At 36.9% G+C, this 130,000-nt stretch overlaps 2 protein-coding genes across 3 annotated transcripts; both read right to left on the bottom strand.

The window, feature by feature from the left end:
* Positions 1-28,780: 28,780 nt before the first annotated feature.
* LOC115232490 lies at positions 28,781-87,912 on the bottom strand. 2 transcript variants are annotated; one of them, XM_029802391.2, is made up of 15 exons: positions 87,714-87,912; positions 77,254-77,385; positions 74,689-74,918; positions 73,145-73,337; positions 66,530-66,655; positions 65,251-65,328; positions 56,806-56,937; positions 55,260-55,489; positions 53,736-53,928; positions 46,845-46,970; positions 45,005-45,082; positions 38,610-38,681; positions 35,458-35,529; positions 31,135-31,206; positions 28,781-30,290 (listed from the first exon to the last, which is right to left on the bottom strand). In XM_029802391.2, the coding sequence occupies exons 1-15, from the start codon at positions 87,763-87,765 to the stop codon at positions 30,016-30,018; spliced, it is 2,061 nt and encodes a 686-aa protein (XP_029658251.1). In that variant the 5' UTR covers positions 87,766-87,912; the 3' UTR covers positions 28,781-30,015. The 2 variants fall into 2 exon arrangements, with proteins under 2 accessions (XP_029658251.1, XP_029658252.1); XM_029802392.2 differs by lacking the exon at positions 35,458-35,529.
* Positions 87,913-110,800: 22,888 nt separating this feature from the next.
* LOC115226017 lies at positions 110,801-123,242 on the bottom strand. Its single transcript, XM_029796994.2, has 5 exons — positions 123,119-123,242; positions 121,217-121,404; positions 117,672-117,773; positions 114,338-114,556; positions 110,801-111,540 (listed from the first exon to the last, which is right to left on the bottom strand). The coding sequence occupies exons 1-5, from the start codon at positions 123,120-123,122 to the stop codon at positions 111,388-111,390; spliced, it is 666 nt and encodes a 221-aa protein (XP_029652854.1). The 5' UTR covers positions 123,123-123,242; the 3' UTR covers positions 110,801-111,387.
* Between the last annotated feature and the right edge of the window lie 6,758 nt (positions 123,243-130,000).

Here is a 130,000-nt window from a genome sequence, read left to right as displayed (position 1 = left end):
TCTGTTGATGGACCATTACTATTTATTATTGATCCCTCAGGGTCAGAGTGTTTGCTGTCTTCATCGGGTTTTGGTAGTAATTCTTCATCGTCGCTGGTAGAGGTTGTGCCTAAAGGACATAATTTTTATAGGCTTATTATATTTCTTCATTTTATTTTAAAATACGGTGAGGCACTCTTCGGTAGGTATGCCATATCTGTAATATAACGACAGAAATAATAGCATGTGTATGTGTGTATGTGCGTGTATGTGTGTGCGTGTGTGTGGTGTATAATTGTAATAAGCTCCACTACTTCATATTGTTATAAGTATTACTTAATAAGTATTATTTTGCATTCATTCTATATTTATATCGGTAGAAGGTCAGTTTTCATTTTTTACCGATGCCTACCTTCAGAATAGAAACCGTAACTTAGATTTCACTCCATTTTTTTTCTCGGACGAGTCATCATTTACCTTATTTCCGACCACCGGCCGAGTATACGTATGGAGACAGCCAAAAGAAGCATTTGACCCAGACTACCTTCTTCCAACAGTTAAACATGGATGAGGATCTGTGATGATCTAGGGGGCTATATCTTGGAAATCATCCCAATGGTTCCCCTTCATGGCAGAATTAATAGTCTAGACTATTTAAGCATTTTATCTTATCAAATTCATCCTATGGTTGTGGAACTGTCTCCGGGGGGAAACACAATCTCTCAGGATGACATTGCACCAATTCACACAGCTAAATTTGCTACTGAACGGCACCAGGAACTTGTGAAGTTGAACATCTTATCTGGCCACCACAGTGCCCAGATCACAATATTACTGAAAATTTATGGTGCATTTTAGAAAAACAAATAAGAGTCGATATTCTCCACCATCATCACTACAAAAACTGAAGACTGTTTTAGCTGAAGAATGGACAAAATTTCCTTTGGAAAAAATTCCAAATTTGTACGATACCATGCCTGGTGGAATTCAAGCTGTAATTACTGCCAAATATTACTCAATATTAAAATAAATTTGTTTGAAATTTTAAGATGTTTCCATTATTTTGTTCAACCTCTGTATATATGTGTGTGTGTGTGTGTGTGTGTGTGTGTGTGTGTGCGTGTTTGTGTGTATGGGTGTTTGTTTGTGCGTGTGTGTACGTGCGCGCGCGCATGTGCGTGTGTGTGTGTTTGTATGCGTGTGTATATATGTGTGTGTGTGTGTGTGTGTGTGTGCGTGTGTGTGTGTTTTTGTGCAGTTATTCGCAGATACGTGTGCTGTGTTCATGTCCTCGGATGGGTCTATGCATGATTTTCTAGATGTACGAGTAACACAGATCTTATCCACCTCTTACATATGCTTAGTTGTCTTTGATGGGGTCATGTATGCCGACTGTATGTTGAGGTATAAACATGGATATGTGAATGAGGCTAAATTTCAACTTACCTTGCTTGGTGGAATCCAGATTGGTAGTTGAACGTATCGAGTGTTCATTGACGGTAGGTGGCGATGAGTGCCGATCTTCTTTTGAGTGTCTGCTTGTTATTGAATAAGATAGTAATTTTTCATTAATATCTGTTGAGGGATCATTAGTATTTATTGTTGATCTCTCAGGGTCAGAGGGTTTGCTGTCTTTCTCTGATTTTGGTGGTAATTCTTCATCGCCGCTGGTAAGGGATGTGGTGATTACGGAGTTGCCAAGTGTAGCTAGATAGAGATAAACATACATATACATATGTGTATGTGTATTTGAGTGTGTGTGCTTGTATTATATTGATAGCCAGAGATACAGACACACAAATAGATAGATAGATAGATAGATATAGAAATAGATAGATGATAAACGTTTGTGTATATATATATATATATATATATAATATATATATATATATATATATTTATAAAGAGAGAGAGAGAGAGAGAGAGGAGAGAGAGAGAGAGAGAGAGAGAGAGAGAGAGAGAGAGAGAGAGGAGAGAGAGAGAGACGGGAACCTATCGTCATTATCATCATTATTACGATCATATTACTCTGAAATAATTGTAAATCAATATCAGAAGAACAATATAGAAAAAATGCTAGCTTATTTTAGCAGTTTAATTGCCAGCCCCTAACATTCGGAATATATTGTTCAGCTGTGAAGTTACTGATGTAGAAAAATATAACCAACACAACATATATTACATTCATTAGATTACTCCCGTTTTAATTGAAGAATTTATGTGCGTAGTTCTTAGCACCGTGTCTCTTGTAAAATACATATCTTATAACCTCACTATGTGTGTATCAGTCAATAGTAATTGCGAGAAAGTACAGCTCAATGATATGTGCCCCGCCGAAATTGTTTCTTCTTATGCTTAGGAGAAATGGGTATTTTCAAATGAAAAGTTGTACAAATATACCGAAGTAAGATAGGAAAATGACAGCTGACCTCATAAATTGTAATGCGGAATACGTAAAAGAAAGGGAAAATGGAGTGAAATCTAAGTTACGGTTTCTATTCTGAAGGTAGGCATCGAAAAAACTGAAAACTGACCTTCTACAGATATAAATATAGAATGAAAGCAAAATAATACTTATTAAGTAATACTTATAACAATATGAAGTAGTGGAGCTTATTACAGTTATATCCCACACACATGCACACACATACACGCACATACATACATACACATTATTATTTGTGTCGTTATATTACAGATATAGCATGCCTACAGAAAAGTGCCTCACCGTATTTTAAAATAAAATGAAGAAATATAAAAATCCTATAAAAATTATGTCCTTTAGGCAGATTATTTTAATTTAATTTTGTTTGATTTGGTTTCCCAGCAATCCTCCTCAAATCGTGCAAACTTGCTCTGGCAAAACCACTACAGATTCTCTTCCAGAGTTTTCTTGCAATGGCAAGCTGCCAATCAACCTGAAGGGGGAATAAAATGTCCAATCCCTAAAAAAGGAAGCAGAGCAGATGCCATCTCTCTGACCTCACACTTCAGCAAAGTCACGAAACGAATAGTCAAAGATAAACTAAACGCATTCCTTGAAGAAAACGACTCGTTAAGTGATACCCAGCATGGTTTTCGACCAGGTAGGAGCTGCCTGACACAGCTCCTACAGTATTATGACTGGGTGTTGAAGCAGTTACTCGACAACTCAAATGTGGACGTAATATACTTTGACTTTGAAAAAGTTTAAGATAGAGTCGACATGCCACAAACTGCACGATTTTGGCATAGCTGGAAAACATGGAGAGCGGTTACATGATTTTCTGAAAGATAGAAGTTAGGCAGTGGTGGCCATTAGAGCCACCTCAAAGGAAACACAAATAGTGAGTGGTGTTCCACAAGACACTGTCTTGGGACGGCTGCTTTTCATAGTGGCCCTATCAGATATGCTCTCAGCTGCCCGGATAGCCATCCTTGCTAGCTATGCAGACGACCCGAAAGTCTCGCAGAAAATATAAAACCCTAGCGATGTTGCACACCTGCAGCAGGAGTTGGATGCAATTTACAGACGGGCTGAGGACAATAATATGCAATTTAATGCTGGCAAATTCCAAACTCTGCATTACCAAAACTGAACGAAAAACTTACAGGGTACACTGGCCCAGGGGGTATTACAATCCCAGAAAGTATATCAGTGCGTGACCTAGGTATCGACATGAGTGATAATACCTCTTTCCAAGTGCACATTACCAAGATGGCGACAAAGTGAATGGAGCTGGCTGGCTGGATCCCGAGAACCTTCAAAACCAGAGAGAAGGAAACCATAATAGTTCTTTGGAGAACATTCGTCCTCGGTTGCCTGAACTACTGCTACCGACTTTGGTCACCGTACAGTGTAAAATTAATAGCAGACCATGAAGCAATCCAGCGAAGCTTCACAAAGAAGATCGTCTCATTGCAACAGCTCAGCTACTGGGAAAGGCTGAAACAGCTACGACTCTACTCCCTGGAGCGAAGGCGGGAGAGATATGCAGTAATATACATCTGGAAGAACTTGAAAGGGTTTATGCCGAATTTTGACATTGAAAGTTACACAAATGCCATAACGGGTTGCTACTGCACAGTGCCAAAGATCCCAACAATGCTGTCGCGCTTCAGGACCAGTTACTGCAACAGCCTGGGTTTCAAGAGCCCACAGCTTTTTAATATTCTCCAAAAGAGCATGTGGGACCTACACAAAGTGGATGTAGGTGTTTTCAAAACAAAATTGGATCTCTTCCTGTCGAGAGTCCTAGATGAACCTACCTCGCGGCAGGAGACACAAATGAGGGCAGCGACATCAAACTGCCTTGTTCACCACATGTCATATATCAGAAGAGGCTCTCAATAATGAGTGTAGCAAAACGGCGGTGCCCCAGTATTCCCGTAGCTATGAAGTGAAAACGATAAAAAAGTGGTGTTAATCCGATAAAGTTTACACCCTTAAACCCTTCATTTACTTATTGTTAATTTGAAAGTGGCATATAAAAATTATTACGCTTAGACCCTTCATTTATTTTTAAAAGAGGCAGTAGCTTCCTTCAGAGGGCCGCTAGGGACTCGGGACCACTTCAATTGTCTCCGTCGTCAAATTTTACAGAAGAATAAGATTTTAGTTTTTATATCCACGCAGTAGTTTTTATTTCTATAGGCAGACAGACATGCACACACACACACACACACACACACACACACACACACACACACACACGTTTTAAATATATAGATAATAGTTTGGGTATGAAATACAAAATATGTATATAAGCATATATGGAAAATGAGAGAAAGCAAAAGATGGAGACTTTCAGACGATGAAAATTTAAGTATAAATATATAGATTTTTATATTAACAGATCTAACTTACACAGAGTACAAACGACGGAGAAAATTAAAGGGGTGGAGGAAAGGTATTATAAGTCCAACAGATGTTTCTGGGGTTTCGGAGATCCATGATAGTTTTTCGTAAGCCTAATACTTATTCTATCTGTCTCTTTTGCTGAACCGGTAAGTTACGCGAGCGTAAACACACCAACATCGGTTGTCAAGCGATGATGGTGGCGGGACAAATAGACATACAAACATTATATATAAATATATTCTTTTATTCTTTTACTTGTTTCAGTCATTTTACTGTGGCCATGCTAGAGCACCACCTTTTAGTCGAGCAAATCGACCCCAGGACTTATTCTTTATTAGCCTGGTACTTATTCTATCGGTCTTTTGCCGAACTGCTAAGTTACGGGGACACAAACACACCAGCATCGGTTGTCAAGCGATGTTGGGGGACAAACACACACACACACACACACACATATATATATATATATAATATATATATATATATATACATATATATATATATATATTATATATATATATACATACATATATACGTCTGCGTTTTTTAGTTTCCGTCTACCGAATCCACTCACAAGGCTTTGGCTGGCCGAGGCTATAGTAGAATAGACTGAACCCAGAACCATGTGGCTGGTAAGCAAGCTACTTACCACACAGCCACTCCTGCGCCTATTACATATATATATAATTGTTGTATTTAGGAATGGTCATTTTGCCTGTTTAAAAACACACGCACTATATATTTGGTGTTACTTTGCTTCAGCGTTATTTATTTTTTACATTAACCTTAATCTTATTTCGGTCAGAGTTCTTTTGTCACACTCCTGTGACCGCATCAGTGGTCCTTTGCTTTCTTTTTACTTGTTTGTGTGTCTCTCCTTACTAACGGTCAGCCATTTTGTATTTTGCATTTCTATTGTAGATGTCTTCATTTGCGTATGCGTGTACCTCTATGTCCGTCTATGTTTAGTTAGTTAGGGGGGGGGAAGCGCCTGTAATATTCGTATCTCCTGTTTATATACGTTCGTGTAATTTGGTTTTGTTTTTGTTTTTGTTTATTTTTATTTTGTTCATGTGTTTACACCTACTTATTATTATTATTATTATTATTATTATTATTATTATTATTATTATCATCATCATCATCATCATCATCATCATCATGTATGTATGTATGTATGTATGTATGTATGTATGTATAATAATAGTAATAATAATAATAATAATAATTTTTAAAATATTTTTAAAAAGTAACCACAAACTGGTTACAATATAAACAAAACTGAAAACATAATAAATTAAAATACACAGATAAATAAACAAATGGAAGTAAATAACAAAATACATTTTTTATTTAAAAAAATTTTTTTTAATATTTAAAAAAATATTATTATTATTATTATTATTATCATTATTATTATTATTATTATTATTATTATTATTATTATTATTATTATTATCATTATTATTATTATTATTATTATACATACATACATACATAATAATAATGAATTTTTCCCTGTAAGTTAGGATTAATATTGTAAGTTAGGATTAATATTCCCTCAAATAATTATTATATATATAGATCAAAGGGATGTGTTATAATGCTATTCCATTCATACTGAATGCATATGTCATGTCTACCAGACAGTGGCTTTCATGGCTTCTCATCTTAACTGATTGGAAGTGTTATAATGTACATTGTTTTGTCTTGGTATTAAAGATGGGCACTGGCTCTCATGGCTTCTGATCTTAAATGATTGGAAGTGTTATCGTGTACACGTTTTCTTTTGGTATAAAAGATGAACTACAGCAAATATTCTGCTCAATACCACAGATTTGCTTGTCAGTTGTTTAACCATAACCAGTTGAGCATGTCCCTTAGTGGCTGACGATATGTGCATCTCTGATCATGAGCAGAAGTAGTGGGGGAGCATCATAGCCGTGTGTTGAAAGAAATTCTTGGGGGTTTGGATAATTCACATTTGGAAACAGGTGTGGTTCGTTCAACATCCTTAAACAATCTTTATTCAAGGAACTTTTGAGCGGGATGGGCTACCCGGCCAGAAGAAAATTCTAACTGGGCCCCACCTGCAAGGTCATGCGCTGTTTATCTTGATATGAGATCACCATGTCGTGCACATATGGTTGTGATGCAGACGGGTAGTCATGATGGGTATACTGGGCTTCGTATATTTTACTCCAGTGTCATTTTGTTGGCATGCACAGCTCTCTCACTCAATAATAATAATAATAATAATAATAATAATAATAATAATAATAATAATAATAATAATAATAATAATAATAATAATAATGATAAAACAGTGGACCACCTAATCTCTGGATGTAAAGTCTTAGCACCAGTGGAGTATAAATTAAGACATGACAGAGTTGGCCAATATCTACACTGGCTAATAAGTCGGCATTACAATATCAAAACTGCCGACAAGTGGTATAATCACCACCCAGAGGCTGTAACTGAAGGAGAAAATGTAACCATTCTGTGGGACTTTCCAGTACATACAGACCGAACCATCAAGGCCAATAAACCAGATATTGTTGTGAAAGACCAAAACAATAAAGTTTGCTTATTGATCGACATGAGCATCCCCTGTGATCATAATATCTCATCGAAAGAGTTTGACAAGCTCAGAAAATATAAAGACCTACTCATTGAAATTGAGAAAATGTGGCATCTCAAGGCGGTTACAATACCAGTGATCGTAGGAGCACTAGGAATGATCAAGAAGGGAACCGAAAATTATATGAGAATGATCCCTGGCTTACCATCCCTGCAAGAAGTGCAAAAGATTGTCTTAACTGGTACATCACACGTATTGAGAAGAGCATTGTCGATGTGAGAACTGTTGCTGCTCATGTATTTTAATTTAACTTAAAAAAAAAAAATGAACGAACTATTGAGTTTGGTTTAATGGCCTATCAATGTATACTATGAGTTTCTTTGCCCTAGGAGTCGGGAAGACACTCGGCAAGAAATGGAAGCAAATTTGAAAGAAGAAAAAAAATGATAATAATAATAATAATAATGGTGATGATGATGATGATGATAATAATAATGAAAATACTTGACAACATAAGGTTGCAAATAATGTCGATATTGTTCTCCTGCAGCCTTGCCTTTATTCTGTCGTAGATTGCCTTTTGCCCATCTGTCATGTCACCATTAGTTTTATTGTATTTTTCCAAACCATCTATATGTCTCTCGTCGAGTAAGCTATCACTGTTCGTTTCCTGTGGTTTATTAGAGATTTCACCTCTGTTTTCTGCTATGAGATTACTTTTATCAGTAAGGACTGTATTTTCATCGTTTCATCTGCTACTGTTTTCCAATAATTGTCTTTTGATAGCTTCGAGCTCTACTTCTGTGAACCAACGATGTTTTCTTATTGCTCTAGCTTGATCACATAATCTCTGTTCCATGAGTTGTAACAATCGTCCTTTCTCTCCATTGATCGGTATCCCTTAAGATGAACACCATTTTCATCAACGGGGTTGCTCAGGTAGTAACACGCCATGACCACAGTATTGACTTGTTTGTTTCATCTACGCCGTGTGTGCTGGTCCCTCGCTGGATAACGATAGACTGGGGTCAGACCAGTATCTCTGAGCCTGTCGTGTGCAACATTGTCACCATCAAGGGCTTCAGTTTCATTACCACCGTTATTCACAATATTTTGCTTTTTCATTGTCATTCATATGAGGTAGCGATTATCAGGTTACGCAATTACCAGTGTTTTATTACTAGATGTATCAACAATCAGAGCAAAGGGAAATTCTAACCACTTCCTTTCATTATTATTATTATTATTATTATTATTATTATTATTATTATTATTATTATTATTATTATTATTATTATTATTATATTATCATCACTGATATTATTATTTTCATTTTTTTACTATTTGTCATTGTTAAAACTTCCTCTGATCCGACATGAGTTTTGGCTAAATTATTGTCATTTATCAATATTATTATTATCATTGTTATTACCGTTATTATTATTATTTCCAATTATTATTAAAAGGTAATATTAAATGTTTAATTTTAACTTCTGTCTTGTATTTGAGATAATTATAATTAGGAGCAAAAGAAACAGCTTGGTGAACAGATTAAATTGCACAGGTCTGTAAATAGATTCAGCAGATGGTGAAGAGATCAGCAATGGGCATTACTGTGCGATAAGGAGACAAAAGAGGCCTCACATAGCATAGATTGTTCACAATTTAAATTGGTCGGTTACACAAATCACAAATTTGTGATATGCTCAATCGATTTAGACAGCAGCCGTAGACAGGACCCGCTTACTGGAAGTTGAATGCGTCCTTACCGGCTCGCAAACACTATAAGGACCGGGATAGAGAGCTAGTTAAGAGGCAGTTGACGAGAGCTATCGTCAACAACCGGAAGCAGATCGCTCTGAAGAGAGCAATTAGAGTAGAATCGATAGCGTTTAGCAAAGAGTTAGCAATAGAAAATATAGATTAGAGGAAGAACTAGTTAGCAAACTAGAAGAGGCTATTAGTAAAGGCATCGCAACCAACGTGTTAGCGGCGAGAATGGCCCTTGACCATTTCTTTCAGGCGAAACACGAAGGGTGCATTGTCAAAGCTAAGGCCCGTGCGCTAAAACACGAAAGGTAGAGACGTGACGTGGAAGCAAAACCACAATCAAGTCTTTGATGGATCAAGATGGACGCGTGCTACTCGTTTCTGAGCAGATATGTGCGACTTTCCAGCAGCATTTTGTGCAGATATTTGGGGAGGGTGATGAGACGACGACGGTAGCAGACTACTTCGTACCCAGACGGCCTACCACTGCTTTCAGTAACGGACACAAGATTCTGCGAAAAGCCGATTACAGCCCACTAAAATACGGGAGATGACGAGCAATTGCACAATTCGCAAATCGCCCTGTTTGGACGATCTGCCCTACGAATTCTATGTTTTCATTCCAAATTTGTTTGGCAGCCTCTTGGCAGATGTCAACAGTAACTGGCAACAGAACGGGAGAATTCCTAATGCCGTTAGCCGAAGGGTGGTAACACTGCTGAGAAAGGATGCCGACAATGGAGACGTGCTGGGGGAACTTTTGGCCTTTGACTCTGCTAAACACAGAATTTAAATTTTTGGCCAAGGTGTTAGCGTAAAGGTTGGCGCCTTTCGGTAGTCTGGTCAGAGAGGCACAAAACATTCGCAATCCCAAGCAAATCTATCCACGATAACCTCCATCTTATGCGATATATCGTAGAGGAGGCTGGAACTAAAGCTGGCTTTGGTGAGGCCCTAATCAATTTAGATCAGCCGAAAGCTTTCGATAGGGTAGACTATCACTACTTGGAAGCCGTCCTTAAAGCAGCCTGTTTCGGACCCATTTTCAGAGGCTAGATTGCTGCAATGTACAGCGGCACCTGTTCGGTGGTCAAAGTAAGCGACCACCTATCGGGACCATTTAGTATCGCGCGTTCGGTCCGTCAGAGCTGCCCGCTGTCACTTCTTCTGTATATGCTGATTCTCGAGCCACTTCTGCGGAAGTTGGGACAGTTAAGAGGCATCCCTTTCGAAATTAGACTCGAGAGGGCAGTGTCTGCTTACACGGATGACGTCACCGTAATGGTGCCAGACGCCTCCTAAGTGGAAACGGTCGGCTCCATTGCAAAGGAATATGAGTCAGTTGCAGGGGCTAAAATCAACGCCGACAAGTCGGTGGGATTGCAACTGGGCACCTGGAGAGGCAGATGATGCCGTCAGACGGCATCGTCGGACGCTGGACTGATTGACCAGTTAAACTGCTCGGAGCTTGGTTTGGTCCCGACCTGCAGGTGGATAAGAATTGGGAAGAGGTGACGAACAAGGTGGCCTGTCTTACCCAGAAATAGAGGAGAGGAAGTTGTCTCTGAAAGGTCGGGCAGAGGTGGCGAATGCCTACATCGCCTCTCTCATTATTTATCGTCTGACCGTCGTGCCTTGACCAAGTTACTGCTTGATTAGATTGGAACGTATCCTACTTATTTTTTGTGGAAGGGACGTGTTCCAATGCTCAGGTGGTCGGTCTGTTACCAGCCCCCTCTGCTTGGCGGGTTAGACATGCCATGGCGTTTGATGCGCAGACACGCATTCAGATTGCGCCACCTGCAACGATTTCTAGAAGATGAATGTGTGTGGGCTCCGTTTGTGGGACACTCATTTCCGCAGCTCGTCTCCTTGACGGAGCTGCAGTCCTGGGAAAAGAACAGGCAGAGACTTAGAATATTGTCAGGCGCTCACTGTCCTCTACAAGTTGGGCAATAAAATCGGTGGATATTCCAATTTAGCTATATACAGAGGATTAGTAACGGGGAAGTGCGACGACGAACTCGGTGAGACCCTAGGCGACAACGTGCTCGGGGAGACCCTAGGCGTCGACGAAGACGAACTGGCAAGTCTATCCCGAAGGACCGTCCGGTCGAGGACTACTATGGATAATTTCCAGATGTCTTTGGCCTGGCAGTGCTACTGAGGGTTGCTACTGGTTCGAGATAAACTCTACAGGCACGGATGTGCTGTCAAACGTTCTGTATGCATTCGGTCAGTGTCTGGACATTGCTGACTTGTGGAGTTATGTCGAACAGCTGCTGTCTGGTGTGGGACAGATCATTCTCTCAGTTGAGTCCATATTGATGATTGCCCCGCCGCCCTCCTTCAGTCGGGCAGGCAACGCAATTTTCTTTTGTCTGGTGGCTGTAGCAAAAGAGGTTGTCTGGTGGACGAGGCTGAAAGTAATGAGGACAGAAACATTTCTCTTTGATAAAGCCCTCATCGACTTTTTCAAGTTTCACTTGGAAAGGAAAGTGAGGGTAGAGAATGGGGTACTGTCCTCGAGTATATTTATGAAAAGGTGGGTGAAAGCTGCGAAAATTTCAAGAGTGAATTGTACCACTCTCAGTGTAGACCTGTGAGTCAGAAGAGAGGAGTTGGATATGGCTCTTGTCCTTGGAATTCAGAGTGATCTTGAATGGTGGAGTTCCTTAGTTATCTCTAGAGGACCTCCTGAATCAGAGGGACCCCATCACTATCACTTTTTTCATTCTAGTATCGTATACTATGCATACTTCCCTTCTGTTGTATACCGCGTATACTTTTTATTATTATTATTATTATTATTATTATTATTATGAAGGTAGCGAGCTGACAGAATCGTTAACCCACAAGACGAAATGCTTAGTAATATTTCACTCGTCACTATGTTCTGAATTCATATTCTGCCAAGGTCGACTTTACATATCATCCTTTCGGGGTCAATAAAATAAATACCACTTGAACAGTGGGGTCGATGCAATCGACTCATGTCTTCCCCAAATTTGCTGACCTTATGGCAAAATCTGAAACCGTTATTATTAATATTATTAAGGCAGCGAGCTGGCAGAATCGTTTGCTCCCCGAATGAAATGTTTAGCGGCATTTTGCCTATCTTCACGTTCTAGGTTCAAATTCAGCCGAGGTCGACTTTGCATTTTATCCTCTCGGGGTCGATAAATTAAGTACTTGTGGAGTACTTGGTTCGATGTAATCGACTACACCCTCCCCCAAATTTCAGGCCTTGTGCCTATAGTAGAAAGGATTATTATATTATTATTATGAAGGCGGCGAGCTGGCAGAATCGTTAGCACGCTGGATCAAATGCTTAGCAGTATGTCGCCCGTTTCTGCGTTCTGAGTTCAAATTCCGTTGAGGTTGATTTTACCTCTCCTCCTTTCGGGATTATTATTGTCATTATCATTATCATTCATTTGTAACAAAAAAAAATACTGATTTCTAATATTAGCACGAAGTCACGAATCAATGACAAATACTTAATTTTCCGACTTTGAAATAATGAGAAGCAAACTTATCCATTGTAGATTTGAACTCAACTCTTTTACGTTTCCGCGATCATAATGCCATATGATCCTTGCCTGTACCAGGCAAAGGGTTGTGTCTGAACAATGTACTTCATTTAAAGCTGTTCCAGTTTACTCAGCTGAAAATGAGTAACAGCTTAGTACTGGTGCAGCTCTCTTTCTCGCCCCAGCTGGGTAAAAAAAAAGGGTGGAAATGTTGAGAGGATGTTTATGCGTGCTCTTGGTTCCATGAGCACAGAAAACAAACTAATGAAAGGGTGAGGGTAATGGTTAACTATTTTTATGTCATCTGTTTCTACAGACATCATGGAACAAATCAAAACTAAACAAAGAAAAACTGTGATAAAAAATATTTAACTAAAATAATTACTAAATATTAATAACATTGTGTTAATTAATGGTGCAAGAGTTTATCAATAAATAAATTTGAAACCGAGTCGAAACGAATTAAATATAATCATTAACAACAGTTTTTCTTACCTTCAATTCCTATACATAAGATTACCAGTCCAAATACTGTATATTGTTTCATCTCTGTTTCTGCATTTGCTCATAAGAGTGAATATGTGAAAAGTGTATATCTGTGGGGTTTTTTTCTACGTTTTGGAGACTTGGCAAGATAAATTTATTTTAGTGTAAAGTATACTCTGTTCTGCTTTCGACGAAACGGAATACAAGACTCAGACTGAAATAGCTGGATACCGGTTTTATTTGTTGCTTTATACCTTTAATAATAATACATCCTCTTCTCACCCAATCTTAATACACATACAAACATACATACATATATGAATATATATATGTATGTATGTATGTATGTATGTATGTATGTATGTATGTATGTATGTATGTATGTATGTACGCATGTATTGTACACACACATAAGCACGCACATATAATAATAATAATAATAATAATAATAATGAAATTATTGTATACAGTGCTCATATATATACATATATATATATACTTTCATACAATCGTCATTGTACTGTTTAATAATAAATCAATTCTTTTACTATAACAACGTCAGAGCTGTGTTCTTTTAAATATATATATATGTGTGTATGTATGTATGTATGTATGTATGTATGTATTACTTTTTTTCACGCATTTGTATATATTTTTGCAGTTGCGGTAACTTCAAGGTCCTGTTTGTTGTTTCCGCTATCATTCAGGGAACAAATGAGTTTAATATAAGCAAGTTCTAACAGGTTATTAAAATGATCTTGCATGCCGCCTCTCTGTGATAATATGGATTATAAATTGTATTGTCAGATATCAGAACAGCTAAAATTTAAATGGTTATTGGCACCTTGAACTGAAATGCTAATACAGACAAAGAGAAATTACCTAGAGTTTATTTCAATGTTTGATAGGCTCCTTAAAAATGTTTCCTATTAATTACTTTTATTTCGGAGTTGTACCTATCTATTTGTCAAGCAAATAACTTAATCTGCAAATGTGTTGAAACTGAAGCAGTTACATCAAGGAAGAATAATTTAATAAGATACAAAGTTCTTGGATTCCCTTTGAATTTATTTCATGAAGTGTCAAAATCTTCGTCACCCAAATGCGACCAAGTCTCAAGCACAGCTCCAGTGCTACTCTAATTTTTGTTGGTTGCTTTCATTCATTACATGTTATTTACGAAAAAGTATCTATTGTTTGCATCAATACATTTTGTTTTTTACATAGACTTCATATTCTTACTGTGTTCTATTCAATATTTTGCTTGATAATATAATATAAACTAAGGTGTCGAAGAAAAATCATCCTGAGGGTGGAGACTACAGTCAAGCTGGCTGCTGACAGAATTTTGAAGAACAAGTAAATTGAGGTCGAACTCGTGTCGCAAACTCAACTCAGCAGAATTTTGCCACCATGTTACCTCAAGGCATTTCTTGGTAGATGTGACATTGCCTGTGAACTTAGTAGGTCATTCTCAGATTCGTAGATGGACGCGATTATTGTTCAGTCTAAACTTCAGTAGATTCGAAGGAAAAATGCGAACGGTGAGAGAATTTGTAGAAGTTACCATTCTGGTCAGGAATGATTGAACAAAGTGTTTAGTGTATGGTCCAGAGAATGGGTGTGGGTGAGGCGTAGTAAGAATGGTAAAGGGGAAAAAGTCATAAATTAGGTGGGTCTAGAGAGAGGTGTAGATTATTCACTAATTCAGAAGGTCAAAGCCTTTTTTAATGGAAGTAGATATGACATAGAGAATATATTGAATGAGAATCATTCGTGTCGAATGTTTTTGAGTGTCGGCCAATCAGTATTTGTCAATCGAATGTATTTCCTTCCGACGCAGTCAAAGTGCTAGTGTAGTAGTGGCGGTACCATCCCATGTTTAGGAGACATTCCTTAACGTAGATATATGCAGGAAGTTGGCAAATGACCATAGCTGACATGTCTATTGGCATTGAAGAGTGATGGAATTATTTTTGCAACATTGGATATATATGAAAAATCATCAGAGATTTCGAATCTATTGTCTGTAGCAACTTGGGATTTTTATTGTATGATCCGAAATATATAGTACTATCTGACGTGCCCGATAATTCCCAGAAAAGCGGGGCTTATACTTTGGTTCCGTTCTCATAATTGTTTCGCTAATCCAATAACAACAGTACAAAGTATGTAGCCCTTAAAACGAGTTTTTTTTATAAGGATCTTGTTTTTAGCAATTCCCAATAAGTTATGAATGCCCAAATCGTGAAGTCAGTTACGTAATAACATGAAATTAGTTACTCGATAGTAAGAATTCAAATAAAGTAGCCTCGAAAAAGGCTTTAATGTTTTCCCAAAGTATATAGAACTTAGGAGGAAATACCAATAAGGTATATATACCAAAATCGTGAAGCATTGTACGTAATAACAGGCTAATCGGATATGAGATAATAACAATTCAAAGTAAATGACTCTGAAAAGGGCTTTTGTGCGTTCCCAGGGAATATAACCCTTAGGGGAAGTAGTATTGAAATAGATTCACAATGAATGTAGAAACACACTGGCATTTAGTTTTACAGTAGACATACAAATAAATTTGCATATAGATTTGAAATTAAAATAGCATGTAGATTATCAATTCATTTACAACACTTACAGTTAAATAATAAATACCTGATGATTTGATGAATTTTACTAAGTTTGCAGAGCTTCTTGATAAACAACATTTTTTTATCTAACCTTGTGGGGCATAAATAAACAAATGGTTAGGATTGCTGACTCTGGAGCATCCCACATAAAGTTGGCTATGGGAGAAAACTGGTTCCGCAAGGTTCAGATCTACCACATCCAATGCTGTCCCTGGGCCTTGTTAATGCTCATTGCAAATCTCAGTTTCAACGGGAATTGCAGGCGCTTGTACTGGAAAGGCATATCCGAGGGAATAAGTGGGATTCTAAGAATGAATACAGGCTCACCGTTTGCTTTACCAGAAGTTTGATGTTTAAATCATCAACTGTCACATTCTTTGGAGCTGAAATGGCACGGGTGGTTTTCAGCCAGTTGTCGTCTGTAACCTGATTCCTCAGGTTAGGAAGCATTTTATTCATTAGACCCTTTAAATCAGATACCATGCCCAAAAGGCAAGCTTAGCCGGCCATCCTTCTCGCCAACCGAAGTGCCATTACCGACGTCCAACAGTTGCACTGAAAAGAGTCTGCTTGCATCATCACCACTGAGCTGCAGTCTCATGCTGGTTGTGAGTCTCAGTTTTTGCACACTACTCCATAGGTACCTCATCAGCTCTTGTCTCATTTGGAGCCATGGGAAGGGTTTGTCTAAAGTCTCCTGAAAGCAAGACTCTGACATCTCCCATGAGCCTGGTGTTGTGTCTCAGATCCTGAAGGGCCATGTCAAGAGCTTCAAAGGAAACTTTATGGCTCATTATTACCTCATCCCAGATGATCAACTTGTATTCACCCAGAAGTTTGTCTTTTATAGAACCACGACTGATGTTGCCGTTTACCTTCTCTTTTTTGGACAGGTTCAAAGGGAGTTTGAAACAGGAATGAGTTGTGTGGCCACTACTTAGCAGAGTTGCAGCAATTTCACGTGACGCCACTGTTATGGTAATGTGTTTCATTTGGCGCAGTTTAGCCAGAATAAGGTTGATGACAAATGTCTTGCCAATTTCACCTGGAGCATCCAGAAAGAAAATACCTCTTCTTTCACTTTCAATGCTTGAAATGGTGGTCTTATAAACACCCAGTCTGTCCTCTATCAGTTTGTGTTCATTATTAGCTATATACGCCGTCATTTCCTCGATATCATAGTAGATTTCTCGCAGGTACTCAAATACGAGATTGTATTGTTTGCTGCCTGCTCTGGTTGTGGCAGACCAAATGTGGCAATGCCTTGACCTCCCATAGCTTGCACTCGGTTGTCCAGATCAAGTAATTCCTCGTTGTAAATGGCGTAACTGAACGTGGAAATTTCCGCTGAGGCTTGCCTTTGAATCCTTTGTAGGATGTCCTCAGCCATGCTGGTTTTGTGAGTCGTCCAAAGCGTGAGTGGTTCACCCAAGCCACATGTCATCAACATGATAGAAAATAGCTGGCGAAGTTGAAGTTGAATTGGTGCTCTACCTCATCCAGTGTCTGGTTCCATTGAGCATCGTTCTCCAGTAGTCCATGTCTGGCGCAGGCTTCTCTGTAGGTCGTGCATACTTCCCCATTGTGTCTTCGAAGGTCTGACAGTGTGCAGCAGTAGTCGCAGAAAGAAGCACTCCTGCTGATTAGGGTACACAGTGTACACCCACCCGATGGCCCCACTTCTGAAGATAGCACGTTCTTCCTAGCCCTCAACGCACGCTCCTTACTTGCGTCTGTTCCATCTATTGTGTGTTCAGTATAGTACACGGGAACTCAATATAGAACAGCGTTTGGGCATGCAGATCATATTGGCATAATTTGAAGAAAGCTGTCAAAGTGGTTTCTGATGGATACAGAACAATGTTTCGAGCATTGTCTTCTTTGAAATATACACGCTGGACATTTTCAAGATGTACATACAGATTCATCACTGTAGGATGCCTCTCGTGAATTTCGAAGCCTTCGTTAGCGGAAGGTCGTGGTTGTGTATGACTATTTATATTATGCTAGAAGTGAGTGTAATATATTTAAAGTTGTCAGGGTCTGAAATACTGATCTTCATAAGAAAGACGGGTTACTTTTCTTTGGATAGATTCCTATCGAGAGAAAAGGAAGGCTTTGGTGATATCAGCAGCCAATTCTGAAGTGCAATGTTTAAGTTACTAGAAAAATTTCTAGTAGACATCTTAAAGCATTGAACTCTATCACTGTAAATAGAGTCATTGATGACAAAGTGTTTTGATCATGGATAAAACAAAACCGCTACAAAAAAAATGCGAAGCCTTCAACTTTGTGTTTCAGTACACTTACAATTTGATCTCTTAACGATGGTTTTGATTCCATCAAATAATAAGCTAACATTCGTTAAATAAACATAAATTCTTGGTGGTCAAACTGGTGTGTAGTAAGTACATTGTAGAAGCCAATGTTTACTGAAGCACAAAATAGATAAATCGAGGTGTGTTTTAGAACGTGAATAAAAAGTCAACGTGTATTTGATGCATAAACAAATTGATGTTAAGAAGTCAAGCCAAGCATCAACAGTCAACTTCCTGTTGTGTACTATTATCATCAGTATACACCAAGTGACTTTTGAGATTGCTAATAAAATGATAGATCAATAGCAGATATATCAGTTTCTCGATGACAACATACAACTTATCCAATAATGTAATTATATTCCTAGCAAAAAAACGTCCTAGAAAAAAAATGTTGCATGATTTTTGTATGTGGGAAGGGTAGATTTCTTTTTTGAGCAGTAGTATTTTGTCCATAGATTTTGCAAAGGATGTACAGGTCGTGAAACAAGTTGAATAGCATTAAGCTATTCATTCAAATTAACATTGATAAAAGTTAACGGACGGTAATGTATATTATTCAATTTATAATCTACGACGAAACATGCAAGGAAACTAACGCAATACACGCACATCATGGTTGGTTAAGGATTCTGGTTCATTACTAGCTTATGCTGTACGGCAAACAAGTAGTTCAATTTGTTTATAAATCTTTTATCGTTTACTAATTTCAATCATTGGACTGCAGCCATATTGGGACACTGCTATGAAGGATTTTTGTTGAATAAATTGACCCTAATACTTACGTTTTATTTTTTAAAAGTCTGGTACTTATTCTATCGGACGCTTTCTCGATTGATAATTGCTGGTGTCAATGTCCAGACAACAAATAAAGGACTTTAGTTGATATTGCTTACTACCAGTTTCCTATGTCTATATACACTTTTAGGGTAAAGACTTGTATGGTCATGCCGCAGCTATACTCCGTCTCCGTATGCAGGAGTCAATGTTTCATCAGACGGTGAAGAAGTTTTGTTCATGTTTCGGCCCTTTTCACTGTGATATCAGTGCTGCCCGGGACCACCTACCGATGAAGGTGACAGAACTCTTACACACCGCACAAGCTTTGTTGCGTCAGTTGCTGTGCATATGGGCCAAGTGTTTCTATCATCCTAAATGCTTGTCCTTGCCACACCACTCCTACTCTCTTTTGAACCAGATATAATGGTTTACTTTTTCAGCGATTTACAATTTTCTGGCAACATCTTTTCTCACCTTCGCAGTTAGTTCAAGACACCTGAGCATGTAAGTCTCGAGGAGATATTTAATGAGTGTTTTGTTAGTTTACTCGGGTCGACAAGCAGCTGTCGAAAGGTTTGTGGTTTGAATTTATTCTCACCACTGTTAATGTGAATTTATGGTTATGAAAGTTAATTTTAAATGCCCCAGTCTCCTCTGCCAAAGGATATCATAGGATAAAAGGTATCACAACTGCGAACAACTTAATCGTTGTATAATTTTACAAGTATTTTGTTAGCAAGTTATTCTTAGCTGAGCACTAGTTATGTATATGAGAGGTGGATGGCCTTCGTTTGATTTGAGTGCTGAAGATAAACTACAAGATAAGTAGTTTAGACATACCTTTATGAACCAATTGGTTATGAACTCATCATTCGTCATTGGTATTTTAAGGCTTGCTAAAAGAATTTAAGTATAAAGTTAACTTTAAGTTACATCCAATTTTTAGAGGTTTAACGCGCCTTGCAAAATAAAAAGACTACAGATAATTTGCACTCATCTACACTGGTAAATACAAAAACGCGCGAACTCATACACAAGTATTGTAATACTATGTGTCTCTACAGCGGCGAGCTGGCAGAACCGTTAGCGCGCCGGACGAAATGATTAGCAGTATTTCATCCGTTTTTACGTTCTGAGTTCAAATTCGTCCGAGATCAACTTTGCTTTTCATCCTTTCGAAATCGATAAATTAAGTACCAGTTGCGTACTGCGGTTAATTTGTTTTGCGAGAATTTGGTTAGTAATTGTTATTATTATTTATTGATATTGTTGCCATTTATTGTTAAATTTTGAACTTTTCTTATTGTTCTACGTTCTGTTTTAACAGACGTAGTGGACTGTTGTTCCCCTCCTTACGGAGGGGAAAATGATTTTTGAAATAATTTTTAAAATAAATTTTGGAAAAAATATTTTGGAAAATATTTATTTTTGTGAAAAGGATTTCGGAGGATAAGTCTTCTAACCTGACCAAGCTAACCAAAGAGCAACTGTAAAACAAGACAAATGAACGAAAATGTGAACGAAAGTCACATAAATGCAGTAAACGGAAAAAGGAACCAAAAAGAAAAATAAATGCTGAAAACTATAAAATGAATAACGGAAAGTAAACCCAACTGAAGACAACCAAAAGAAAATTTATTTTGCCACCGCAGTCGGTGTGAGCAAAGATAAATTGAACATAGAGCTAGATTCACTGCGGCAACACGGATATATATATATATATATATATATAATATATATATTACGAGCAGTATAGCCCGGCGTTGCCCGGGTTTAAGTTAGGATTATTAAGCTAATCAACCGCTTTGTTTCAAACTAAACAAAGTAACATCGACGTCAAATTTGAGCGAAATCCGTTGAAATTGGTAAACTTTTGGCTGATAACGGGTTGCAGAGAATTTGATTGGGAAATCCCATAAGGAGTCGGTTTATCGATTTTTCCACTCATCGATTGTTTTGTTTTTTTTTTTTAGAACTTAAAGCATTCAAAGATCCCACGAGTCCTAAGTAACGCCGGCATCTAGTTTGAACAAAATACATCAAAATTGGTAAAATTTATGGTTGGGTGTAGTCAATTCTAGTGGGAAATCCTATAAGGAATCGGTTTATCGATTTTTCATCCTGATTGAATGGAAAACCTCATAAGGAATCAGTTTATTGCAGATATGCATTGGAGAAGGTTGCCTCGGAGATCTGCATTGTAGAAGGTTGCATCGAAGGTTTGCACGCTATTATATATATATATTATATAGAGGGCATTATTACACATAAATGCCGCACGCTAGGAGGGACTCTTAAAGTCAAAACTACCAAAATAAACATATCGTACCGAATGCAAGTCTCGAAGCAAATAATTTAGAAACAGAATTTAGCTGCAGATCACCAGTGATTTCGTAATCAACGCAGCAACTGCGTCCCTTACTCATCAGTACAGCGAATTCAAGATATATAATGAATGAACAAAATCAACATACCAGACGAACAATCATCGTATCCACCGTAGAATATAGAACTGTTCACCCCTCATACATCTATGTAAATGGCGGGATTTTTTTTCTCTTATGAGGTCTTTGACGCTAACTACTTGATAATTTCTTATGAAGATTTTATCCTATTTTTAAATTATATATACATATATATATATACACACACAATATGTCACATTCTCTACTATATATATGTGTGTATATATATATATATATATATATATATATATATATATATATATATATACACACAATATGTCACATTCTCTACTATATATATATATGCTGTCGCCTACTCTCTCTCCTTCTCTCCCTCACACACACACTTTCACTCCGCTACGGCAAGGAGGGGACTTAACTCATTTTAGCAAACTTCAAAATTGGTAAAAGTTATAGTTGAAAATCGATTTTTACCGCTCTCCGCGGATGCCTCGGGAAAAATAAGTCGACAAAACCCAACTAGGATCGTGACGAATGTCCTCCTAAAATAGGAGCGACATGCGTGCTAATTTGTAGACGTGCATAAATTACATTCACGTACACACACACACACACACAAAAAAAAAAAAACACACACGCATCCTGCTATTTATAGATATACAGATTAAGGTGGCCTATTCGCAACTTACAACCAAAAGGCACAAGTATAAACATCACTAAGGTGACTAAGCATTGCTAGAAATAAGAGTCAAAACAACTCGTAGCCATGGGGAAGTATTTATCCGACAAGGGAGACAAGCTCCCTGTTTTGCCATTTATGGAATCAGCCTCTGATTCCTACGGTATTTTCTACAAACTGACAAGGCGAGTTAGCTATAACTCTCGGCAACCGGGTGGGAGTCACTGATGAAGATTAATCAAATCCGAAATCATCGATGATCTAGTTCTGTCCTGCTTGCTGTAGGGAACTTGCCTCCCTTGTCAGTCATAATATATATATATATATATATATATATATATATATATATATATATTATATATATATATATATATATATATATATATACACATATATATAGTTATCAAGTAAGAGGAGTTTAATACCTCTGAGGGGTAATTAAATCCAGAGTCGCTCCTAGCTATTAGCTGGGTAGGTACAGTCTTTTGTAATGTTGTACGGTAACAAGTGGTTCGTTTGGTAAACCGGAGTTTAGGTTATATAAGAAAAGAAATTGGATGTAATCACAATGAGAAACTCGTGGTTTACACCGATATGTCTTTAATTAAATAGATAATAAAGAAGGAAGAAGCAGATATGAGGGTATCCTTCTTTGTTACCTATTTAATTAAAGACATACCAGCGTAAACCACGACTTTCCCATTGTGATTATATCCATTTACTTCTCTCTCTCTCTCTCTCTCTCTCTATCTATCTATCTATCTATCTATTTATATATATATATATATATATATATATATATATATATATATATATAGATAGAGAGAGAGAGAGAGAGAGAGAGACAGAGAGAGACAGAGAGAGAGACAGACAGACAGACAGACAGATAGATAGATAGATAGATAGATAGATAGATAGATAGATAGATAGATAGATATATGCGTGTGTGTCTTTGTGTCTGTGTTTGTCCGCCCATCACCGCTTGCCGACCGGCATTGGTGTCTTTAGTCCCCTTAAGTTAGCGGTTCGTCAAAAAAGACCAGGCTTAAAAATTAAATACTAGGGTCGACTTATTTGACTAAAACAAAATCAAGGCGGTGCTGCAGCATGGCCGCAGTTAAATGACTTAAAGCAAGTAAAATAATAAAAAAGATATACCTGCTTTCTTTGTTCGCCTGTTCGCTGCGATATTTACTTATAATAATAATAATAATAATAATAATAATAATAATAATAATAATAATAATAATAATAATAATTCTTAATGAAATCAGCAAACAATCAACGCTACTGAGCAACAAAAAGAGAACAAAAATACTCCGCAAATATAACATCACAGAGAAAGATTTGCCTGAAATAAAAGAAAAGCTGAAGCAAGATATCCTTGCCAAAGCACAAAGGATCCGCCGGTACGAGAAACGCCAACGCTTCTTTGAACAAAACAAAAAGTTCAACTCCAACCCCCAAAAGTTCTACCAAGAACTGGGCAAAAATAAAATAGAAGTCACTGCAGCACCAACGGCAGAAGAATTGGAAGAATTCTGGAGAGAAATATGGTCGGCGAACGAACCACCAAAAAAAAGAAGTATCAAAATAACAAACTCGGCATCTGAACAACTTTGGACCCCCATAACAACTGAAGAGGTCACCCAGGCACTGCAAAGACTAAGCAACTGGAAGGCACCTGGGCATGACAAGATCCCCAACTTCTGGTTGAAATATCCAACAGGAATGCACAAAAAGCTGGCTGTAAACTTTAACAACGTACTAGCAGAGCCAGAGACAATGCCTGAATGGCTCACGAAGGGGAAAACCATCTTAATTCCCAAATCAAATGAAACAGAAAAACCAGAAAACTACAGACCAATAACCTGCCTCCCTACTATGTTCAAGGCATTTACTGCAGTGATATCACAAAGGCTGAACAAGCACCTGGACGAAAACAAACTGTTCCCAGAAGAGCAGAAAGGATGCCGCAAAGGCTCATATGGCTGTAAAGATCAACTAATGATTAATAAAGCCATAACTGAAGACAGCCACAGAAAGAAGAAAGGCCTCAGTATGGCCTGGATTGACTACAAAAAGACGTTTGATAGCATCCCCCACACATGGATCCTCGAAACACTAGCCATTAACAAAGTAGCACCAACAATCATAAAATTCATAGAGCACTCTATGAATAAATGGCAAACAGTCCTACACCTCCAAACAAAAGAGGGACTCATGAAGACCAAAGACATCCCCATTAGAAGAGGAATATTCCAGGGAGACACGCTCTCTCCACTCCTTTTCTGCTTGGCACTGTCACCTCTATCTGATATGCTAAATAGAACTGGATGCGGATATAAATGTTACGGCAAAACGATCAGCCACCTTTTATATATGGATGACCTAAAACTATACGCTGCAAATGACAAACAGCTGGAAACACTATTAAAGACAGTTCATGGATTTACCAAAGAAATAGATATGAAATTTGGATTAGAAAAATGCGCCAAAGTAACCATGAAAAGAGGAAAACTAGTTAAGAGTAACAACATCACACTAGATAAAACCAATGAAATAAAAGAATTAGACCAAAGCCAAACTTACAAATACTTAGGAATCCATGAACTAGATAAGACACAACACACACAAATGAAAGAGAAAATAAAAAAAGAATATTATAGACGAGTTAGATCAATACTAAACACAGAGCTCAATGCTAAAAACAAGATAATAGGCATCAACACTTTAGCTGTCCCAGTTGTAAGTTACAGCTACAATATCCTTAACTGGACACGAAATGAACTGACCAAAATAGATAGGAAAACAAGAAAAATAATGACAGGATCTAGAATGCATCACCCAAAATCTGACATAGAAAGACTATATATACAACGTATAGAAGGTGGTAGAGGCCTTATACAGCTGGAAAATTACTATAAAATAACCACCATAGGACTGCAAAAATATCTACTTCAGAAGGAAGGAAAACTGATCCAGATATCGGCAAAACACGAGCAAAACAAAAAACTATTCTCAGTATTTAAGGAAGCTGACAAATACAAACAAGAAATCATACCACCTAATAAACATGAAGAAGAAGAAGAAGATGAAGAAACAACAAAAGCTATAAAACAAATGAAATCCAAACTAAAAATAGAACAGCAACGAACCATGATAAAACGATGGCAAGAAAAGCCCCTTCATGGTAAATACTGGACTAAACTAAACGCAAAAGAAATAGACAAAGAAAAATCCCAGCAATGGTTGAGAAGCTCAGGACTCAAAGCAGAGACAGAGGGATTTTTAATTGCAGCACAAGACTAATGCCTCCCCACCAGAAATTACCAAAAACATGTAATGAAAAGAAATATTACAAGTAACTGCAGAATATGTGGAGATGGACAAGAAACAATAAATCATATTATCTCTAGCTGCCCAGTCCTGGCTAAGAAGGAATATATTCACAGACATGACAGAGTTGGAACCTACATACATTGGAAGCTATGCCAACATTATGGAATAACAACAGAAAAAAGATGGTATAGGCACACACCAGAAAAGGTCACAGAAAACGAGAAAGCAACCATACTCTGGAATATGCCGATACACACAGATAGAGAAATTAAGGCCAACAGACCAGATATAGTTGTCAGAGATCATGAAGAAAAAAAATGCTTTCTAATTGATGTATCAATACCGGCTGATGACAACGTGTCTCTAAAAGAAATGGAGAAGCTCTCAAAATACAAAGACCTGGAAATAGAGGTAACTAGAATGTGGAATCTGAAAACAGAAACAATTCCTATCATAGTAGGTGCATTAGGCATGATAAAAAAATATTCAGACAAATACATAACAAAAACACCAGGACTTACAAACACATATAACATACAGAAAATTGCACTACTAGGCACTGCACACATCCTACGCAGAACACTTTCCATACAATAACCATCAGAGCATCACAACAAATCACAGCACATACCCAAGGCACACAGAGCTGCGCTTGGTAGTGAAGTGAAAGCACGCTATAAAAATAAAACTACTGAATAATAATAATAAAAATAATGAAATTATTGTATACAGTGCTCGGGTGCACCACAACTTGTCAAAAGTGCGTGACTTTCTCCACTCTATCCATTCGGCAATGTCACTCGGAAATTATTGCTCTGTCCGAAACTGTGATAGACGGTGATTACTGAATGTGCTGCCTGGTGGGATTGAACGAGGAACCACTTGGTTGGAAAATGATCCGAACCATATATATAAAATTATCCGGAAAGTTCTGTGCAAAAAGAGATATTAATTAAATGACCTTTTAATAAATTTTATTCAATGAAATAATTTCCATTATTATTAATGACCTTTGCCCATCTACCACGCAATTTAGATATTCCATCACCATAAAATTTGACTGGTTTTAAAGAAAAAAATTATCTAGATGCACTTTTGATTCCATCTAAATTGTTAAATGTTTTCCCTTGTAATGAGTTCTGTAGAGATAAAAACAAGTGGTAGTCGGATGGTGCAATATCAGGAGAATATGGTGGATGAGGTAAGAGATCCCAGTCAAGTTCATGTAACTTTGTTCGGGTAGCCAAAAACACCTGTGGTCAGGCATTGTCTTATTGGAACACTACCCCTTTCCTGTTGACACTCTCAGACCTCAATTCTTTGATTTTTTTAGTTCATATTAGCCCGCTGACGACAGTACACGTCAGAATTAATGATCTGGTTTTGTGGGAGAAGCTCAAAATAAATAATGCTTTTATGATCCCACCAAACACAAAGCATAGCTTTCTTGGCATGGATATTCGTCTTTGGTTGCTGTTTTGGAGAATCCTTACACAAACTCCGGGATCTTTTCCGCACTACGTTTTCGTACATAATCCATTTTTCATTTCCAGTCACAAGTTGTTTTTAAAAAAGGCATGTTTTCATTCCGTTTCAAAAGCATATCACGAATGGAATATTAGTCCAAGTAATTCTTTTCTGAGAGTTTGTGAGGGACCCATACATTATAGAGAAAAACGTATCCTAGCTTCAAGTGTTCATTTCACACTTGTCTTTTTCAGAATGACTTGTCGACTACCACTAAAATTAATGAACTTTGTACATTCAAACTGATATACAGTTTTAATTTTATTGACTGCTATGAACATTCAAACTTACACCTTCTGTTTTGAACATGTTAATTTATCAACATTGAAACATTTTAATTTGTCAACATTGAAACTTTTAAAGATGTGTTTTCTAATTTTAAACTTTTACCATTGATAAACAAAAATTATTGTTGAAACTAGTTTGGTATATATGTAAATACATGTATTTTAAACATTTTCAACAACACATTTTTCTATATATATATGAAAATGTGTTGTTGAAAATGCACCTAAATTTCAAAAAGTCGTAAATGTTTAAAATACATTTATTTACATATATACCAAATACATTTATTTACATATGTATGTATGTATGTATGTATGTATGTATGTATGTATGTATGTATGTATGTATGTATAAGAACAGTTTGACTCAGTTCCATGCAACTTAAATTTTCGCAGGCTCGTAGAACAAACCTATTACTTTAGACATCTAGATACCTGACCAGATAAGTACATGTGCATGTATGTATGTAGTCGCACACATGGCTGTGGCGTGGCTGTGTGGTAAGAAGCTTGCTTTCCAATCACATATTTCCAGGTTCAGTCCTACTGAGTGAGTGGATTTGGCATATATATATATATATATATATATATACATACGACGAGCTTCTTTCAGTTTCCGTCTTCCAAATCCACTCACTCAGTAGGACTGAACCTGGAAATATGTGGTTGGAAAGCAAGCTTCTTACCACACAGCCACGCCACAGCCATGTGTGCGCCTACATACATACATGCACATGTACTTATCTGGTCAGGTATCTAGATGTCTAAAGTAATAGGTTTGTTCTACGAGCCTGCGAAAATTTAAGTTGCATGGAACTGAGTCAAACTGTTCTTATATATATATGTGTGTGTGTGTGTGTGTGTGTGTGTGTGTGTGTGTGTGCGTGTGTGTATGTATGTATGTATGTATACCTATGTGTGTGTGTGTGTCTTTGTTTCGGTGTTTGTCTCCCATCGTTGCTTGACAACCGGTGTTGCTGTGTTTACGTCCCCGTAACTTAGCAGTTCAACAAAAGACAACCATGAAATAAGTATCAGACGTTTAAAATATATTAGAAATGGAATCATTGTGATCAGTTAACCCATTTAAAGCAGTGTCCCACCATGGCCACAGTTCAGTGACTGAGACAAGTGAAAGAAAAACGAATAAAAGAATAAAATTAGGTTAGTCAACTTATTTTTATTCGAGAAAAAATAATTGATGTTTTATTAGAATTCTTCAATAAATTCCAGAGCAAATTAACTACAGTAAAATTTGTGAATGTATAAAATTGTGATGTATCAAAAGAGTCAAACAAGAATTCCTCTGTAACACTTTATTTGATCCCTGATCTCGTTCTGCTTCCTTTCCTCTTTAACCGTTTGTTTTCGCTATCATTACTACGGAACCGCATTTGCCAATGTTCTCTTGGTGAGTGAAGCCGGATTTATTGTAATATTATGTGACTGTTTACCGGTTATATACCCATGACATTTTGCATATTTCATCTGCTATTTATGATTATGATTATTAGATAACTCCAGGTTTCCTGAAACAGCTGTCAAATTATGAAAATCGTATTTTCTTATTTTACCCTGTACATTTATTCTGTATTTTTTTTTCCTGTGCTCCATGTAAATATATTTCTGTCAAGCTTAACTAGAGCGATTTCGATTTATTTACATCGCTAACAACATTGGAAAAGGTGTTAAGACTATGTTTTCCTACTCAAAAATTCTCTCTTCATGTCAAGTTCTATAGGCCCGTGGAAATTCCACAGAGCGAAAATATTAAGAGAAACTATTTAAGAAAGAAAGGTTGATTTGCCTTCTTATTTTTATTTCGCTAAAGTTATTTCACTTCCAGTCACAATTATTTATTATATGATTTTAAAATTTCTCTCTGCTTAGCACTTTGTATTTCTCTCTATCTCTCTACCTTTTCAACGAACTTTTTAACCTGATTCCCCTCTTCATATCTTTAACATTTCTCTCCTTCTCTTCACCTCTCACTTCCACTAACCACATGAGTGACAGCATAATGAATCGGCTGGCTGTCTCCTCTCTCACATTCCTTCTTCCTCTCTATTGCTCCATCTCCACTCTTCCAAGCTAACGCGTAAAGTGTGAACGAATACGTAGAATAATAGTATAAAGATAGTTCAATAAAAAATCTTCCTTTCACTATCAACACCCCCTCACCACCACCAACAGCCCCCACATCATCATCACTATAGTTTTCAGTAACAAAGCACATTTCATTTCCTTCTTGACAATACAAATGCGAACTGCCTCTCCCTCCCTCTCTCTCTCTCTCTCTCTCTCTCTCTCTCTCTCTCTTAATGTAACTGCCTGTCCTGTCCATCTCTCTTTATCGGTCTTTTTTAACCTCACCACCAGAACATCACCCTCTGCTAAATATTGTATGCTAAACATATCTCTCTTTACCCTTTCCTCCACACCCTACAGCACGTCATTAATACTTCTCTCTCCGTCTTTTCTCTCGTTATCTTTTTTCTCTCGCTCTTTGCCTCTCCTTTCAACTAATAACGTGGTGCATTTGGCCTTGTTACACATCTTTCTCTACTCCTTCCTCACCTACACACACTCCTCCTCCTCATTCACTTTTACTCCACCTCTCACTCCAACTCTCTTACTAATTAAAGTATAACAGCTGAACGAACAAACAATATTACATCGATTTATAATGCATTACTATTTCGTTGTCTTTGTCTTTTGCAACACTAAAACATAAAAACATAATTAAATTTAATGGCAGTTTATATATAAAACATGTGAAAAAATAAACTGTAGGTGACTTTTGGGTATTTTCTTCATAAAACCGAAAGAAGAGTTTACAAAGTATCAAACATTTTCTTCAATAAATATAAGATATCTGGAATGATAATTAATCCAGCAATTACTGAAAGCATGATAATTGCTAATGCGCCCATAGTCTGAGAAGACACTCGCTCATCCGGGGCACTGATTTTCGTAGCTATGTATCGTGAAGTTGCGTTCTTTTTCACTGTAAGTTCTTTTCGAGTGTTTTCCATTCGTTCCTTAATTTCGGCTTCAGTCTCTGGTATTTGTTCTGTACAGCTACAGATGCATTTGGATCCATTCGATCCTGACGGGAATATAAAATGTGAAATAAATAAATTGAAATATCCTTTTTTAAAGAAAGAATTATATAAATGTTCTATTTAACTTGGGCTTTGGAGAACACGCCATAGAACAGAGAAATACTGGTTTGCCGTGCTGAAAAGCTTAACACGATTTTGATCGATATGTCTGTTTCGTGACATCATTTATGATAAGCTGCACCTACTTGTTGCACCTGTAGTGTGACATCATATGTTACCAAGTATTGAAGCATATGTAAGAAACGAATTGAGCATTATCATGTTATGACCATATTATTTTCTCTTATACACACTCACACGCGCTCACACACGCACACACTCACACACACACACACACACACACAACACACACACACACACACACACACACACACACACATATATATATATATATATATATATATATATATATAGGGAGAGAGAGAAAGATACACATTTTGGAGACTATATATATATATATATATATATATATATATATACGCGAACATACATACATATATACACATAAATACAGAGTTGGGGAGAGAGCGAGCAAGAGAGAGGAGAGAGAAGAGAAAGATAATCAAAGCGACCCAAATTGAAAAATTGAAAAGTTTGCTTGTTCGGATCCCGTTTCTGTCTCCAAACAAAATATACGTTAGCAGTAATCTTCAATCAAGCCAGATCCGTAACCTTGACGTTTGTCTTTTCGTTCTAGTTAATTTTATATTGATTATTAATACCTTAGAGACGGTACAATTTAAATTACAGTATCAACAGAAGAAGGTAATATTTATACCAATCCGTGTTTCAGTCAAAGAAACGCATAATGAAATCTTGGACATTTACCAGTGTTTGGTGGCTCGGAAGAAGTTGACATTTGACTTTCTACTGTTGTGCTGGATATGCTTGTTTCACTATCTGTTTGAGGAAAATAAAATAAGACAACGGTTATCAATATTGAAATGAAAATCGAGTTTCATTAAACCTTTGAATCGCAAGCACACTTTAGCTAATGTGATTTTGTTTGATTTTATCATTGGTGGAGGTGTGTGGCTTTGTGGTTTGGGTGATGGACTCATGATCGTAAGATTGTGGTTTCGATTCCTGGACCGAGCGACGCGTTTTGCTCTTGAGCGAAACACCTCATTTCATGTTGCTGCAGTCCACTGAACTGGCAAAAATGAGTAATCCTACGATGACCGACGTCCCGTCCAGGTGGGGAACGTATACGCCATGAAACCGGGAAACCAGCCCTTATGAATCGGTATGACTCGAGAAGGTAACTTTACCTACCTTTACCTATACCACTGGATGACGCAAAAGCAGAAGAGCTCATAGGTTTGCATTTACGACTCACCAATATTCATCGTTATGTTTAGCCTTAAACACAACACTACGTGGCCGCCCTTCTTTTCGTCTTCTATGAGTAGAATCAAGCGAAATTGTTCCCGCTAAATCGTACTCAAGTGTTCACAGTGTTAAAGTTCAATTCTAAATGTACTAAGTTTGCATTAGTTGAGGATTGAAGTTGGGTTACCATTTCGATTTACAGACTACTTACCTCCCACACTTTAGTTACATCTACCATTGGTACATTAATTATATCAGCTATTTTATGATTATATCAACTGTTTAATTTATCTAATAATTAATATTGATTTATTAGGCGCAGGAGTGGCTGTGTGGTAAGTAGCTTGTTTACCAACCGCATGGTTCTGGGTTCAGTCTCACTGCGTGGCACCTTGGGCAAGTGTCTTCTACTATAGCCTCGGGCCGACCAAAGCCTTGTGAGTGGATCTGGTAGACGGAAACTGAAAAAAAGCCCGTCGTATATATGTATATATATATGTATTTGTGTGTGTGTTTGTGTGCCTGTGTTTGTCACCCAACATCGCTTGACAACCGATGCTGGTGTGTTTACGTCCCTGTAACTTTGCGGTTCGGCAAAAGAGACCGATAGAATAAGTACTGGGCTTACAAAGAATAAGTCCTGGGGTCAACTTGCTTGACTAAATGCGGTGCTCCAGCATGGCCGCAGTCAGATGACTGAAACAAGTAAAAGATTAAAAGAGTAATTAAAGTTTGACTGTATTCATAATTTCACTAAGATACGAGTCACCTGGCATTCGTTTAATTAATCGATCACATTCGGTCTTCTTTATAACTTGTCTATAATTAATTAACTGATCAATTTCCGTAAATTATTAGTAGATGCAAATACAGAAGCGGACAGTGCATATTTCATGGGTTATCACTAAAATTTTTCAGATTTTGTTTACCGTTTTCAAATTTTCATCATTTCTGGACGGGGAGATTATTTTGTTTTGCTTTTTAAGAAAATACTTGTTTAATTTTATTTTCCCGTTTATATTGAAGACAGCGTTTTAGTTTTCCTAATGCTACTGAGTTTTTTTATCATGAAGCAATACTTAACTGAACTTTCATGAGGGTGATGCGATCGATTTTCAGATTAAACGTTAACAAATTGACTGCCATTATGGAAAAATGTATGCAAACACTGGTTGAATATATTAAATTTATAACTTCCCTGAGAATATTTATTTATGCATGGTAACGTTGGGGTCATTTTCAGCACTGTATTGTATTAAATTAATGGAATTTGATATTACATGATGTGACTGATGGATACAACTGCGATGCTAAATAATGAAAGAGCATCCGATTTTACAACCTGAAATACAGAACCTTTTATCTAAACAAAACATAGTCTGGTAGTAATCTTCTGTGAAACCAAATCCGTAATCCAATTTTTAAAAATTCACTTTACATAGATTATTAATACTCTAGGGACGATGCAATCCAGTTTATTTATATAAGAAAATACAATAGAACATCGCAGTACGAGTGCACCATAGTAGGAGTAATTTGCTGTACGAGCCGAGGCCCGTGCGGATTTTTGTCTTGAAACACGAGCGGAAATCCGCAGTAAGAGTAAGTTTCATACAAGCGATTGCTAGTTGGCGCTGAGCTCGCACACGCCCTCCCAACAAGCGCAGACTCCACTCGCCCAGTTTATGTGTTTATCTCGTGTTTTTCCCAGTTTTTTCTTTTTTAGTCTTGTGTGCTTTTGCTATTATTTTATGATGATTAGTTGTGTTAGCCATGGGTCCTAAGAAGGTTAGTGCAAAGGACAGTACCGAGAAGGAAGAGCTGATAACGACAGAATTGAAGAAGGAACTCATTGATAAATATGAGAGAAGAGTATGTTTAGTGGACATAGTACGTCAATACGGCCGAAGCATCGACGACCTGCAACATCCTGAAGAAAAACGACGAGATCAAGGCCGTTACAACAGCCAAAGTTTGTCACCAGGCTCTCTAAGCAACGCACATCTGTCAATGAAGACATGACGGAGACCATCACCTGCGAGAAAGCACGAGCACTGCAGCAGAACCCTGGAACATCGACGGAGGAGACGTCAGCAGACGCACTTAGGGCCAGTCACAACTGGTTTGATAATTTCAAGAAGAGGACTGGTGTTCATAGTGTCGTCAGATATGGAGAAGCAGCGAGTTCTGACACGAAGGCAGCTGAAGATTTCGCTCGTAAATTCCGTCAGCTCATCGCAGCCGAGGAGTACATCGCAAAACAGGTATTTAACTGCGATGGAACTGGACTTTTTCTGGAAAAAAATGCCTAGAAGAACCTATATAAGTGCAGAAGAGAAGAAAATGCCAGGCCACAAGCCTATGAAAGATAGGCTAACTCTCTCTCTCCCTTTGTACCAATACGAATGGAGACTTGAAGATTAAGCCACTCCTTGTCTACAATTCCGAAAATCCATGAGCGTTCAAGCCGCACAAAATCCTGAAAGAGAAGCTGCAGATCATGTGGAGAGCAAACGGACCAGCAGGGAAAAAGTACCTTCTGAAGAACGATCTTCCTCTCAGGAACCTTCCCATCCTCGACAATGCTCCTGCTCACCCTCCTAACCTCGAAGATGATATCCGGAATGAATTTAAATCCATAAAAGTTCTGTACCTTTCACGCAATACCATCCCTATCTTGCAGCCCATGGACCAACAGGTGATTTCTAATTTTAAGAATTTGTACACCAAACACCTGTTTCGTTGGTGCTTTGAAGTCACCGAAAATACAAATCTAACCCTTCGTGAGTTTTTGAAGGAGCACTACAACATTGTTTACTACCTGTAAATCATCGATATGGCTTAGCAGAGCGTAACGAGGAGAACCCTTAATTCTGAATGGAGGAAACTGTGGCCTGACTGCGTATCCAAAAGAGATTTCGAGGGGTTTGAGTCTGAGACACGTGTAATCGAGGAGATAGTGTTTCTTGGCAAGTCCATGGGCCTCGAGGTTGACGATGGGAACATTATCGATCTCGTCGAGGAACACTCAGGGGAGCTGACGACAGATGAACTCTTGAAGTTTCAGGAGCAGCTGCATTCGGATGCGGTGGATGAGATTGGTTCCCCAGGGGAGGACAGTGTAACGGAGAAGGCTATCTCTACAAGTGACATAAAGGCAGTGTTGGCAAAGTGGCAGTATGTTTCTGAATTTGTAGAAAAATATCATCCTGAAAAAGTATCTACAGGTCGTGCAGCTGCTTTATTTAATGATACTGCTCTGGCGCATTTTCGTAACATTTTGAGAGGCAGGAAAAAGTAAACTTTCCTTGGTATGTTTGTAATGAAACTACCAGCGTGAAAAGAGAAGAAAGTGTTCAAAAAGCTAAATTAAGCGAAGTGAGAGAGAAAACGCCAGAAATCGTTCTTCCTAAAGTCTTAAGGAAAGGACATTCTCTTTCCAAACTGTAATCCTCCTCCTCAACGCTCCATTGTCTTCCTCGCGCACAAATCGTCCCATCTTTAAGGTAATTCAGTTAATAAAACCAGTTTACTTATTTCTTTTGCATTCTCTTTTATTATGTTTTATAATTATTTTCCTTGTAACTGTACCTTTTCCGTTTTAAAATCCATAAAAAATTGTTCTCGGGTGATTTTGGTGGGATGGAACGGATTAATTGTATTTTAATTAATTGCAAAGAGGAAAATTGATTTGTAAAACGAGTAAATCATAAAACGAGCTCGGTCATGGAACGAATGAGAGTCGTACTGCGAAGTATCACTGTATTATTTATATTATCAAAATTTCATTAAAAGAAATATTTAAATTTAGACGTTTACCAGTTTTTAGTGATCCGGAATAAGTAGTCATTGAGTTTCCTATTATTGTGCTGAATATACTGTTTTTATTACCTGACAGAGGAAAATAAAACAAAACAAAGCAATAACTGTGCATAATGAAATGAAAATTAAATTAAAACTGTTTCATTGAACCTTTTAATCCGCGAGTACACTTTAGCGGGTTCGATTTTGTTTGACTGTACCCTTGGAAAACGTAAAAGTTGTTGGCTAAATATATTTTGGCAGTAATCTGTCAACCCGAATCCGTCACCTGATTTTGATATTCGACATTCTTTTAAACCTCACTTTACATAGATTATTAATACATTAGGAATGGTATAGTCTAATTTACAGTACCCGAGTACGAATATGTGAAGGTGCGTAGCATAGTAGTAAGAGGGTTTCACTCACGATTTTAAGACTATGATTTTGGTTCCCAGAACGGGCAGATCATTGTGTTCGGGGAACATTATAATCTTGATCACTTTTATGCCAGGGAAACCAGGGAACCAGCCCTATGAATCTTAGGACTTTAAACAATATTTTGCGTTCTTTTTCAGTAAATATATATATAAGAAAATATTATTTATGTCTATCAATATTTCAATTAAAGAAATATATATTTAAATCTTAGATACTAGTGTTTAGTGATTCGGTAGAAGTCAGCATTTGGTTTTCCTTTGTTGTGCTGGATACACTTTTATTGCTATCTGTTAGAGGAACATAAATAAAATAAGACTGTAGTTATCAATAATGAGATGAAAATGAAATAAAAACAGTTCCCTAGCAGTTCAGTTATAAATTTTCTGATTTATTTCGATGAAGTGCGTTCTGAGATGCGACGTGCATAGAAATATATTTCACGTCTCTACAGTTATTCTTTAGTTTTTTAAAGTTTAAATTTTACTGCATTATCATACTAAAAAAAAAGAAACCGTTTGTATATATTTAGTTTTATGTACCTAAAGTTTTACATGATATGGTTGATGGGAATGTGTGACGTTACGGACTCACTTGTCTCAAAATGAAGAGTATTTCTTCTCATTACTTGACTACGTCGCTGTCTAGTTTACGAGGAGTTTACCGCTTGCACTACAGTGTCTGCCACCATTGCAATATTAACTTCTTTTTGACAAAATTCAAAGGTTTTATTTTTAAGGAGTGGGTAAAATGGATTTAGAATATCGTAACGCTCATGTCTTCTCCGAGGATGAAGAGGGTAAAGAACTCCTCGGTCATGAATGACTATGAGATTGCACCTAGAAAGTTCCTCTCCAAGGCACAAGTCCGGGCAAAGTTGTTTATGGAAGACCATCAGTCGCTTCTTCATACCAATCTCCCTTCTCCACGTCACTAATATTATTCAAGGGAAAGGCGAAGCCCGATACAGCTTACCACCAGTGACGTCACGACTAATACACTAATACCCTCTCCAAGGGCATTAGTGACCTTAAGAGAAGTTGAGTTTACACCAAATGAAGGTTGAAGTTGGATTATAGTCTCGTTTTACGGAGTGCCTACCTCCTACTCTTCATATACATTCACCGTTCCTTCGTTTATCAGATCAATTGTGCATTGATATAATTTACTCATTGAAGATGTTGATTGTAGGCATCCTGTGACTTGGATACGAGTCACCCAACTTTCGATTTGTTAATCAATCAAATTCAATATCCTTAAAAACATCTATAATTGATGAGTTTCTATCTATTATTGCTAGATACAAATAAATATAAAAGGTCACAATGCATACTTGTCGGGTTATCTCTGAAAGTTTTCGAATTCGTGTTCAAATAGAGTGAATATTAAGCTGCGGAGACGAAACGCGAAATCACCTTCAGCTGTATTTATCTCCGTATAGATAAACGAAATCAATGTTTTTTCAGTATAGATTAAAGAAAAAAAGTAAGTCCCTTGACATTACAATGTTCGAGTCATAGGTCTCATAGGGCGTATAAGCAACGAGATCACAATATTTTAGCTGAATGGGACGCCAGTCCGTCGCAAGGTTACTCATTTACACCTGAGTGAACTGGAGCAACGTGAAATGGAGTGTTTTGCCTAAGAATACAACGCACTGCGCCGCCCGAGAATCGAAAGTACGATCTTGTGATTATGGGTGCAACGCCTTAACCATTAGGTCATGCGCCTTCACATAGAGAAACGAAATCAAATTTCATTCACTCTTTACCGTCTAGGTCACTAAGTGTACCTAATCACAGTATTTTGAATTTTGAAGGCGAGCATAGTCTATTGATTTAACGCCATGTTTATATCTGGGGACTTGATTTTATCCATCCTGGGCAGATGAATGGAAAAGTGAATTTCGGTGGGAGTCAAGAGCATCAATATCAATCTATTAAATGAGTCACTCTATCAATTTCCATCGATTTCTAACAACAGTACAGAGGCAGTTCTACCAATAATCATGATTTCTTGATCGGCACAGGGTCTCAAGTTTGAGAAAAGGGAACAGTCAGTTATATCGATCACCAGTACTTGATAGGTACTTTATTTTCTCGACCTCGGGAAAATGAAATTGAAGTTCGCAACAGAAGGAAATACAGTCTGAACGTAAAATGCCGTAACTAAAGGCTTTTTTTTAAATTTTTCGAATCGCTGCTAAATGACCGCTACTAAACTCTACCCTTAATATTAAGTGAATATCAAATATATTCAAGTACGTGAGTTCCATTCCTGGCAGTGCGTTATGTCCTTGGACAAGACACTTTATTTCACGTTGCTTCAGTTTACTCAGCTGGCAAATATGAGTAGTACCTGTATTTCAAAGGGTCAGCCTTGTCACATTTTGATCACGTTGAATCACCCTGAGAAAAATGTTAGAGTACACGTGTCTGTGGAATGCTCAGCCACTATCACGTTAATTTCATGAACACGCTGTTGATCGGATCAACTGAAACCCTTGTTATCGTTACCGGCGGAGTGCCAGTTTGAATATATTAAAGAGGACATATGGTTATTTAGTTTCGTCTCATTACGTTTTGAGTACGAATCCTCCTGAAATCTTGTTAGCCTTTATCTTTTCGGGATCGATGCAGTAAAGTAGCAGTCAAGTACAGGAGTTGTTATAGCTGACTATAACCCTCTACCTATTTTAGAAAAATATTAAGCAAAATACAAGTAATACTTACTGGGAGTTGTAAAAGTACTGGAATTTGAAGTGTTGCTCAATTGGCCATTTTCTCTTCCTGTCGGTTCACTGCCTGGAATTCAAAAAATGGAAATAACAATACAGGATTTTCTGATACTTATCTAGTAGTTGCTATAAGCAGAAACCACTACACAGATTACAATAGTGCATTATAATTAACATAAACCTTACTGGTTTGCTATGTAAGCACAAATATTTGCTGTCATGACAACTAAAAGTCAGGTATCATATACTTCTTTCAGAGGGCGGCGAGCTGGCAGAAACGTTAGCACGCCGGGCGAAACGCTGGGTGGTATTTCGTCTGCCGTTACGTTCTGAGTTCAAATTCCGCCGAGATCGACTTTGCCTTTCATCCTTTCGGGGTCGATAAATTAAGTACCAGTCACGCACTGGGGTCGATGTAATCGACTTAATCCGTTTGTATGTTTTTGTTTGTCCCCTCTGTGTTTAGCCCCTTGTGGGTAGTAAAGAAATAGGTATTTCGCCTGCCGTTACATTCTGAGTTCAAATTCCGCCGAGGCTGACTTTGCCTTTCATCCTTTCGGGGTCGATAAATTAAGTACCAGTAACGCACTAGGGTCCATATAATCGACTTAATCCATCTGTCTGTCATTGTTTGTCTCCTCTGTGTTTAGCCCCTTGTCGGTAGTAAAGAAATATATACTTCTTTCACTAATTATCTAAAATGCCAGTCAAATTTCTAGTAAAAATATTTATTTGCAAGTGCCAATCTTAAACAATCTGTGTTTTATTTTGGGCAAAGGACCAATAGGAATTCGAGTCAAGTATCTTTCACTTTTCTTAGTCATTGTGACCATACTGGAGCACTGCCTTGAAGGGTTTTAGTCACACGTACCGGCCCCAGTACTTACGTTTTTAATGCCTGGTAGTTTTTATATTGGTCTCCTTTGCTGGACCGGTACATTACCGGGACATAAACAAGCCATTGTCGAGCACTGGTGGAGGATAAGCACAAACACGCGCGCGCACCTACACACACGCGTACACATACATACATACATACATACATACTACATACATACATACATACATACATACATACATACATACATACATACGTACATCCATACATACATATACGCCTATTCAACAGACACAGCCTAAGAGTCTTTTTGGTATTAAGAATATTTTAGTTAACATCCATAGGCCACGATTGGAGGCGGAATATTCAAGTAGGAACTACAGCAGATGCCCAGTGGGAGGCCAATGCGAAACCAAGTGTTTTAATTTATCATTTTGTATCTTTTCCTTTGAACGGCAGATCGAGGAATTAATTTTTTGTAACTAAGCACTTTCAAACTTCAGATACTGGTAGAATGTGTCATATAAAACATCTTTTACTCTTAGTGTTGTTGAGAAAAATTTACATCTTCAAAGTTATTTCGTGTTAAAGTAGTCGTATTTCGGTAATTTCAACCAATCAATGACGTGTATTCAGCTGAATAAAATTACTGCATTCCCAGAATACAGAATGATACCACCTTAAACAACTGGAACGTTTCCATCAGATGTGTCTCAGACGGATCTATGGCATTAAGTGGGAGGACCGCATCAGTGATCTTGAAATATTGGAAGGCTCTCGGTGCGAAAGTATAGAAGATCTTATGTTAAAGCAAAGGTTCAGATGGAGTGGTCATCTGGTCAGGATGAAGGATTCAAGGATGCCAAAACAACTCTTTTATGGAGAGTTAGCTAAAGAAGAACGACCCCCCCACATAAACCAAAAAAGAGGTATAAGGACTTGCTGAAGGCTTCCTTAAGAGATGCTTGCATCTCTCCTGACACATGGGAGGGCATAGCTATTGATCGTAGCAGGTGGAGAAGGCTTGAGCACGAGGAGACAGAATACAGAATGATACCCTTTAGTGAGCATATTGAGAAATGCGCAAAGCCACTACTACCACACTTTTTAATCTTTCCTTTCAATGTGCTATTGGAACACCAACACAAATTAGATTAAACAAGGAAACATTCTTCATTAAAACATATAAGCCTGAACTTAACCATCCTAACATTCTTATACAGAGAAACTCATCTCATTGAAAAAAGAAAAAAATATAAAGCGATTATCTCCCTTATACCGGAAGAAATCCCTTATTACCTCCCCAGCCTGGAACTCTTCTTTGCACTTCATAATGAAGACATGACACGATGTAGGTAAAGAAATTTGAGAAATTTGAAAAGTTTACACGAAACCGATTATTTCTCCAAAAACTATGTTACTATTTACAAAATTTTATAACATAACGACTTAAATATATTCTTCAACCTTATAAAACAAGTCTTCTGTAGTTTTTTTACTCTTTTCTCTCTCTCTCTCTCTATATATATATATATGTATATATATATATATATATATATATATAATATATATATATATATATATATATATATATATATATATATATATATATATATATATATATATATATATATATAGGAGAGAGAGTGAGTGAAAAGAGAGAAATGTACTTTGTATATATGCGTAAATATGTATGGGTATATATGTGTATATGTGTATGCATGTATACACTACGTGTGTGTGAGAGAGCGTATTTATGATATTTTTATTTTTTTACTTCTTTATTTTTTTTTACTTACCGGTTTTATGCAATGTAATTTTACTTAATATAAATTCCTCCACCCGTCAAAAGCATATTCTTCTTAGTAGATACAGATTTTCTTTTATAGCGCTAGTAAAACCAATCATTCTTCTACTATTAAGTTGCACTTAACCACATCATATCAGGTCATCCCATAAGTTCTGTCCGAATTTTGAATAAAGAAAACAAGTGATCAAATGTTATATTTAACTGAAATTTAATCATCAATGTACTTTCCCTGATTATCTAGGACTTCCATCTATTTACAAGCTTTTTAATCCCATCAATGTAAAACTCTTTCGGTTTCAAAGCGAAGAACTCTTAAATGTCAGTTTCCACCTCCTCCTGGCTTGCGAAAGTTATATCCCCCAAATGATTCTGTAAACTACGAAACAAATGGTAGTCTGAAGGAGTAAGGTCGGGAGAATAAGGTAGATGAGGAATTTTTTCCCACCCAAGCTCTTCGATCTTCTGTAATGTGATCTTTGCAGTGTGGGGTCGCGCATTGTCCTGATGAAATATCACTCCTTTTCGATTCACTAAAGCGGGTCTTTTTTTCTTCAAAGCTTCGTTTAAATGCTCCAATTGCTGACAGTAGACTTGAGCGATGATTGTTGCATTAGGTGGTAACAATTCAAAGTGAATTACTCCTTTGCAATCCCACCAGATAGAGAAAAGAACCTTTTTCCCATGAAGTTCCCTTATCGGTTGTGGTTGAGTTTTTTTTTTCCTTTTACCAAGCCACTGTTTACGACGTTTAACATTTTGATCGAAGATCCATTTTTCGTCACCACTCACAAGTCTATCCAAAAAGGGTGAAATGATTTCGCGAGAATGGAGAGAAGAGCAGATTTCAACTCAGGATTTGCGGTTGCTTTTGCACAATTCATGAGGCACTCATTTTCCAAGTTTAGGAACCTTTCCAAGTTGTTGAAGATGACAATGAACAGTTGTATGGCTTGAACTAAACTTTATTACCAATTTTCTTCAAGTAATACCTCAAGGAGCTTATCATCAAACTCAACTGGACGTCCTGTTCGATCTTCATCTTCAAGGTTGAAATCTCCACTTCTGAATTTTGCAAACCATCATCTACAAGTTCTTTCATTCAAGCATTCTTTCCCATAAACTGAGTGTGTTTCGAGTCGCTTCGGCTGCAGAGTTTCTTTTTTTGTACTCATAAAGCATTATGTGCCTCAAATGCTCTTTGGATACTTCCACGTTAGAAAGGGTTTTAATCAAAGAAATTTTAATTCTATTATCCTATAAAATAATATTTAATTAATTTAAATTTACAAAAATGCATAAAAATAATTTTTAATGCCATTAAACATTCTAAAATGCCATTAAATTCCATTCAGTTTTAATCGGACAGACCTTATGGGATGACTTGATAGATTAAATTGCAACTGTCAAGATACATACAGCTACTAGGTGTCATTAACACTAAGAAGATCTGATAAAGGTACTTCCTCTTGCCTGTGACACGGACACTGGGCAATTAAATTAAGAGAGTAGTCTGGAATTTATTACTTTTAAACCCCTTCCACATTATTTCAATATTAACAAAATTGAGCAGAAATATTCGAACTTTGAGAAAAAATAGCATGGCAATTACATGCCATTAAAGATCGAATAATTATGCATAATACAATATGCAGCGCTTGTGTTGTGCACGTGAAAGCTAATTAAATCGTTGACAATGCATCTTCATTCTTCGTGTTTTTTCCAATAAACTCTGTGAATTCAATTGGCGTTCGACCGTGAAATTTACGAATTGTTCCTGTCACAAGAAAAGAATAACAACACATACGGATTGTTGTAGCAATAAGCGGACAACTTAGCAGGGTTCAACTTCTACACAGTATTTAATGAAATATTCGCCTGGATTTAGTTAATCACTATTTTCCTTCACTATATACAGGGTGTCCCAGAATTAACTATCTATTTCAGTAAAATCGGACAATTTAAAAAAAAAAACTCTCTTTTATTTATGCTTATCATGTTTAATATGTGTTAAAAGTGTATAAATTTTTTATTTTGTTTATAATTTTATAATTTGTATATAATTTTTTTTTTATAATTTTACTTTCATTTCTGTTGGATTCCGCTAATCTATTCACGACTTTTTTTTTTCAATTTGGCTGCAATCACATTCTCTACCTCCATCCCGAGGATGGAATAATAATTTAGCTGAACTTAAAGAATGCATTCAGTTAGCAGTGCGAGAGATAATTCCTGAAATGCTTTAAAATGTGTTTTGCTAGGCTTTTTATTGGCGTCAGGTCAGCAACTTGAAGTGTTCCATTTCAGATCACTCCAAATTATCCTTGGTCTCGGTGGAAGGATAATATGCCTCATAGCGAAATCCCCTTGAGGACTGGGATCTACGACGTTGAGGCCTGCATCCTTCGTCGTCTTCTCCGCTGGGTTGGCCATGTGATTTGGATGCTGGGTAACCGGTTCCCAAAAATTGTCCTCTTAAGCGAGATCGAAACTAGAAGTAGGCCTCAAAGACATCAAAAGCTTCGTTTTCACGATCCTCTCAAGCGGACTCTCATTTTATTCCGTGTCCCTTGTAATCAGTTGGAGCTCCTAGCTGTTAATCCGAAAGAATGGAGGTCTGTGGGTGATGCTTGCGTAGAACGCTTTGAAAGTGAACGCAGGAGGAGAGCTTGTCATCAACCCCCTACGGCTGTTGTTCAGTGCCTTCAATGTGACAGGACTGCCTATCTCGTATCGGTCCTGTCAGCCACGTCTACTCCCATGAGGAACAATATGATAAAGGCGGAGGAGGATGAATGTCTTGGATCGACTCTGTCATCACATTTGATGGGCTGTCATAAGCAAGCTGATGTAAGTAAAGTATGTGTACATACATGCATATATCATTTCGGTCATTCAGACATGTTTTCTTTCCTTCAATAATAAACTGTATCCTACATGACCATCGAATATTTCGTTATTGTTTCAATTACAGAAACATATAGGATTTCTACTTTCTTTTGTTTATTTGCTTGGTTTATGACGTTGCTGCAGCTGTTGCCGTTGTTGTTCATGTTATACTCATACAGATTATATTGTCATAATTTTAAGAGAAACAAGTCCCGACTGGTCATCACCTCCGCTCCCCAATAAGACTATAAGAGACTGTATGGGAGTGTAACAAGAAAACAAAAAAACATGTTGTGATAAATATTTATGAAATCCTAATTAATGTTAATCAATTATTTATATCTTAATATTTCTGTAACTTGAATCAATTCTCTAGTTCATTATCATAAAAATCTTTAATGAAATTAAACAATTTCAGGAAGATTAATGCATCAAAATGAAAATTAAAATATTTCTCGAATGTATTTTCACAGATCATATTTGTAGATTTCTTTTATATTTTTGTTTCTCTTTTGTTTTTTTTTTACTTACTGGCTGTCGATGAAGGGGCATTGAGTTCGGCCTTTACAGATATCTCCGCAACCTCTGATACTGTTACGGCTAATATTACGTTTAAACTGCTGCAAGTTGAGGCTTGCAGGAAACACATAAGCAGTGGAGTGAATTTATCAATATTTCGGTTTTATGGAGAATATTTTTGTTCCGTAATATAAATATCTACTGATTTATAGCGCGGAACAAGAAATCGTGCACTTACCTAAAGTATTGATAAATTAATATCTGTATTTCTCATGCAACATTTAGTTTTGTGTCTATATTTCAAGTCAACGTTAAGTAAAATACAAGCAATACATACCAGATATTGTAGGAACACTGTAACTTTCGGTTGTGCTCAGATGATCAGCTGTTGTTTTCATTTCCTCCGGTTGATCACCTGGTATTCAAAGAAGTCGTAAACCAGAACAAAAGGTTTATGTATTCGTGGTTATATATTAACACCACCATATAACAAATCAGAATAGTGCATTATAATCAACATAAATATCCTACTAGTTTGGCAATATATTCATAAATGTTTAGTGCTTTGAGAATTAAAAGTCAAATATCAAAGAATTTTTTAAGCTCCTAAAATGCAAGTGGAATTCCTCGTGAAAATATTCATTAGAAAATCAGTAGTCATATACAATGCCATATATGTATGTAAATATATATATGTATGCATGTATGTATGTATGTATGTATGTATGTATGTATGCACATATATATATATATATACAGGTATTGGACAAAATAATTGAAAAAGACCTTAAAATTTCAAACAAATTTATTTTAATATGGCGTAGGACCGCCTTTGGCAGAAATTACCGCTTGAATCCTACAAGATATGGGCTCGTACAAAGTTGGAATTGTTTCCAAAGAAATTTTTGTCCATTCTTCAGCTAAGAGTTTCCAGTTCTTCTAGTGATGATGGTGGGGGATATCGACTCCTTATTTGTTTTTCTAAAATGCACCATAAATGTTCAATTATATTAAGATCTAGGGACTGTGGTGCCCACATAAGATATTCAACTTCACTAGAATGTTCCTCGTGCCATTCAGTAACAACTTTAGTTGTGTGAATTGGTGCATTATCAATCCTGGAAGATTGCGTTTCCCTCCGGAAACAGTTCTGCAACCATAGGATGAATTTGATCAGATAAAAATCCTTTGTCTTGACTATTAATTCTGCCATGAAGGGAAACCATTGGTCCGGCGGATTTCCAAGATATAGCACCCCACCCAAAATCATCACAGATACTCCTCCATGTTTAACAGTTGGAAGAAGGCACTCTGCATCAAATGCTTCTTTTGGCCGTCTCCACATGTATACTCGGTCGGTGGTCGGAAATGAGGTAAGGGATGACTCGTCCAAGAAAATAACATTCTTCAACTGCCTTAGGGACTAATTCTGTAGGTTTTTACTCCACTCTAAACGCTTTGCAACGTTTGCTTTTGAAAGTAGTGGTTTTCTGATTGCAGCCCACCCGTGAAATCCGGCTTTCTGCAGCTCCCGGCGAACAGTTTTTGTGGAAACCGAGTTCTTGAGGTGGTCATTAAGCTCTGCGGTAATTTTGGGTGCTGTACTTTTGTGATCTTTTCTTAAAATTCGCGTAAGAGTCCGACGGTCCTTATCTGAACGTTTTGGATTTCTTCCGGAGTTTTGTTTCGACGCGGAGGTTTTTCCCTCTTTCTCAAAGGCTGTCATTACTTTCGAGATAGTACTTCTTGATACCTCAAACATTTCGGCTGTTTTCGTTACGCTAGCGCCTACCATACAAGCACCAACTATTTGACCTCTTTGAAAGTCCGATGGATCTATCATTTTAATGAATTTTAATTACCTTTTTCTGATGGTATCTGAAATGAAACAACAATTTTAGCCAAACATCTTAAGCAGCACTAACAATGAATAAAAAAACATAAAAATAAACAAGCTTTTGATTGCTTTATAGATATTTCAAAATTATGATACTATGATGCTAGGTGTTTCCATTATTTAGTCCAACCCCTGTATGTGTATGTGAAAGGGTGCGTTTGTGCGTGTATCTGTATGCATATGTGTGGTGTACGCCATATTTTCTCCCGTTCTAAGCATTTTCTCTCATCTACTTTATCAATATAGAGTCAACTTTAAGATATCGATACATTTTACTTACACAAATACAATTTCACATCTCCATTCTTCAGGTTTGTTAGAGTTCCTGTTCTCCCAGTACAATTAATTAGTATGTCGTTCATAAAATTCTCAATTGTACTTTCGTTTATATGGCATATTGATGGAGCTAAAATAAATCAATATCTTTAAATATTATCAATATGTTTACTGAAACGATCGATATGCTTACATAATTTATGTACCTTTGCAGGGCCATCACTTGAATATTACTTCGAAAGAAATCAAAGAAAAGGGATCTCATAGCATTTAAAGACAGTTGGTTCATTACGGCAAGAAATATATATTTCATCCCCACAGGAGTAGCACACTTAATAACGCACACATTTCCCTCAAACACTTCATGATAACTCTTACCGGCTTTACAGCGAATTCAACCAATGGACATAACTCCTAACCTAATCCCTTGCTCATTTTCGTTTCACCATCTTTTTCATAGGAACCGCAACCAGATGTGTCCATTCACCTCCGATAATAGAGTGCAGTCACCACATTCCTTTCCATATCGGCTAACTCTGATGAGCGTAAGGTTATATAATCAGATTGCTACCTAACACTCCGTTGTATTCCTAGCGCGATTGGTAAGATCAGCCGTGATAACTATATCATACTGTACGTGTGTGTGTGTGTGTGTGTGTGTGTGTGTGTACATGCATATATATATTCCTTTTTCTTATACTCTTCTATTATTTTACTTGTTTCAGTCATTTTGACTGAAGTGGAAGACGGGAGGAAGAGGGAAGGGTGGCTAAGGTAATATGTGAACCATGACTTTTGTGTTAATTTGCGCCACTAAATCCAACTTAGGTCGAATTAATAAATGCATTATTGACCGTATTCTACCCCTAGTTAGGGTTAACGTCAAGCTTCCGCTCTGAAATTGCACAGGAGACGTCATCACTTGGTTTCACTCTCTTCATGAGAAACAACACAACCATATCCTTCACTTTGACATTTCAAATTATTATTCCTCTATATCACCAATTCTCTTAAATAAAGCCTTAATCTTCACCCGAAAATATGCTCCCACCTCCCTATCGGATATCAATATCATCCTAGCTACAAAGAAAACTCTGATTCATTTTAAGGATAATAATTGAACCTGCAACTCATCTACGGATTTCTTCGATATAACCATGGGCGCATAACTTAATTGACCGATTCCTTCTCCCCCAAATTAAACAATATTTCCCCAACCTCTCCAGTGGATTATACAGGGGCGATGCACTCCTTTCATCAACTGGATCATCTCGACCGTCAGTGGAATGCATCAAGGAAATCCCATACATTTTTTTTGAAAACTATAACCTGAGTATTTCATTCGAAATTGACACTAAGGGGGCTAGTTTCCAAGACGTTACTTTCAACTTAAACACAAATCTATATCACCCTTTTGATAAACCCAATCAATCTTTACAATATATAAATGTCCTCTTTAATCACTCTAAACTTACTTTTAGTAGCGTAATCACAATCATGGCTATCAGAATCTCTAACTTATCTGCTAACGAAGAAAATTTTAACCAAATAAGCGGCTACCACGAAAAAAACTATCATACCCCCAACACTAAACTTAAAACTAAAATAACACATCTCTTTCCCAATACTAACCCTGAATCTACGGACACTACTTTCACTCTACACCAATCCAACAACTCTAAAAAACCCTTACACATCACACTCGGCCGCCCTACTGGCGACCCCGAGCCTATAACAGCTACAAGCATCCCTTCCTGATCAACTCACTTCAGCCATATACTCTAAACATTCTAAGGCCAGGTAGCCGGAAATCTTATGGTTCGCACCACCTTTCTCTCTCCAACTTAAATATCTACCTAAACTCTTCTTTAAAATCTTGAAATCTAACTTTCTATCACAGCATAAATACTATCCCATATTTAACAAATCATCCGTGAAAATCTCCTACTCCACCACACCTAATTTTCGATCCATAATCGCCTCTTCGAACAAACACAAATTCCAACACCAGTACTCTGAACATCTAAACTCTCACACTGCATCCCAAGTTACCCACATAGTAGCAATAACACAACCCTTAGTAATCCCACTCAATTAAACGATAGAATACTCAAGCATCATCCCACAATCCTACCCACGCAACGACAAATACTAGCTGCAATACCATTTCCCAATCTAATACAAATACAGATTACCTTTCAGGTTCTCCCCCACTAGCAATGAACAAACGAAGCTCAACCTCACTAGCAGTAAACCCCAACCGTGGAACTTGTAGGAAAACTTGCAATTGTCGTGTCTCTCAATTTTGCCCTCTTGCAGTCTTCTGTCTACGCAAACATGTAATCTACAAGTACCGTGTTATAACACCATGCTCCCACCAAACAAGGACATATATCGGCGGCACCGTAGATTTCGAGTCCATGTGTGCTACCGTGCACACATGAACTCTTTCTCCAATCCAAATTCTAATTTATCAACCTCCTTAGCAACGTATGTACACAACTTTAAATCTCAAAATATTCCATACGCCCTATCCTGGTCCATACGCCCTATCCTGGTCCATAGTAAAAGTTCCCTTTTACAATGCAAACATCGGCAAGTGAAATTTATGTCTAAAAGAATCATTAACCATTCTTCGCCTTCATAACTCCTCATTACTTAATAGATTCTCAGATGTCATTTATTCTTGTAAACACAAGTACTACTACTCATCTTTCACGCACTTTGCTAATTCTATGTAATCCCATGATAAGTTTCCATATCCAAAAAAACTTAAATTAAGACAAAGTCATCCTAACAGCCTACTACTTAAAAAATACTACTCCTCCCCCTCTTAGTCTTTCTCCTACACACTTTTCCAATTGCTTCCAAATTCTTCAAATCAACTCCTTCCCACTTCACTCTTAACCTCTCCTCTCTCCCCAGTTTAAAAAAAATCTACTTGACAGTACTTCACTCCTTCGAAAACTAACCAATCTACATCTACCCCTTCCATATTCACACCCCTCTATTCAATTTCATACACTTCTCTTTACCATAACACCTCACCTTCAATACTGACCCAATTCCTTTGTCCCACAAATAATCACATTTTGACCACCATCTCATCCCCACTCTATCCCCCCTCCATCTCTCATTCCTCTTTACACACCTTACTAATCTCCCTCAACCACTGAACCAGTCAACTTTCAAATAATAGCCATCCCCATTTTCACTATCTCAACCTTTAACGCTATAGCTCTCATACAAATAAACACAAACGTCACCATTCACATACTACCAAAAACAACCTTCCTTCTTCCTCTCACTTTCCACCTCATCATTAATCCTAACCCTGAAATGTATTTCCTTCTCCCACTAATCTTTGTCTAAATACCCCACAACTTCCCTTTCTAATACACTTAGTTCTCCACAAAATTATGCCATCTTTAAACTCCATTCTGTCAACACCTCAAATGTAGAATTCTTCCTAGAAGACGGAGGCTGGTATTATCCGATAATGGAATCAATTTACAATCATTATTCTGGATTACCAAGCCCCCAAAACAGCTGTTGGACACATAAAACTCTTATTCAACCCCTTTAATTCCTGATATAATTTCCATTGTGTGTAATTCGGACCTTTTTATATGTAAACATATATACATTAATAGAAATATTAAAATTACTAAGTCTCTCTAAAAGAGATTACGGCAGCGTTACTGGAAATTAATAGTTATCGCCATACTAATATGGCAGTCTTATAAATATAAGACTAAAGCTGGCGCTGATTAGCTCCATGAGGCCATCGCCTTAAGCTAGCTATTTGACACACAAACTGCGTCCATTATAAACCTTCGAACAAGGGAGGTCAGCCGCTTCATCCTGCCAGTCAGGCAGCTACAGACGACGTTTCAGGGTTGTTGCCCCTTATCAATGAAGCGTAGTCAGACTTGCAGGTGTCGCTACTGAAATCTTTATTATAGGCACTAAGGCCCGAATTAAGAGGGGACATTACAAACAGGACGTGGGGTACATAAAGTAAAAAAATCGAAAATTATGAATTGAAATGGATATTTATAATGGATTAGATGGAACGGCTTACGAGCCCCCCAAAACTTGCAGTTTCATTTAAAATACAATTTTACAGTTTACAATTTTACAATTACATATATTACTCTGCTACGTCGGGCGCTCGTCTGTAATGCCTGGTTCTTCATCTGTTATATACTCTATTAAGCTCTCCTGATCCACAATAGCTGGTAAGGTGTCATAACGTACATATAACCATTCAAATATTCTATAATCATATGTCATTTTCTGCACTGTCTCTTTCTCCACGATTACCGCCTTCCACAGGTCATCATATATTTCTGGGTTCAACTTTACTCTAATTAAGCCTTTCCTACTTGCCAACATCTTTTCCGTATTTTTGTCCTTGTCGTATAACATTACCACTCTGTGTTTCTTTCCCTTGGGTCTTCCTCCTCTCTTACAAGCTTTCAACTGCTCTTTCATTCTTCTGTCCCATTCTTCCTCTGCTGTTAGTTTTACCGGTTCACTCACTTCTGCTTTTGTATCCTCTTCTCCCGTTCGGTTTTCCTTCTCGTCAGTAATCTTGTTTTTCGCTTTTTTCTTCTTCTTTTTTTGTTCTTTAGGTGGTGATTCCACCCGCGTTCTTTTTCTATTTTCTTTCTCCAACTCTTCACCACTTTCCACATTATCTGTAGTGACGATTTCCTCCTCCACACACTCATCTTGCAACTCATTCGTTAAAGTCTCCAGTGCTATCGTTTTCTCCCGCACTTCTCCCAGCGGACACACATCCTTCATGTGGCCTCTTATTTTGCATTTGTAACACCCTGGGGGTCTCCTCTCCCCCACGACTCTGAGACGTGTCTCGTCGGGGAACACCAACTCCTCCGGGATGTTATACAGGTCAGGCACTGTAATGTGGACCAACGCCTGCACTGCATAACCCCACCACTTTACATCTTTTGATTTTTCGACTTTCAATATTTCCACGTTTTCTTTGCAGTTAAACACCACTGCTGCTAAAATCCTTTCCATATTTAGTTCCGGCGAAATCTTACTTATTCTTATTCTTACTGCCCTTTTCCCGCAGTAGCTTGGTAAACACACCCATTTTTCTGTTTTTAAAATTTTCGTTGCGTTCTTCTTCGCCTCGTCTTCACTTTTAAAGTGAACGACCACCGTTGCGAACTTTCTACCTCTGTTGTAGTAGGTAGACTCTCCTTCTATTCCTTTAAGACAGCATTCAATTTCCTCCATCGGTGCCACTTCTATTTTCTTTGAAGTCACGCTCCACGTTTTGTACGTTATAATCCGTTTCTCCGCTTCTTCCGCTTCTTCTTCGGGTGGTGTGACCTTCACACAGTCACCCACCCTCTTCAAGCTGTCGAAATACTTGTTCAACGTCTCCCTCTCGACGATGACTTCTTCTAACTGCAATTCGTTCGCAACCAGGCCCTTGCCTGCTGCACCCGCATACGTCTGGGTTTCCATTTTCGAGAAAAAATCTCAAAAACTTCACCACGCCGTAACAACTTCCACCACCGGATTCGATCTCACGAACCGCGACACTACAATAACGTAGTCAAAATTTTTCCGACGCCAAAAAAGTACAGCTACACACCAATAACGTAATCCTAAATATCCTACACCAAAATTCAAAAAGCAGGTGTCGCTACTGATCGTCCCAGTTCGAAGGCTTTATTTACCTAGTTTCGGTGGAATACATCCACTTGTTTACAATAATAGAAATATTAAAATTACTAAGTCTCTCTAAAAGAGATTACGGCAGCGTTACTGGGAATTAATAGTTATCGCCATACTAATATGGCAGTCTTATATATATAAGACTAAAGCTGGCGCTGATTAGCTCCATGAGGCCTTAAGCTAGCTATTTGACACACAAACTGCGTCCATTATAAACCTTCGAACAAGGGAGGTCAGCCGCTTCATCCTGCCAGGCAGACAGCTACAGACGACGTTTCAGGGTTGTTGCCCTTATCAATGCAGCGTAGTCAGACTTGCAGGTGTCGCTACTGAAAAAAGGCAACAACCTTGAAACGTCGTCTGTAGCTGTCTGACTGGCAGGATGAAGCGGCTGACCTCCCTTGTTCGAAGGTTTATAATGGACGCAGTTTGTGTGTCAAATAGCTAGCTTAAGGCGATGGCCTCATGGAGCTAATAAGCGACAGCTTTAGTCTTATATTTATAAGACTGCCATATTAGTATGGCGATAACTATTAATTTCATATATACATTTTTCTATTTAATTTATTTAAATTTCTTGAGCACTACGAAGTGTATTCTATATAGAGAATACCGGTCTCTAAGCTATATATATATATATATATATATATATAATATATATATATATATATATAATATATATATATATATATATATGAAGGGATATAATAAATATCCTGGAAACAGCTGTAAGACATTCTATCTATAAATATTCTAAAATCTGCACAGCCTTGGTTTTTTATCTTATTACGAAATTATATTATATATATATATATATTATATATATATATATATATATATATATATATATGGTTGGGTAGATGTATGTTTACATATATAGAAAATAGATATATATATAAGAACAAAACCACTCTCGGACGGAAAAGAGATGTATGGCTCATCACAGGACTTGAAGCACGCATCTGACTTTCGATTACCCACAATTGGAAATTTAATTAATTTTTTCAACGCACTCATCTTGCTTTTGATTAAGGAACATGTATATTTCCATTTTTCATTTTTTTATTAATTTGTAATAAACGTAAGCACAAATGAGATCTGAAAGAAAATAATGAGTAATTAACACATTAATTAGATATATAAAACTACATTAACATAAACAACTGTCTATTCTTACCGAATCCAAGAAACGATATTTCTCTCAAACCAACATTTTCTTTTGCTAATCGACCTTCACATTTAGAATACACGCTGTTCACTTGTATTTCCACGTAATTACTCAATACATTAGGCGGTAATTTTAAAATGTCATTGTATACATTGGTGTCTAGGTAATCGGTCATGTTGTTTTTTGTCAATTTAAATCTGACCTGAGGAGAAAAATAAGATACATTTAAGAAACACAGGCAATTGTGACAATAGAAATGGGAGAGAAAGTATACAGCACACTAAATATTACATCTTATGTGTCAGTTAATGGACTGTTGCCAGTCCGTTGGATGGCTTTCTTTTGTATTATGTCCCATAAGTACAACACAAAGAATTTTGTATAAAGTAAGGTTTTATCGGCTGAATACATGTAGATGTTGCAGATCAGTGAAGGCGAAGGAAGGTAAATTTGTTTTCGTCACTATAACATGAATCCAATAAAGCTTATATGTTTTCTTTAAACAAGAGGTATTGATCATTTATGAAAATGGCCCTTTGAGGTGTAGAATATACAGAATTTAATCTTCAACAGCTTTATATTTCATGTATACTGGTTACATTATATTGTGTTCTTAGTTAAATGTAGAGCAATCTTCAGCTGCACAAAGACATAGAATTTAATTAAATTAGAACAGATGGACACATTAGTATAATTAGACCTAAAAATCTCCAAGAAGTAAGGAGATAGATAAAAACATGTCTCTACTTCAGCATAGAAGTTTATATATATATATATATATATGTATATATATATATATACACGAGTATACACACACACAATTTACTTTAGGGTATAGATGAATTAATTTTAGTCGTAACCTCCCCACTCTTATAAACACCAAGCTAGATATTTGCTATACGAATGTGTGTGCACCAAACCACACGTGTGCGTATGCTTACATTTTCGTGGATGCTTGCATGACCCAGTATACACGCGCCATGCAGCTTGCGCGAGGGCATTTATACATCCATATCTGTTAACGGTTATTTTTAATACTTTTCTTTCTGTATTGCGTGTTTATTTCTTTTTTGAATCTGTTATTTTATTTTTGACCCTGTAAATAACTGAAGATATATCCTTTGTTTTGCTGGCTTTTCTTTCTATGAAATGAGAAGATAAATTGCGGAACTGTTATTTTAACGAGTTATATCTATTTATCACCCGATGAGACACATCGGCACCGCCGGATGCTCCTGAATCAGTTGTTAAGCGTCCCACCTGTGAGGGACCGATGCTAGATGTGTTGAAACAATTGTCGTGATTAATAAAATTTCTTGTATATTCCATCTTCCGTCTTTCATTTACCATATGTGTGTGTGTATGTATATATGTATGTATGTATGTATGTATGTATGTATGTATGTATGTATGTATGTATGTATGTATGTATGTATGTATGTATGTATGTATGTTTGAATGTTTGTATATATGCATATCTAACTGCTGTTTTCGTGTTGCGAATTATAAAAAGAAATAGAAAAGAAAACCTACTTGTACGTTGTCAGTTTTAACGGTTATATTTTCTATCTGCTCCCAACAGCCACTCCTTTGATACAATGATATTCTAGATATTGAGTAGACAGCATCGAAATAGAATTTAATCCAAGCTCCTGGGCCCTCCTCGTCTGTTGTCCATTCTGTTGCTTTATCTGAATCATAACTGGAGTTACATTCTCTGGAAGGTTTGGGAGCAGTTGATTGTGAACAATTTTTAATTTGAACTTCGAAGAAAAAGGAAAGAATAATCCAGATTATTATTGTTAAAAAAATCAAAAGTACTAGTAATGTAAATTTTTTCATTGACTTAGACCCTCCGCTATATTGCTGGCTTTGTGCCAGAATGTTAAACCAATACATAACTTCACTATATTACATTTTCACTCCAGTAAAATTATACTCTACACAAATTTACATAATTATTTCAACTATTACATATTTGCTTCGAATTAGTTATTCTTAAATCTATGTCATTTTCCAGTGTCATTTTTAAGCATAGTTTTAATTTTGTATTCTTTCCGTCAAGGGACTAAGTCGGTTACATTGACTCCAGTACTCAACTGGTACTTATTTTATCGAATCGGTGGAATTTGAAATCAGAACGTGCAGACGGACGAAATGCTGCTAAGCGTTTCGCCCGCCGTTCAAACTATCCTGTCAGCTCGCCGCCCCTCATCTCAATTAATATTAGTTTCAAATTTTGGCACAAGGTCAGCAATTCTGAGAAGGAGATAGTCTTTTAAATCGACCCCAATGTTCAATTGGTACCTATTTTATCGACTCTAAAAGGATAAGGCAAAGTCGACCTCGGCGGAATTTGAACTCAGAACGTAAAGACAGTCAGAATGCCGCGAAGCAATTTTCCCGGCGTACTAAAGTTTCTGCCGGCAAGTTGCCTACATCTCACTTAATATTTGTAATCGTCTAGCATAAAAATTATGTAAATCGCGTAAGTCTAAGCTCCTTAGCTTCTGGGAATAAGGTTAGACAACTGTCGTGCCGACGAAGGCTACTGAGCCAGAAACATACATCATCTTTCCACTTATTTTCAGATTATAAGCCAGACCTTTTCCTTACTGATGTCAACACTGGAGAATTCTTCACTGTTTAGATTGTCTTCCCTTTCAAAGTGAAACTGTCCATAATTGCTATTTGATTATTATAAAACATCCTCTTCCGGCGGAGATAATTTTAATAAATCCAGAATTTATGAGGGATGATATTGGATATATCTGTATTTATCTTTGTAATAAAAAAGTAACATTGTTTAGATCAATTTTAAAAAGACGAATCATTATTGGTAAATTCATGGAATACCAACTGGCTTAGGGGGGTCATTATTTCGTGTCTGGAAATCGTACTAAATAACACTCTTCCAGTTCGATGGAGTGCCTTTCAGTTCTGATCTTAAATTTTCTCATTTGAAACAATGTGTTTGCCTTATTCAGAGTTATATACATCTCGAAGTTGGTCAACACTGTATAATTGAAATATAGCCAAGCGAATGACAAAAAATAAATGGTAATAAAAGCTAACTTACTTTTTAAATATTCTTTATCAAATCTATCTCCGTCACATTTGAGATTTCCCACGTTGTCAGTTTGGTAATATAGACTTTTACAAGACTCCAACTCCATCGACAGAATAGAATTTTCAAGTTGTGGGCATTTTGCTGCAAAAATAAAATATATAGGCATGTACCCATGTATACTCTCTCTCTCTCTCTCTCTCTCCATCTCTCTCACACATACACACACACACACGCACACACACACATACATACATACTTACATACATACAAACGTATATATATATGGAACAAGGCTGATTGTCAGGCAAATGCATCCACATCATTTGGAAGCAACAATCCTCAGCGGACAAGGAGAAGGAGAAAATGTGTTTATTCCAAGAATTCCAAGAGACTGAAAATTCAATAACTGAAAATTTTTGGACTTCACCTCATGCAGCGGTGCTTTCCCATGATCAGATCTATATTGGTTGTTCCAGAGTTGGAAATGGCAACAATCTCTTCATGGTCACACCAAATGGTAGAATCAAGAATATTGTTTATCCTACTGCTTTACAATGATCTCCAAATGTTACATTGATACAAAATTTTCCAAATGCGATACTCTGTGATATAAATCTGAGACGGTAGGATACCAATAAATGCTTTATTATTATTTCGCTGTTCAGTTTTGGGCCTGCGGCCCAGTTAGCTCTTAGCGGGAGTCAGCTTGAAAGTCCGCAAGGAGTGAGGCTTTTAAGCTAGTTGGTCAATAATTATGACTGATTTACGATAAAGGAAGCAAAGGTGTCTTTCCGTCTCAGAGCTGTCTCTCTTGAGATCTGGTGCTGAGCAGAACTAACGAGATCGAAATGCATCCACTAGTCCAATAGGGAGCGCTCGGAGCTTGCTAAATGGCGTTTTAACATCCTTTTGTCTTAAAGCTAGAATTTTTCTCTGCAACAAACACCAGTGAAAAGTCTTTACACTTTCAAATTTCTCTTCCACATAATTGAACTGATCTAGGTTTGTCAATTTGTTATTTCTTTACTGCCTGCCCACAAGGGGCTACACACAGAGGGGACAAGCAAGGACAGACAGATGGATTAAGTCGATGAAATCGACCCCAGTGCGTGACTGGTATTTATTTAATCGACCCCGAAAGGATGAAAGGCAAAGTCGACCTCGGCGGAATTTGAAGTCAGGACGTAGCGGCAGACGAAATACCAATCTCTTTATTGCTCACCGAGGTCTAAACATAGAAATGGACAGAACAACTGATGGGATCAGTATTGCGGTATGATATATAGACAATCGAATAAAATTAACAATACAGCGACAACACAAATGAAGCGACGACCAGGCCACGCTCCGACCCCACAAGCCCCGATCTATCGCTGGTAACTTTTTTGTTCTTTTTTTATTCCGTCTATTCACACGGTTCCTTGCACGCACAGCACTCGTGCAACATGCTTCCATCTCTTTTGGAACGTACACTCTGACAGACATCTTTTCTCCAGCCACACCGTCCTTTTCAGATGAAAAGAAAATAATGATCGTAAATTGTGACCAGAGATAAAGTTGACTGTCTTAATTCCTTTTATCCTAGTCTTCCATACTGACTCTTTCGCTGTTGCTACAACTGTGAGAAAGCAATTCTTAGCTTCGTTCGTTAAAACTACCGGTGGGTCAATTTTTATAATTGACTCAGTCGACAGCTGTACTCTTCCTTCGCCGGACAACAGGTGTTCAGCATAAGCCCACATTTCAGATATCTCCGGACACTGAACAATAGCATGAGGGACGGTTTCCCTGTCCGCCACCCCTCATCTTGGACAGGTCGGCGACCGACGTTTACCGTGTCTTGCGAGCTTATCCCAAGCGGGCAAGGCATCTCTGTAGCATTGCTAGGTGAAGGACATTTGGAAGTTGTCCAACGTTCCCAACCCGAATGTACGGTGAATCAGGTTGTCCAGTTGAATAAACTCGACCCTAGAGTCGCCCTTGGGCCATCGTCGTATTCAGACTCTACCAACCCACTATATAAAATCCGTGTGGAAGGTTGGCGTTGCCCGAGCGCTGATATAGCAAGAGAGCCTTACGGCACTCTTTATGCCATTCACTCGGCTTCCTGTTCGCAAATACTTTTGACATAAACCAAAACATGAAACGCAAATAATATATATTTTTATAAAACATATAACTAGATCTCAAAAAGTATAAAAATGAATGATCAATACTTTTTACCAAAATTGATCATTCGTTTTTATACTTTTTGAGATCTAGTTATATGTTTTATAAATATATATATTATTTGTTATTTATGCTTTGGTTTAAGTCTATCACTGTTTGAGTTGCATAATAGTGTTTATCTTTAATTTATATTTTATATACATACATAACATATATATGTGTGTGTGTGTGTGTGTGTACTAGCACTATGACCCGACAACGCCGGGTCATAATGCTAGTGCATGCAAATACAGCTGCGTGCGTGCGCACATACACGCGAGTACTGTCCAAATCTCCGACCAATCACATACAGCTGGCTGGCATTCAATTGGCGTATCAAGCTCCGGGCATTTTGATTGGGTTTGGGATAGAAAATTCACAAAAATGTCACTTCTATTGATTCGAATTTCATCAAAATTGCAGATGAAGGTTATTTCCCTCTTTGCACACCCTAAAAAATTGTAATCATGACACATGTATCCCATAATACTGATTTTTATGCGCAGATTCCAAAATTCCGGTCTTATAGAACCTGTTAAAAGGATTTTCTCCTGCAAAATGAAGGTCATGGGGCTCTAAAATGTGGGTGTTAAGGCCCCTATTGGGGGTGAGTGTCTTAATGTCAACCAGAGAAGTTGAATTGTTGAGAATCTTTTCAACTTGGGTCTTATATCTATTGTTTGAATTTCTTTGAAATAGGAAATATATGTATGTTCACTGGGTTTGTAAAAGAGAGCAAAGCTACAGGAAACCAAAAGACGAATGATCACAATAAGCAGTCAGCTACCGTACCCTAGTCGTTATCACTCCCAATGTAGGATTCCTCACTATACAGGTGACAGGCGCAACCGTAAGATGCATTATGGATCTATAGCAATTGGAAGGGCGTCACGCAACTGAAATCGACATTAACAACTGTGTGACGTGAGGGCTAAGGAGAAATGAAAGTGTCACCTCTGGAGTTTGCAAATGACCACTATACTGATATGTAACTGGACAGAATAAATTTACAATTTATAAATGTCTTTGAATAACCAGTCACTCATCCGGGAAGGCCTTGAAATCAATGTTACCATCTGGGGACTATGTGTAACGCAGTTATAATAAAATGACTGAAGGGATGTCTACAACCAAATAACATTACTCAACACTTTGCAATTGAATCAGTGGAGGCAAAGATGCCTCGCATTTACTTGACAATTTATGCAGCACATTGCAGAAATCACAATCAAAGTATATCTCAAAGCAAACTCTTACTCTGTTGTACCATTGAATTGCAAATAATGCTCATTTTTATGCTCGGGCGACCCTACAGCTTCCAAGAGTACAACTGTATTCGTCTTTGCTTAGATAAAATGACTAAATTGTGGGTGTTAAGTCCCCGTGAAAGGGTCTTTCTAACTTCTAAGATGATGAAATTATAATAATTATTACTTCATTCGTATCTAATATCTATGGTTAAAATTTCATCAACAGCAAAAATATATGAATTGTCATGGGAGTTATGGCCTTTACGCATAGAATATAATTCCCAAATTTCGTAAAGATCCATTCAGTACTTTTGACCTAGTTTTGAATCATAAAAGAAATGTCTAAAATTTGGGAGTTAAGGCCCCCATTAGGGGGTCTTAGAATCCTTATGAGAAGTGGAAACTTTGAGAATACTTCTTGATGTGTGTCAATTACCCATGGTTAAAATTTCATCAACATCGGAAAATTTGAATTTTCATTGGGGTTCTGCCCGCTTGAAGCCATCTGAAATTCAAACCAAACATATTGCATTATACTCGCCCTTATGCATTGAATCTAAGTTCCAAATATCATAAGGATCCATTCAGTCATTTTTGTCCATGAAATTGTATGAAACACACAACATTACCCTTCTGTCTAGGTTGTGATTTTGTGATCCAAATTTCAATAGGTTCAGTGCAGCAGTTTTCAAATGTATAAGTAACACACAAACACACATAAAGACATTAACTTTGATATAATATATATTAATATGCACATATACATACATGTATATATATATATATGTGTGTGTGTGTGTGTGTGTGTGTGTGTGTGTGTTGTGTGTGTGTGTGTGTGTGTGTGTGTGTGTGTGTATGTGCGTGTGTGTGTGTGTGTGTGTGTGTGTGTGTAGTATATGTGCGTGTATATATATATATATATATGTGTGTGTGTGTGTGTGTGGAGGCGCAATGGCCCAGTGGTTAGGGCAGCGGACTCGCCGTCGTAAGATCGCGGTTTCGATTCCCAGACCTGGTGTTGTGTGTGTGTGTTTATTGAGCGAAAACACCTAAAGCTCTACGAGGCTCCGGCAGTGGGTGGTGGCGATCCCTTCTGTACTCTTTCGCCACAACTTTCTCTCACTCTTTCTTCTGTTTGCCTGCCATCTTAGCCAGCGGGGTTGCGTAATTTGAAGGCTAAAACAATGCGAAGCGGCGCATTGTGACCAGCGATATGTAGCAACATCTGATAGCCTGGTCGGTCACTGTGATATATATATATATAGATATATATATATACACACACACAAAATTGATTGATAGATACAATTGAGTGGGCAAACAAAAATATGAGACACTGCCTCGTGCTTTTTTTTTATTTTGATAAGCCTGGTACTTATTCAATCAGTTTCTCCATGTGAAACCAGTAAGTTATGGGGGTGTAAATAAACGAATAGCAGTTGTGAAGCAGTGATGAGGGAGAAACACAGAAACAAAGACACACACGTAGACTTACATATATACATACATATATATACGATTAATTTCTGTCTAAAAAATCCACTGACAAGGCTTTGGTTGGTCTGAGGCTATAGCAGAAGACACATGCCAAGTCACCACACAGTGGAACTGAACCCAGGACAATGTGTTTTGGAACCAAGTTTGTTCCCACACAGCCACACCTGCACGTATGTATATGTGTGTGTGTATGTGTCTATGTGTGTGTATGGGTATATATATAAGTATGCATGTATATATGTATATATATATATGTGTACATATTACATGTACATCTATATATATATATATATATATATATATATATACATCTACACATATACATCTATACTTACACATCTATATCTATAGAGATACATCTATACATATACATCTATACATATACAGCTATACATATACATGTATACATATACTTCTATATGTATACATGTATATATATACATGTATGGAATTCAAGATAATATGACGGATTTTGTGTATGAATATTGTGTATTGTTGCAGTAGAGTAACCGAGGAAATATATATGGATTTGAAGACTCTCATCGAAAGTAGTCATTTTTAATTTTTATTTTACATTTCAAACAAACACTATTTTACAAACACCATTTTACAAACACCATTTTACAATTTTACTTCAAATTTTTAAAAAACTATCATTCGATATATTATAGAATATTCATGTTTTATATCTCTGAAGAACAGAAGGTTTGTCTATAAATGCTTATCAATATAGGATTTCATTATAGTGACAACTCTTTTGCGAAACGATCGTAAGTTGCTTAAAAAATTAATTCAAGACTTTTAAACTATCAAATTTATCTTATACATTATATTTATATTGTTATATTTATTTATTTATATATATTTTTAATACAATAAAGTCTTTCACACGGGTATATCTTTATGAAGAGTTTGATATTGATTTCCTTATATTAATAATGATAATATATTATTAAAAAATATATGTATATACATATATATATGTATGTATATATGCATGCATGTATGTATGTATGTATGTATGTATGTATGTATGTATGTATGTATGTATGTATGTATGTATGTATGTATGCATGCATGTATGTATGTATGTATGTATGTATGTATGTATGTATGTATGTATGTATGCCTGTAATAGAGAGATGTTATTGTTTCACTTTTGACGCGTAATACTGAAATAATGGAGAAGATATGATATTGCTGTTGGCTCGCACTAGGCAAGGAGTTTTAAAAAGGTTTGGCCTATGACACTACATGGACCCTAAGTAAGGCATGTATAAAATTTGAATGAAATTGGTTGTGTATTTCTCAAGTTTTAGAGAAACACACAGACAGACACACACACATTCTCCTCTTTATATATATATATATATATATATATATATATATTCTCTTTCACATAACATCTACATATATGGTTAATGAACGTTAATATTTTGAAAACAAAAGTATTTAATATCTAATTTCATGCAGATATGTTTGCGTGTGTGCGTGTGTGTGTGCATGTGTGTGTGTGTGTGTGTGTGTGTGTGTGTGTGTGTGTGTGTGTGCGCGCGTGTGTGTATTTATAACATTTCTATATTCTTACCTTCAATTCTCAAATATAGCATTAAAATTGCAACCACTATGTTACCTCTCATATCTGCGATTGTGTTTTGTATTTGGATATATTCATGAATCTCTTCAGCTTTATATGTGTCGATCTGTTTTCAGTGTGTATTTAAAGAGAATGTTATATAGAGTTGCTCTCAGTTTTCGACGAGCGCAAAAGATTCTGATTGTGAATGATGCTCTTCTTAATTTGTGACGTTTACAAACAAACATCCGTATTTATAGCATCTGTTATTTATATGCCCATCTGCGTACACGCGTATGTTATATTGTATTTCTGAGTGTAAGTGCATGTATGTGTGTGTGAGTGCATGTACATATATATGTGTATAAATATATATATGTATATATATATATATATATATATATATATATATATATATATATATATATATATACGTATATATATATATGTGTGTGTGTGTGTGTGTGTGTGTATACATACATACGTAAGTATCTCTTAGGTCATCTTAACGTCTTTCCTGTCATAACAAGTCGAATGCTTTTATACAAGATTATCGATTTGTTATTATTTCAATTTAGCGTTTTATAGTTCTTTTTTTATGAATCTGGCACTTAAATGGTAAACCACCAGGTCAGGTCAAAATTAAAATGCATGCACAGCGACTATAGACGAATACAAACGTTGATACCGAAGTACAGACAGAAATATATTCAAATTATTTATACAATTAATTGAATCCTACTGAGTACATTACTAGCCCTTATGTTAATCCAGAAATGAACGTTGTATTACACATATGGTCCATAATATAATTCGGAACACGCAAGGAGCAGGTTCCGAGAGAGGTGAATCATAAATAAATAAATAACAAACGAATTAACACCTATCCATCGTTTGTTTTATATATATATATATAATATATATATATATATATATGAACACTCCCACACACACATCGATATATGTCAATTGTCGCTCAAACATGTCATTTTTCCTTTTTCTACTAGACAATTGATCTATATTGTAATTGTTCTTTTTGGGTTGTTGTTTTTTTTAATTCTCTCTTTACAGAAACATATAGGAATTTTATTTTCTAACGTGATCCGTGAAAATACGTTTTTTATATTCATTTTATATTGTTGTTACTGTTATCGTTTTTGTTGTTGGCGTTGTGGGGAAAAGCACATTGTTATTATACTCATGTGTAGATTATGTTGACTTAGTTTTAAAAAAAAACATAACTCGACATGTCACCAATTCCGCTCTATAATACTGATTTCAAAATTTAGCTCAAGGCCAGCAGTCTCGGGAAAGGAGTAAGTCGATTACATCGACCCCACTGTTCAACTGGTACTTATTTTATCGACCCAGAGAGAAGAAATCAAAATGACAAGTTTTTTTTTGGTGTTTATTATATCGTAACTAACGCTAATTGTAATTTTTCTACAACTTCAATCAGATATCTAATTAATTATAGATTTTTTAACGAAATTAAGCAATTTCAAGAAGATTTCCGCATCAAAATGAGCAATAATATATTTCCTGAATGTATATTGATAGGTCACGTTAGTAGATACTTTTTATATTATTTATTTATTTATTTTTAATTACTGGCTGTGAATGAAGGGACAGCGACATCGGCTTTCACAGATGTCTCCTAGACCTTTGATATATATATGCCGTTATTATTCCACCTAAATTGCTGCAAGTCGAGGCTTGCAGGAAACACATAAACAGTGGAGTGAATTTATCAATACTCCGGTTTCGTGTAGACTATTTTTGTTCCGTAAAATAAATATCTACTGATTTATGGTGCAGAACAAGAAATCGTGCACTTACCTAGAGTATTGACAAATTAATATCCGTATTTCTACTCTATCTATATTTGAAATCAACGTTAAGTAAAAGACAAGCAATACATACTAGATATTGTAGGAACATTATAACTTTCGGTTGTGCTCAGATGATCAGCTGTTGTTTCCATTTCCACTGGTTGGTCACCTGGTATTCAAAAAGTAGTAAAATAGAACACAAGATTTTCTAAGCCGTGCGTGTTCGTAGTTATATAGTAACACAATCAAAGAACAAATCAGAACAGTCAAAATATTCATTAGCAAATAAGAAATATTGTACAATCTGTGTTTTATTTTAGCGAAAGAAAGAACTAGAATTGGAGACAAGTAGTGGCAGTCTGCGTTGTCAAAGGGGGGAAATGCTTAAAAGGAAACTATTAATTCTGCCATGAAGGCAAACCATTGGGCCAGCGGATTTCCAAGATATAGCACCCCACCCCAATCATCACAGATCCTCCTCCATGTTTAACAGTTGGAAGAAGGCACTCTGCATCAAATGCTTCTTTTGGCCGTCTCCACACGTATACTCGGTCGGTGGTCGGAAATGAGGTAAGGGATGATTCGTCCAAGAAAATAACATTCTTCAACTGCCTTAGGGACTAATTCTGTAGGTTTTTACTCCACTCTAAACGCTTTGCAACGTTTGCTTTTGAAAGTAGTGGTTTTCTGATTGCAGCCCACCCGTGAAATCCGGCTTTCTGCAGCTCCCGGCGAACAGTTTTTGTGGAAACCGAGTTCTTGAGGTGGTCATTAAGCTCTGCGGTAATTTTGGGTGCTGTACTTTTGTGATCTTTTCTTAAAATTCGCGTAAGAGTCCGACGGTCCTTATCTGAACGTTTTGGTTTTCTTCCGGAGTTTTGTTTCGACGCGGAGGTTTTTCCCTCTTTCTCAAAAGCTGTCATTACTTTCGAGATAGTACTTCTTGATACCTCAAACATTTCGGCTGTTTTCGTTACGCTAGCGCCTACCATGCAAGCACCATTTGACATCTTTGAAAGTCCGATGAATCTATCATTTTAATGAATTTTAATTACCTTTTTCTGATGGTATCTGAAATGAAACAACAATTTTAGCCAAACATCTTAAGCAGCACTAACAATGAATAAAAAAACATAAAAATAAACAAGCTTTTGATTGCTTTATAGATATTTCAAAATTATGATACTATGATGCTAGGTGTTTCCATTCTTTAGTCCAACCCCTGTATGTGTATGTGAAAGGGTGCGTTTGTGCGTGTATCTGTATGCATATGTGTGGTGTACGCCATATTTTCTCCCGTTCTAAGCATTTTCTCTCATCTACTTTATCAATATAGAGTCAACTTTAAGATATCGATACATTTTACTTACACAAATACAATTTCACATCTCCGTTCTTCAGGTGTGTTAGAGTTCCTGTTCTCCCAGTACAATTAATTAGTATGTCGTTCATAAAATTCTCAATTGTACTTTCGTTTATATGGCATATTGATGGAGCTAAAATAAATCAATATCTTTAAATATTATCAATATGTTTACTGAAACGACAGATATGTTTACATAATATATGTACCTTTGCAGGGCCATCACTTGAATATTACTTCGAAAGAAATCAAAGAAAAGGGATCTCATAGCATTACGGCAAGAAATATATATTTCATCCCCACAGGAGTAGCACACTTAATAATGCACACATTTCCCTCAAACACTTCAAGATAACTCTTACCGGCTTTACAGCGAATTCAACCAATTGACATAACTCCTAACCTAATCTCTTGCTCATTTTCGTTTCACCATCTTTTTCACAGGAACCGCAACCAGATGTGTCCATTCACCTCCGATAGTAGAGTGCAGTCACCACATTCCTTTCCATATCGGCTAACTCTGATGAGCGTAAGGTTATATAATCAGATTGCTACCTAACACTCCGTTGTATTCCTAGCGCGATTGGTAAGATCAGCCGTGATAACTATATCATACTGTACGTGTGTGTGTGTGTGTGTGTGTGTGTGTGTGTGTGTGTGTGTGTACATGCATATATATATATTCCTTTTTCTTATACTCTTCTATTATTTTACTTGTTTCAGTCATTTTGACTGAAGTGGAAGACGGGAGGAAGAGGGAAGGGTGGCTAAGGTAATATGTGAACCATGACTTTTGTGTTAATTTGCGCCACTAAATCCAACTTAGGTCGAATTAATAAATGCATTATTGACCGTATTCTACCCCTAGTTAGGGTTAACGTCAAGCTTCCGCTCTGAAATTGCACAGGAGACGTCATCACTTGGTTTCACTCTCTTCATGAGAAACAACACAACCATATCCTTCACTTTGACATTTCAAATTATTATTCCTCTATATCACCAATTCTCTTAAATAAAGCCTTAATCTTCACCCGAAAATATGCTCCCACCTCCCTATCGGATATCAATATCATCCTAGCTACAAAGAAAACTCTGATTCATTTTAAGGATAATAATTGAACCTGCAACTCATCTACAGATTTCTTCGATATAATCATGGGCGCATGACTTAATTGACCGATTCCTTCTCCCCCTAATTAAACAATACTTTTAGTAGCGTAATCACAATCATGGCTATCAGAATCTCTAACTTATCTGCTAACGAAGAAAATTTTAACCAAATAAGCGGCTACCACGAAAAAAACTATCATACCCCCAACACTAAACTTAAAACTAAAATAACACATCTCTTTCCCAATACTAACCCTGAATCTACGGACACTACTTTCACTCTACACCAATCCAACAACTCTAAAAAACCCTTACACATCACACTCGGCCGCCCTACTGGCGACCCCGAGCCTATAACAGCTACAAGCATCCCTTCCTGATCAACTCACTTCAGCCATATACTCTAAACATTCTAAGGACATGTAGCAGGAAATCTTATGGTTCGCACCACCTTTCTCTCTCCAACTTAAATATCTACCTAAACTCTTCTTTAAAATCCTGAAATCTAACTTTCTATCACAACATGAATACTATCCCATATTTAATAAATCATCCGTGAAAATCTCCTACTCCACCACACCTAATTTTCGATCCATAATCGTCTCTTCGAACAAACACAAATTCCAACACTAGTCCTCGGAACATCTAAACTCTCACACTGCATCCCAAGTTAGCCCACATAGTAGCAATAACACAACGCTTTGTAATCCCACTCAATTAAATGATACCATACTCAAGCCATCATCCCACAATCCTACCCACGCAACGACAAATACTAGCTGCAATACCATTTCCCAATCCAATACAAATACAGATTACCTTTCAGGTTCTCCCCCACTAACAATGAACAAACGAAGCTCAACCTCACTAGCAGTAAACCCCAACCATGGAACTTGTAGGAAAGCTTGCAATTGTCGTGTCTCTCAATTTTGCCCTCTTACAGTCTTCTGTCTACGCAAACATGTAATCTACAAGTACCGTGTTATAACACCATGCTCCCACCAAACAAGGACATATATCGGCGGCACCGTAGATTTCGAGTCCATGTGTGCTACCGTGCACACATGAACTCTTTCTCCAATCCAAATTCTAATTTATCAACCTCCTTAGCAACGTATGTACACAACTTTAAATCTCAAAATATTCCATACGCCCTATCCTGGTCCATACGCCCTATCCTGGTCCATAGTAAAAGTTCCCTTTTACAATGCAAACATCGGCAAGTGAAATTTATGTCTAAAAGAATCATTAACCATTCTTCGCCTTCATAACTCCTCATTACTTAATAGATTCTCAGATGTCATTTATTCTTGTAAACACAAGTACTACTACTCATCTTTCACGCACTTTGCTATTTCTATGTAATCCCATGATAAGTTTCCATATCCAAAAAAACTTAAATTAAGACAAAGTCATCCTAACAGCCTACTACTTAAAAAATACTACTTCTCCCCCTCTTAGTCTTTCTCCTACACACTTTTCCAATTGCTTCCAAATTCTTCAAATCAACTCCTTCCCACTTCACTCTTAACCTCTCCTCTCTCCCCAGTTTAAAAAAAATCTACTTGACAGTACTTCACTCCTTCGAAAACTAACCAATCTACATCTACCCCTTCCATATTCACACCCCTCTATTCAATTTCATACACTTCTCTTTACCATAACACCTCACCTTCAATACTGACCCAATTCCTTTGTCCCACAAATAATCACATTTTGACCACCATCTCATCCCCACTCTATCCCCCCTCCATCTCTCATTCCTCTTTACACACCTTACTAATCTCCCTCAACCACTGAACCAGTCAACTTTCAAATAATAGCCATCCCCATTTTCACTATCTCAACCTTTAACGCTATAGCTCTCATACAAATAAACACAAACGTCACCATTCACATACTACCAAAAACAACCTTCCTTCTTCCTCTCACTTTCCACCTCATCATTAATCCTAACCCTGAAATGTATTTCCTTCTCCCACTAATCTTTGTCTAAATACCCCACAACTTCCCTTTCTAATACACTTAGTTCTCCACAAAATTATGCCATCTTTAAACTCCATTCTGTCAACACCTCAAATGTAGAATTCTTCCTAGAAGACGGAGGCTGGTATTATCCGATAATGGAATCAATTTACAATCATTATTCTGGATTACCAAGCCCCCAAAACAGCTGTTGGACACATAAAACTCTTATTCAACCCCTTTAATTCCTGATATAATTTCCATTGTGTGTAATTCGGACCTTTTTATATGTAAACATATATACATTAATAGAAATATTAAAATTACTAAGTCTCTCTAAAAGAGATTACGGCAGCGTTACTGGAAATTAATAGTTATCGCCATACTAATATGGCAGTCTTATAAATATAAGACTAAAGCTGGCGCTGATTAGCTCCATGAGGCCATCGCCTTAAGCTAGCTATTTGACACACAAACTGCGTCCATTATAAACCTTCGAACAAGGGAGGTCAGCCGCTTCATCCTGCCAGTCAGGCAGCTACAGACGACGTTTCAGGGTTGTTGCCCCTTATCAATGAAGCGTAGTCAGACTTGCAGGTGTCGCTACTGAAATCTTTATTATAGGCACTAAGGCCCGAATTAAGAGGGGACATTACAAACAGGACGTGGGGTACATAAAGTAAAAAAATCGAAAATTATGAATTGAAATGGATATTTATAATGGATTAGATGGAACGGCTTACGAGCCCCCCAAAACTTGCAGTTTCATTTAAACTACAATTTTACAGTTTACAATTTTACAATTACATATATTACTCTGCTACGTCGGGCGCTCGTCTGTAATGCCTGGTTCTTCATCTGTTATATACTCTATTAAGCTCTCCTGATCCACAATAGCTGGTAAGGTGTCATAACGTACATATAACCATTCAAATATTCTATAATCATATGTCAATTTCTGCACTGTCTCTTTCTCCACGATTACCGCCTTCCACAGGTCATCATATATTTCTGGGTTCAACTTTACTCTAATTAAGCCTTTCCTACTTGCCAACATCTTTTCCGTATTTTTGTCCTTGTCGTATAACATTACCACTCTGTGTTTCTTTCCCTTGGGTCTTCCTCCTCTCTTACAAGCTTTCAACTGCTCTTTCATTCTTCTGTCCCATTCTTCCTCTGCTGTTAGTTTTACCGGTTCACTCACTTCTGCTTTTGTATCCTCTTCTCCCGTTCGGTTTTCCTTCTCGTCAGTAATCTTGTTTTTCGCTTTTTTCTTCTTCTTTTTTGTTCTTTAGGTGGTGATTCCACCCGCGTTCTTTTTCTATTTTCTTTCTCCAACTCTTCACCACTTTCCACATTATCTGTAGTGACGATTTCCTCCTCCACACACTCATCTTGCAACTCATTCGTTAAAGTCTCCAGTGCTATCGTTTTCTCCCGCACTTCTCCCAGCGGACACACATCCTTCATGTGGCCTCTTATTTTGCATTTGTAACACCCTGGGGGTCTCCTCTCCCCCACGACTCTGAGACGTGTCTCGTCGGGGAACACCAACTCCTCCGGGATGTTATACAGGTCAGGCACTGTAATGTGGACCAACGCCTGCACTGCATAACCCCACCACTTTACATCTTTTGATTTTTCGACTTTCAATATTTCCACGTTTTCTTTGCAGTTAAACACCACTGCTGCTAAAATCCTTTCCATATTTAGTTCCGGCGAAATCTTACTTATTCTTATTCTTACTGCCCTTTTCCCGCAGTAGCTTGGTAAACACACCCATTTTTCTGTTTTTAAAATTTTCGTTGCGTTCTTCTTCGCCTCGTCTTCACTTTTAAAGTGAACGACCACCGTTGCGAACTTTCTACCTCTGTTGTAGTAGGTAGACTCTCCTTCTATTCCTTTAAGACAGCATTCAATTTCCTCCATCTTCTATTTTCTTTGAAGTCACGCTCCACGTTTTGTACGTTATAATCCGTTTCTCCGCTTCTTCCGCTTCTTCTTCGGGTGGTGTGACCTTCACACAGTCACCCACCCTCTTCAAGCTGTCGAAATACTTGTTCAACGTCTCCCTCTCGACGATGACTTCTTCTAACTGCAATTCGTTCGCAACCAGGCCCTTGCCTGCTGCACCCGCATACGTCTGGGTTTCCATTTTCGAGAAAAAATCTCAAAAACTTCACCACGCCGTAACAACTTCCACGACCGGATTCGATCTCACGAACCGCGACACTACAATAACGTAGTCAAAATTTTTCCGACGCCAAAAAAGTACAGCTACACACCAATAACGTAATCCTAAATATCCTACACCAAAATTCAAAAAGCAGGTGTCGCTACTGATCGTCCCAGTTCGAAGGCTTTATTTACCTAGTTTCGGTGGAATACATCCACTTGTTTACAATAATAGAAATATTAAAATTACTAAGTCTCTCTAAAAGAGATTACGGCAGCGTTACTGGGAATTAATAGTTATCGCCATACTACTATGGCAGTCTTATATATATAAGACTAAAGCTGGCGCTGATTAGCTCCATGAGGCCTTAAGCTAGCTATTTGACACACAAACTGCGTCCATTATAAACCTTCGAACAAGGGAGGTCAGCCGCTTCATCCTGCCAGGCAGACAGCTACAGACGACGTTTCAGGGTTGTTGCCCCTTATCAATGCAGCGTAGTCAGACTTGCAGGTGTCGCTACTGAAAAAAGGCAACAACCTTGAAACGTCGTCTGTAGCTGTCTGACTGGCAGGATGAAGCGGCTGACCTCCCTTGTTCGAAGTTTATAATGGACGCAGTTTGTGTGTCAAATAGCTAGCTTAAGGCGATGGCCTCATGGAGCTAATAAGCGACAGCTTTAGTCTTATATTTATAAGACTGCCATATTAGTATGGCGATAACTATTAATTTCATATATACATTTTTCTATTTAATTTATTTAAATTTCTTGAGCACTACGAAGTGTATTCTATATAGAGAATACCGGTCTCTAAGCTATATATATATATATATATATATATATAATATATATATATATATATATAATATATATATATATATATATATGAAGGGATATAATAAATATCCTGGAAACAGCTGTAAGACATTCTATCTATAAATATTCTAAAATCTGCACAGCCTTGGTTTTTTATCTTATTACGAAATTATATTATATATATATATATATATATATATATATATATATATATATATATATATATGGTTGGGTAGATGTATGTTTACATATATAGAAAATAGATATATATATAAGAACAAAACCACTCTCGGACGGAAAAGAGATGTATGGCTCATCACAGGACTTGAAGCACGCATCTGACTTTCGATTACCCACAATTGGAAATTTAATTAATTTTTTCAACGCACTCATCTTGCTTTTGATTAAGGGAACATGTATATTTCCATTTTTCATTTTTTTATTAATTTGTAATAAACGTAAGCACAAATGAGATCTGAAAGAAAATAATGAGTAATTAACACATTAATTAGATATATAAAACTACATTAACATAAACAACTGTCTATTCTTACCGAATCCAAGAAACGATATTTCTCTCAAACCAACATTTTCTTTTGCTAATCGACCTTCACATTTAGAATACACGCTGTTCACTTGTATTTCCACGTAATTACTCAATACATTAGGCGGTAATTTTAAAATGTCATTGTATACATTGGTGTCTAGGTAATCGGTCATGTTGTTTTTTGTCAATTTAAATCTGACCTGAGGAGAAAAATAAGATACATTTAAGAAACACAGGCAATTGTGACAATAGAAATGGGAGAGAAAGTATACAGCACACTAAATATTACATCTTATGTGTCAGTTAATGGACTGTTGCCAGTCCGTTGGATGGCTTTCTTTTGTATTATGTCCCATAAGTACAACACAAAGAATTTTGTATAAAGTAAGGTTTTATCGGCTGAATACATGTAGATGTTGCAGATCAGTGAAGGCGAAGGAAGGTAAATTTGTTTTCGTCACTATAACATGAATCCAATAAAGCTTATATGTTTTCTTTAAACAAGAGGTATTGATCATTTATGAAAATGGCCCTTTGAGGTGTAGAATATACAGAATTTAATCTTCAACAGCTTTATATTTCATGTATACTGGTTACATTATATTGTGTTCTTAGTTAAATGTAGAGCAATCTTCAGCTGCACAAAGACATAGAATTTAATTAAATTAGAACAGATGGACACATTAGTATAATTAGACCTAAAAATCTCCAAGAAGTAAGGAGATAGATAAAAACATGTCTCTACTTCAGCATAGAAGTTTATATATATATATATATATATGTATATATATATATATACACGAGTATACACACACACAATTTACTTTAGGGTATAGATGAATTAATTTTAGTCGTAACCTCCCCACTCTTATAAACACCAAGCTAGATATTTGCTATACGAATGTGTGTGCACCAAACCACACGTGTACGTATGCTTCCATTTTTGTGGATGCTTGTATGAGCCAGTGTACACGCGCCATGCAGCTTGCGCGAGGGCATTTATACATCCATATCTGTTAACGGTTATTTTTAATACTTTTCTTTCTGCATTGCGTATTTATTTCTTTTTTGAATCTGTTATTTTATTTTTGACCCTGTAAATAACTGAAGATATATCCTTTGTTTTGCTGGCTTTTCTTTCTATGAAATGAGAAGATAAATTGCGGAACTGTTATTTTAACGAGTTATATCTATTTATCACCCGATGAGACACATCGGCACCGCCCGATGCTCCTGAATCAGTTGTTAATTGTCCCACCTGTGAGGGACCGATGCTAGATGTGTTGAAACAATTGTCGTGATTAATAAAATTTCTTGTATATTCCATCTTCCGGCTTTCATTTACCATATGTGTGTGTGTATGTATGTATGTATGTATGTATGTATGTATGTATGTATGTATGTATGTATGTATGTATGTATGCATGCATGTATGTATGTATGTATGTATGTATGTATGTTTGTATGTATGTTTGTATGTTTGTATATATGCATATCTAACTGCTGTTTTCGTGTTGCGAATTATAAAAAGAAATAGAAAAGAAAACCTACTTGTACGTTGTCAGTTTTAACGGTTATATTTTCTATCTGCTCCCAACAGCCACTCCTTTGATACAATGATATTCTAGATATTGAGTAGACAGCATCGAAATAGAATTTAATCCAAGCTCCTGGGCCCTCCTTGTTTGTTGTCCATTCTGTTGCTTTATCTGAATCATAACTGGAGTTACATTCTCTGGAAGGTTTGGGAGCAGTTGATTGTGAACAATTTTTAATTTGAACTTCAAGGAAATAGGAAAGAATAATCCAGATTATTATTGTTAAAAAAATCAAAAGTACTATTAATTTAAATTTTTTCATGGGGATCAATATATGACAATATATGACACGTAAACATAAGAGAGGAAATAAAACGTCAATGAAAGTCTTAATAATTAAAAAAAAAACTTGGTTAAAAGAAATTACTACAAATATTGTCTAAAGGCGGCGAGCTGATAGAATCGTTAGCACTCCGGGCAAATTACTAACAAGCACTTCCCCTGTCTGTACGTTCTGCGTTCAAATTCCACCGAGGGCGACTTTACTTTTCATCACCTTGGAGTCGACGAAACAAGTACTAGTTGAATGCTGGGGTCGTTATAATTGACTTAGAGCCTGCGCTATATTGCTGGCTTTGTGCCAGAATTTGAAACCAATATATAACTTCACTATATTACATTTTTACTTCAGTAAAAATATACTCTACACAAATTTACATAATTATTTCAACTAATTATTTTTTCATAATTTTTACATTATTTCAAATTTACATATTTACTTCGAATTAGTTATTTCTTAAATCTATGTCATTTTCCAGTGTCTTTTTTAAGCATGGTTTTAATTTTGTATTCTTTCCGTCACTGCTCTGCGCCTCTACTTACGAATTTAAATAGGTGTTTATGAACAAAGTACTTGTGCATGTTTCTTTTTCAATGATCTTTTCGGTTTGAACGGCAGTTTTTAACATAATTTCTAGGTAACTAAAAAATTTTAAACTCCGTATACTGGTAGAATGTGTTTATAAAACATCTTTTTCTCTTGGCTTTATTGAGAGAATTCTATAGTTTGTAAGATATTTGTTCTTGTTTTTCTTCAATTTCTGCAATTTCAACCAATCAGTGACATGTATTGAGTTAAAAAGCATTCTGTGTCGTATGAATATGTCCCTCGTTTAAGAAACAGATTGGGTTTATTTACATTTGTGAAGAAAAAAAGATACCCTTCCCCCACCCCTAATTCTAACCCTAACTAACCCTAACCCTAAAAGAGATTGAAATGCAATAGATCGATTCTAGGATCATAATTATGGGTGACACCGCTAGAAAAAACTGCCGTTCAAACCGAAAAGATCCTGTTTCTTTTCTGTAAAAGAAAAAAACTAGAATTTCAAGATATTTTTTCAATTAAACTTTAAAGGAAGAAGATGAAGTATCAGTTCCGATACGACCGAACATTAGATTTAATTCTCTGTTATATCAGTGTCTCAGTTAAAATTGGTCTCAAATGTTGGCGCAAGGCCACCAGTTTTGGAGAAGAGACTAAGTCGGTTACATCGACTCCAGTACTCAACTGGTACTTATTTTATCGATCCCGAAGGGATAAGAAGCTGAATCGACTTCGGTGGAATTTGAAATCAGAAAGTGCAGACGGACGAAATGCTGCTAAGCGTTTCGCCCCCCGTTCAAACTATTCTGTCAGCTCGCCGCCCCTCATCTCAATTAATATTAGTTTCAAATTTTGGCACAAGGTCAGCAATTCTGAGAAGGAGATAGTCTTTTAAATCGACCCCAATGTTCAATTAGTACCTATTTTATCGACTCTAAAAGGATAAGGCAAAGTCGACCTCGGCGGAATTTGAACTCAGAACGTAAAGACAGTCAGAATGCCACGAAGCAATTTTCCCGGCGTACTAAAGTTTCTGCTGGCAAGTTGCCTACGTCTCACTTAATATTTGTAATCGTCTAGCATAAAAATTATGTAAATCGCGTAAGTCTAAGCTCCTTAGCTTCTGGGAATAAGGTTAGACAACTGTCGTGCCGACGAAGGCTACTGAGCCAGAAACATACATCATCTTTCCACTTATTTTCAGATTATAAGCCAGACCTTTTCCTTACTGATGTCAACACTGGAGAATTCTTGATTGTTTAGATTGTCTTCCCTTTCAAAGTGAAATTGTCCATAATTGCTATTTGATTATTATAAAACATCCTCTTCCGGCGGAGATAATTTTAATAAATCCAGAATTTATGAGGGATGATATTGGATATATCTGTATTTATCTTTGTAATAAAAAAGTAACATTGTTTAGATCAATTTTGAAAAGACGAATCATTATTGGTAAATTCATGGAATACCAACTGGCTTAGGGGGGTCATTATTTCGTGTCTGGAAATCGTACTAAATAACACTCTTCCAGTTCGATGGAGTGCCTTTCAGTTCTGATCTTAAATTTTCTCATTTGAAACAATGTGTTTGCCTTATTCAGAGTTATATACATCTCGAAGTTGGTCAACACTGTATAATTGAAATATAGCCAAGCGAATGACAAAAAATAAATGGTAATAAAAGCTAACTTACTTTTTAAATATTCTTTATCAAATCTATCTCCGTCACATTTGAGATTTCCCACGTTGTCAGTTTGGTAATATAGACTTTTACAAGACTCCAACTCCATCGACAGAATAGAATTTTCAAGTTGTGGGCATTTTGCTGCAAAAATAAAATATATAGGCATGTACCCATGTATACTCTCTCTCTCTCTCTCTCTCTCTCTCCATCTCTCTCACACATACACACACACACACACACACACATACATACATACTTACATACATACAAACGTATATATATATGGAACAAGGCTGATTGTCAGGCAAATGCATCCACATCATTTGGAAGCAACAATCCTCAGCGGACAAGGAGAAGGAGAAAATGTGTTTATTCCAAGAATTCCAGATTCCAGCAAACATGCTCTTTAAATTCAAGAGACTGAAAATTCAATAACTGAAAATTTTTGGACTTCACCTCATGCAGCGGTGCTTTCCCATGATCAGATCTATATTGGTTGTTCCAGAGTTGGAAATGGCAACAATCTCTTCATGGTCACACCAAATGGTAGAATCAAGAATATTGTTTATCCTACTGCTTTACAATGATCTCCAAATGTTACATTGATACAATTTTTCCAAATGCGATACTCTGTTATATATATCTGAGACGGTAGGATACCAATAAATGCTTTATTATTATTTCGCTGTTCAGTTTTGGGCCTGCGGCCCAGTTAGCTCTTAGCGGGAGTCAGCTTGAAAGTCCGCAAGGAGTGAAACTTTTAAGCTAGTTGGTCAATAATTATGACTGATTTACGATAAAGGAAACAAAGGTGTCTTTCCGTCTCAGAGCTGTCTCTCTTGAGATCTGGTGCTGAGCAGAACTAACGAGATCGAAATGCATCCACTAGTCCAATAGGGAGCGCTCGGAGCTTGCTAAATGGCGTTTTAACATCCTTTTGTCTTAAAGCTAGAATTTTTCTCTGCAACAAACACCAGTGAAAAGTCTTTACACTTTTAAATTTCTCTTCCACATAATTGAACTGATCTAGGTTTGTCAATTTGTTAATTCTTTACTGCCTGCCCACAAGGGGCTACACACAGAAGGGACAAACAAGACAGACAGATGGATTAAGTCGATGAAATTGACCCCAGTGCGTGACTGGTATTTATTTAATCGACCCCGAAAGGATGAAAGGCAAAGTCGACCTCGGTGGAATTTGAAGTCAGGACGCAGCGGCAGACGAAATACCAATCTCTTTATTGCCCACCGAGGTCTAAACATAGAAATGGACAGAACAACTGATGGGATCAGTATTGCGGTATGATATATAGACAATCGAATAAAATTAACAATACTGGGACAACACAAATGAAGCGATGACCAGGCCACGCTCCGACCCCACAAGCCCCGATCTATCGCTGGTAACTTTTTTGTTCTTTTTTTATTCCGTCTATTCACACGGTTCCTTGCACGCACAACACTCGTGCAACATGCTTCCATATCTTTTGGAACGTACACTCTGACAGACATCTTTTCTCCAGCCACACCGTCCTTTTCAGATGAAAAGAAAATAATGATCGTAAATTGTGACCAGAGATAAAGTTGACTGTCTTAATTCCTTTTATCCTAGTCTGCCATACTGACTCTTTCGCTGTTGCTACAACCGTGAGAAAACAATTCTTACCTTCGTTCGTTAAAACTACCGGTGGGTCAATTTTTATAATTGACTCAGTCGACAGCTGTACTCTTCCTTCGCCGGGCAACAGGTGTTCAGCATAAGCCCACATTTCAGATATCTCCGGACACTGAACAATAGCGTGAGGGACGGTTTCCCTGTCCGCCACCCCTCATCTTGGACAGGTCGGCGACCGACGTTTACCGTGTCTTGCGAGCTTATCCCAATCGGGCAAGGCATCTCTGTAGCATTGCCAGGTGAAGGACATTTGGAAGTTGTCCAACGTTCCCAACCCGAATGTACGGTGAAACAGGTTGTCCAGTTGAATAAACTCGAGACCTAGAGTCGCCCCCGGGCCATCGTCGTATTCAGACTCTACCAACCCACTATATAAAATCCGTGTGGAAGGTTGGCGTTTCTCGAGCGCTAGAATAGCAAGAGAGCCTTACGGCACTCTTTATGCCATTCACTCGACTTCGGTCTACGAGAACACTAGGCTTCCTGTTCGCAAATACTTTTGACATAAACCAAAACATGAAAAGCAAATAACATATATTTTTATAAAACATATAACTAGATCTCAAAAAGTATAAAAATGAATGATCAATACTTTTTACTTATTATATATTGATCATTCATTTTTATACTTTTTGAGATCTAGTTATATATTTTATAAATATATATATTATTTGTTTTTTATGTTTTGGTTTATGTCTATTACTGTTTGAGTTGCATAATAGTGTTTATCTCTAATTTATATTTTATATACATACATACATATACATATATATATGTGTGTGTGTGTGTGTGTGCGTGTGTGTGTGTGTGTGTGTGTGTGTGTGTACTAGCACTATGACCCGACTACGCCGGGTCAAAGTGCTAGTTCATGCAAATACAGCTGCGTGCGTGCGCACATACACGCGAGTACTGTCCAAATCTCCGACCAATCACATACAGATGGCTGGCATTCAATTGGCGTATCAAGCTTCAGGCATTTCGATTAGGTTTGGATAGAAAATTCACAAGAAAGTCACTTCTATTGATTTTGTAATGGCTTTGCGCGGTGACTGGGGAAATGTAAAGATGTGCACGACTATCCTTGGGCGGTTTTAAATTACCATAGAAAATGCGAATCCTCTAACTAAAAAATTGTGGATTTGTATAAAGGACACACACACAGACAGACATTTTGCCGTTTATATATAGAGAGATATACTAGCAGAAGTACCCAGCATTGCCCGTGTTACATGCAATTGAAGAATTAGACTTTTCTGTTTTATTCTCTGTAATGAACTGGAATACCTATGATTCGAATTTCATCAAAATTGCAGATGAGGGTTATTTCCCTCTTTGCACATCCTACAAAATTGTAATCATGACACATGTATCCCATAATACTGATTTTTATGCGCAGATTCCAAAATTCCGGTCTTATAGAACCTGTTAAAAGGATTTTCTCCTGCAAAATGAAGGTCATGGGGCTCTAAAATGTGGGTGTTAAGGCCCCTATTGGGGGTGAGTGTCTTAATGTCAACCAGAGAAGTTGAATTGTTGAGAATCTTTTCAACTTGGGTCTTATATCTATTGTTTGAATTTCTTTGAAATAGGAAATATATGTATGTTCACTGGGTTTGTAAAAGAGAGCAAAGCTACAGGAAACCAAAAGACGAATGATCACAATAAGCAGTCAGCTACCATACCCTAGTCGTTACCACTCCCATGTAGGATTCCTCACTATACAGGTGACAGGCGCAACCGTATGCATTACGGGTCTATAGCAATTGGAAGGGCGTGACGCAACTGAAATCAACATTAACAACTGTGTGACGTGAGGGCTAAGGAGAAATGAAAGTGTCACCTCTGGAGTTTGCAAATGACCACTATACTGATATGTAACTGGACAGAATAAATTTACAATTTATAAATGTCTTTGAATAACCAGTCACTCATCCGGGAAGGCCTTGAAATCAATGTTACCATCTGGGGACTATGTGTGACGCAGTTATAATAAAATGACTGAAGGGATGTCTACAACCAAATAACTTTACTCAACACTTTGCAATTGAATCAGTGGAGGCAAAGATGCCTCTCATTTACTTGACAATTTATGCAGCACATTGCAGAAATCACAATCAAAGTATATCTCAAAGCAAACTCTTACTCTGTTGTACCATTGAATTGCAAATAATGCTCATTTTTATGCTCGGGCGACCCTACAGCTTCCAAGAGTACAACTGTATTCGTCTTTGCTTAGATAAAATGACTAAATTGTGGGTGTTAAGTCCCCGTGAAGGGGTCTTTCTAACTTGTAAGAAGATGAAATTATAATAATTATTACTTCATTCGTATCTAATATCTATGGTTAAAATTTCATCAACAGCAAAAATATATGAATTGTCATGGGAGTTATGGCCTTTACGCATAGAATATAATTCCCAAATTTCGTAAAGATCCATTCAGTACTTTTGACCTAGTTTTGAATCATAAAAGAAATGTCTAAAATTTGGGAGTTAAGGCCCCCATTAGGGGGTCTTAGAATCCTTATGAGAAGTGGAAACTTTGAGAATACTTCTTGATGTGTGTCAATTACCCATGGTTAAAATTTCATCAACATCGAAAAATTTGAATTTTCATTGGGGTTCTGCCCGCTTGAAGCCATCTGAAATTCAAACCAAACATATTGCATTATACTCGCCCTTATGCATTGAATCTAAGTTCCAAATATCATAAGGATCCATTCAGGCATTTTTGTCCATGAAATTGTATGAAACACACTTTACCCTTCTGGCTAAGTTGTGATTTTGTGATCCAAATTTCAATAGGATCGGTGCAGCAGTTTTCAAATGTATAAGTAACACACAAACACACATAAAAACATTAACTTTTGATATAATATATATTAATATGCACATATACATACATATATATATATGTGTGTGTGTGTGTGTATGTGTGTATGTGTGTGTTGTGTGTGTGCATGTGTGTGTGTGTGTGTACTAGCACTATGACCCGACACGCCGGGTCAAAGTGCTAGTTCATGCAAATACAGCTGCGTGCGTGCGCACATACACGCGAGTACTGTCCAAATCTCCGACCAATCACATACAGATGGCTGGCATTCAATTGGCGTATCAAGCTTCAGGCATTTCGATTAGGTTTTGGATAGAAAATTCACAAGAAGTCACTTCTATTGATTTTTAATGGCTTTGCGCGGTGACTGGGGAAATGTAAAGATGTGCACGACTATCCTTGGGCGGTTTTAAATTACCATAGAAAGTGCGAATCCTCTAACTAAAAAATTGTGGATTTGTATAAAGGACACACACACAGACAGACATTTTGCCGTTTATATATAGAGATATATACTAGCAGAAGTACCCAGCATTGCCCGTGTTACATGCAATTGAAGAATTAGACTTTTCTGTTTTATTCTCTGTAATGAACTGGAATACCTATGATTCGAATTTCATCAAAATTGCAGATGAGGGTTATTTCCCTCTTTGCACATCCTACAAAATTGTAATCATGACACATGTATCCCATAATACTGATTTTTATGCGCAGATTCCAAAATTCCGGTCTTATAGAACCTGTTAAAAGGATTTTCTCCTGCAAAATGAAGGTCATGGGGCTCTAAAATGTGGGTGTTAAGGCCCCTATTGGGGGTGAGTGTCTTAATGTCAACCAGAGAAGTTGAATTGTTGAGAATCTTTTCAACTTGGGTCTTATATCTATTGTTTGAATTTCTTTGAAATAGGAAATATATGTATGTTCACTGGGTTTGTAAAAGAGAGCAAAGCTACAGGAAACCAAAAGACGAATGATCACAATAAGCAGTCAGCTACCATACCCTAGTCGTTACCACTCCCAATGTAGGATTCCTCACTATACAGGTGACAGGCGCAACCGTATGCATTACGGGTCTATAGCAATTGGAAGGGCGTGACGCAACTGAAATCAACATTAACAACTGTGTGACGTGAGGGCTAAGGAGAAATGAAAGTGTCACCTCTGGAGTTTGCAAATGACCACTATACTGATATGTAACTGGACAGAATAAATTTACAATTTATAAATGTCTTTGAATAACCAGTCACTCATCCGGGAAGGCCTTGAAATCAATGTTACCATCTGGGGACTATGTGTGACGCAGTTATAATAAAATGACTGAAGGGATGTCTACAACCAAATAACTTTACTCACACTTTGCAATTGAATCAGTGGAGGCAAAGATGCCTCTCATTTACTTGACAATTTATGCAGCACATTGCAGAAATCACAATCAAAGTATATCTCAAAGCAAACTCTTACTCTGTTGTACCATTGAATTGCAAATAATGCTCATTTTTATGCTCGGGCGACCCTACAGCTTCCAAGAGTACAACTGTATTCGTCTTTGCTTAGATAAAATGACTAAATTGTGGGTGTTAAGTCCCCGTGAAGGGGTCTTTCTAACTTGTAAGAAGATGAAATTATAATAATTATTACTTCATTCGTATCTAATATCTATGGTTAAAATTTCATCAACAGCAAAAATATATGAATTGTCATGGGAGTTATGGCCTTTACGCATAGAATATAATTCCCAAATTTCGTAAAGATCCATTCAGTACTTTTGACCTAGTTTTGAATCATAAAAGAAATGTCTAAAATTTGGGAGTTAAGGCCCCCATTAGGGGGTCTTAGAATCCTTATGAGAAGTGGAAACTTTGAGAATACTTCTTGATGTGTGTCAATTACCCATGGTTAAAATTTCATCAACATCGAAAAATTTGAATTTTCATGGGGTTCTGCCCGCTTGAAGCCATCTGAAATTCAAACCAAACATATTGCATTATACTCGCCCTTATGCATTGAATCTAAGTTCCAAATATCATAAGGATCCATTCAGGCATTTTTGTCCATGAAATTGTATGAAACACACTTTACCCTTCTGGCTAAGTTGTGATTTTGTGATCCAAATTTCAATAGGATCGGTGCAGCAGTTTTCAAATGTATAAGTAACACACAAACACACATAAAAACATTAACTTTTGATATAATATATATTAATATGCACATATACATACATATATATATATGTGTGTGTGTGTGTGTATGTGTGTATGTGTGTGTGTGTGTGTAATATATGTGCGTGTATATATATATATGTGTGTGTGGTGTGGTGTGTGTGTGTGGAGGCGCAATGGCCCAGTGGTTAGGGCAGCGGGCTCACCGTCGTAGGATCGCGGTTTCGATTCCCAGACCGGGCGTTGTGAGTGTTTATTGAGGGAAAACACCTAAAGCTCTACGAGGCTCCGGCAGTGGGTGGTGGCGATCCCTTCTGTACTCTTTCGCCACAACTTTCTCTCACTCTTTCTTCTGTTTGCCTGCCATCTTAGCCAGCGGGGTTGCGTAATTTGAAGGCTAAAACAATGCGAAGCGGCGCATTGTGACCAGCGATGTGTAGCAACATCTGATAGCCTGGTCGGTCACGGTGATATATATATAGATATATATATATATATGCACACACACACAAAGATAGATTGATAGATACAAATGAGTGGGCAAACAAAAATATGAGACACTGCCTCGTGCTTTTTTTTATTTTGATAAGCCTGGTACTTATTCAACCAGTTTCTTCATGTGAAACCAGTAAGTTATGGGGATGTAAATAAAAGAACAGCAGTTGTGAAGCAGTGATGAGGAAGAAACATAGAAACAAAGACATACACGTAGACTTACATATATACATACATACAGTTGCGGCTAAAATTTTCAGAACGGCATTGTTTTCGTCAGAAAAATAGATATAAGTTTTTATTAAAGTTGTTTTATATTCTATAATTTTCACAGACAATAAATACGACATTAATTGGTATTTTCTGCGATTTTGGTGTAATTTGAGTGGAAATACAAAAGTTATGGATGATATAGTGATTTACTGCAAAACCCATGGTGGCCAAAATGATCAGAACGGTTGAAAAAATAACAAAATAATCAAAAAGTGACAGAGAATGCTGGAATTATTTCATATTTAGTGTGAAGCACTTTAGCTTCAATCAAAGTTTGACATTTTAGACTGCATGGGGAAATTAAATTTTCAATTTCTTGCTGGGTGATCTTATTCCATTCTTCCTGAAGGGCATTCCATAATTGCTCGGTTGTTTTAGGATTTCTGGCTTTCAAACGTTCTCCTAGAATATTCCACACATTTTCAATAGGATTGAGGTCTGGGCTTTGAGCAGGCCAATCCATAACAATAACCTTTTCAGCCTTGAGGAAGTTCATGACCACCTTAGCCTTGTGACATGGGGCATTGTCCTGCATGAATATGGGTGGTCGCTTAGTTGAATTTCTCAGCACAGGCAAGACATGATCTTTTACAAGTTGTTTATAAACTCCTGCATTTATCTTTCCATGTAATCGCAGCAAAGGGCCCACAACATCTCCAGATATCATCCCCCAAACCATGACACTTCCTCCACCGAATTTAACACAAGTCTTAAGGCATTTAGGTGACAATTTTTCCCCTGCTTTTCGACGAACGTACCTTTTCCCATCTGAGTCAAATAACATAGACTTAGATTCATCACTGAAATGCACCGTTTGCCATTTTTCTTGAGACCACAACACATGTTCGGTTGCAAAGGTAAGACGACACTTTTTATTCTTGGAGCTGATCAGTGGCTTCACTACAGGTGCTCTTGCTTGTAGGTCATGTTCAACTAAAGGACGAGACACAGTTTTTCGAGGTAAAGTTTTCTTCAGTACAATGCTCATTTCTCGAAAAACAACAGCAGCAGTTTTAAATCTGTCCTTTTTAACCAACTTTACCATAGCACAATGTTCTCTCTTGGTCGTTTTTCTTGGCCTACCTGTAGACTTTCTTGCTTCACACGAACCACAATCATCGTAGACCTTAAGAATACCGTGAACAACACTTTTTGACTTGTTAACAATCTTTGCAATAGACCTAATACTTAAATCATCCTTCTTTCGAAGCTTAATAATCTGCTAACGAATTGGTAACGGAGTAAGTGGCATTATATTAACAAAGTACACTGCAGATATTCTTACTAATGTTTAGTAAACGAACTGTCACGTAAACAAATTCAAAACATTAGAGTTCAACGGTTAAATATACTAAAAGCAACCGTTCTGATCATTTTGGCCGCCATGGGTTTTGCAGTAAATTACTAAATCATCCATAGCTTTTTTATTATCCTCTCAACTTACACCAAAACCTCAGACAATAACAAATAATATCGTATTTATCGTCTGTGAAAATTATAGAATATAAAACAACTTTGAATCGGAAAACGTCTTTACAGCGTTTATAAGAATACTCGTGGAATTACGTTATTAGCAAAAAAAGAATAAATTGTTGAAGAATTCATTAAGCGTGAGGAATCTACGCTTTGTCAATGAGATTGTGAATGGGAAAATTAATGGTTTATTACGAATTGTACAGCCATGAAACGATCGTAGTGTTTTACTCTTTATCTTTTATTAAACTTTTAATACTTTTGATATATATTTAAAATAATATAAATTAATTAATTTTATGTATTGGCTTATGTTTTTCATTGTTTGATTTGCCTAATAGTGGTTTTATCTCTAATTTAATACAATATAATATAATATATTTATACTATAAAATTGGATTTAATCCTAATATTTAATATAATATAATATATTTATACTATAAAATTGGATTTAATCCTAATATTTAATATAATATAATATATTTATACTATAAAATTGGATTTAATCCTAAATCTGATTTTTCCCTGTAAGTTTGGATTTATTCCCTAATATTTTATTATTAATATATATATAACATCCAGATAGACGAAAGAAAAAGAACCGGATCACCCTCGCAATTTCGGCTGATTAATCTTGAGATTGCTCCAATCTGGCCAGCCCCTAGGAAAAACTAAGCTAAGAGCATTAGATTCCTTGGAAAAAAGCTTCGAATATATACGAAACAAGTACGGAAAACCGGACGATATTACACGAATATAAAAACAAAAATAATACAAAAAAGCAATAATAATAATAATGATAATAACAGGACAAAACAACAAGCGTCTTTCGACTGGAGACGAATTGAATTCAGCTGGTATTATATATATATGTGTGTGTGTGTATATATATACATATATATATATATATATATATATATATATATATATATATATATATATATATATATATATATATATATATATATATATATATATATATATATATATATATATATATATATGTGTGTATGTATGTATGTATGTATGTATGTATGTATGTATGTATGTATTGTACAATACAAATAAGAATGATGTTAGTTATGGGATTCCAACCCATACCCCTCAATGCCGTTAGAACTGCAGAAATACAGGATAATTTACCCTTACGGGGCGCTTGCTGACAATTTTTTCCGCCTTGACAAGGTAATTTACCCAGTATTTTTGCTTTTCTAACTGCAACTATGCGTTCGAAAAAATATCATCTTCTTATTTGTATCGTACAATACACATTTTCGACGCTTATAATGCAAATAAAAAAAAAACAAATATTTGTTTGTTTATATTTATGCACACACACATATATATGTGTGTATCGTATAAGCGTGTGTATGTATGTGTGGGGGGGAGCATATGTTTGTGCGCGCATTTGAAGATCATTTATCAACAATTCATTCGTTTATTAGTAATTAGATAACCACGAATATAAATTAACAAGACCTGCCAAAATAACAAAGATATTCAAGGGGTTTTTTATTATTTTTTTTTACAAATATATATTTATAACATTTCTATATTCTTACCTTCAATTCTCAAATATAGCATTAAAATTGCAACCACTATGTTACCTCTCATATCTGCGATTGTGTTTTGTATTTGGATATATTCATGAATCTCTTCAGCTTTATATGTGTCGATATGTTTTCAGTGTGTATTTAAAGAGAATATTATATAGAGTTGCTCTCAGTTTTCGACGAGCGCAAAAGATTCTGATTGTGAATGATGCTCTTCTTAATTTGTGACGTTTATAAACAGTCATCCGTATTTATAGCATCTGTTATCGATATGCCCATCTGCGTACACGCGTATGTTATACGTATTTGTGAGTGTAAGTACATGTATGTGTGTGTGAGTGCATGTACATATATATGTGTATAAATATATATATATATACGTGTATATATATATATATGTGTGTGTGTGTGTGTGTGTGTATACATACATACGTAAGTATCTCTTAGGTTTATCTTAACTTCTTTCCTGTCATAACAAATCGAATGTTTTTGTACAAGATTATCGATTTGTTATTATTTCAATTTAGCGTTTTATATTTCTTTATTTATGTAGCTGTGGTGGTTGATTTTACTATTTATGTCGTAGATTCTAAAAAGATACATTACCTAGATTCTAAGAGAAACAAGTTTCAACAGGACCATCTCCATACAATAGTGACAATTACGTGTGATTCTTCCTGGGTGTCCGAGAGAGTTAACGTTTGACCACTTCATACAAATTTGAATAATAGATACATGAGTATGGAAGAGAAAGGAGAGATTTTGTGTTGCTACACATGATTCAATAAATATAGTTTAGTTCATCGGTTTCTTTGCTATTTATTGCTATTTATCGGTTTATTAAAAGGTTAGAAATACAAAGGTGATAAGAAAAAATCAAAAATAATGATGATGATGATGATGATGATGATGATGATGATGATGATGATGATGATGAGGATGAGGATGATGATGATGACGATGACGATGACGATGACAATGACGATGACGATGACGATGACGATGACGATGACGATGACGACGATGATGATGATGACATCGAAAAATACCTCAGGAATGATAACCCAGGTTCGAAATTTTCCCAAGACACCTGATGAAAGCTGGAGGGTATATCAGCCGAAACGTGTTAACAACAAACAAGATGAGGACAAATATCCGTCAAATGTAAATAATGTAAATAATATATATATACTCTCTTTTACTTGTTTCAGTCATTTGACTGTGGCCATGCTGGAGCACCGCCTTTAGTCGAGCAAATCGACCCCAGAACTTATTCTTTGTAAGCCTAGTACTTATCCTATCGGTCCTTTTTGCCGAACTGCTAAGTTACGGGACGTAAACACACCACCATCGGTTGTCAAGCGATTTGGGGGGGACAAACACAGACACACAAACACACACATATATATATACATATATATGACGGGCTTCTTTCAGTTTCCGTCTACCAAATCCACTCACAAGGCTTTGGTCGTCCCGAGGCTATAGCAGAAAACACTTGCCCAAGATGTCACGCAGTGGGACTGAACCCGGAACCATGTGGTTCGTAAGCAAGCTACTTTATTTCATTTTATTTGCCATAAAGGCAGTATACAGAGTAGCTGCGTGCTGAACAAATACATTAATGAATGAAAATGAAATAAAATGAATAAATGAGAGACGAAACCCAACACCGGTCGATTGGATTTTTCTCGAAAACATATTTTCTTTTTTTTTTTTAATCAATATGAGGTTTGAAACCTCTTACAAGAAGGAGGTACTAAAACCTCTTACTTAACATGTTTCTTTTTATTTTAAACACGCAATTGAGGTTATAAACCACTACAAATGATGCAATAAGATGAGATTTCAAACCCTCTAACGAGGCTTTTTCCCCTCCTTCTCATCGATATTTCCAACAATATATCCATCATTATTTTCAATGCCGCTTGAGTTCCTGTATTCCACCATTTCCCATACCTCACTCACGTAGGACATGTAAGTCGTGTTATGGCCACCCGGCCATATGCGAAACTCCTCCCCAAATCCTTTAAGCCGTTCCCACAAGGGAAACCTTATGATCTCCACAGCTACCTGCGGAGGCTATTCGAGATCCAGTGTGAAGGCCATATCTACTGTCTCTTTATGTTCTTCTACTATTTTTCCACCTCCCCACCCTTGTAGAAAAATATAATTAATTAATCATATTTAAGGGTGATGGTCGTTTCTTCCACCGTGGGTGGCACAACTTCGGGACATGCAGACGGCACATCATATCCCACCTGAAATGACCCGCTCTTCTTTCTTTTTTTCTTTTCTTCCTGAATTCGGGAGAGTGGAGCTCTTCCGCTTTGTCCGGAGTCTCTCCCCCACCCACCGAAGCCTTGGGGTCCTTCGGTGGGCAACCATTGTTGCCCGCCTTCTTCCTTTTTAATCCTTTTTGAGTTGAGGAGGCTACAACCACATCCACCTCTCCCTTTGACCGGGTAGGGGTGGTGACATCCAGTGACTGTTCAAGGACCTTACTATGGTCCTGGGAGCAGTTCTTTTTAATGTGTCCTAGCTGCAGGCACGAGTGAGACTTGAGGAGACGTCCCTCAAGTATCACCGGATACCTACAGCCAGCCATTTTAAAAGAATCTAGGAAAACCAGATCTGTTGCGGCCGATGGGGTCCATAGGGTCAAAATCACTTTTGATCCTTCCCAATCGACCGCCTTACCCTTACATTTATGTATAGCAATACCCTTACATTTATGTATAGCTATAGATATACATAAATGTAATTGAGTTGAGGCAACAAGTCTGTCCAGTATTGTCCTCACAGCACGAAGTTAGGTGAATAGAAAGCAAATAAGTAACAAGGGTGTCCAGGTATCAGTGCATTACGGCCGTTTCAAGTGGCTCCATTTAATCGATCAATTCAAACATTACATCAATTTGAAATAAACCGCTCCCTTCGGATGCGTACAAATATATAGATTTCTAAGATACAGAGTACTCCATTAAACTTTTTTAAGCAAATTTTTCATCAGTACTAGAGACTAAAATTTATTGCTTATTTTTGCTATTATTGCAGCGGAATTCTGCTATGGACCCGCTTGAAACACCCGTAATGCACTGATACCTGGACATCTTTGTTACTTATTTACACACACACACACACACACACATATATATATATATATATATATATATATATATATATATATATATATATATATATATATATATATATATATATATATATATACATGCGCTTGCACGCGTGTGTGTGCTATTAATTTCATCTAATGTTTTCAAATACCACCATGATCAACTTTGTCCTCCATCCTTTTGGGCTCGATAAAATAAAAAGACCAGTCAAATACAGCGGTCAAAATAATCCATTGCTTGTGTTCTTACATCAAAATAAATTCTGGCCTTTTGTCAATATAGGATATCATTGTAAGATATTGTAAAAAGATATCTATGTAAGATATCATTTTTTATTTATTCATTTTTTTTTGCTGCATTTTTAATCAGATAGATGAAATTGGCTCTTTCAAACCAGTAACTAAATTCTAGGCACAGTTTCAGAGAAACACGGCCACATATCATTCTGAATTAAGTCTCATACGATATCTTTTTCTTTTGTTGTTGTTGTTGTTCCTTTTAATCATTGCTGAAAACGCTTGTTCTAAAAGGGTCTCCACACATTTTCAAAACAGACGAGTTACATTTTGTTGGTTGTGATTACTTTTTTTTTAAACAGAACCTTACTCCCACTCGCTATTTCTCTTGCATATCTCTATGGGTAACATATATATATATATATAATATATATATATATATATATATATATATATATATAATATATATATATATATATATATATATATATATATATATTATATATATATATATATATATTATATATATATATGTATGTATGTATGTATGTATGTACGTATGTATATATATACATATATATCTATATATATATATATATATATATTATATATATATATATATACATATGTGTGTGTGTATGTGTGTGTGTGTGTGGTGTGTGTGTGGAGGCGCAATGGCCTAGTGGCTAGGGCAGCGGACTCACGGTCTTAGGATCGCGGTTTCGATTCCCAGACCGGGCGTTGTGAGTGTTTATTGAGCGAAAACACTTAAAGCTCTACGATGCTCCGGGAGGGAGTGGTGGCGGTCCCCGCTGTACTCTTTCGCCACAACTTTCTCTCACTCTTTCTTCTGTTAGCCTGCTCGCTTAGCCAGCGGGGTGGCGTCATTTGAAGGCTAAAACAATGCGAAGCGCATTGTGACCAGCGATGTGTAGCAACATCTGATAGCCTGGTCGGTCACGGTGTTCACGGTGATATATATATATATATATATATATAATATATATATATATATATATATATATATATATGTATATTATTTGTTATTTATGTATTGGTTTATATCTATCACTGAGTTGCATAATAGTGGTTTTATTTCTAATTTATATTATATATATATATCTTCTAAATTTTTTATGGCTATCTTCCAGTAATATACGTTGATTTTCTCTAACACCTCTCATTCAATCTTTCAAGTGTTGAGAATTAACATCACGCTTAAGACTCGGAGTAGTAAGGAGTTTGAACCAAACATATAACCTCTAAGAAATGTGTTGAGTGCCCTTTTTTCTTTTGTCTACTCACTCGTGTGTGTGTGCATATATATATATATATATATATATATATATATATATATATATATATATATATATATATAATATATATATATATACACACTTTTTTCTTTTATTCTTTTACTTGTTTCAGTCTGTTGACTGCGTCCATGCTGGAACACCCACTTTAGTCGAACAGGACTTATCTTTGTAAGCCTAGTACTTACTCTATTTTTATCTTTTGCCAAATCGCTAAGTTACGGGGATGTAAATATACCACCAGCGATTGTCAAGCGATGTTGGAGGGAGTAACTCAGACACACAAACATATACAGATATATATATATATATATATATATATATATATATATATTATATATATATATATATACAACGGGCTTCTTTTAGTTTCCCTCAGCAGGCAAGGTGATGATTACTGTCTTTTGGGACAAGAGCGGAGTAGTGATGATGGATTTTCTAACAAAGTATGATAGATTTCCTGGCAATGAATGGGGCATATTATACAGAAACTACAAGACGCCATCAAAGCAGAGAAGCGTGGCATGCTGTCCAAAGGAGTCCGCCTCCGCCAAGACAACACTCCAGTTGACGATGCGCATGTTTCCCAGATGAAAGTACACTCCTGCGGCTATAAAATCCTTATTCATCTCTCTTATTCTCCCGACTCATTTGACTTTCATCTCTTTCCAACCATGAAGTCTCTTTTGAAGGAGAATCACCTTTCGGGCGATGATGAATTTATTTCAGAGCTTGGCTCCAGACGTAACCGACCGATTTCTACAGACGAGGTCTTCACAACTGCATAAAGCGGTGAGAGAAGTGTGTCATGACTAATAATCATGCCATGTTTCGTTCACCCCAGTTCTTGGAAGTGGGTAAGGGGAAATTTTTAAGGAACACCCCTCGTACACCACCATATGATTTTTATATGGAAAATATATGAACTTCCAGAACTAATATTATGATAGTTTAATTTAATTTATTGCAATTTTTAATTCCATTTCATTACAGCGGGAAGAGGCCGTCTTATATTTCCTTCCTATTTTCCATAATAAAGTTCTCTAATCCTTTTCTATTCTTTTTCTTCTTCTTGTATGTATGTATGTATGTATGTATGTATGTATGTATGTATGTATGTATGTATGTAGGTATGTATGTGTGTGTGTATATGTATGCATGGATATGTATGTGTGTATGTATGTAATTGGCAGAAGTTACAAAAGTGATTCAAGGGTCGAGAATTTCATAACAGCATTTATCAAGCGCCATGCACGAAACTATCGACCCTTGAGTCATTTTTGTAACTTCTGCCTATTAAAAATAGAAAAAAGATAACTACATGCTATTAACCCATTCAGACATTTCAGGGACTCACTGGGTCGGTGCTTTCTTTAGCGGTTAGTAGGTGAGATATAAATCACCTCATGGACAGTAGGTGATTTTTCTAACACAGTATGTCAATGAGACATTTGTCAATGTTACAGTTCTAAACCCACCACTGTGATCAGTGAGATCACATGGTTCATCGAAACTGTCAACAGTTAAATGGCTTAACTGTTGATACAGCGCAACTCAAGTGGAGGGATATGAACCTGTTATACTTCGATTAATGAGTTGGCACCTAATGTACTCGATCAAGTTAAATGTTTTGAATGCATGAAACTAAAATGTGAACTAACTTCTAGTAAATAATGTAAACAAGCAAATGTTCACTGATGCACAAGAATAGACAAATGAATATCTTATTTCACAAACAGAATAAGTAACAAGATGTTTATATACATTCGATCGTATAAAGAGAATTCATTCAAAGAAGCTAAAAAAGCAACAATAAAAGATAGCCATCTTTTGTATAGAGTTATCATTGACATTAATCGAAAGATTTATATAAAATTCATTAATATAATAAATCAATGGCATCTAAATCACTTGTTCAGTGACTTAACATGGAAACACTCTGAGGTTTGTGCATCAATCTAATAAAATCTTGTTTATATCTAATCGATACATCAGTCACAAATGTTTATTTCTTTGCGTTTAGCTAAACAAAAATGTGTATCGTTTATAAATGAAAGTATATGGCTAATACAAATAGAGATAATTGGTCAGATCCTGAAACAGGCTGGAAAACATAACCATATAATGATTTATTAGCAAACTCCAATCCAAACATCGATTTGTGTCATAGAAACAAAACACATGCTTCGATTTGTAATGCAGAATTACTTGAATAAAGCATCCAGTAACAGCTCCTACATCATAAAAGCGTGTGGGTTGTTTATCCTCAGGCCAAGCCCGGTGGAACATATACTTACAATCAAAGACGTCCGGGCATAAACATTTCATCTTTTACTTTTTTTATACAGGGGTTGGACAACATAATGGAAACACCTAGCATCATATCTATAAAACCGTCAAAAGCTTGTTTATTTTTATGGGTTTTTTTATTTATTATTACTGTTGCTTAATATGTCTTGATAAAATTGCTGTTTTTCTACAGATATCATCAGAAGGTAATTAAAATTCGTTAAAATGACAGATCTATCGGACATTCAAAGAGGTCAAATTGTTGGTGCTCGTATAGCAGGCGCGAGCGTAACAAAAACAACCGAAATGTTTGAGGTATCAAGAAGTACTGTCTCTAAAGTAATGACAGCCTTTGAGAAAGAGGGAAAAACCCACTTCGTCGAAACAAAACTTCGGAAAAAGACCAAAACTTTTAGATAAGGACCGTCGGATTTTACGCGAATTATTAGAAAGGATCACAAAAGTACAGCTCCCAAAATTACTGCAGAGCTTAATGACCACCTCGGGAACCCAGTTTCCACAAAAACTGTTCGATGGGAGCTGCACAAAGCCAGATTTCACGGGAGGGCTGCAATCAGAATAGTACTACTTTCAAAAACAAATGTTACAAAGCGTTTAGAGTGGAGTAAAAACCTATAGAATCGGTCCCTAGAACAATGGAAGAATGTTATTTTCTTGGACGAGTCATCCTTTACTTTATTTCCGACCACCGGCCGAGTATATGTGTGGAGACAGCCAAAAGAAGCATTTGACCAAGAATGCCTTCTTCCAACTGTTAAATATGGATGAGGATCTGTGATGATCGGGGGGCTATATCTTGGAAATCCGCCGGCCCAATGGTTTCCCTTCATGGCAGAATTAATAGTCAAGACTATTTAAGCATTTTATCTTATCAAATTCATTCTATGGTTGCGGAACTGTTTCCGGAGGGAAACGCAATCTTTCAGGATGATAATGCACCAATTTACACAGATAAAGTTGCTACTGAATGGCACGAGGAACATTCTAGTGAAGTTGAACATCTTATCTGGTCACCACAGTCCCCAGATCTCAATATTATTGAACATTTATGATGCATTTCAGAAAAAGAAATAAGGAGTCGATATACTCCACCATCATCACTACAAGAACTGGAGACTGTTTTAGCTGAAGAATGGACAAAATTTCCTTTGGAAACAATTCAGACTCTGTACGAGTCCATGTCTCGTGGAATTCAAGCTGTAATTACTGCTAAAGTTGTTCTATCCCATATAAAAATAATTTTTTTTGAAATTTTAAGGGTTTTTTTTTTTTTTCATTATTTCGTCCAACACCTGTATGTATAATATCCAATGCATCCTTCCGTTTTTAAGACTTTAAAGCTTGGGTGAGATTTGACTACTATTTCTAGTCGTTTGAACTGGAATTCTGAGGGTCTCATGGTTGGCTAATTGTGTCGTGAGTTCATTCTTGAGGCAGGCCTATTAGATATTCAAGAGCTACAGTTGGAATCTTGGAATCTTTATTTTGCTTAGGTATTATGATGAGCTTCGGTATTTAGCCATCACTCGCAAATGAGTATGACCGCGTAGGCAACACCGCGTTTCGCTAGTGTTTTAGGTGCCTATATAGTCGTGAGCAGACAGACATACTTTCAGCCCTCCCATCCCTTATCCATAGGAACATCCAGGATGTGACGAATTGAGGGAGGGAGCCCCCCCCCCCATTAGCAGCCCTCTTTCCGTGTACAGCAGCCAGATGCTACAGACCGCCTCATCCCACTCTTTCTTTCTCTCTCTCTCTCTCCTCTCTCTCTCTCTCTCTCTCTCTCTCCATCTTTCTCTCTCTCTTTGTCTCTCTAAAGCAATCGATTTGTGCTGCAGTCAGCTGCTGCAGCTCTCATTCCCTATATAGCACTCATTCCCTATATAGCAGTCGATTAATATCGCCTTTGCTTGATGTAACCCTCTTTCCCTGTATAGCAAGCGGTCATTTTGGGCTGAATACCCTGGAGTAGCGGGAATTCGCTGCCTTTCCCAAGGGCACAACGTGCATCTCAGCCCAGAAAACGGACCTTACCATCATGAAACCAAGACCCTAGTAATAATAATGCCGATTTTTGCCGCGTCTTTGGGGACAGTGTTAGAAGGCATGAAGAGGAATATAAGTTTGATTCGGAATAAAGTGCCCAGTAGAGCTATTACAAAAGTTTGCCTCCTTGGTATTGCTAGAATCGCAGAAAAGATAGCATGGTACCGTAGGCTGTAGGTAATAAGCACACTGCGCAAGACTCCAGGAGTTCCAACAAAACCTGAGTTTTAAAAAAATAAATAAATAATAATAATAATAACATCAACAACAACAACAACAACAACAACAAAAATAATAATAATAATAATAATAATAATTTTCAGACCCTTTATTTTTCTTCGCTTTTAAGCTCCTCTTTCTCTTTTCGGTCTAACACACAGATTTCCTCCGAGAGCATGTATACCCTGCTTGGATTCTTTTACACCATGGATATTTTCTTTTGTCACTCTCATTATGTTTCTTTTTCTTGACATCAACATCCACGTTTTCTGCTACAACAATACTTGCTCCCTTGATCAAATTATTTGTTTCTGTGATGTTGTTTGTTCTGATGTATTTCAGAATTTCATTGACATTTTTCGTTTCTTGGTTCAATTTCCATCGATCAACCTTTTTAAGGTTGCAAATAATGTCGCTAGCGTTCTCCTTTAGTCTTACCTTTATTCTGTGGTTCATTGCCTTTTGTTCATCTGTCATGTCGCCATTAGTTTTGTCTTCTTTTAGATCATCTATATGACTCTCATCAAATGAACTGCCACTGATCCATTCCTGTGCTATGGGATTACTCTTATTAGTAGGAACTGCATTTTCATTGTTATCTCTGCTGCTATGATAGCTTCGAGCTCTACTGTGAACCAACATTTTTTTCTTATTGCTCTAGCTTGATCACATAGTCTGATCCGTAGGTTGAAACAATCCCTTTTCACTCCAATGATCATACATACGTTGTCGGTAATCGCTAATTTGAACACCATTTTCATCTACAGCGCTGCTCAGGTAGTAACACTCCATGACCACAACATTAATTTACTTGCTCCATCTACGCTTTGTGTGGTGGTCCCTTTCTGGATATCGACAAGCTGGAGCCGGACCAGAATCTCTGAGCCTACCGGGTGTAACACTGTCACCATCATTACCACCGTTATTCACAATATTTTGTTTTTTCATTGTCACTCATATGAGGTAGCGATTATCAGGTTGCGCAATTACCAGTGTTTTTATTGTGACACCATCACTGGATGTATCATTAATCAGCCCATGAGGAGGAGGAGGCTCCACCCGTTTTCTTTCATTATTATAATTATTATCATCACTGATATCACTGATATTATTGTTTTTATGTGCAGTAGCAACAGCAGTGGTTGTAGCAACAGCAACAATAGTAGAGGTAGGGTAGTGGTAAGGATGGTAGTTGGGCCGCAGATTCCTGTGCTATCATAATAGTAGTAGTTGTAGTATTTATGTAGTGTTAGTAGTATTAGCTAGTAGTGTTAGTAGTATTAGTTAGTAGTATTAGCAGATGTAGCATATTATTTTTTTTAAGAAAGGGCCTGAAAGTAGTAGCGTAGGAACTGAAACAGTGCCTCATTGCAAGGAAAGCAAAGATGGTAAGATGCAATCAAAGAATGAAAGGTTACCACTAGAATAGGTTATTTAGAGTAAATCAGAAGAGATTCTATAAAGAAATGAATGGAGACTGTACAGATGAAAAGTTGATACTAGATGACATTGAAAGTCAAAGGTTTTGGAGTGACATCTAGAGCAAAGACAAGGAGCACAAGAAGGATGCTGAATGGTTGCAAGAACTGAAACAAACAGTAGTCTGTCCAAAACAGGCAGAACTAGTCATTTTAGTTAGGGAAGTGAAGAAAATCAGCAAAAAATGAGCAACTGGAAGGCCCCGGGACCAAATGGAGTTCAAGGCTACTGATCAAAAGATTTGGTGAATTTCATGCACGAATAGCTGCGCAACTCAACACCTTGTTAAATGCTGACCACGGAACACCAGAGTGGTTTACATTGGGTAATACACTGCTGTGCCTGAAAAACATCGCAAAAGGCAATACAGTAGACATTACAGGCCGATATCCTGTTTGCCACTCCATAAAGCACTATACAAGAAATTGAAAATGAATGAAACTGAAAATATGTGGGTAAAGAAAAGAATGCATGGTCAATATCATAGGGTTGTTGAAGATATGACAGACAGAGAAAAAAGATGGCTGTGGATGGCTAAAAGAGATTTAAAACCGGAAACGGAGGCTCTGATCTGTGCTGCTTAAGAGCAAGCACTAAGAACAAACTACATAAAATACAGAATAGACAACACAGCAGAAAGTGATAAGTGAAGAATCTGTGGACAAAACGGTGAAACCGTATGGCATATTACCAGCCAATGTATGCCACTAGCCCAGAAGGAATATAAGAGACGCCACAACAATATAGCCAGGCCTGTCTAGTGGACACTCTGCAACAAGTATGGACTTGACAGAGCAAAAACTTGGTACGACCACAAACTTGAAGGCATCGTCGAAAATAGAAACGCAAAGATCCTATGGGATTTTATGATTCAGTGCGACCATGAGATAAAGAATAGGAAGCCGGACATAGTCTTAATTGAGAAAGAAAACAAACTATGCTGGATCATAGATATAGCATGCTCAGCTGACAACAAGGTATGCGATAAGGAAGAAAGAAAAGTTGAGAGATATGACAGCTTAGCTTGGGAAGTTAATCAGTTGTGGTCGATGAAATGGGTAGCAATAGAACCAATAATTGTCGGAGCCCTGGGAACAATGAGCAAAAATCTCGAGAAGTATGTGGAACAAATAGGGGCTGCAATAAGGGTGGAGCACTTGAAGAAAACAGCACTTCTTGGCTTGAATACTCCGGAAGGTGCTCGAAAAATAAGGTGTTACCTTAGTTCACTGGTAGTGAACAGCTGACACTGTAGTACATCTCCAGCGTTAGAAGCTGTACAAAGGCAATAATAATAATAATAATAATAATATAATAATAATAATAATAATAATAATAATAATAATAATAATAATAATAATAATAATGGTGATGATGATGATGATGAGGAGGAAGAGGAGGAGGAGGAGGGGGAGGAGGAGGAGGAGGAGGAGGATAATAATGCCCTAATGCAGTACCAGGCAGTGGCTCTCATGGCTTCTGATCTTAACTGATTGGAAGTGTTATTATGTACATTGTTTTGTCTTGGTTTAAAAGATGGGCTACAGCAAATATTCTGCTCGATACCACAGTTTTGCTTTGTCAGTTGTTTGACCTTAACCAGTTGACCATGTCCCTTAGTGGCTGACGATATGTGCATCTCTGATCACAAGCAGAAGTAGTGGGGGAGCATCACAGCCATGTGTTGAGAGGGATTCTTTGGGGTTTGAATACTTCACCTCTGGAAACATGGGTGTTTCGTTCAACATCCTTAAACAACCCTTATTCAGGGACTTTTTGAGTGGGATGGGCTACTCGACCAGAAGAAAATTCTAACTGGGCCCCACCTGCAAGGTTATGTGCTGTTTATCTTGATATGAGATCACCATGTCACGCACATATGGTTGTCATGCATGTGCTTAGTATAGCCTTATCAGACGGGTAGTCATGATGTGTATGATCCTTATATTTTACCCCAGTGTCACTTTGATGCCATGGACTGCTCTCTCACTCAATAATAATAATAATAATAATAATAATAATAATAATTGGCTGACGATATGTGCATCTCTGATCACGAGCAGAAGTAGTGGGGGAGCATCATAGCCATGTGTTGAGAGGGTTTCTTTGAGGTTTGAATAGTTCACCTCTGGAAACATGGGTGGTTCTTTCAACATCCTTAAACAACCCTTATTCAGGGACCGTTTGAGCGGGATGGGCTACTCAACCTGAAGAAAATTCTAACTGGGCCCCACCTGCAAGGTCATGTGCTGTTTATCTTGATATGAGATCACCATGTCGCGCACATATGGTTGTGATGCATGTGCCTGGTGTACCTTTATCAGACGGGTAGTCATGATGGGTATATTGGGCTTCGTATATTTTACCCCAGTGTCACTTTGATGGCATGCACTGCTCTCTCACTCAATAATAATAATAATAATAATAATAAGGGTTTATCATAGCAGCTCAAGATCAATGCCTACCAACAAGAAACTACCAGGCCAACATATTAAAGAACGGCAGTAGCCCAACGTGTCGTGTATGTCAACAACAAAATGAAAGCTATTTCTTTACTACCCGCAAGGGGCTAAACACAGAGAGGACGAACAAGGACAGACAAACGGATTAAGTCGATCATACCGACCCCAGTGCGTAACTGTACTTATTTAATCGACCCCGAAAGGATGAAAGGCAAAGTCGACCTCGGCGGAATTTGAACTCAGAACGTAATGGCAGACGAAATACCGCTAAGCATTTCGCCCGGCGCGCTAACGTTTCTGCCAGCTCGCCGCCTTAAAACAAAATGAAACAACAAAATGAAACCATTGATCATGCTGTCTCCAAGTGCAGTCTTCTAGCGCCTACAGAGTATCTCAACAGGCATGATAGAGCTGCACAATATATTCACTGGGTAATTTGCAAAAACCTGGATTTGCCCCATGAAAAAAACTGGTGGGGACACAAACCACCTCCAGTGCTTGAAAATGACCACATCTCACTCCTCTGGAACTTCACCATTCAAACTGACAGAAAGATAGATGCAAATAGGCCAGACATCATATTGAAAGACTTCAGACAAAGAACATGCCTCCTCATTGATATGACTGTCCTGATCGATATAAACGTATCTGTCAAGACCTACCAAAAACTGAGCAAATATAAAGATCTTGAAATAGAAATCAGCAAAATGTGGAACCTGAAGACTAAAACAATACCTGTTGTCATAGGTGCCCTGGGAATAATAGAAAAAGGGGCTGGTTGCTACCTAACTCAGATACCAGGAAACCCCAAAATGGCAGAAATTCAAAAGATAGTGCTCATGGGAACTGCTCATATCCTACGCAAAATACTCTCTATGTAATCCAAAGGTTTAAAACAAACTTTTTTTTTTAAATTTATGTATCAGACATTCACTAGTACAACACCAAAAAAAAACCCAAATATATGGCACACTAGGCATAACAACAACGTGAACTTCCAGCCTGTTGTCTCTTGGGGTCTCTGGGTGAGACTTGGAGCCAACTTGTACAGACATAAAGCAAAAGTCAATAATAATAATAATAATAATAATAATAATAATAATAATAATAATAATAATAATAATAATAATAAAACAACAACAACAACAATAATAATGATAATGCAAGGAACAGGATCGAAGTGATCAATACTTTAGCCATACCGGTCGTGACTTACAGTTTCAATATCATTAACTGGTCTATTACTGAAATATGTAACCTTGACAGAAAAACACGAAAATTGTTGACAATGCATAGAATGCACCACCCTAAGGCAGATATAGAACGACTTTGCCTGCCAAGAAAAGAGGGCGGCCGTGGACTTTTACAACTGGAATTAGCAATAAAGATTGTAACAATTGGCTTAGACACCTACCTGAAAAACTCTGAACACTATGTTAAAACTTGTCTCAAAGCATGAAAACAAGAAAGCATCATACTCAGTGACAAAACTGGCAAAGTGAATTCCAAATACAACAAATTCCAGAATTAGACATACTAGAAACAAACACAGAAAAGGCTAAGTGTATGAAAATCCGTACTAAAACTGCTGCCTTAAATATTCTTCCTGATAAATGGCAAGAAAAACCTCTAAATAGCAAATACCCAAAGAGAGAAAATAGTGCCGATGTTGACAAAACCCTTAACCATCAATGATTAGTGTCTTCTGGCTTAAAATCAAAAACAGAAGGGTTTATCATAGCAGCCCAAGATTAATGCCTACCTACAAGGAACTACCAGGCCAATATATTAAATAACGACAGTAGCCCAACATGTCGTGTATGTCAACAACAAAATGAAACAATTGATCATGTTGGCTCCATGTGCAGTGTTCTTGTGCCTACAGAGTATCTCAACAGGCATGATATAGTCACTGGATAATTTGCAAAAACCTGGACCTGCCCCATGATAAAAACTGCTGGGAACACAAACCACCTCCAGTGCTTGGAAATGATCACATTTCACTCCTCTGGAACTTCACCATTCAAACTGACAGAAAGATAGATGCGAATAGGCCAGACATTATATTGAAAGACTTCCGACAAAAATCATGCCTCCTCATTGGTATGACTGTCCCAATCGACATAAATGTATGTCAAGACCTGCCAAAAACTGAGCAAGTATAAATATCTTGAAATAGAAACTCGCAAAACGTGGAACCTGAAAACTAAAACAATACCTGTTTTCATAGGTGCCCGAGGAATGATAGCAAAAGGCCCTGGTTCCTACCCAAAAATGGCAGAAATTCAAAAGATAGTGCTCAGGGAACTGTCCATATCCTATGTAAAACACTGTCAAATTTTAAAACAAACACATAATTTTCCTATGTTTTCTTAAACATTCTCTAGAACAATACAATATGCAAAACCAAATATATAACACCCTAGGCATAACACCAACATGATCTTCTAACTTGTTGCCTGTTGACTGTTGTTATGATGATGATAATGGGGACACACTGCTCACTAAGCTAGCAAAAAGTATAAGACCAAACAAGAAAGCTTGAAGGAAATGTCGAAACTGTGGCAAGAAAAAGCATTGCATGGGCAATACCACAAAGGAGCTGGAGGAGCTGATGTGGATATGAAAAGAACCCATCAGTGACTGCAGAACATTGGTTTGAAAGCCGAAACAGAAGGATTTATCCTAGGATGTAGATGCACGTGACTACAGAAATTTCTATGCAGGGACGAAACAACTGTATGGACCAGTACGAACATCAACTGGATTCCTCCTTGCAGCTGACAATACAAATATCCTGACTGATCTACTAGACATGCTCCTATGCTGGATGAAACATTTTTCTATCCTCCTAAACAGAAACTTGAACACGGCTGAGAACGTCCTGAGAAACGTTCCAAATCATCTTCCTCAGCTATGAATGAACAGGGAGCCTACTTTTCATGAATTCAAGCAAACTATGAAGCATATGATATCAAGGAAGTCTCCATGCCCAGATAACATTCCTTTGGAGCTGATCGAACATAGAAGCTTATCCTTGCAAAACCGCATCTTCACCTAAACATGTGGAATCTTAACACATTCCTAAAGAACTGAAAGTCATAACAATCATCATAACAATCTTCAAAAAGTGATCGAAAAGCCTGTAGGAACTATAGAGGAATATTTATACTCTCCATCACTGGAAAGGTCTTTACCATGATACTTCTAAATTGGCTCCAGGCCATCGCCGAAAAGATCCACGTGGCATAACTGACATGATTTTCTGTGCAAGGCAATGCCAAGAGAAAAGCAGGGAGCGACAAAAGCCCATTTTCCTTTTTTTTTTCTATGACTTTGAACAAACCTTTGATAGCATTCCAAGAGATGCTGTGTGGAAGGATTTTCATCATATTGGATCTCCTGATCTCTCTGATTCAAGCAATCCATGACATGTCTGGACGTGTATTCCACCAAAAACATACTGTCAGAAGAATTTCCAGTCACGTGCAGACTAAAACAAGGATGCGTCTTGGCACCTACGTTATTCTCATATCTGGCTGTAATGCTTCACGAAGTCCTTCCAGACAATCTAGGAGCTGACATCAGATATCGATATGATGGAGGACTTTTCACTCTTAGTAGACTTCGATCAAAACATCTAACACACATGCAACACATCTCAGAACTTCAATATGTTGATGGCAATGCTGTCCGCTGTCATTCAAAAGCAGAACTCCAACAGTCTCTGAACAACTTTGCTATGGCCTACCATCGCTTTGACCTTACAGTAAACATCAAGAAAACCAAGGTCCTTGCACAAACAGCCCCAAATACCATCTTACCAGATTTTGATGTTACCATCTCTGATACACCTCTCAAAAAGGTAGAGCATTTCCATATCCAGGCAGCCTTTTATCAAACATGTGCAACTCAGAACAGGATGTGGAATGCAAAATTGGAGCTGCACCGGGCAAAGTTAATCAAATGCATCTTCAATAACAAAGATCTTAACTTAACAACAAAAATTATGGTCTATAATGCTGTTGTCATTTCAACCTTGCTACATGGCTGCAAAATCTGGACTCTATATCGTTTCGACATCCAAAAATTAGAACACTTTCATCAACAAAAGCTTTGTTCAATCTTGAGCATCAAATGGAGACACTATGTCACCAGCAACAAAGTTTTGGAAAGAGCCAACAGTCAAAGCATCGAATCACCGATCATGAAATACCGTAAAAGATGGTCCAGACATGTAGCAAGAAAGGAAGAGTCAAGGTTCCCACGACAAGTCTTATTCAATGAGCTCACTTCAGGAAAATGATCACGGGGTTGCCCTCTTCGAAGATACCAACTCTAAGCAACCCTGAAAGCCACTGGGATTGAGCCTAAATCGTGTGAAACACAAGACCGAGACTGTACCTAGTGGCGGTGTTCCATCACCATCGGAACCAGAATTTTCAAAGCCACCAGAAGAGAAAAGGAAGAAATCAAACGACAGGGGAGAAAGGTTCAACAAAATCACCCTTCTCCTCCACCAACATTACCATGCAGTAAATTCCATCGACTCTTCCATGCAAGAATTGATCTACATAGTCAGCTATGTCATCACCATAAAGGAAGATTTCAGCAAAGAAGAAACTAAATTATCAGATACGAGATGAAGCCAACGAGACACACACATACAGAGGATAGGCGGCTGGCAAGTTCAGATGCTGACGAAGACACTTTTATGAAGTGTGATCAAATGAGGTTTAATTTTACAACATAGTTCCCATTGCAGTCCACGCATTGTTTTTGCAGAGCTTGGATTCCATTAGGGGAGAAGCTTTCATCTTGTTGGTCAAAAACGTCATCAGCTGCAGATATAGCGTCATCATCACTGCAATACTGGTTCCCAGTTACGTGTCTTTTCGTGTTGGGGAACATATAATAGTCAAACCAGGAGAACAGGGACGGTGATCAAACAGTTCAAAATCACAGTCATGCACAGCAGCCATTGAAACCAGGACTACTTATTTTCTTAACGCGCATCACTTGCGTCTCTATAACTTATTTCATAATTCATTCAATTGTTTTTCATACAACTGTGTAAAACAATACTAAATCGATGACCTATGAACATGTGATACATAACTGAAAATTACTATTGATAATACTTGTACAATAACGAAGGACCAGCCAACGTGTCTTGGATTTGTATCGTACCACTAGAGACTTAGAGATCTATCCCTGACAAACTTGTAATTGATCTCTGAATCAGATAACTATTTCGTTCGCTATTTTGTGACCCAGTAATAAGATCTTTAACCTCTCTCAATCCCTCTCTCTTTCACTGAGGGGAGACAAACGACCGGGATGTTACACTTCTCTTTTTCACGACTCAAAATATATTCCAGCTTATGTTTTGTTAGTTAGACTACCTCAATAACGTACTAACCTAAGGGTCAACAGTCCACATTTTACTCCCAAAAGTGGGTTCTTTCCATAACCAAGACACTTAATTCTCGAAGGTCCAGTTCACTCCAGTATAAGTATTATCACACAACGCTACCACTACCTTAAACATTGAATACCTCACGCATGTTTTATTAGCTAGCTAATAATTGCAAACAGGTGAACCAACAGTTGTGGACATTTTACAAGCCCCACAATGGAGTGCTGCTTCCACATTTGGGCAGTTTTGCTGTTATATACACAGATATTCTTGACTACATTCAGAGAAGAGTCTTTCTCCGTTTGCTCTGTCGCTATTATAGTGGATTTTATTCTTGGGAGATAGTCTTTTACTTCTGCCACTCAGATATCCCGACTCATTCTTCTCTCCGCCTCTCGCTACCTTTATTGCATCTAACCGTCAGTCCCACACAAACCACTGCCCCAATCCTTCCTCACAAGAACATCTCCCCTCTGGAATCTTCTCTTCAGTCATGTGTTCCCTGCCAATGTTGACCTGCAACACTTTAAACCGAACATTAACGAGATCAAACTCATCGGTCTCGGGGGACCTACAAAGGTCAGGGTTACTCCAGACTCAGCAAGTTAATTGAAAATTTTCAGTGATGCCTTTGCGATCCAGCAAGTTATGGGATTGCATAATCGTTAGGTTGTAATGAAGAGTTCAATTCCACACATAGAAAACAAACAGGCATTTAAATAGACTTCTCTCAGTTACTCGGTGTACTGGATTAGTGGGTTCCACCCTAGCGCCCGACCAGCTATCTTCATGCATGAGTCTGCCTGAAAAACACCAGTAGATTCTAACAAACTTCAATAGCCAAAGCACTTAGCTACAGAGATTATGAAAAGTTAAAAAGAATTGCAGACACTCAAGCATCGCTAAATTTACAATAGCTATCTATGTGAATGCACGTGAGTTAGTTGTTTAAGGTGTTTCACTCACGATCGCGAGATTATGGTTTCGATTCCCACACCTTCTGTGCATTGGATTCTTGAGCAAAACATTTCATTTAGCTTAAATGTCCGTTAAACCATAAATAAGTAACGTTGTGACGGACTGGCGTACAGCGGTGAGATGGTAACTCAGGAACATCACCCGGACGGAGATTTCCCGATAGACGTGTTGCATTCAGTGATCAGAAGGATGAATAGTACAACCCAACACATGTCGAAAGTTACTGTGTTATTTATCCCGAGATAACATCTCATATGAATGTGCTGTTTAAAAAACACAATAAACATTGGAGGGATGCGAAAAATTCACCCAAGCAGCGGCCAACGACAAAACCAGATGGATCTTTCCACGGTACGTACTCGCAGCCAGCTACATGTTCGGACGAGAATTTGTCCTTCGATATAAGTAACTGTGAATAAAATATTCATTGATGTTACGAATAGCCACCCTGAGGAATAATAATCTGTTATTGGCAATTGATATATAAAAAAGGCCGAAAAGCAGTTGATGTTCTTGCTGGGTCGGTTTTTCTGCTGGAGTAGTTTTTCGTCCCTCTCTTCCATATTCATTGTGTTTTTTCATTCAGCAAGTCCATAAAAGATGCTATCTCGAGACATACACGCAGTAACTGGCCTATCATCAGTGTATACGAGGTTGTATCAAAGAGTTCCCAGACTAGTTATGTTTAATAAAAAAAATAATTTATTTGCCTAAGTTTTAACATCATCTTCGAAATAGTCACCTTGCACAGCAGTACACCGGTCCCAACATTCCTGCCACATATCCGGTCAGGAAGTCGTTTTCCGGAAATTAGTCGAGGACTTTCTGCAATTCGCTCTGAATCTCGACAAAGGTGTTAAAACGGTGACCTTTGAGCTGCATTTTCATGTTGGGGAAGAAATGGAAGTCCGCAGGTGCTAAATATGTCGAATGGGGTGGGTGTGGAAGTGATACTATGTTGTTTTGGGCCAGAAACTCACGAGTGAAAAGAGCTCGGTGACAGGGTACATTGTCGCTGTGAAAAATCCAACACCCCGCGCTCCACAGCTCTGGCCACTTTCGCCGATTGTCCTCCCCCAAACACCTCAAAACGTCGCAGTAGAACCCTCGATTGACGGTTTGGCCCAGGGGGGGGAGAATTTTTGATGTACAATACTGTGGATATCGAATAAAACGATGAGCATGTTCACGATTAAGCTGCAGCTCTGTCGTGCTTTCTTCGGTCCTGAAGATGGGCTCATCCACTGTGACAACTGCTGCTTCGTGTCAGGGTCGTACCCAAAGACCCAACTCTCATTGGTGATGATCATTGACATAAAGAATGGGTCATCCTTTATGTGGTACGCTGGCGGAGATCTTGACTGACTTCGATGCGATGTTCTTTCCGCTCAGTGGTTAGCAGGCGGGGGGGGGGACTTGGCAGAGACACACTGTATGTTCAATTCAGCCGTTAGGATTGCCTACACGAACCAATACAACAGACCAACAACATTGGCGATGTCGTTGATTGTCCTCCAGTGATTTTCATGCAAAAGCTGACGAATTTTCTCCACATTTCCAGGGTGACGCTCGTGGCAGGTCTTCCAGATTGCCCATCGTCTTCCAGGGAGGTTCTTCCATTTTGAAGCACCCATGCCACTCGAAACATTGCGTACGACCAATTGCCTCGTCGCCATATGCTTGTCGAAGCCTTTCAATGTCTTTGCAGCAGACTTCCCAAGTGTAACGTAAAATTCCACGTTGACTCTTTGTTCCAACTTCCTGTCCAGGACAAAATCGCAGACTACAGCATACGCGCTATCACAAAAAGCAAATTTCACAACTTGCGAAGTAAACATAGCCATGACACTTGATACACTGCCTCGTGAAGGTCACTGCTAGTTCTCACTGCGCACGCAGCCGTGTACTGCACTCTTTTATGCACAACAGAACTAGTCCGGGAGCGTTTTGATAGCACTTCGTACATATTATGATACATAGATGACTGTTATAACTTAATACTACCTCAATTGCATACACCGGATGACGAAATACATTTATTATAAAACAGTTCGATAAAGATCGATAAAGTATCGATAAAGTATCGATAAAGATCTAGGTAAAAAAAATCTTGACAACGGGAAAATATTTACAATCTTTATTTATCAACGTTAAAAACAAAAGTTAGTATTACAAATGATAAATATTCCAAAGTCAAAATATTATAATGTAACAAATATAAATAAATAAATAAATGAATAAATAAATAAATACGTGGGCGTGTATAACTATACAAATAAATATTCTAAGACATCCTATAGGTGTCTATATGATTTTTATGATTATTTGAATTTTCTAGACAAGTATTAGCATTAAGAAAGTGAATCACAAATTACTCTGAATGAGATTTGTACTCGCAGATCTTTCAGTTCATATCATATCACCCGTTTTGTTTGGTTCCTGAATACAAATCAATAGTCTCTGGCTCAGATCACACAATTTTAAATTGGTGTCATGAGCGGTAACATTAATGGTGACACATTTCAGGTCAGATGTCATGGCCAGTATGATTGAGATTTTACATCTATTTTGTAAGATTTGACAAGGTATTTCTGGAAGTACCGCCGAGACTATAACTAGAACCGATCTTATTTCTCCTTATAACTAATACTTTTCCGAAAATTCGATGGACCTTTTATTTATTGACCCAAGAGAATATTTTTTTCAAAAAAGTCAGTGTAATAAATAGCGTATACCATCTTGCACAGATTCTTAACAACATGCATCCAATTTTAATAATAAATACTCATTTAAACAGTTTTCTCATACATGCATGGTTATACAGAACTGTACGTATGAACATATGTATATATGTGTGTGTGTAGAATAAATAAATATATATATATATATATATATACATACATACATACATACATACATACATACATACATACATACAGACAGACAGACAGACATACATACATACATACATACATACATACATACATACATACATACATACATACATACATGCATGCATACATTTTTGTATACATAAAATCTCATACAAACTTACACATAAACATACTCCAATAAATAATTTTTCAAAAAAATATTTTCGGGATAATTATAAAAGTAGATCGTAAAAATTTTGGATTTCTTCGAATTAGGCATATGGTCAACGTTTATAGAGAGATGGATTTTGCGCATGAGTTGATTCCATGATATTTTTGATAAGCGAGTAATCAGCTCTTCTTCAAAGAAAATTACTTCAGCAGCAAAAAAAATTGAGAGCAAAGAAACTGAGGACAACCTAACCACTGTTTTTAAGAACACTCATCGCTTCTGAAAGTGCTGTGTCTGAGTGTGTGTGTGCGCGCGCGTGTGTTTGTGTGTGTGTGTGTATATGTGTGTGTGTGTATACATATATGTGTATATATATGTACACACACGCACACATGTTTGTATGTATATATACACATACATACGTATATGTGCGTGTGTCTATGTGTATGATTTACAAGTGATGTTTTTTATATATTTAAATAAATCTATGCAGATTAAAAAAATAATACTTGTCTTTATGTGTAACTTCAGCAAGGTAATAAATTTGCATAAGAGAGATTTAGTTGCAGTATATTACTGGTACATATTTTATCGTTCCTAGTGGGTAAAAGTGGAAAGGGAAGTCAAATGTTGCATGTTTTGAACGCAGAACGTCGCTACAACTGAATCCCGTCAGCTAAATATTTACTTAGCTAAATATTTACTTAGCGGTTCTGGATAAGATATCGATAGAATAAGTACTTAATTTAAAGAATAGGTACCACACTTAAACTATCTACAGGGATCAATTTGTTCAACTAAACCTTTAAGGTGATACTTCAGTTTGGCTACAATCCAATGTCTGCTACAAGTAAAAGACAGAAGACAAAAAAATAAAAGATAAGCTGATCATACTCATGGTAAGACTTGGACGTCAAAACATCGCATTTTCTCTTCTATAAAGATATGGTTCTGAACAGAACTAAATGAAATCACAATAAATATACCGAGAAGACCTATGAAATGATTCGGTGAAAGGAAAATGTTTCCTAAACTATTTTTAAAGCTTTTTCAATGTATTCTGTATGTAGTCTAGTTGCATGGAAGTTCTGCGAAGGATAGTCATTGTGAATTCCTCTTGTTCCTGGAGCGAAAATTGAGTTATATTGTTCCTCAAATTGTGTCTGACATCCTTTCGAAGTGTTATAAACAGCTGAAAAAAAAAAGTTAATATGTTAGGCGAATTTCCAACCCATGTCTCATTGAGACTGGAGTTTCTGCAGGAATATAATGAACAGATGATTAATTATAACATGTACGTAAAACAGTGAGAATCAAAACGAGGATGTACATATTCATTCTTAATATGTGCAGGCAGATTTGAACGTGAATATAAAAATTGCTGTTGTATTTCGCCTTCAGAGAATACTTCTCTTTTCAGACGATGTATGTTGACAACACACAGGATTCATTGACGTAAGAGGACATTGAAGCATTGATGTCTCAACCTGATTGTGTCCCTTCCGTCAAAGCTAGCCCTTGATCAATGAATCTAAACACGAGTGGTGGTTCTTATTTGAGTTTCACAAGAAAATGAAACGAAAAGAAAATGGGAAATTATTTTGGTGGTTGATTCCGCAAAAACTAATGTGACATGCAAGAAAGTTTTCAAACCTTTAATTTATTTTTGAATATTGTTTGCATAAATTATACTGCAATAAGCGCTACGTTCGGAATTTTAATTTATTGATGATTTATATATTTTTTGGATAGTTGATACATCTCACTATGTCATGTTCCCACAGAGAGAAAAGCTGTTTTATCTCTTCTGTATTCAACTAATTCCACGATGTCTTCAAGTGGTTTCCCAGCTGAAGGCGTTCGTTCTATTCTGGTCAATAATGCCCTTAAGAAATGAGTAAATGATAGAAAATTTTTGTTCCCTATACCAAAAAGTATTTATGAAATCTTTGAATGTCTTTTAGTATGTAAGAAAACTTTTCCATTCCATATACATCGGCCTTTCGTTTCCCAGTATTTCGTTCTTTAGTGAAGAAATGCCGGTGGCGGATTTTTGATTAGGGTGGATTCCGATTTGTCAGGAATAGTAATAATTAGAATACTCTTGATCCTATAAACAAAAGTATTCTAGTCATTACCATTCCGTATGTTTTTTAGATAGAATGTTCATTAGTCCACATTCTCTCAGTGGCAAATGTGAAATATGGCATGCAGGATTAGGCAACGAAACAACGGACTGCCGTCAACCCAGGTATTGCTTGAGCTGCGTTTTTATATCCAATCTATCTAACATTGCCTTCTTCTGCTAGTTCATCAGTTGAAATCATGTCTTCATCCACTCGTCACTTGTTCTACAGTTGGGGACTTAGGAGAGCTTGTTTCCTGATCAGTGGGGACAGGTTTTCCTCGTAAATATTTTAGCTGGGATGGTCTTGCTATAAAACCAGCGGTTCAAGCCTTTCTCTGAACGTGACTGAACCCCAAGGAGTGTAAGAACCAGTATCTGAGGAAACGATATATATTGCACATCCCTCAAGGAAAGTACTACTCTACACAGCGTTTCCGCCTCAGTCTACGTTATACCCCGATATTTCTCTTCATTTACGTCGATAATATTCTTGAAAAGCTTACGAAAATCATTCAATCTCAAATCATTCAGCCTCAAATCATTCAACCTCATATCTCGTAGGAGTCATGTCCCGTGTTCTGAATTTGAATAAAGGCAAGATCGATATTTTTAAAGATTGGTTTTGTTTTGTTTTTTGTTTTTTTTTAACTCAAGGTTAGCCTTGATCAAGCAGTCATATGATTAAAAGTATTCTAGTCATTAATATTCTGTATGTTTTTAGGTAGAATGTTCATCAGTCCGCATTATCTAAAATGTCCTTTTTTTATTAAGGGAGATTCAATTATCACTGTGGGTTTTGTTGTTTAGATCTAGGTCAGCTCTGACCGTTAACAAAAGGCACTACACTCGTGACCCTCTCATTTATTTTGAGGGCAAGTTATAAGATGTGTTGCATTGTTTACATGAGAAAATTTCTAATGACTGAATAAGGAAACAAACATTATGTCTTTGAATTTTATGGCGCCACTTATTAATTCAGTGCGTCTGTAAAGAATTTAAAATCGATTATTCAGTTGTATCCAAGCATCGAAGATAGCAACAGCATGCATACACAAACCTCTCGGTAGAGACAACAGTGGTAGTGATGTGGTGGTGGTGGTGGTGGTGGTGGTATTGATGATGGTGGTGGTGGTTTACTGGGATTTGAAGGACAATGACATAATGAGGACAGCGTGATTAACTTAACTTTTGCGATAAACAGCTTAACACTTGCATACAACTACAAAGAAAAGCATGATCGTTGCGTTGCCAGAGATCAAAGTGTTTATATTTTTCTCCAATAAAGCGGAGGAGACATCGTTTATGTGTGATACATACATAGATGCACACACTTTGGGTGTATGTGGGGGGGCGGGGGTGTATGTGTTTGTGTATATATATATACATACATAGCAACCATTCCTCCTCCTCTTCTAATTCCCCTCCTATAGGACCGCATACCCACCTGGCTCCTAAACTTTTCTGTCTTTCCCAACAACTTTCCTCATTCTCTATTTTTCCGTTCTTTATTTTCTTCTTTTTCTTATGAACGCCTAACATCCTAAATGTCAAGACTTTTTCTCTTTTAAGTGTTAAATTTAGATCTATGCACTCGGAACTTTGTGTATAGATGCAAATGAAGATATTCTAGTGTGATTTGCAAGTTTATGCTGCAGAAAGAGTTCTTCATAAACAGGATCTGATATAGTAATGAGAGCGAGGACAACTCAGATTCGAATTATTTGTTCGGTTTGTCATCAAAGACTTTCCTGATAAACTGTTGCACGGCCAATTTAGAAGGCCACTTATTTAAACAACCGGCTGGAAATAACAAAGAGAAGATTCAATAGTAAAGCATATAATGAAATAATTTCATAGTTACCTTGTGTAAAAATGCTTTTATTTTCTTGAGCTTTCTTATAGTACTTTCCAAACAGCAGTAAGCGACATTTATACTTCCAGAACGACGACAGAGTTTGGCAAAACAATCCGCTGTTTTTCCATAGATGGGTATGCATCGAGATTCCTGTTCGATATTCCTTACAATTTCAAATTCCTTTATATACCGGTCCAAAGATGGAACCATTAATCGTGCAATACTCTGAAATAATAAACAATTACAATAATCTTAATTAGTATTTTATGTCCAATGAAAGGAAACGAATAAGTGTTGCGATCACAGATAGAATGGTGAGTGTCATACAGATCAAAGAGAGAATGATCAAAGAATATTATCCAAGACTTTGAAAAATTTGACAGTCGGAGATTTCACCTTATAAAACACCTGACAATGCATTTGCAGTATTTATACAAGTACTTTTATTGATACATTTGATTGATTATATTTAGGTGTGTCGTGCGTCCATGCACGTATTTGCGTGCGTGTGCGTGTGTATGTGTGTGTGTGTGTGTGTGTGTGTGTGTGTGTGTGTGTGTGTGTGTGTGTGTGTGTGTGTGTGTGTGTGTGTGTATTTGTCTTTGTGATAGTATATATCACTCACTGCTTGTCTACCAGTGTTAGTTTGCTTAATTTCTCGTAACTTAGCGTTTCAGCAAAAAAGTGGATGGAGTAAATACAAGACCCTGAAAAAAAATAACAGCGTCGATTTGATTGATTAAACCCCTTGAGACGGTGCCCCAACATGGCGGCGCCCCAGCATGGCGGCGCCCCAGCATGGCGGCGCCCCAGCATGGCGGCGCCCCAGCATGGCGGCGCCCCAGCATGGCGGCGCCCCAGCATGGCGGCGCCCCAGCATGGCGGCGCCCCAGCATGGCGTCGGCCCAATAAGTGAAACAAAGGAATGATATTGTTGGAATCAATTTAGCAGCAACGACTGCATTCAAGAGATTCTCAGACTTTCTCATTAGGAGAGCAAGTTATAACTATCGTAGATTATTGTAATTTTATTATATCATTACTATTCACCTAATGAGCTGATCTGCCTATTTTTGTTATTTTAGATTGAAGGAGACATGTGTACCAGCACCTTAAACACATCCTGCAAAACACTGCTTGTCACCATTGACTAGTTTATACAATGCAGTCGAGATGTTTGGAAGCTCGCTATGTAATAAAGTGTTGTATTTAACTGAGCAAAAATGGTACAGAAACTTATAAAATGTTCCAGACTATTTATTGATAAACTTTTTCGCTAGCACAAGCGGTTCAAGGATGATAGGAGGTGAGAGACGATGAGAGGTATGGGAGGGAAAGGGACGTCAGGACATCAGAGCTGGTTGAGAAAATTTGCAATTTTCTGGATGAAGACGTCGTGTCTATAAAGACAATAAGCATTCAGTTTGGCATTGGTGTGGCAACTTTACACAATTATTCATGAAAAATCTGATCATGCGCAAAATTTATGCAAAGTGTGTTCCTAAGGAGTTCAGTCACGAGCATTCTGGTAACCAACTACTTGATAGAGATAGACATCAAAACTGTCCCTCACCCTCTCTCTACAATCCAGACCCTGCTCCCTGTGGTTTTTGGTTGTCCCCCAAACTAAAGGAGAACCCCCAGGCAGTTGTTTTCAAGATGAAGGGATCTGTGACAAGGGTTCTGGACACCTTCACTTTGGAGAGCTTTCATGGGGGCTTCACGAAGTGGCTGCAACACTACAAGTGCGTTGAATCAGAGAATGCTAATTTGAAAGAGATAAGTGTTTTGTACTTTGAAAGTAATGACTTTCCTGAAAAGGTCTAAAAACTTCTGGAATGCACTTTGTATTTAGTATTCATAGATAGTCTTCACTATAAATATATTTTAGTCAAACCAAATGTTTTATTATGATTTGTTATGGTTACACATAACAGTTACGTCGTCAAACTGAGCAAAAGATATATGTATTACCAATAAAAGTTTCAACAAAGTGCTTATGTAATGCCTTTTTTACTATGAAGTCCTGAAGTATATGTGAAGGGGTTAGTCGATCACACCGGTCCCAGTGCACAAGGTGTGCGTATTTTATCGATTTATTTTATCGACCTCCAAAAGTCGGGATTTGAACTCGGAGCATAAAGAGCCGGAAGAAATGCCGCTAAGCACTTTTCCGGTTAACGATTCTGCCAGCTTGCTGTCCCAACTGCTTGTGTCATATCGTATATTTGTATGACATATATGTCAAAGAAACTATGTGTAAGTAAATATTTTAAAGCTATAATCATCACAAAACATTCTGGGTAATGACTCAAATTAGAGCAAACAGATAATATTACATCCCTGTAAAAAAAATAAAAAATACACAATAGTTCATGTACATAACAGAATAGTAAGTTAAGTAAATACTACATTGAATGGGAGGGAAGTAATAACGTATGACTGTTAGCAAGTTACTATATCGGAGTTACATTTAAGCCGTACAATCGTTGATGAAAAACTACAGCTAATAGACTAAAAGACTGCCAACCGAATGGTCTACAGTTCAAATTAAAAATGCAAGTTTAGCAATACGCTTATAACTTAGAAGATATTCCCGTATGCATCAGTATATTTAGTTGTAAATAGGCTATGGCTTCTACCATATTGTGGGTTCTTACTTCTTTGTCCTCGGGATTATCCTTCCGAGGGATTTCATTATAGAGTGTCCTAGCTACAACGTAATGTCTCATCGGTAGATTATACCGTGATGACATTTTCGGACAACTGCTTATGATGTGGGTGATATCTTCAGTGTGAACTCCACAAAGTCTACATCGGTTGTCACATTTTACGGATTTTCCTGCATCTCTATCCCTTTTATGCAGCATGTACTTGGTTAATATTTCCTGTTCTTGGATTGCAAATGCTTACCCTTCAAAGTGGGAGGTAGTAATCCGGCTATTGGTCCATGATAAACTGTTTTGATGATCGATGTTACTATCATCACGGAGCTTTCTACTGACTTGTTCATGCATAGTCTTCTGTTTATATAGACTATTCCTTTCATCTGATGTATGTATGTATGTATGTATGTATGTATATGTATGTATGTATGTATGTATGTATGTATGTATGTATGTATGTATGTATGTACGAATGCATGTAAGAATTTTAAACTTGCAGGCATGAATGTATGTGTGTATCTGTGTACTTATATAGACTTTGTGAGAAACCTGGCACACTGGAATATTGTTTATGTTTATGCTACCATTACCCAATCTCAAAATTTCATATTGTATCTGAAAAAGTCCCAGAAAAAGTACAGAGAAAAGTACAAAGAAAAAAGACATAAACGAACCTCTAATTCTTCATTAGTGATGTTTCTGTTATCGTTCCTCGTGTTGTGAAACTGAAGTTCCTCGTCAAATTTCAGCGTGGTATTCTCGGAAACATCATCGCTCTGTCAGCAAATAATAGATATTAGCGTAAGTATATACATGTGTGTGTATAAATATAGAGAGGGGGGGAGATAGATAGATAGATAGATAGATAGATAGATAGATAGATAGATAGATAGATAGAAGAGTACATGTATGTGGGTGGGTGTGGGTGAACGTGTGCGTGCGTGTGTGTGCATGTGCGTGTGTGTCTGCGGTGTTTGGTAAACAGGATGATAAATCTAAGCTTTTGTATAATCAACCTTACACTCTGCTGTACTGCACAGACTGAGAAATTATGAATAATGTTTAAATGGTTTAAATGTTACCCATCATTTTTGGCTAGTCATGTGGTATATGATGTCATACATTATCTCTCATGTACCAGGAGAAGGAATTTGAATAGCTTTTCTATACTTTGTCTAGAGCTGGAGTGGAATAGCAGCTGCTTTATCTATAATTTACTAACCAATACCTGTGATTATTCATTTACCTTTTAACTTCAGATATATTTGAAGATTAATTTCCATGTGATAGTGATGGAATGATATGGTGCAGGCATCTTTTGAATTTGTGTTCTGAGATGTACCCAGATTGGGTCTTTAATTGCTGATACTCCCGCATAATATACAATAAAGTTTTCAGGCATTTATCTTTCAGAGGAGAGAGTAAAGCACTTTTGTCTCCGAATTACCGAAAAAAAATAGTAATTCTTCATTATCTTATGTAAGTAATCTCTGTATACTTTCTAGTCTCTCGGTAGAAATATTAGTTTATTTTACTAAGAATGTAACTCATTATTGTAGGTGAAGCGAATGGTAAGTTACGATATCCGTCTTTCTCAGTGACTTTACCAATGTAAGTGAAATAAAATTTGTTAACCGGGAATCCTGACTGAAATGTAAAGTGGATTCATCCTATTTAACATATGCCACTTAAATAATTTAGAAATATTGATGAAAATCAGAAGGAAGCCCTAAAGTGCAACATACCACATTTACCTTTGTATAATGCGAAAATATTTCAAAATTAAATGGTAGAATTATACTCAAAGGTATTTAACAAAGAGATAAGAGAATAAAATATATTAATGAGCTTCAGATACAAAAAAGTGGAGGTTACTTTATATTCGAGTTTGCATTGTACTCGAGTAAATACAATATATATTTCCGCTGAGCCGAGGCTCCGTTTTTATTCTCGCTTGAAATCAATTTGCTTCACTTATAATGTTAATGATATTAAAAAAGACTGTGTGGTTGTGCCGTAAGAAGCTTACTTTCCAGCCACATGGTTCCAGGTTCAGTCCCACTGCGTGGTACCTTGGGCAAGTGTCTTCTACTAAGCCTTGTGAGTGGATTTGGTAGACGGAAACTGAAAGAAGCCCATCATATGTGTGTGTGTGTGTGTGTGTGTGTGCATATATGTGTGTGTGTGTATGTATGTATGTATGTATGTATGTATGTATGTACGTATGTATTTGTGTGTCTCTGTCCCCCTGCCATCGCTTGACAACCGATGTTGGTGTGTTTACATCTCCGTAACCTAGCAGTTCGGCAAAAGAGACCGATAGAATAAGTATTAGGCTTACAAAGAATAAGTCCCGGGGTTGATTTGTTCGACTAAAGGAGGTGCTCCAGCATAGCCGCAGTCAAATTACTGAAATAAGTAAAAGATTCTGTATCTATATATATATATTCTTTTTTTTTTTTGCTCGAGAAATTAAAAATAGGGATTTGGAAGAAACAGGAGGAAATTAAACTAAATTCATTGCATTGTTTAGTTTCGTTTCTTTACGTTCTAATTTCAAATAAATCCTGAGTCAACTTTGCTGTCATCATTTCGAAATTGACGAGACACCATGAGTCAACGATTTAAATGACTACAAGTTACTGTCATACAGAAAATATCGGGCTTATTCTGAGTCAGAATAAATCACACAAATACACGCGCGCATATACAAGTAATAGTATATATATATATATATATATATATATATATATTATATATATATATATATATATTTGTGTGTATGTATGTATGTATGTATATATATATATAATATATATATATATATATATATATATATATGTGTGTGGTGTGTGTGTGTGTCTGTGTCTGTGTGTGTGTGTGTGGTCAATCAAAATAAACAAACAATTCAAATAAACGGCTAAAAACGAAAAAAGGAAGAAAAACTAACGAACGTGAGGACGTGCACAAGAAGTATATTAATTGTCGGAAAGGAGAAAAGGAAAAATCCAAAGGAGGAGGAGAAGAAGAAATCGCCAACGGGTCACGTGTATTACATATGTAGATATATATATATATATATATGTGTGTGTGTGTGTGTGTGTTTGTTTAATATATATCTACATATGTATCATACAAATGCGTAATATTTATGTGTGTTTATGTAATATTATATGTTTGTATGCTGAAAAGGTTAAGAGGTTTCACACATGTACAGTTATATTAAAATTGAAAGGAAAAAATGCTTTGAGAACACTATCCTAATAAAAAGAAGAAAATATTAACTCTGCTACTGGTTTCAATTGTTTAAGCCTATTTAGTCGTGTAATAAGAGACGGGGGAAAAATTAAAGAAAATTAAATTAATTTTTCTGGGTATTTATATCTATTTTTTAAGTTCACGTTTTTATTACAAAATTCACATAGCGTTGTTATACATCTGTCTATTCCATCCCATATATATATGTATGTATATATATGTGTGTGTGTGTGTGTGTGTATACATATATACATATATATATATATATATATATATATATATATTATATATATATATATACTGAAAATTTCCTCTAATCCTTCTTTCCCAAGAACTGTAACTCTCTAGAACTCCTTCCTTATCGATGTTTTCTTATTTACAGGCAACTTACAAAATTTGAATCTTAAAAATGAAGTGCATCTCTCCCAACAGTCTAGAGTGGGTTTGCGATATCTATTCTCCTTGAATTATATAATCAGTAAAAGAAATTATTTCTTTATAATCCTGTTCTTGATAATCAGAGGAAAATTTTTAAATGATATCAGAAGTAAGGCGAATGACAAGCAAGAAATAGTGAAAATACCGCATCTGATGACATAAAAGACGCATGGACATATTAAATGCTCCACAATTTCAGCAGTGCTTATTCAGAAAAACAAGTTTTAATACACTAAAGCATGTAATCTAGTAGCACATTAAAAAGTACCTTAGCTATAGCAGGGACCATTGCTGTATCATAGCAATCTTTAAGTAAATATTATTGTTATGGAGTCCAGCTACGTAGAAGGGACTGTCTAACATTAGTCTGTAGTGGTGAGCGACAAGGAAAAAATTTGTTTTTGGTGGTATAACATTACATACAGGACCCATGATGGTTTTTTGAGATAACTTGGGGGTGAAACAAATTATCTTCTATGCCATCAAATACGATAATGATAAATTAACAAAAAAATCAACTTACGTATAATTCATAAGTTTTTCTAATCAAAGTTAGGGCTTGAGCGTTGAAATTTTCTATTTCGTTGATAATTTCTTGTCTTTCAGTGGAATCCAAATTATGATCCAGCTCAGTGCTTATGACTGGTGCTAATGTTGCCAGGAGAACACTTGAAATATTTAGGATGGCGTATAATAATGTTTTTGAGAATTCTGAAATACAAAGAGAAAATAAACAATGAAATAAAAATTGTTTGATTTTGCTGGGATTGTCTCAAGAATTTGGAGTGAAAATTCTGCTAATATTTTTAAATTTTAAGCAGAATTGTTAAATCAACGGACAAAATATCTTGCACTATTTAGCTACGAAGCTCTACGTTCTAAGGACAAAGCCCACTGAGATGAATTTGCCTCACATCTTTCCGATCGAGTAAATATTACACCAGTCAAGTACTGGAGTTATTTACATCGATTATACCTTCCCGCAAAACTTGTCATTTTGTGCCAGTGTTAGAAATCAGTATTTCTCTTTTCAGAAGTGGATACATTTCTGGACAAAATAATCCTGATTTCAGATTAGCTACACACTGTGGCTCCGTACTTTAGAGAAAAGGAAATGAAAAATAGTAACAAATTAAAGGTTTAGTTCGTCTTCAGAAGAATATTGAGCTGTGAAAAGCTGTTAAGTGTCGGATGAAAAACTTTAAGCTAGTTACATTTGTTACACTGGATTCTGAGGCAAATTTAAAACTTCTTTGACATTCATTCCGCCAGGATTTAGAATCAATTCCAATGTTATGAACGTTCTGCGTCAAATGAAAATCACTATTTTTGTTATCAAAGAAGGCGATTGCTGAAGAAATGAATTTGCTAAAACTCTCCCAAACCACATCGCCTACGTCACACACACACACACACACACACACACACACACACATTCCTAAACCAGTTACTACGAAAATCATCTGATCACAGCACAGACATCAACACAACCGAATTATAGCTTTTTACCATCCAATGAGCTTATTTCTCCAGAGACAAAAATGTTTACTCAATGTTGGTGATACTTGAAACTTGTCAGCAAGTATCAAATCTGTCTTCCTTACATCTTGATCTTCATCGTTATCAGTAAAATTCTTAAATTATGGCTTTCAAGCATAATCTCTGTTTATGGCAGATGCTGTTTAGATAGAATTCAGCTTCTGAAAAGTAGAGTCTTCGGCGTAGTTATTGACTGTTAGTTGAGAACCATTTCATTTCATTTACGTGATGCAATGATAATATTGTCCAATGCGTTTAACTGGTTGTCAACAATAGATAATAGTAAAGACAGAAAGGAAAGCACATGTATTAACGTTGCAATTATGCCAGTGCAGTTATCTACTGTGCCTAGGTGAAACTAGTTTTGATTATACAGAGTATTAATAATATTCAAAGCTAGAAACTGTTTATAAAACAATATATATATATATATATGTACACCAATAACTACATTTCTCGTTAATAGATTATGTATATAGACCAATAAATATACTGAATTGCAAATAATTTACTAAAAATATAACATTGAATTCAAGCATTGTAGCTACACAAATGAAAATAGATAGATAGATAGATAGATAGATAGATAGATAGATAGATAGATAGATAGATAGATAGATAGATAGATAGATAGATGGATAGATGGATAGATAGATAGATAGATAGATAGATAGATAGATAGATAGATAGATAGATAGATAGATAGATAGGTAGGTAGGTAGGTAGGTAGGTAGGTAGATAGATAGATAGAGAGAGAGAGAGAGAGAAGGAGAGGGAGAGAGATGGGGAGAGAGTGAGTGATATATATATGGAGAGAGAAAGAAAGAAAGAAAGAAAGGAAGAAGGAAAGAATGAATGGAAGAAAGAAAGGAAAATTTATATTTACCCATATTTCGTCTTTTATATTCGAATGATATTTTTTAATTAAACAGCACTGTGGGATTGTCTCTGCTACAGTCAAAAATTTATTGGTTATCTTTGTAATCAAGATATATCTGATAAAGACTACACAACGTCTAAATGCACAAATCCAAACAGAATGATACATTTCGTTGGACCCTTCACCCTTATATAGGATAAACAAGTTCTCTTTATTTGGGATTTTTCTTTTAATAAAAATCTTCCATAAAGGGAATTCCATGCTCGAAACCGCGATAAAATTTTGTTTTTGTTATTATTATTTTGAAGAAGACTAAGTTGACATAATTTGTTGCTAGTTAATTAGCATCAACATATATCCTGGATTTAGTATTTGCAACTGGTACTTATCCTCAATCACATATAATTACTTTCACTAATTGTTCTGATGGAAAAATATATTCAGAAAAATTTCATGCCATGGAATCCCATAAAATCAATATTTACAAAATATTCTGGTCAGCTTTAAAGACCAAACAATGAACTTTCTATAAGCCAAACTGGCGACCCTATTTCGATACTCTGTTGAAACATTTCATTTTCCTTGCAACGCTGTTTTTCTACTTATCGTCATCAATTCCCGATTTAGTTTTTGAAATATTTTATTATTAGAATTGTACGCTAGATTTAAAAAAAGAAACAATTTTTTAAATATCAGTTTCACTTAGCTACACATGACTTAAATTTTCGGGGGCACATCCATCTCATCAGCTGCTTGGACCCTGATCCTAACAACTATCCTGCGCGCTCACGTAACTTTAAGTCATGTGCAACTGAGGCAAACGGTTATTAAAATGGATCTTTTCGGTTTGAACAGCAGTTTTTTCTAGCGGTGTCATATGAAATTGTCACCCATAATTATGACCCTAGTATCGATCTATTGCATTTCAATCTGTTTTAGGGTTAGAGTTAGGGTTGGTTAGGGTTAGGGTTAGTTAGGGTTAGGGTTAGGGGTGGGGGAAGGGTATCTTTTTTTCTTCAGAAATGTAAACAAACCCAATCTGTTTCTTAAACGAGGGACATATTCATACGGCACAGAAAGTTTTCACCTCAATAGACGTCATTGATTGGTTGAAATTGCAGAAATTGAAGAATAAAAAACAACAAATATCTTACAAACTATAGAATTTTCTCAATAAAGCCAAAAGAAAAAGATGTTTTATAAACACATTCTACCAGTATACGAAGTTTAAAAGTGTTTAGTTACGTGGAAATTATTTTAAAAAACTGCCGGTCAAACCGAAAAGATTCATTAAAAAAATATATATGCATATGTGTGTGTGTGTTATATGTATCTACATATGTGTGTGTATGAATATATGCGTGTATATGTATATATATATATACACACACAGACATACAAATAGATAGATAGGGGCTTACATACATACATACATACATACATACATAGAACATACAAGCATGCATACAGACATACACGCATGCATGCATGCATGCATACATACATACATACATACATACATACATACATACATACATACATACATACATACATACATACATACATATGTATCGTAATGTAAGAGCTGAAAGTATATTGGCCTCAAATTTTGACACAAGGCCAGCAATTTCGGGTGAAGAGTTAAATCGATTACATCAACTTCAGCATTCAACTGCTACTTATTTTATCGACTCTGAACGTGAAAATGGACGAAATACCGCTAAACATTTTGCCCAGCATGCTAATAATTCGGCCAGAGTATATTTCTAATACATTTTACGTAGTGCAAACATTATCTGATATTAAACTCAATATATTGGTTAGAATTCATAGTTTTATTTATTATGCCAAAAGACCAGGACCATCGTAGACGAAACCGGTTCTGGTTATGTCAACTACGGGCCTGTCGAAAATGTTTGAGTCTGCTAGCATTTTCCAAGTCTGCAAATGGTGAATTCCATGTTTCCAACACTAATTTCCTCTAAGGGCACTGACTAAAAACCTTTTTGGAGGATCCCGGTCAAGTGAGTTTTATGGGGATTCTTGCTCATTTAATGGAGGCTCTTAGAATAACTGGGGCTATACATCAACGGGACCAAACGATATAAGCTTTGCTTAGCTATACGAGCGAGAACCCTAAAAAAACTCACACGTTTCGGGGTCATTTTTAATTTCAAAAAGGTTTTTAGTTAGTGCCGTCATCAGAGGAAATTGGTGGTGGGAAAATGGAATTCCCCATTTGTCGACTAAGTAAATGCTACCAGTGTCAAACATCTTCGGCAGGCCTGTGTTAGACATAGCCAGTACTGGTCAATTAGGACCAACTCCGCTTACCTCAAGGTATCACTAGTAAGAGTTTCGTTCTGGAATATTTTTGTTTACAAACTAAACTGACCATGACGATTTCCTCTCTCTAGTTGTAGAGAGGTTATATGCCTCGGCCATTCGAATCTCACGAGTTGCCTATGCAGCTAAGCACTCCAAAGGTGCGAAACCAATGGTCACTCTCTGACTGGCCATACAAACAACCTTCTAAATACACACACACACACACACACACACACACATACATATATATATATATATATATATATATATATATATATATATATATATATATATATATATATATATATATATATATATATAATGGGGAGACAAAGCTAATGAGAGAGAGAAAGTAAAACACAAACACAAAGACACAAACCCAAGCTCGAACATATGAATAGCTACTTAACTGGATTTTTAAATGCGTAATCAATTCATAGTTAAATATTAATGGTTTAAAATTTTGATACAAGGCCATCAATGGCCTCAATGGATACTTATTTTATTAACCTCGGAAATGAAAGGTAAAATTTGGTCTTGGTGGCATATTAATCTCAGAACACAATAAACCGGATGTGTTGAGAGAGTGTTAGTTAGGATGCACCCAACTCTGCCAGTTCATTTATTTTGGGGTTTTTTTCTTTTGTTTGTTTTTGCTTAATTTTGATATGATCACATTGAACTGATGTCGCTAAACTTCCAAATGGCTATATATGACTTATGGTTACCGTTCAATTAACTGAGATTTTCTAAGCTCATTGAAAAACAACAATAAAATTGTATCTATTTTTATTCTGGTCTTCAGAAGTGGTGTTATTGAAAGAAGTGGTGCTGTTTGTTAGCAGCATTGATATTGTTAAAATTTTTATTTGTGTTGGAACTGCAAAAACAATTGACACTCTTAGCATAATGGCTTCCACCCACGAGTTACAGTAAGAACAATTGTCATTTGTTTTGCTGTAGTTCTGTTTTGCTGTAGTTCTGTTTTGCTGTGGTTCGGTTTTATTCAAGTTCACATTTATCGAACTGCATTCAAGCTGTAGCATCAATCCAATCAATCTTTTGTCATTCTTTTTCAGGTTTTTCTTTTCAGCTATAAGGTATTCGTGAAGACGCATCGCCTAGTGGCTGGATGTTACGTTCGCGGTTGTAAGATCTTGGTCTCGATTCCCGGACCGGACGGTGCATTGCATTCTTGAGCAAAGCACTTCAGTTCACGTTACTCCAGTTCACTCTGCTGCAAATGAGTTTCTGCAATAGCTGGGAGGTTAAGCCTATGAAGGTCCAGGGTACCGCTCACGGGTGGGATGTGTGGAGAAAGTGTTATTTCAATCACTTATATGCCTTAGAAGCCAGGTTAAGCTCCAGTTTTTTTAGTCATAGACAACATGACTGACCTAAGTTTAAGAGAAATATATTTACACTAGCATTATGACCCGTCTTTGCCGGGTCATAGTGCTAGTGCATGTATATATGTGTATAGGTGTACATATTACATGTACATCTATATATATACATCTACACATAAAATACAAAATACAAAGTTATATCTTGATATCGCTAGTGATAACAATACTGAAAATATATAACAGACTGGAATTGTATGACTTTTCCATTTCTCCACGCTAATTTTATTTTTAATTTATTCCCATTCATGTGAAACCACTTATTCAAGTTCAAATCATTGATGCAATTTTATACCAATTGCTATTTTTACTTTTGTTATACTTTAGTTTGATTTTAATTATTACTTACTACATATAATTCAATTGTTATTATTATCTCTAATTTTTAATGTTAAAGTGAAATTATCTGACATAAAATAGAGAAATGTTTTTGTTTCACTTTTAACACGTAATACTGAAATAGTGGAGAAGATATGATATTGCTATGGGCTCGCCCTAAGCAAGAAGTTGAACATTTTTTTGCCCACGAAACTACATGGACCCTAAGTAAGGCAGGTGTAAAATTTGAATGAAATTGGTCGTGTAGTTCTCAAGTTTTAGGGAATCGTAGTGGAGAAGATATGATATTGCTGCGCGCTCGCCCTAGGCAAAAAGTTTTTTAAAATTTTTGCCGATGACACTCCCCGGACCCTAAGCAAGGCATGTGTAAAATTTGAATGAAATTGGTTGTGTAGTTTTCAAGTTTTAGGGAAACACACAGACAGACTGACACACATTCTCAGTTTTATATATAGAGAGATTATTCAATGTATTTTCGCTTGTCAATGAACTGTAAGGTGCGATTTGAGGGAGATTTGGCTGCTATTTATACAAATCAAATCACTATGGGAGGCACCGTCACCATCATCACCACCACCACATCGTTGACTCGTCAATTCTGTTGATTGTGGAACAAATAGATTTACCTAATGAAATAAGATTTGAAATGTCAATCTTTTGAGGAGGAGGCGTGTGTAGGTAGTTGAATCGATGATAATTGCATTGCTTGGCATTTATTTTACAGTTGGCATGAGTTCAGATACGGCTGATGTCAACCTTGCCTTTCATCCCTTCGTCATCGATAAAATAATGTTTCAGCGAAATACTGGATTTGATGGAATCGTTTAAGCCTCCTTCCCTCAAAACTGCTGGCCTTGTTTCTATATCAGAAATCGTTTTACAAACGTCAAGGAGATGAGTGACTCAATCCCAGAACAATGAGAGACAACTCATTTTAAGGTCCTTGTTTGTAATTTAGAAACTATTACTGGGACTTTCATTAAATATATATATAGAAAACGAAAGAAAATCTATCAAGTTGAAAACTCAAAGTCTGTACAGGGAATAGAATGACCAATAAGTTTGCTGGTAGTTATAAAGTCCGTTTAGGAAAAGTTGGAAAATTAGGCGGTCGGTTGACAGAATCGTTAGAGTGTTGGATAGATTGTTTTTCCGGTTATATATATTATATATATATATATATATATATATATATATATATATATATATATATTATATATATATATATATATATATATATATATATATATATATATGCACAAATTTATAACTACCATACAGCTTTAACAATCATTCTCCCTACTTGCATTAGGGCATGGAAGTCCCCTATATGAAATTTAGAAATTGATGCTGGGATTTTCATACAATTCCCCAAAAAAAAGACAAGGAATGAAAGAAATCTAACTTTTAGCTTGCTAACATTCATGAAGTCTGTATAGGATACTAATTCACCAATCACTTGCAGGATTTTGAATCAGAACATAATGAGCGGGAACGATAACCGGAAAAAGCAATCAATCCGACACTCTAACGGTTCTATCAACCGACCGCTTATTATTCACATTTTCCCTAAATAGACTTCATGACTGTTAACAAACTCATTGGGCATTCTATTTCCTGTACAAACTTTATGAGTGTTTTCAACTTGATAGATTTTCTTTCGTTTTCTATATATATTTAATCAAAATCCCAGTAATAGTTTCTAAATTACAAACAAGGACCTTAAAATGAGTTGTCTCTCATTGTTCTGGGACTGAATCATTCATCTCCCTGACGTTTGTAAAACAAATCCTGATATAGAAACAGGGCTAGCAATTTTGAGGGAAGTCGATTCCATCAACTCCAGTATTTCACTGAAACATTATTTTATCGATCCCAAAGGGATGAAAGTCAAGGTTGTGGTGGTGGTGCTGGTGGTGCTGGTGGTGCTGGTGCTGGTGGTGGTGCGGGTGTTGGTGGTGTTGGTGGTGGGGGTGTTGGTGGTGGTGCTGGTGGTGCTGGTGGTGGTGTTGGTGGTGGTGCTGGTGGTGCTGGTGGTGGTGTTGGTGGTGGTGCTGGTGGTGCTGGTGCTGGTGCTGGTGGTGCTGGTGGTGCTGGTGGTGCTGGTGGTGCTGGTGGTGCTGGTGCTGGTGCTGCTGGTGCTGGTGCTCCTGGTGTCTCCCGTAGTGATTTGACTTTTATAAATAGCAGCCAAATCTCCCACAAATCACACCTTACTGTTCATTGACAGGCGAAAATACATTGAATAATGTAAATTGAGGTTATGAGAGGTAATGGTGTCAAGAAGACCCAAAGGTGTCAGGTAATGCTGAGTAAGTGCTATGGACAGACTATAGTTAAGCTCCAGGTTCGGTAATTATGCGAATGAGGAGTCCAACGTAGGTCATATATCAGCATGCGTATATATAAAAAAATTTAACAGAATAAAAAAAAATCCAAGGCTGTGAAAGATTTCAGAACATTTATAAATAGAAGGTCTTACACATTATTTACAATTGACGGATATTTGTCCTCATATTTGTTGTTAACACAACGCTTCGGCTGATATACCCTCCAGCCTTCATCAGGTGTCTTGGGGAAATTTCGAACCTAGGTTTTCATTCCTAAGGTATTTTTCGATGTTGTTTTTATTATTATATTGCTTGGAATCGAACTTGGACTACTTGGGGTTAGTAGCCTGCGCTCTTAACCACTACACCATATGCCCGTGGTCAATTATGGAGTGAATTTTAAATTTTAGGGCTTATAAATCTAATATTCTCCTATCCTTCCTTAATACCGGTTCCCATATGCTGTTCATATCTGCACTCGGTCT

The sequence above is a fragment of the Octopus sinensis genome, linkage group LG2, assembly GCF_006345805.1.
Source record: "Octopus sinensis linkage group LG2, ASM634580v1, whole genome shotgun sequence".
Taxonomy (NCBI): Eukaryota; Metazoa; Mollusca; class Cephalopoda; order Octopoda; family Octopodidae; genus Octopus; species Octopus sinensis.
This window is presented reverse-complemented; position numbering and strand designations above follow the sequence as displayed.

What these genes read in the sequence shown, in the direction of transcription:
- LOC115232490 (XM_029802391.2), bottom strand. Translation starts at nt 87,765, where the DNA reads ATGAGAGGTAACATAGTGGTTGCAATTTTAATGCTATATTTGAGAATT. An exon ending in CAGTGTTCCTACAATATCTG is followed by an intron (nt 38,682 to 45,004) that starts GTATGTATTGCT and finishes TTTGAATTCCAG; the next exon opens with GCAGTGAACCGACAGGAAGA. An exon ending in TTCCGGATCACTAAAAACTG is followed by an intron (nt 31,207 to 35,457) that starts GTAAACGTCTAA and finishes TTCCTCAAACAG; the next exon opens with ATAGTGAAACAAGCATATCC.
- LOC115226017 (XM_029796994.2), bottom strand. An exon ending in TCACTAATGAAGAATTAGAG is followed by an intron (nt 114,557 to 117,671) that starts GTTCGTTTATGT and finishes TTATTATTTCAG; the next exon opens with AGTATTGCACGATTAATGGT. An exon ending in TAAAAGCATTTTTACACAAG is followed by an intron (nt 111,541 to 114,337) that starts GTAACTATGAAA and finishes TTTTTTTTTCAG; the next exon opens with CTGTTTATAACACTTCGAAA.